Below are 144,179 nucleotides of genomic sequence, written 5' to 3'. Positions count from 1 at the left end.
TCCCACCCGCCTCCCCGTTGTCCACCTGTTTCTACAAAAAAGATGCTTTTACTCTTTGGCATGAATGTTTTTAATATGCCTTAACCATGCTTATGTTTTAATAGTGAGAAATGCTTGATCTGTTGCACTTCTTTATGCCTTTATTGGTTATGTATGTGTATATATATATATATATATATATATATATATATATATATATATATATATATATATATATATATATATATATATATATGATTACGATCCTGTCCTCAAAGTATGAATCCAGAGAGAAAAGGGACAGCACACCAGGAAACAGCACAAATTAACTTTATTTGTGCACTAGCTTAATTCAGGACGACGCGTTTTGAAAAGTAGAAACATTGATTATTGGGAGCACAACAGAATGCTAGAAACAATGATGCTTTTCTGCCTCCAAAATAATATCTTCCTTTTTGAGAAATCACTGTACCGACAGCGGTCTGGTACCGCAATGGGTACTTGCTTTGCCCCTAGTCTAGCTAACCTGTTTCTGGGGTGGTGGGAAGAGCAAGTGGTATGGACACAGCATCTCCAGAAATACACTGATCACATACTAGTATGGATCAGATATATAGATGACCTGTTCCTTATATGGAACGGCTCAAAGAGTCTAGCCAAGGAATTCATCGAGCAATTAGGAATCAACAATTTAAATCTACGATTCAATCAACAATGGTATCCCAGGACCTTTCCATCTGTGTCGAGTGCAACTCAATCCTGGGATACCATTGTTGATTGAATCTATAGGCGGATGCCCTCCTGCCGAGTTTTGCACCACCCCAGGATCTCAAGGGGGCCACGAGGTTGGATTCACTACCCTCGATGTGGAGCAGAGGCGCAGGATTTGGAATGGACAACTTCACGGGGGCCCACTCTGGGCCTTAACTGAACGCAGTAATAAGTGCACAATAATTTAAAATGAAGCAATGAACGGACACTACATCTCCCACAATTCCAGTATTTCGCTAATCAGAGGCGTGACTATGAATTTAATTGAGGGAGTGCCTACCCGCTTTGCACGTACTTCCCGGCAGCCTTTGAGAAAGGGGAAACCTGAAACGCGTCAGGCACAGAGGAAGCTGCATTTCATTCTCGCTGTAAGGAGTCCGTTCGCACCTGTTCTTAAAGGCTGGTAACCTTTCCATCTGTGTCGAGTGCAACTCAATCCTGGGATACCATTGTTGATTGAATCTATAGGCGGATGCCCTCCTGCCGAGTTTTGCACCACCCCAGGATCTCAAGGGGGCCACGAGGTTGGATTCACTACCCTCGATGTGGAGCAGAGGCGCAGGATTTGGAATGGACAACTTCACGGGGGCCCACTCTGGGCCTTAACTGAACGCAGTAATAAGTGCACAATAATTTAAAATGAAGCAATGAACGGACACTACATCTCCCACAATTCCAGTATTTCGCTAATCAGAGGAGTGACTATGAATTTAATTGAGGGAGTGCCTACCCGCTTTGCACGTACTTCCCGGCAGCCTTTGAGAAAGGGGAAACCTGAAACGCGTCAGGCACAGAGGAAGCTGCATTTCATTCTCGCTGTAAGGAGTCCGTTCGCACCTGTTATTAAAGGCTGGTAACCTTTCCATCTGTGTCGAGTGCAACTCAATCCTGGGATACCATTGTTGATTGAATCTATAGGCGGATGCCCTCCTGCCGAGTTTTGCACCACCCCAGGATCTCAAGGGGGCCACGAGGTTGGATTCACTACCCTCGATGTGGAGCAGAGGCGCAGGATTTGGAATGGACAACTTCACGGGGGCCCACTCTGGGCCTTAACTGAACGCAGTAATAAGTGCACAATAATTTAAAATGAAGCAATGAACGGACACTACATCTCCCACAATTCCAGTATTTCGCTAATCAGAGGCGTGACTATGAATTTAAGTGAGGGAGTGCCTACCCGCTTTGCACGTACTTCCCAGCAGCCTTTGAGAAAGGGGAAACCTGAAACGCGTCAGGCACAGAGGAAGCTGCATTTCATTCTCGCTGTAAGGAGTCCGTTCGCACCTGTTATTAAAGGCTGGTAACCTTTCCATCTGTGTCGAGTGCAACTCAATCCTGGGATACCATTGTTGATTGAATCTATAGGCGGATGCCCTCCTGCCGAGTTTTGCACCACCCCAGGATCTCAAGGGGGCCACGAGGTTGGATTCACTACCCTCGATGTGGAGCAGAGGCGCAGGATTTGGAATGGACAACTTCACGGGGGCCCACTCTGGGCCTTAACTGAACGCAGTAATAAGTGCACAATAATTTAAAATGAAGCAATGAACGGACACTACATCTCCCACAATTCCAGTATTTCGCTAATCAGAGGCGTGACTATGAATTTAATTGAGGGAGTGCCTACCCGCTTTGCACGTACTTCCCGGCAGCCTTTGAGAAAGGGGAAACCTGAAACGCGTCAGGCACAGAGGAAGCTGCATTTCATTCTCGCTGTAAGGAGTCCGTTCGCACCTGTTATTAAAGGCTGGTAACCTTTCCATCTGTGTCGAGTGCAACTCAATCCTGGGATACCATTGTTGATTGAATATATATATATATATATATATATATATAGTCCTGTCATGATAAGCTTTATTCGTAATCACATAGTAAAGATATATAAATATAATAGTATTAAGATTAAAAATAGGTTAAAATGGATAAAAACGCAAATCTAAAAACAAACATAAATAAAAACATACATCCCCTGCATAATCAATAACGTTCCTACAGCTGCGTCCTACAATCTATAACATCCCAAAAAATACAGCACATATAAATAAAGTTCGGGAGCATTTGCAAATACATAAAAGCTGGTTGACATTGTGCAAAACCTAGTTGTAATAACTAAGGTTTAATAAGGTGTTTTCTCAGACCAGAATAATATTCACAAAAAAGGACAATATGCATGGTACTCTGCGTGGAGATATCGTCACATGGGCATTACACAAGGTCAGGCTACCAGTTATTTATAGTAGGAAAGCTGGTTAGATGATGGAAGATATCCAACTGAAACCGGGTCAGCACGATTCGATTAGACGGATTATACATGTTAGCTTAATAGAATTGCATATGGTGGCTAGTCAGAATCATCTGGTTCTTCAAAACAGAAGATTTCATCATTTCTGTGGATAGCCTCGATTCCTCAAGTAGTGATAGGCATTTCAATGTAAGGACTTTTCTTTGGATGGTAATCAAGAGCTCAGGAAGGTAAAAAAATTCAAGGTGGCCAATGTCTGCCATAAAATGATGCACAAATTTGAGCCAGGGGATTTTAAGTGCAGAAGTAGATCTAAGATAGTCTTCAATGATAGAGCGATTTAGTGTAGTGTGATCAGAGGACCAGATTTTATGCCAGAGCAAGACTGGCTGGATCTTGATCTCGTCTGCTAAACAAGGAATTCTTCGTTCAGAGTGGCAGACAAAGGTTGACCTGCTTTTCGGGACAGCAAGGAGATTCCTTAGGAATGCGTTTTCTGCTGTTGAAGTATATCAGCATTCACATATCCCCAAAGTTCAGTCCCGGACGTGGCAGCAGGTCTGCATTTGGCCTTATAGATAGTCATCAATTCCAAAATTCAGCAAGGCCATGATGGTTTTGACACATTGGAGCCTCCTTGATTTAATTGCACACATCCAGTTCTCAGCTTGATTGAATGAAATGCTTAAATATGAGAATGTAGATGTGAACAGAATTTTAGAGCCCTCAATAACAATATCGTGACAATGTGTGGCTCTTTTCCCAAGTTTCATTGCAAAGGTTTTACTGATGTTAATGTTAAGCCGTGGCTCTGCATGAACATGGCAAATTCATCAACTAATCGCTGATGGCTAAGTGGAGTGTGCACCATTATTTACATATATATATATATATATATATATATATATATATATATATATATATACATATAAATATATAATAAAAAATGGCACACTTTGAAACCGACAAGAAATAGAACTAGGCCCCAAAAAGAGAGTTCTGTATCAGAAGAGGAATTAACTATAGGGGATATTGACCTGTTGGTCGCAATGCATGAATTACAAAACGATATAAGTGATGGAGATGCCAATATTGAGGCTCAACGAATTTTGAATGAAATGGAGATAAGGTGCGATGCATCTACCATTTCTGGTTTCAAACCAAAATCCACTTTTTTACCGACAATGAGCCATGACAATATTGACACTTTTCAGGAGCAGGTGAGCCAGAACCTTCTGAAATTTAGGCAACAAAACTGGGCCAAGAAAATGCAAACTTTTAAACACAATCTCACCCTTGCACAAAGGAGGGCTATACAAGAACTAGCCGAAGATGACAGTATCGTAATTCGACCCGCCGATAAGGGGGGCAATATTGTCATCCTGTCTAGAGAAATGTACGTAGCAGAAGCTATAAGACAACTGAGTGACACTAGCACATACTCCAGATCTAACCGTGCAGACTACAATAACAGCATTGTACAGATTTGGGAAAAACTGGGTGAATGGAAGGATAAGGGATTGATTGAATGGGAAGAATTTTGTTCCCTGAAGAAAGATTACCCTATCCTCCCTGTGATGTACCTACTTCCCAAAATACATAAAAATAGGGTCAATCCCCCAGGTAGACCCATTATTTCTTCCAGAGGATGTGTTTTGGAAAATCTATCGCGCTATGCGGACCACTTCCTCAGGGAGTTTGTAATCACTCTCCCGTCATATGTCAAGGACACAAAGGATTTCTTGGCCAAAATATATGATTTAACATGGGAAGAAGATTTCTTACTGGTAACCATGGATGCCAATTCCCTCTATACTATCATTAATCATGATCAAGGAATAGAAGCATGCGAAAGATTCCTCAAACGCAGACACATTAGATTTAGAGAGCACACTCTGATGATACTGGAAATCATCAAATATTGTCTGAAGAATAACTTCTTCATGTTTGACAATGTGATTTACAAACAATCCCTCGGTACGGCGATGGGGACCAGCTTCGCGCCGAGCTTTGCCAATCTCTTCATGGGAGCATGGGAGGAGGACATCAGGAAGGAAACTAGCCTACAGCATGATTTCACTAAAGTCAAACTCTGGCTACGATACATTGACGACTTGTTTGTGATCTGGAAAGGCAGCAAGCAAGAAGTCCATAACTTTATCACCAGACTCAACCAGAATAACAATAATCTAACACTCACATACACTACAAGTAATTTGAAGGTCGAGTACCTTGACACGTGTGTAGAAATTGTGAATAACAAATTAACAACTATTTTGTTTCGCAAACCCACAGCAGGTAACACATTACTCCATGCCCTAAGCAGTCACCCTAACACACTCAAATGGAGCATCCCCTACGGGGAATTGCTCCGAGCAAAGAGAAACTGCAGCACAGAGGAAGGCTTTCAAAAGGAACAAATAATCATGATACAAAGATTTAAAGAAAGAGGATATCCCACGTGGGTACTCAAAAAGGCCATGGACAGGGTCAAAGAAATTGACAGAGGTACAATTCTGGAGCCCTCCCCTGATTCCAACTCACCAAAAGACAATGAGAACGCAGAAACCAGGTTGATTCTTACATATAACGGGCATTCAGATCAAACTAAGAAAATGATCTCCCGGAATTGTAATCTCCTTAAAGGAGATCCTGTTATAGGCAAGATGATACCTACACGTCCCTTAATAAGTTACAGGAAAGGACGTAGCTTAAAAGATTTGTTAGTCCGCAGTGATTTACCCAGTAAGGAAAGAAGCATTATCATTGATCTACAAGGCTTCTACCCCTGTGGACACTGCAAGGCATGCGGTAACAGCCGCTTGCGTAAGGAATTTTGGAACAGCAGTACAAACAGTATGATTCACATTAAACAGTTCCTCACTTGTAGCAGCACTAACGTAGTCTATGTGCTTGAATGCCCTTGCCAACTGAGTTACGTAGGAAGCACCACACACATGGCAAAGAAACGGGTCCTCGAACATATGAGGGCAATTACGAATAAGGACCAACAGTACCCCATTGCTCGTCATTTTGAAACAAAACATTTTTCGGACTATACCAAATTGTCCTACTATGTTATTGAACGAGTAATACCCAATAAGAGAGGAGGCGATAGTACTCTTAAACTGAGACAACGTGAATCACGACACATAATTGGGATGGGGACCAGATATCCTAACGGTCATAATATGGATGAGGAGATGGCCATACACTTATATGGCGATTAAAGTGACAGCAGATTCCATCCGTAGACAGGTCGTAAACATGATCACAATTGAGAACAGGTGGGATACTCTTAGGAGGGTGGACTATGAGGGGGAATGTATAGAGGCCCAGAAAGGACAACGATGAACTGTTATTATAATGAATGATTTACACTCTGACTGTTTGTAGAATGTCTATTGCAGTTTGATTAAGCTGACCTTGTGTTTCTCTTTTACAGGAAGAAAGGAAGGGACTATGTCTCGGGCCCGCGACACAGGATCCCTACCCTTTTCTTCCAATGCTGCTCTCCAGTGGACAGATAAGATCAATTCAATTTTAATTTTATGATTCAGGCACATTTGAATCTGGTTTGATTTTGGTTAAGGATGCACCAGTAGACCAATGTAATGCAATACAATTTAATGTATCTTTTACATCTGGACTAAATAGAGACCAGTGTATGGAGTTTGGTACGTTTGGACGGGGCAATTTTGACAGGCAGTTTATTTTCTTGCTTCCATTAATGCATTAGTAGGATCCACGATCCAAGAGATCTCGCAATAGATTATTAATACACAAGGACACTTAGCAACATGAGATTAAACTCACAGGTGGTTGGAAGTGTACAATAGCCAAACGACCCGGTAATACCCACCCATATGTTACTGACACTGGCACTAACTAAGGCTGTACCCACTATGGGAGTATGTTTTGACCATTGAGGTGCAATACAGAACGCATACAGGTGAACCTAACATGTCCCTGTCAATATTAAGCATACACTAGGCTACACACCTTTTGCGCTCCAAGCCATTTAATACTATACTCACTATGGGAGTATGACACGCGACACCAGACCGCGAAACGCAATTAAAGCTTATGGATTAAGTGGGGACAATTAATCACACTGCACGACACGAGTCCCGGGGGTGCTTCTAATGTTTATTGAAACATGTAGGCATGAGCCATGTAGCAACGTTTCAGTACCAAGCCCACTAGGAGGGATTTACCGTTGTTTTATTAAATAACAGTGGACTGTAAAGTTTGTCTGCTACGATATATGTCATCTCTTACTATTCTGCAATGGCGCACATTAAGTACTGCTATCAGAGACAATTTTACTTTTCCAATATGGTGCTGTAAAACCTTTGAAACAGTCCCCTTTTCATGTCCATGATTGTACGAATAATGTATGTTAACGATGGTCCGGTAGCATAACGGTGTGTGAGCAAGCCCGTTGAGGGTGAAACGCGTCACGTTGGGTTTATGAAGTAATAAACCCCCTTGAAGTATCTTGGAGCGGTGTGGTGTCTTTTCTTTGACCTGAGAGCACAGTTGGAACTCCGTTTTGCAAGAAAAATTATCACCGGTTTACTCCACCTGCGCTGTGCCACCCCTCGAAGGGCTACGCTTTCCGACAGGAGTGCATCTTTTTTGTATATATATATATATATATTCACTGAAAAAACCATAGGTTTCACACATGTTATAGTTAGCTGGACATTTTACTGATAAAAAACCAATGAAATTCCCCCGTTATAGTTACTGTAGGCAACTATAACTCACGCGACCGTAATCCTCTGCTGATGCTAATTCTGCATTTAGACACTTATTTGCCCATGTCTTCTTCCATTAAATTTTAGCTATACATATATTACAAATATTTTTTTTTCATAAAGACACATATGTCATCAGCAGAGGATTACGGTCGCGTGAGTTATAGTTGCCTACAGTAACTATAACGGGGGAATTTCATTGGTTTTTTATCAGTAAAATGTCCAGCTAACTATAACATGTGTGAAACCTATGGTTTTTTCAGTGAATTTGCAAGGTTTTTTAAATGCTAATTCCTAACTATAACGTGTGTGAAACCTATGGTTTTTTCAGTGAATTTGTACGTTTTTTTAAATGCTAAGTTACTTTACGCCATTTGTGGCGTGCGCGCCCACTTAACGCAGTTCGTTCCGTGCGCGCACGGTGCGCTTCGCGCACCGTGCGCGCACAGTGAGCACGCGGTGCGCGAAGCCCACGTGCCCACGTTACGCTACATGGGCCATGAACGCACGATGCGCTTCGCGCACCGTGCGCACATGGAGGAAATATGATGAGCATCGCTGTGATAGGTAAAATATGTCTTAGTTTTATGTGTAATAAGCCGTGCACAAAAGGTGACCTTCGGGCACCTTTTGCACACGGGTTGGGGAGAATGTGGATATTTTTTTTAAATTTTTTTTTAATTTATTACCGTTCGCCAAAAATTAAAATTGCCTTTTTTCCCTTGGGGGATCGTTGGGGACTCCCTGGACATGGCTAGGTGTTTGGGAGCTGACAAAACAGCCCCTTTACATGTTTTGGGGCTTTGTTTTTCAACCCCCTGTCAGAGTGCGAGAGAGAAAATGGCGGCCGCCGCTTCCTGGTTTCGACCGATTCGAATGTTTACTAAGATCTAAGGGCCAATCAGAATCGCGCTCGCGCACGTCACCGTACGCGTACGGTAAGCGCACCGTAAGCGCACCGTAAGCTGGCTCAGATATATATATTGATTTAAAGGCTATTTTCTCAGAATCTACTGAACAGATTTACACCGAACCTACAAAAGGCACTTCCTTGACCTGAGGACTACCTCTCTGCCAAATTTCAAGTAATTCTGTTCAGCCGTTCGGGCTGTAGCTGTTTCTAAAGGTCCTATGGAAAAATGCATGGGAAAAACGCGTTTTGGGACCCCCCTTTTATCTCAGCCCCCGCTTGACGAATCCCCCGAGACTTTCAGGGTAGGAGCGGAGCGTAGCGCCCCACCTATTTTGAAAAATTCGCGAGGATTCGTCAACCGGCGCCAAAGTTATTCAAAATAGAATGTTGCGGATTTCCTATGGAAACGTGGTCCTAACTATAACTATCTACTGGCGTCCGCCAGTAGATAATATATATATATATATATATATATATATATATATATATATATATATATATATATTATCTACTGGCGGTCGCCAGTAGATAGTTATAGTTACAACCTAGTTTCCATAGGAAATCTCAAAATTCTATTTTGAATAACTTTGGCGCCGGTTGACGAATCCTCGCGAAATTTTCAAAACTAATGAGATGCTCCGTTCAGCTCTTACCCTGAAAGTCTCGGGGTGATTTGTCAAGCGGGGGCCGAGAAAAAAGGGGGGTCCCAAAACGCGTTTTCCCCATGCATTTTTCCATAGGACCTTTAGACACAGCTACAGCCAGAACGGCTGAACAGAATTACTTGAAATTTGGCAAAGAGGCAGTCCTCAGGTCAGGCATGTGCCTTTTGCATATATGGTGTAAATCCGTTCAGTAGTTCCTGAGAAAATCAAAAGTAAAATCATATACATATCTGGGCGGAGCCTAACCACACATCTCATTGTGAGATCTGATTGGCTGTCAGCACTTCATCCAAGAAGTGTTGGCAGCCATCTTGGGACCAATATACATGATAGCACCTCATTAAAAAGCATTGCAGTTAATAGAAGGTTTTAAGACTCAGTGATGTCATTTGAGATGTCATCAGTGATGTCATGAGTGATGTCACTGACCATGTCATGAGTGATGTAATTTGTGACGTCATCAGCAGTGCATTGCGGGCGCGCGAGTTATAGTTAGCTGAACTAACTATAACGGGGGAATTTCATTGGTTTTTTACGAGTAAAATGTCCAGCTAACTATAACATGTGTGAAACCTATGGTTTTTTCACTGAATTTCTAAGGTTTTTTAAATGCTAAATCCTAACTATAACGTGTGTGAAACCTATGGTTTTTTCACTGAATTTCTAAGGTTTTTTAAATGCTAATTCCTAACTATAACGTGTGTGAAACCCATGGTTTTTTCAGTGAATTTGCAAGGTTTTTTAAATGTTATTTTTTTTTTTTCTTCTATTTTTTTTAACATATTTTAATTTTAATTTTCTTACCTTTTATAAAGACTATGGTTAAATTTTTAAAATTCTTTAATATGTTTTTTTTTAATATATTTTTTAAAATAAACATGTAAAATTTATTTGCATTCCTTTTTTTCTTTTTTTTTTTTTTTTTTTAGTACGCGTACCGTAAGCTTACGGTAAGCGTACGGTTTACGCAACGCCCGTAATTTTTCTACGCTGCTTGCGTATAGTTACGCAATTTGCGTAGCCACGCGTACTCCGCGTGGGACGCGTGCGCGCGTACGCTACACGCGCACGTTACGCGGAAGTGTCGGGTAGTGACTGTTATGCGCATGTGCGCGTGAGCGTGTCTTTTTTTCGCGCATGCGTAGTTTTGCCGTAAGCGTACCGTAAGCGTACCGTAAGCGTACGGTAGGTCATGTGATCATGAAACACAACTTTTGATTGGTTGAAACTACTTTCAGTTCTAGTACTCTCCTACACCACACCCATTCCTCTCATTTCTGCTTGTGATCCCTTAGGAGAAGGAGCTGGGTTGTCTTTGTGATACGATGGCAGAACAGCAGAACTCTTCTGAGAGTGAGGCTAGCACTAGCAGCACTACCTTGAGGCAGAGAGCGAGGAAACAAAAGCCCTCTTATGTATGGGATTATTTTACTTTTCCTGAAGGCCAGCAAAAGGTGAATGCACCCATAGTAACTTGCAAGCTGTGTCAGCGTGTACTTTCAAGAGGTAATCCTGACAGGAAGTATTCCTTTGGGAATCATACCATGAAGAGACACCTCAAGGATGTACACAGAAGGACACATGGTCATCTTTTTGGAGGTAACTCTTCAGAAAGACAAGCAAGTACATCCACAGCAGCTCAGCCTGGACCATCATCTGCAGAGCTGACTCCTTCTTCTGCAGGTCAGGTGAGCCCTTCATCTGTGGGGGGAGCATCTCCTTTTGCTGGCCCTCTGGAAATGAACCCTCGATTTCGGAGGGTTGATATTCGATGCGCCTTTTGTCAAGATCTAATTTGTCATAGGGAGACCAGAGACCCTAGTGAACAACAAAATAGATCAGCACACTTGTCGCTTTGAATAATTTTCCCATTCTTTCTTTCCTCTGTCCCTGCATGAACACAACGGTTCTTTTAAGAGCCAACCTTATCTTTCATCTTTTTTTTACATATGTTTTTAAAAACTTTTTTTTATTTTTTTTTTACCGTACGCGTACGGTACGCGTACTTTTTAAAAAAAAAAAAAAAAAAAAACACTAAAAATCAATTATCACATTACAAGGTCCTTGAGAGACTACAATTATTATTATTGACTTACCATACCCACTCAAAAAAATATTTATTCATTTGTTTTTTTAAAAAATAGCTTTAAAAATGGTTCTAGTTTTTGAAATTTTTCTATATCAATCTGAAAAAAAAGAAAAAAGTATTAATATTTTTAAAACATTTTATAATACAGTACACATATTTACATATTTTTCAAAAAATATGTTTGCCTTATTTTTGCTGTTTTCAGAATATATTGCATTTCACTATAAATTGTGAAAGCAATTGCATTCATCATTTTACAGCGGGAAAAAAAAAATAACAATCACAAAGATTGTATTAAAAAAGCCCAGAATCTCTTTTTACTTAAACTTAACATTATAGAAATGCATAATATTCTAAAAAAATATCATCTTATACCAATACTTATTTCTTTAAAATACCGTCTGATATGTTTGTTTCAGAAGTATAATCACAATATTATATCTCAAATAACTCCACAATACATCTGATTCCATTTCCTTTAGGCCAAATAGTAATTTTAAAAAATTTTTGGGAATAAATTTCCAACGGTAATCCAATAAAATTCTAAAGTTTAATTTGTCCAGATCTCACCGATTCTCTGTAACATTTTGGTTCACGAAAATTTTTTGAATAATTTATTAAGTCCACAATAGAATTGGTTACTTTTCCGCATGGCCAAATAGTAATTTTTTAAATCATTTTTGAAAAAATTTCCAATGGCAGTCCAATAACATTCCAAAATTTAAATTGTGCAGATGTTACCGATTATCTCTAAATTATTGGTTTTTGAAAGTTTCATTAAAAATTAAAAAAGTCCACATTACAATTGGTTATCTTTCCATTAGGCCAAATGATAATTTAAAAAATCTTTTTTTTACAAAATTGCAATGGTAATCCAGTAAAATGGTAAAATTATTTTGTCCAGATCTTGCCAAATCTCTCTAAAATTTAGGTTTCAGGAAGATTAGATAGGAATTTGCTAAATCAAAAGGCAAACGTTGTTTGAAAATCAATTGGGAATCATTACACAGTGTCCAACCTTTTTCACATTTAAGATAAACTGTGTAATGTCCAGAAGTAACAGTAGGTCCATCAGGGAAAATTATTGCAACAGTTACAAAAGTTTTTCCTGAAATTGATAATTGCTGTCCTGTAAACTTCTTTATTAAAGTATCCAATTTTGAACCATCAGCTCTACATCGTTGCATCATTAAAATTACATACTGTCCGTATTCCTTTAAAATTAATGTTGAAAACATGTCAGATTTACACTCACCACATTTCATGCTATGATTAGCATCTTTAACTAATTTTGCAAAAGTGACTGTTTTACTCTCTGGCAATGTCAAATAAATAAACCTTTCATTATCAACATTAGAGCCACATATATTATAACAATTTTCACAACTATGTTCCCATTTATAAGAGAGACCAAAAAAAATTTCAATGGGAACTCCTTCTTCTTCCACTACCTGAAGAAAATACATCAAAAATTTGTGTGCATCTTGCTGTTCATTTTGAGAAAACTGTGTTCGTCCTGAACATACATCTAAAAGTTTTCTAATTTCAGTAGCACTTTCTATTTGAGTTTTATCTTTACTCAGCTTTTGAAAAAGGAGACTCAGCTCTGAACAGAATCTTCTTCCCTGATTTACTATTATCTGCTCTTGCAAACTTTCCAGATAAAATGCAACATTCAGCACTACATTTGCATAGCAGTTGACACCAGAGCTATTTTCAAAATGACATCCTACAACCTGTTCTTCATTTTCCTTTTTCTTTTTGCTTGCAATTACATCACTCCTCTTTTTTTTCCTCTTCTCTACATCTTCATTACAGATATTCTCATTTCTCCTTTTACGAGAAACTACACGTTTCTCCAACACAGGATACTGACCTAAATGAGGAGCATAGATTCTTCTTAATCTATTATACTCCTTTTCACAGTTTGTATCAGCACTAACTTTTGAATCATCAAAGTCTATCATGAATAAACCTGATAATGTTTTCACTCGTGACAAAGCAACATATGCCATACCTTCTTTGAACACAGTTGAACCAATGTTCACAAATGCACAATCTACAGTCAATCCTTGAGACTTGTGAATAGTTACAGCATATGCTAGAGAAAACGGAAACTGCTTCCTAAGTACATATAAGTCTTTCACAAGCATGAAACGAACTGTACAACGACAAATATCTTTAACTTCTTCTATCTGATCAAATTTTATTTTTAAACATTCAATTCCTTCTTTTTTCTGATAATTAATAAAACCCACAACTCTTCCCATAGCTCCATTAACTAAACCTTTTTCAACATCCAAATTTCTTCTTAAAAATACTCTACAGTTCATGCAAACATATAGATTTTTTTCTAATCCAGCTGTTTTGGAGATGTTCTTCTCTAGTGAGTCCAATTTATTTTTCAGTTTGCCTGTTACTGTGACAGTAATTCTTCCATCCTCAATTTTGTCCACTGCTTCCAATTTCCTGAGCTCCTCATTAAATATTGAGCATTCACGTAGAGTTGGCATTAAGCAGATGACACTTTTGTTTTCTGCAATATTCTTGTATATTTTCTCTGCAACTATTTCTTCCTTTGGAAATAAATTATGTAGCAGCCGACTCTGTAATTCTTTTTTGCCAACTTCTGTGAGTAGTCCAATTCTGATATCTTTCAGAATACTTCCATATTCTTCATCGCTTGCTTGCCTCATATTAGTAGTAAGTTCCTTGTACTCAAAGAAGGACCAAATATTTGTATTTCCGATGCTTCCCAATGACTTCTTCGTGTCTTCATGTGTGACAGTATTAAACACTGGTTGTCCTTTAACTGGAGTAAGTTGCAAAAGATCTCCAAAAACTATGACGTGTTTTCCACCAAATAACATGTCATAGTCTGTCTTTAGAATTTGCTGCATTCTTAAATGCACAAAGGCAAGCATTAAGTTTGATACCATGCTCACCTCATCAATTATGAGAACTTGCATCTTCTTCAATACTCTTGAAACTTCCAAGGATGCTTCTCCAGTTAGCTTGTTGTATTGTATTTTGTTCTCATGCTCCACTGGTAACATTAGCAAACGATGTAAAGTGATTCCTTTTATGTTATATGCTGCTAACCCAGTTGGAGCAGTAACCACACAAGACAAAGTAGAATCCGTTTTTTGCTGTAGGTAGCTTCTGATGACTTTTATTAGGAAACTTTTTCCAGTTCCAGCTTGTCCGCTTACATACATCCTGATTGGATGAAATGATGTGCATGAGCACTCTTTTTTTTCATGTAGAAATCCGTGATCAATTTTGTTTTTGATCTCTTCATAAATTTGTTGCTGCTCTTGATTCAGTTGTCTTTCCAAATTTTCTAAGTCTATAAATTCTTCTTGAGCTTGATTCATAGCCGTTTCCACTTCATTCATGGTTATTGATGCTTCATTTTCAACGATTGGTTGTCCTAGGGGATCTTGACTGAGTGTTCCTGAACTTTGGCTGTCCTGAGAACTGTCTCTAGCTATTTCTGCTGCAATTGTAGTTTCCTGTTCAATTTCTTCATTTAACATTTGCAGATAAGTTGAGTATGTACTGCATTGTATGCTGTCTTTGCAAGCATTAAAAGAATCTTCATAGCTTTGAAATTCTCCCAGTAGTTCATCCTCTGTACGCCATGGTTTAAACAACTGTAAAAGAGCCAAGTAGTAAAATTCCTTCTTGTCAGTAGTGTCACAACTCAGCTTCCGGTGATTTATCAAACTTCCTTTTGTTTGCTTCACCAAACATCCTTCTTCACCAACGACTTTATATTTTCCATTGTTGATGTCTTCTGCGGCTTTCCGTGAATAAATGTAGTTCTGCAGCACTTCATAGAGACACATGTTCTCCAGATGATGACTTCTCTTGGGATAATAAGTGTCCAACATGTTTGATTTCAAAATATCTGTACTTTCTGGGTCATTCTCGGCCAAATATTCAATTTCTCCTACAGATTTCAGTACCCGATTTCTCATTGCTGCAAGGCCTAAACTTGCCCAAATTATTCTTCTTGACTTCGAGTAGAGACTTGCAGAAGATAACCTATCTGAACATTCGTAGGATCCAATTTCTCGATGCGATAACATCTTCAAACTGAAACTGTACAGCTTCTTACTGACAGTCTTCTCGTGAGAAATCTCTTCCCACATTTCCTTCAATTCTGTTTTTTCTGATTTTGTAATGTAAGACGTTACATATCGAGCAACAGCAATGGAATTGTCAGCAACATACTGTATATCCATGTTAGTGTTCCACATGGATAAAATGACTGGGTTGTAGTCATTTATATTTTTTGATTCTTCTTTTCTTTTTAGGTTGTAGGTATTCTTAGGTGATTTTCTTGTGATAGTATGTCTCACAGCTGACATAAAACTGTTGACTCTTCCATTTGAAAGAACAGGTCTTGGAAATCCAAAACGACATTTAGTGTAGTATTTATCTTTGCTCTTGTATTTCCGTCGACAGTATTTTCCACACCGATGACTTTGGAAATGTAAAACTTGCTCCTTTAACTTTTTCTCTTCTGTGCTTTTTGGTATAGCACATGTTGCATATTCTTCAATGTAAGATAACACTGCTTCATCAGTATCTGTTCCAAACTTTGGGGCATCCTTGATCCACAACAGCATATGAATATGAGGAGCACCTCTTGCCTGGTACTCTTTTCAAATCTATGATTGAAATATCTGCAAACATTAACCGGATCCAATGAGCACAGTTCTCCTGGTGTCTTGTATTCGATGTTTTTAATGTTTGAATTTGCCTCTTGTAGAAAATCCAGTAAATCATCCCAAGCGTACTCGGCACAGCTTAGGGTAACAAACCATGTTGGTGTTCCTAAATTCCACAACATGCATTTTAATTCACCATGGCGTCGGTACCAATATTCATTTGTCCCACGCTGACAAGCCATCAGATTGATCAGTTGAGTTTCCAAATGATCATCTCGGTGCTGCACTTTCTCCATTAAATCCTTAGCAGACACATTTTGTAAATGTACTCCACTTTTTAAAATGTGATTTACTGCATAAGACAGTGCAGACAAGTCGCTTTCAAATAAAAGATGGAACAAATAAGGAATACTTTGTCGAAATCTGGGATCTTCAGCATATAGTCTTGTAGTCCGATACTCAGAAGCTGGAATCTGTTCTGGACGTTCATCGTATCGTCCTCCTTTTCCTTTAGGAAACAGCTGGGGAAAACATCGAGCTTCCAAGCTCTCCTCCCATACACTCACTGGAGTTCCTTTTGCTTTCTTCATCTGAAAGAGATCAATATTGTCTCCCATAACTTCTTTTGAATGAAGAGGATGTATGCTAAAATGTTCATAAATTTCTTCTTCCTTTGACTTGTCCACTTTTTCAATTTGTCCAGTTGGTGTTTCTGTGTCTTCTTGTAAATCTTCTTCTTCTTCTTCTTCTATATAAATTGATTCATACCATTTGTTATTCCTTTTCAAATACAAATTTGCTTTTTGTACTTTCCGTACATCTACCAGCTCCTGCCAAATCTTCTTATTCTTTGTAGGTACACCATTAACCAGAATAATTAATGGTTCAGTTTCCAAAGTATCCGCATCAATAGTTTCCATATTTTTTTTCAAATCCAAGGGCAAATACACCACTCTACCTTTTAAACCTCTCAGTAAATCTGAAGGAGGTAATTTACCAGTTTTGGGCTCCATACGTACTATGGTCTGGAACGGATGAACACATTGAATGAGTATAGACTCATATGTATTTAATTCAGAAAGTTCAGCAGGAATAGCATCCAATTCTAAATTATTATGTACAGCTCTGGTCGGCATTCTATTTTCCTCTAACTTGTTGTCACAGTATTTACAAATACGCTGATCTTCACCCAATTCAAAACAATTTTCTAGAAATATATATGTGGCAAAATCCTTCCACTTATAATTATCTTCATTTTCACTCTTTCTGCAGAGATCAACATTCCTAGTTTGTTTTCTATAATGAGTTCTGCGGCAACAAATACAAGTAAAATTTGGTCTTTCATTAGAGACAATTGCAAATTTTGTTATGTGATCATTAAATGTGTAACTTACAGAGGGTTCTACATTCTCTTCCACTTCTTCCTCATTTAGTGTATCCTTCTCTGCACTGTTTTGTTCAGGACCAAAGTAACAAAACTGAATTTCATCAACAACCTTCTCTACATCTGATACCGTTCCTCGGAACAGAGCCCTATTCAATTCATTCAACTTTATTGCTGGACTTTTGGCAAAATACAACCGTCTCACAAACTTTCTCATTTCAGTATGATGAACAGCCAGCATCCTAAAATGATGGAAAACACTATTACACACTTTTCTAGATAGACAAGCCAGAGAATGACCCTGCAAACCAGTATTCTCTCTCACTCTGCATGGATCCAGACTTTGAAGCACCTTAATCTTCTGTTTTATACTTTTTTTACTATATTCTTTTAGAAACTCTCGAAATTTGTCAATAGATTCCTGACGCACAGTGCAAATACTACTACAATTCCAAGTGTACACTGGGGCTTTAGGACGTCTCCCCATTGCCTCATCTGCCATCACTTGTACCTCATCTCTTGGAACCATTATCTCCTTCTCCATTATGCAACCATTTTTTACTTCGTATGAACGACCTCTGGTGTCAACTGCATGCAGCAAACTATTACTTTGAAAATAGCTCTCTTCATTAAAAAAAGGTTCACTACTTGAACTATGCATCCACTTTCCTAAAAACACTTTACAAAAGTTTGTTCTGTTCACTACTCTTTTCCTTTTGCTATGTGATTTCAGTACATTAACCATTTTGTCTAATGTACGCATCCTATTCAAAATTAATATGAATAGTTTCCTTTTTAATTCTAATGCCTTTGCTGCAATGGCTTCAATTTCTTTTTTTCTCTTATAAAACTTTGCCTTTTGCTTATATTTCTTCACATCCTTTATCAAATTGGACATAACTCTCCTCTGAAACATTTTTCTACGTATCTCTTTAAACGCTGTTTTTCTGTTTAAGTTTATCTTTTTAGTTGCAGAAGGTATATTTGCATTAACTAAATTCTCAATTTTTTCCTGTCCTTTTCGATTGAAATCATTCTTTCCAGTACAGACATTTTGTACATTTTTCCTTTTTTTGAATATGTTCCTTAGAAAATCTTTTGTTTGCTTACCAGAAGATTTTTTCTTCCTCCCAACATCAGCATCTTCTACTAACTTTGGTCCTCTAGTTGTCTTCAAATATAGTTTTTTTTTTAGCGTTTTTTGAACTCTGGATTTTGTAGGCATCTTAAATTTTGTTCACTGCTCTTCAGCAATACCTGAAAAAAACTAAAAAAAAATGTCCTTTATTTTATTTAAATATATTACTACATTTCTTTTCACAATAGTCACAAAACGAAATTTCTTTGCCAATTTGAATGCACACTTACTGCTCTTTTTTTTGGGCAAGTGAAAATCACTTTTACAGACTGACACATTATGAAACCACTTTTCAGATTTTTTAAAAAGCCCATGTCCAGACTGCTACACTCCAGCAAGGGCAACCAGCCTTAGTGATGCTGAATGTATTTGCATTACAGACTGAAACCTCAAAACCCCACTCGCTTCTAAATACTGTGCATGATTGTACATGGAAAGGAGCTGGGTGTGTGCTAAGAGTCTGCTTCTGCACCAAAAAAATCGCTCCCCCTTTTTCCTACTAATGCAACTGTGAAATCACCAGAGCAAAACGCAATAAATCTCTGCCTGTATCTCCTATTTGCACACAGAGTCATGTTTTCACATTAGTCCCAAAACGAAATTTCTTTGCCAATTTGAATACACACTTACTACTCTTTTTTTTTGGCAAGTAAAAATCACTTTTACAGACTGACACATTATGAAACCACTTTTCAGTTTTTTTAAAAAGCCCATGTCCAAACTGCTTTTTCAGACCACCACCATGTGTAACCTGGGTGGCTGCCTACATTCCAGCAAGGGCAACCAGCCTTAGTGATGCTGAATGTATTTGCATTACAGACTGAAACCTGAAAAGCCCACTCGCTTCTAAATACTGTGCATGATTATACATGGAAAGGAGCTGGGTGTGTGCTAAGAGTCTGCTTCTTCCCCCAAAAAATCGCTCCCCCTTTTTCCTACTAATGCAACTGTGAAATCACCAGAGCAAAACGCAATAAATCTCTGCCTGTAATTCCTATTTCCACACAGAGTCATGTTTTCACATTAGTCCCAAAACGAAATTTCTTTGCCAATTTGAATGCACACTTACTGCTCTTTTTTTTTCGCAAGTTAAAATCACTTTTACAGACTAACACATTATGAAACGACTTTTCAGTTTTTTTAAAAAGCCCATGACCAGACTGCTTTTTCAGACCACCACCATGTGTATCCTTAGTGACTGCCTACACTCCTTCAAGGGCAACCAGCCTTAGTGATGCTGAATGTATTTGCATTACAGACTGAAACCTGAAAACCCCACTCGCTTGTAAATACTGTGCATGATTATACATGGCAAGCAGATGGGTGTGTGCTAAGAGTCTGCTTCTTCCCCCCAAAAATCGCTCCCCCTTTTTCCTACTAATGCAACTGTGAAATCACCAGAAAAAAACGCAATAAATCTCTGCCTGTAATTCCTATTTCCACACAGAGTCATGTTTTCACATTAGTCCCAAAACGAAATTTCTTTGCCAATTTAAATGCACACTTACTGCTCTTTTTTTTTGGCAAGTGAAAATCACTTTTACAGACTGACACATTATGAATCCACTTTTTTGATTTTTTTAAATGCACATGTCCAAACTGCTTTTTCAGACCACCACCATTTGTAACCTGGGTGGCTGCCTACATTCCAGCAAGGGCAACCAGCCTTAGTGATGCTGAATGTATTTGCATTACAGACTGAAACCTGAAAACCCCACTCGCTTGTAAATACTGTGCATGATTATACATGGCAAGCAGATGGGTGTGTGCTAAGAGTCTGCTTCTTCCCCCCAAAAATCGCTCCCCCTTTTTCCTACTAATGCAGCTGTGAAATCACCAGAAAAAAACGCAATAAATCTCTGCCTGTAATTCCTATTTCCACACAGAGTCATGTTTTCACATTAGTCCCAAAACGAAATTTCTTTGCCAATTTGAAAGCACACTTACTGCTCTTTTTTTTTGGCAAGTGAAAATCACTTTTACAGACTGACACATTATGAAACCACTTTTTTGATTTTTTTAAATGCACATGTCCAAACTGCTTTTTCAGACCACCACCATGTGTAACCTGGGTGGCTGCCTACATTCCAGCAAGGGCAACCAGCCTTAGTGATGCTGAATGTATTTGCATTACAGACTGAAACCTGAAAACCCCACTCGCTTGTAAATACTGTGCATGATTATACATGGCAAGCAGATGGGTGTGTGCTAAGAGTCTGCTTCTTCCCCCAAAAAATCGCTCCCCCTTTTTCCTACTAATGCAACTGTGAAATCACCAGAAAAAAACGCAATAAATCTCTGCCTGTAATTCCTATTTCCACACAGAGTCATGTTTTCACATTAGTCCCAAAACGAAATTTCTTTGCCAATTTGAAAGCACACTTACTGCTCTTTTTTTTTGGCAAGTGAAAATCACTTTTACAGACTGACACATTATGAATCCACTTTTTTGATTTTTTTAAATGCACATGTCCAAACTGCTTTTTCAGACCACCACCATGTGTAACCTGGGTGGCTGCCTACATTCCAGCAAGGGCAACCAGCCTTAGTGATGCTGAATGTATTTGCATTACAGACTGAAACCTGAAAACCCCACTCGCTTGTAAATACTGTGCATGATTATACATGGCAAGCAGATGGGTGTGTGCTAAGAGTCTGCTTCTTCCCCCCAAAAATCGCTCCCCCTTTTTCCTACTAATGCAACTGTGAAATCACCAGAAAAAAACGCAATAAATCTCTGCCTGTAATTCCTATTTCCACACAGAGTCATGTTTTCACATTAGTCCCAAAACGAAATTTCTTTGCCAATTTGAAAGCACACTTACTGCTCTTTTTTTTTGGCAAGTGAAAATCACTTTTACAGACTGACACATTATGAATCCACTTTTTTGATTTTTTTAAATGCACATGTCCAAACTGCTTTTTCAGACCACCACCATGTGTAACCTGGGTGGCTGCCTTCATTCCAGCAAGGGCAACCAGCCTTAGTGATGCTGAATGTATTTGCATTACAGACTGAAACCTGAAAACCCCACTCGCTTGTAAATACTGTGCATGATTATACATGGCAAGCAGATGGGTGTGTGCTAAGAGTCTGCTTCTTCCCCCCAAAAATCGCTCCCCCTTTTTCCTACTAATGCAACTGTGAAATCACCAGAAAAAAACGCAATAAATCTCTGCCTGTAATTCCTATTTCCACACAGAGTCATGTTTTCACATTAGTCCCAAAACGAAATTTCTTTGCCAATTTAAATGCACACTTACTGCTCTTTTTTTTTGGCAAGTGAAAATCACTTTTACAGACTGACACATTATGAAACCACTTTTTTGATTTTTTTAAATGCACATGTCCAAACTGCTTTTTCAGACCACCACCATGTGTAACCTGGGTGGCTGCCTACATTCCAGCAAGGGCAACCAGCCTTAGTGATGCTGAATGTATTTGCATTACAACCTTAAACCCTTAAACTATTTTTTTTTTTTTCAGTACACCTTAATTTATCGTGAAAACATAGTCCATATTATTTTACATGTTCCTCACATTTAAATTTCTCCCAAAACAGAAAATGATAAACGCAACTTCAGCAAAAAGAATTTCCATTTCTATTATTCATTTCTTAATTTACCATATACATCTTCTCTCAAACTCTAACCTCACCTTTAAAATTAGTTAGTTGTGAAAGAAATGTGGCACTCAAACAGCAGATTATCAGAGCCAGGATCTCTGTTCTGTTCACCTCTCTCCTCTCAGCAGAACCAGATAATGGCAAACTTTCCCTCTATTTTTCCACACATATACATGTAAGTTTCAAATCTCAGTGCTTCCCCCTTTTTTTCAAATGTAATCACACATTTCTATTGGTTGAAAACCAACCCTTTTCCAAAAGTACCCTTCCCCCAACTTGACTTCTGCCTAGTACCCTTCCCCCAACTTGACTTCTGCCTGCTACCATAGCAACAGCTCATGGAACACTGCTGTGTGGAGTTAGGTCAGAAGTTCGCCACACAATGTTTCAATTCCACAGAGCAAGAGTGCTTGACTTTTCAAACCTAACAGCAAATCCATAGTACTGTTCTTTGGTAACACATTTTTTTGTACCAATACAAAACATGCTTCTATTAATTTACACATACAGCCTAGTTTTTATTCTAGAATGGTATGAAACAGCCAATCAGTTCTTTTTGTTTTGAAAAAAATATGTATGCCTCCATTTCCAAACTGTCTTTCTTTTCATATTGCCATTCTACTGAAAGACACCTCCTGAGTGCATCCAGTTCTCCTTTGAAGATGTTCACAGTGTGGATTGTAGGGCACAGCTATGTCTTCTGGAGTGAAAAGTTTGCAGAGAAAACAGATATGGTGAGAGACCTTGCTTTGCCAAATGTAGACATTAAATGGATTGGTCAGAGAGGGTTAAAGTGGCACCAATTGATGCCATTGGTGAAATCCTTCATGCAAATCCAACACCCTGACCTCATAATAGTGCACTGTGGTGGCAATGACCTAGGCACTTTGACTGGGGTAGGTCTGGAAATGCTTATGAAGGACACCTTTGCACAACTGTTTTCACTTTTCCCTAAAACTGCCTTTGTGTTTTCCAACATATGCCAAAGGCAAAAATGGAACTGGTCCAATCATTTCTGTCCGCAGATTGACAAAGCAAGAAACACGTCAACAAATCTGTTTCTGCTTTCCTCCGTGACTATGGTATGGGTGCCATTTACCACAACAACTTGCGTTATGACATGCAAGACATTTATAGAGGAGATGGTGTGCACTTCAATGATGAAGGGAACAGAGTCTTCCTCTTGAACCTTAGACTCTGCATCGGTACTTACTTGTAGGTACCACTAAAAAAATGACTTCATAAACACAACAGCTCTTTTTAGAGCTCCCTAATATCTAAACTCTTAAATCTGCATTTCATTTCTTTTTTAATTTATTTTTTCTTCCGTACGCTTACCGTAAGCTTACCGTACGCGTACCCCGTGATTTTTTTAAAAATCAATAAATGTTTTCTTTGTACTTCACAGTCCTTCTTTGACCCCCTCACAAATGTAAGGGGGTCTGTAACTCTCCTCATTGCCCCCTTTTCTTGTTTTCACTCTTTTTTTTTCTGAGTGAAACACACAAAATGGCGGCCGCCGCTTCCTGGTTTCGGCCGATTCGAATGTTTACTAAGATCTAACAGCCTATCAGAATCTCGCTCGCGCACGCCATTTTTCTTCCGTACGCTTACCGTAAGCTTACCGTACGCGTACCCCGTGATTTTTTTAAAAATAAATAAATGTTTTCTTTGTACTTCACAGTCCTTCTTTGACCCCCTCACAAATGTAAGGGGGTCTGTAACTCTCCTCATTGCCCCCTTTTCTTGTTTTCACTCTTTTTTTTCTGAGTGAAACACACGAAATGGCGGCCGCCGCTTCCTGGTTTCGGCCGATTCGAATGTTTACTAAGATCGAAGAGCCAATCAGAATCGCGCTCGCGCACGCCACCGTACGCGTACGGTAAGCGTACCGTAAGCGTACCGTAAGCGGGCTCAGATATATATATTGATTTAAAGGCTATTTTCTCAGAATCTACTGAACAGATTTACACCAAACCTACAAAAGGCACTTCCTTGACCTAGGGACTACCTCTCTGCCAAATTTCTAGTAATTCTGTTCAGCCGTTCGGGCTGTAGCTCTGTCTAAAGGTCCTATGGAAAAATGCATGGGAAAAACGCGTTTTGGGACCCCCCTTTTATCTCAGCCCCCGCTTGACGAATCCCCCCGAGACTTTCAGGGAAGGAGCAGAGCGTAGCGCCCCACCTATCTTGAGAAATTCGCGAGGATTCATCGACCGGCGCCAAAGTTATTCAAAATAGAATGTTGCGGATTTCCTATGGAAAAGGGGTCCTAACTATAACTACCTACTGGCGACCGCCAGTAGGTAATATATATATATATATATATATTACCGCTGCAACTCCCCTTCTGTTTAAAATCATGGCGAAATGGCGCTTCGGTAAACATAGAAAAAAGGTTGTTACCGAAACGCGTCTGTTTTTGTTTTGTGAGCGTGTTTCCTCTTAATAAAATTACGGAAACGGCCCCCCGCGAGTGCTGTCTTTCTCCAGAGAAATCTAATGAGAGAAGGGGAGTTGCAGCGGTAATAGATATGCGGGTACACCCCCGCACTGAGAAGCACCCGCCTGAGAGTGCACCTGGTGTTTTGGAGCAGTAATATATATATATATATATATATATTTTTTTTTTTTTTTTTTTTTTTTATTTGGGTGGAGGTTGCCACTTGATAGTTTTAGTTAGGTCTGCTTTTTCATTCACAGAGCGCTTTTAGATTTGCTAATAGCTTTTGCCAAATCTACACAAAACTTTCAAAAAAAAAGTTCATCCTACTTAGCAACTTCACAGAGAGTTTTGGGATGATCCCTCTAGTGGGGCCGAGAAAAAAGGTCGGTCCCAAAATACTTAAGGCATGATTTAGATCTTGGTGGATCAGGTCCCTCTGTCGCTTTTTCAATGCCTTCCAACCCGCAGACTTGGGAGTCTACCCATAACATTTAGGGGCTCATTACAATGTCAGGTGGAAACACCTCTGCCAAACTCATCTGGAGCATCCCATGCCACAGCCACATCACCGCCACCTGAGAGACCTTCACTGGATACCTATCAACAAGAGAATTACCTTCAAGTTCCTCATGTACACCTACAAAGCCCTCCACAATGCCGGACCTGCATCCCTCAACCACCACCTCTCCTTCTACACTCCCACCAGACATCTCCCCTGCGCCCAACTGGGCACCATCCCATGGATTGGCAACACAGTGGTTGGAGGAAGATCCTTCTCCGACCGTGCTGCGAAGACCTGGAACACCCTGCCTCTGCAATTCAGGCAATCACCATTGCTGCCTCAATTCAGGAAGGACCTCAAGACCTAGCTCTTCAACTGAACAGCAGATCCACTGTCCCCCTCACCCCCACTCAGCACCTTGAGACCCTCACAGACGAGGTGAGTTGCACTTTATAAGAATCCTGATTGATTGCTTGATTAGCTCCAGGACTTTACCCCTGCTAACAAGTGCTACAGTACTTGTGCCCTTTCCTTTAAACATAGTAAAATTGACTTACACCTGATTGGAATATTTAATGTACTTATAATTCCCTTGTAGAGTGCTATACCAAATACCCAGTTCCTTTAAATTAAATGCCACCAGTGGGCCTGCAACATTCATTGTGCCACCCAGTTAAGTAGCTCCTTAAAACATTTCCCAGGTTTGCTTTTGCTGTCTGAATGAAGTTTTCAACTCACAGTTCGACTTGGTATTATAACCCTCTTGCCAAGCCTTAAACGCCCCATTTGTCACATAAAGTTCACCACTAAAGTAGATCCGGATAACCTTTAGTGCAGGGTACAAAGTAATTGAAAGGTTCTACATGTACTTTTAGGAATTATCTTTTCCTGATCAGGAAAACTCCTAATTTTGTTTCTCAGCACTTTGAGGCCTGCCCCGTAAAATAACAGTTGGTTGCATTATTACATTGAATTAGTGTTAACATTTAATTGGGAACAACTAAACATTCCATGTTTGGTGTCTGAGAAATTGTAATTACAAATCTTCTTTAATGGTAAAGTTGGACTATTAAATTATCATTTTGAAAATGCAACTTTTAGAAAGTTGCCATTCCCTGCCCTTACTATTTGGTGCCACTTACTAGGTCACATGACCTGGGGCAGTTGGCAGTTTGACTTTGTTTATTCCTCCCAGACAGCCACCCAGTAGAGGGATTCTCTTTGCCTGGAGGGGCCATCAATGGTAAATATGAGGCTGCGGAACTGGGCACAGCCTCACTTGCAACTGAATAGGGTGTGCTCTACCTTCACACAAATGATTTTTTTCTCACTGCATTGTGTATGCAGCTAGCTTAAAGCCAGAGCTTCGGAGGCAGGAAACTACTAGAACTTCAAAGGGACATCTCTTGAAACTTCTCTTACTTCAAAGAAGGCTCAAAATATAAAAATAGGGCTCAGAGACTCACTCTTCAGTTCACTTTCTGGACACGTAGTAGGACTCTCAGAGGACTGCCTGTCTGCTGCTGGGGCCTGCTCTAGACTGCGTTGCTGCATCTGGAAGAACTGTTGTGCTGCCTGGAGCCTGTCTTGAACTCTAAGTGACTTGTCCTGCTATTTGAGTCCTGTTTGAGTCCTGTTTCACCACTTGAACCCAAGACTACCAAAGCAAATTCGAAGGGCTAGTTGGCTGGCCTCTTGATCAGAGCCTCAGGGAAAGAAATGTTTTAACTATCTCAGCCCGCACCTGGACCCAGCCTGGGTGAGTTCTAACCCTCCCCCTCCAAGTCATACTCAGTCATGGGCCAAATAGCCAAAATCCAAAACGTGGAATTTAAAATATTTTGGCTAAAAACTGCTTTGAGAAGCGAGAGTAGACCAGAACCAGCCTGCTCATCTATTCGTCCAAGATACATCGCCAGCCGACCTAACTTTGCAGCAAGTTGTACTACATTCTTCTCCAAAGCAGCACATCCTGTTTAGCTGAACTTCGCCAAAGGGTGACCTGGCCTCATGGAACTGTTGTCAGCTACAGCTTCCAGCCTTGTCCCGCTGGAGATTTTGACTTCCAAAAAAGTGACTAAGTCCAAGCGAAGAAATCTTCACAGCGACATGGCTCAGCGGCACCCTACGGATGATACTCCCTTCTCAGACAGTGCCTACGACCCTTGCCCTGCTGAACTTTACCATCTGAGAACATTTTTCATCATATTTCTTCTAAGTCTAAAGGTAACCATCGATTTGGCCCAAACCACTTTTTATATCCAACTGGCACTGCATTGTGGTTGCTCATATTTTTCAACTTTGACCCACTCTCACGCATCAGGATGTCTGTAGTTGGGGCTTTGATCTTTTAGGTGCTAGTTTTTACCTTAAACTTGAAAAACTCATAATGCTGGTTCTATGGATTCGATTTTTGTCATTTTCTTTTTAAAATTGACAGGAATTGTGACTGTTGCTTAATCAGGGTTAACACCTCATTTAACCACCAACCCAATTTCTCACATGACTGTATTGGTATGTTTTGTTGAGTAGATTTGTTGAGGGTGTTGTCCGGAGGGTATCGTGCCGCAGGTTTAAAATGAATTGAACTGAACTGTCTCTTAAATGAATTTAGGTATGATGAAACCTTCATTTCTTTTAATGGGGTTCTGTGTATAGCTGCAACAAGCCTAAATATTGGCATCTGCTGTTACAGTGGAGTGCGTGAGGCTGAGCAGGGAACGAGAAAACAGTGCACCTTCATATTTCTTGCTCTTTCAGTTGTTGTAGAGCTATTATATTATCACAGATGAACTCATTGTAAAAGGACAATTCAGTTTGGCAAAAATGTACCAATACAATATACTATGTGAAAGACTTAATAGATATATGGCAGACTGCTTGTGATCTGGCAGGGGGGCAAAGGTTATAACCTCTGCCACTCTGAAAGATTCAGCGAATAGCCATCAAGTTTCATGCAACAAACAAACAAAAATATATAAATGAAAAAGAAACTGTAATGACCCTGATACCATGAACTTTTTCTCCCAGAGTGTGAAGCCAATTTTTCCTTTTTTTTGCTGGGACCACTATGTTTTTTTGACAGTCATGAACCGTATAAAAATACCTCAAAACACCTGTTCAAAATAAGCAGCATGTTCATATTGGCATTGGTGTAAGGTTTCCGCTAGCGGAGCCGAGAGATGCACTGATGGATACATGACTGTCCACCTGAGTCTATGTAGAGTAGGCGGACCATCAGTTTGGCAGACAGGGTGGTCCACTACCTTTGTGTCGGTCTTTCCTGTTTGCCAAAACTCCTAATGAGACTCATAATTCCTTGATTAATTATAATAAGTGACTCTTGTGTTGGTTCCAAAATAATTATTTTATTATTTTGTTTTACTGGAAGATTTATAAAGTTTGGACCAGGCCCCGAAGTGCTTTTTGAAACAAGGTCCATAGCTAGAAAGCTGGACTGCAGAGACATACAGGTAACTTTGCAATGTGAACTGTGGACAGAACATGAGTACAAGTAATGAAAGGATCAGAAATGCAGCAAACAATCTGCAAAGTACAAAGGTATATCACAGAGGACTTCCAGAACAGTAGTTCACCTACTTTGTATTGACTACTTTACTCAGATGTAAGAGCTGCACTTTGTTTCCTGACTATTAGTTATTTACAAGATGGATGGTGTAGAAGGGATTCAACCATCTATAGGTTGTTGGACATCGAGATGTATTCTCTGATCAGCTGGTCCTACTCAAGAGTCTTCTACACGCATTCGGTGCCGGTATTAGGGACGCAGACCTGTGTCTTTGTCTGGTTCTCAGCATCACCGCCTTCATACTGCTCAAGTATGCATGTATTTTGCCCCGATGAACAAGGTTGAGAAAAGCATGTCATGACCTGTTGAAGACATACAAAACAATAGTCAGGTCACCCAACAAGCACAAAAGTAGCCACCAGCAGTGATCAGGTATTATAATGTACTTCATAGCAAAATTGATGAAGAAACGTCAAGCAAAGTTGGCTTTAATTAGATTATTAAAAAACGTTTTTTCTCGTTAGGATATGTAACAAATGTGTCCTTACTCAACAAAATGAGGTGATAAAAAGAGCTGGAGCTGGTGCAAGTGCCCACAAACCATGGAATCAAGACATGACTTTTGAGATCATTTACCTAAAGATCCACCTGAAAAAAGAGCTAATTAAGTTCAGTAGCTAAGACATGTGCAATGGAGTTCTTGCTCTGAAATCATGTGATTCATTTTCAAAGTGTTAGGAGATCATTTAGACCTGTGAAAAAGTGGTAAGCCCCTTTATGTCCATTTTTGCATGGATTCCCATTTGGAGATGAGCATAAATTCCATTCTCTTTTGTGTCTGCCTGGGCAGTCACACACTAGATTTTTATTGTGGTTAATGCTAGTGGAAAAAACTGTTTAGTAGTGTTTATATATTCAGTGGAGGCAGAAGCCGTGTGCGCATAGGAATCTTCATTTTTTACTCCCAGGTGTAAATGTGCTGCAAATAGCAGGCGCCTCCCATCACAAGTATTATTTCCTCCATGGAGTTTTTTGCAGCCGTAATTTACTCCCAAGTGTACATATTGGACAAAGAGTCACTCTGATGTGATTATGACACAGAGGGCCATATGAAGTGATGAGGCCTGAACTTTCTATGGGGATTAAGGTATTACAGGAATAATATTCATACCGACATCTAAGCTTTACTTTACTCTACTAAAGCTGCATGAGGTAATACTGTGAGATTGTCCAAGTATTACCGTATCCTCTAGATACTAGAGATATGGCCCTCCCCAGTTTTGAAGCCAATAATCATTCATTATTGTCCGTGGATTAATTTCATTTATGCACAATACTGGATCAATATTTCTTTTTGTTGTTACTTTATTTTATTTCTATCACCTTGGGCCACCCACATGAGTTTTAAGAGCACTGTGTGTTCACTTTACACATCAAGCACCTTTCCTTTACCAAATATTTGATGCTGCTATTGATTGAATATAAGATTAAAATTTATATTAATGTTTTGTGATTTTTTCTACCCATATCCTTTTGTAGTTTATTTATTTATGCAGTACCTTTCCCTGAAGAATTGTCAGAATGACTAAGCTGTTTTCTTCTAATGACTAGGCCTATGCGGAGGGACCCCAAAACTCTGCCACGCTACGTGGGATTCTGCAAGCGGCGGAGTGCGTTTGGTCATGCTCTTTGCATTGATTCTCAGTGCCGGGTTTTTGTCCCATGCTGTAAAATAAGTGTAAATAGCACCATGCACAGCGCAAGGTGGAGCTGCTTTTTTTCTCCAACTCAAGTAGATTTTCTACTTGAGTGGCAGCTTTCTAAACGTGAACAGAAGGTTTCTTTGGGATGAGAAACCTGGCCCCACGCGTTGAGAATTTTTGCCTGGAGGCCCTTTTGGGTTTATAGGTGACTCCTGTTTCTAAAGCGTACACAAATTCACCTCACTATAGAATTGATCCAGAGACAGATTCTAGCAATGATTCGAATTTTAAAAGATCGAATTTGTTCTGATAAAGTGCAGAGAACAACATTGTTGATATTCATATAATTGAGGTAAATAGATTTGCATTTTATTCAGAATATTTTCTTGAGCGTCCTATGTCTTGTCCTCTTCGTCCATTCTCTTTCTCTGATTCTCTGTTAATCCACGCATTCTGTTCCCCTTCATATTCCTTTTGCTACTCCTTTTTTGTCTCTTCTCTGATAAGACTCCATTGATTTATGCCACTTATTTGGTGGCCTTGATAGGACCCGTGACCCAGGGAACACTTACGTTACAGTTACATCCTTCGAGGTAGGCTCCCTCTACACCTTGGATTTGCTTGGAAGACAGCGCACTCCAGCGGACACTGTAGCTGCAGCTACTCATTTTGCCCGGCGTGTAAAGCATTTCAACATGTCAGGGGTGGTGAGCATATATATATATATGCATATAGTAGCATGTACAATTACAAAACTTGTATGTTGCATATATTCATGGTCCTCGATATTTAATACTCAAATGTTGGAGTATGAGATGTTCAATTGACTTTTTGTTACTGCTTATTTACCTGCACTAAAAAAGTCACCTTTTAAGTCACTTGCCTGGGTTCCGGAAATCGGCTGATTTTCTTTTTACCCTGCCACAGCATAAACTCACTCACTGTTCTGTTTTTATAATTGTTTACTATTGTTTCTTATTATCTTATTCTTGCACTGACTTACATATAAACCCAATTTTTCATTGCACTAATTGTGGCACTTTTTTACTCTTTTTTGAATGGGACCACCGTTCCTTATAAATATGTACCTACCCTTACTCCCATCTGACTCCTAGGGTTTCCTTGTTTCTTACCTCGTATATCCATGGTTCCAGCCATCTGATCATTGGAGCAGGTTTTAATTTTTTACAGGCAACCAATCTGGACTCTAAAAAAAATAAGAAGTAAAATCCCCAAAAACTGAAGGCCTATCTCTCACCTACAATTACCGGCAGAAGTATTGGAGAAAGCAATGGATAAAGAGGTTATTTCTTTTCTAAACTCCAATAACCATCTTGATCCCACTCAACATGGTTTTTGGCCAAGACATAGCACAGAATCGGCCTCCTGGCAGCTACAGAAAAGATCACATTCATAGTTGATAAAGAAGAGAGTGCAACCATAGTCCTATTAGACTTATTGGCCGTATTCTATACGGTGGACCGTCTAGCACTCATGAACCGTTTTGTGAAAACAGGCATAAAAAGAGCAAGTGTCAACTTGATCAAATATTTTCTTACCAATAGAGAACAATTAGTGATGCTGGAAGAATTTACCTCAACTTATTTTAAACTTCTCTGTGGGGTCCCGCAAGGATGTTCTTTAAGTCCAACACTTTTTAATGTGTACGCCCTCTTATTCACCTGATCAGAGCATATGTGTTTTTTGGCTAGTTCATATGCTGATGATACACAGTTAGTTGGAGCAGTCTCATCTAATCCAGAAGGAATAGCACTGCAGTTCAGCACATGCATGAACAATACTGTGCAGTGGATGCAACTGAACTCTCTGAAACTTAACTCTGATAAAACAGAGGTGCTAGTGTTTGGTAACAATACCTCCTGGAACTCCACCTGGTGGCCGTCGAATCATGATTCGCTATCAATTCCAGTACAGAAGGCAAGAAATCTGGGTGTCATTTTTGACAACATATTACCCTTCATAGAACATTCAAATCAGAACACCTCTTCCTACTTCTTTATTTTAAAAACCTTAATAACGATGTTACCATTTATTTGACCATTAGAGCATAGTAAAGCAGTATTCATAGCCAGGGTAATCTCAAAAATTGATTATAGCAATGCACTATTTGTAGGCTGCCAAGTGCGGCTTCTCAATAAACTTCAGACTCTTCAATACACGGTAGCGAGAGTTCTGTTGAATTTACCAAAATTCTCTTCAGTTTCCGATTCCATTTGGGACCTTCACTGGCTTCCATTTGGGGGCGTGTATTCAGTTCAAAGTGCTCTGTTGGGTTCACTAGGGACTACGTCAAGACGGTCCATTTTTCTTGTTGGAAATTTTTAACTGGTACTCACCCCGTACTTTACGGTCTAGTACTGCCAACAAAGTACCCAGAATAAGGAGGTAGGTTTGAGTCATTTTATTTTATTAGTTCCAATGCATTCACAGAAACCTCCTTGGCAGCGGTTCCTTTGAATGCTAGAAATGTCCGTCAGCCCGATGGGCATTTTTAAGTTTGGCAATCAGGAGCCCCACCAGGGCGACGAATATCCTACTCTGTTGCCATGGCAGAGGACAGCCCAACTGCCAACATTTAAATTGGGTCTTTACATTCTATGTATTCCCCAGTCAAATACAGGGCTTCTTTGTTCTAACTCTAAGATGTTTAATCAGATATATTCTTCAAATTCGTCCAAGTGGGAGATTAGTGAAGATGTTCAGTTGGAGGTTAACAGTGGTGTTTGGGTTTGTGATCAGCCGTGTGGCTGCTACTGGTCCCCGGCTCAAACAACAGGGAAATGGTCTGAGATACAAATGCTGCTTGTCTTTTGCTATCCCTCTCCTAATGAAAGCCATACTGTCCAAATAATGCCCTTCACTCAAGCTGTGAATTATGAGAAACAGAAAAAAACATATTACCTTTGTGATTTGAACTTTATAGCCCTTCACCACATCCGTCGGGCTGGATCCAGTCTTCTGGGAGGCTTCCAAGAATTTAACTTGGAGTATTGTTAGGAAAAAAAAAGAGACAATCAGCACCCAATTACCATCCCTTAATCTATTAAGTAAGGAAGTATTACCATCCCAAGGAAGATTTCTATTACTACCTAGGGAAAACAAGACTCCAATTTCATTTAGCTTTCTGGGTTTGTTCTGTACTGGCTTTGGGAAGAAGTACTAGAACCTGGCCTGATTGTGTGGAAGTGCAAGAGGGGTTCTCTGAAAGGGGCAAGAGTCCTCTTTGTCCAGTCCTGCATCCTAAATAAGGCTACCCGTTTCCGTTTTTACTGATTATTACAGATAAATACAGACCAAAAACATTCTGTTTCCTGTCTGTATTAATTTTTAAAAGCGGAAAAATACAGATCATTTGGCTTCTTTTGAGTGACTCTCTATGCTGAGTTTAATTACTTTTGGGCCAATAGCTGTACATATTGGCAACATGGGAGTTACAAAGCTCAATGACATTTGCTTAAAATACTGTATATCTCAATATGTATTGGTACTGTTATGCCAATTTATTAATGTGGGTTTATTCTTTTATTATTTTTTGCTGTGTGATGTGTTAAAACCAGACAGACATCAATATGAGTGCACTTTTATCTGTTAAAAGAAAGTGGAAATAAACAATTTATCTCATCATCTGTTCAGAAAACACAAAATAAATATGGATTACTACCAATAAGATGGCCAAAAAATAAATATGGATAAATACAGATGAAATTGTTAAAAAAAGAAATGCCATTAAACCGGGCGCCCTAATCTTAAACAATCACCACAATAAGCATTCTAGAATGATATCTTGTTTGATGATGTTCTCCTGGGGTTTGAGATGTAATGTGACATCGTTCATTGGACGGCCAGCTTTCATATTCTCTCCCCTTGATCATGTGACATTTTAAAACACATGAAGATGACTGCGTCTACTATGCATGCTTCTCAAAAATAGTTTCGTTAGGAGATGCGTTTTCAAATAGATTAAGATAAGCATAGATTCTTGCCAGGTGTTACGGTGATGTTAAATAATGGATATATAAGGCCTTCTTTAGAGTTTGGTGGACAGGGCCCTTTATTCAGGCAAACCATCATGTTCCTAGTATCAAAGCACTTGCTGATTCCACCAGCAGAAACCTTGGATTGATGGCCTCATGAATGGACTATTTAGGATGGACGTTCTCAAGGGTGTTGAGTTTATTAGTGTTTTGATTTGCACCCCTTTGGAAGTTTGTTTTTGCTACCGAGGGACTGAACAGCAGGGCAGAGGATGACTGGGGAATAGGTAAGAAAATGCAGCCTTTTGCTGTGAAGACATCCATGATGTGTTTTTTTCATTCAATTTTTATTGAGTTTCAACAATATATTTGATTTTATTACACATAAACATATGCCAAAGGCCACCAAGACCTCCTTGTGTTCCCCTTAATCTTGCATTACTGGATGGGGGGATACATGTGGCCTCCTTTATGATGAGATATTACTGTAAGCCACAGATCCGCCCTGTGTGTAGAATATAGCATCTGCTTCATCGTTCCCCCTAGTACTAACAACAAGTCACATAAGTCAAGGGGGACGTATTTCTGTTTTAGTTTCCACCTTTCATAAGTATCCATTCCAGACATCAATACTTTGCCCGCTCATCTCCCCTGCATTGAGGGCGGAGAGCAGCTCTGCACTTATCCATTTTTTCACATTATGTAACCACATCAAGTAACCAGTCCAAGACGCAAGGCACCGCCAGTGCCTACTAGGACTTGGCTATACAACCTTTTGCCAGGACAACAGCCAGGTCCACAGAGTTCCACAGATTTTTAGACTTTTTTGTGTGACTCACTGGGCTCAGTAGGAGGAGAAAATGGTGTTTTGGGGTCAATGACTGTGATGTCTGTCAGGGTTTATGTTACTTCCCAGTATAGACAACATTACACAGTACCAGACCAGCAGTAATTTGTCGCGCCCTAATACATTTGACCTATGCATTTTGGGGTCCAATACACATAAATTAAGTAATTAAATTGCATGAATTTTAGTCCTGCATTTCTGGAGACTGTTTTGACAATTCCTAAACTTTTCCCCCATTTAGCTTCTATGTTCTGTAGTAGGAATCTACCTGGGCCTATATCATATTGGTTTTTCAATTCCTCAAAAGGAATCCACAGGACCTTATCAAACAGGCCTCCCCAGCTGTGCTGATGGTGTGTGAGTCGAAAGCTGCCAGGGAGTTCCCACAGCAGAATCTCTGGTTCTATGGAGTCTTCCTGCCCTCTGGCTGGATATATGTGTCCCAGTTCCATTTCGCTACTACCGTGCGTCCATTGCTGGGAATGTCAGCCCTACCCCATATCACGAGCCATCGCAGAAGGTCAGAGCCATCTAATCATGTCAGGATGTTATCCCGTTCCGGATTTCAGGAATCAGCCATCCAGCTCATCGGCAACTGAAACAGGGATGCAGCATAATACAGCTCATAGTTAGTGGCAGGAAGAATCTTGATCGTGCTACTCTGCTTCTTCCAGAGCCTCATAATAATTATGTCTGCAGAGAGAGCACAGTTCCTTGAAAAAGGATTGAAGAATCGCAACCGGGAGAGCTGCGAAAACATATAACTGATGAGGAAGAATGAGCATCTTGGAGATATCGACTCTACCGCTTGGTGACAGAGGCAGGGAACACCAGAAGGAAGTTGTGCATCACACTGTCACCACTGCCCTGACCAGATTACCATCAAGTAGGTCGCACTCCTTGTGGTAATTCCCAGATATTTAAATGTGTCAAATCACCATTGCATTTCTACCATTGGTATCAAGTGTATTTGCATTTCTGTCAGAGTTGTGAGAATAAGCAAAATTTACCCCAGTTCATACGAAGGCCGATAGTTCTCCAAACTCGTTCATGGAGGACATCAATAGTGGTAAATTGTGGTGTTGACTTTGGAGGCACACCAGAGCATTGTCGATATACAGTAAGATTATATGCCATTGATTCACAATTTACAGACCCCAGTCAGGATTCTAGTCTCATACATGGCATGCTAGGGGCTCCATTCCGGAGTAAAAACAAGGGGTGAGAGCCAGCAAACCTGGTTATTCCTCTTTTGATAGGGATATTGTCAGACACCACTTATCCTCCTGTGCCGATCCATGCCAACCGGTGCCTATAAAGGAGGCGCATCCTATCACTTGCGTACCCCTTGTCTGCAGAGTACCTTCACCAGGAAAGGCCAGCTTAACGTAAGTGAGGTGGCGAAGTGAGCTAAAGAATGATGATGGATTCAACCCAGATCTGTGACTGGGGGTGAGTGTCTGAAAAGTTTCAGCACTCCGTCCATCACCTCCTTGTGTTTGCAGTTTTAAACTACCATGTAAACAGGGCAAGTTAATCCCCTTGCCAGTCCTAAACCTTCCCTTTTAATACATATAAGTCACCCCTGAGGTCGACACTGGACAGTGCAGTGTATTTAAAATGTAGGACACACTTTTGAGTTTTACATGCCCTGGCAGTGAAAAACCCCTACATTTGTTTTAAACTACTGCCAGGACTATCTCTCCCAATTAGCATTACCTTATTATATTTTAGAAGTGCAATTTTCGATTGGAAAGAGATTGGACCCCCAAGTTTGGTGTCTCTAGATTTGACAATTTAAAATCACAACTTATTGTGAAGTCGGATTGTAAATTGTAATTCTGAAAATGCCACTTTTAGAAATTTGTGCTATGATGGTTTCATTTCACTTTTTCATATATTATTTTGACTGTAGCTTTCACCAGGGTGCACTCCATTCCATTATGGCCGCCACTGTAGTCTCTGTCTTTTCTACCTTTTACCTAGTCCCACCTTCATTTCTACACTCCTCGCACTGGTATGCTTATACACGCACCGGCTCGCCCCTCAAGTGTGTTTGAGCCGGCGTTTGTTCAAGCAGCGGCTGTTTGCTTGTTTTGGGTAAGCTCGTAAGCTGAACGTTCTATTAATTAGTTCGATTTACTTTTGGTCTGACTTTCAAGCATAGATTATTTGATAATGTTTAACGACCAGTGTTTAGTTTATGATCGTTTTTACCCGTGATGGGTTTACTGATTTCTTTTACAGATATTTTCTACACTTTGCTTACTGGCTTCATGCGCGTTCGCGCAAGGAATTGTGGTAAGGTTGGTTGTCTTGTTGGCACACAAACTTTCTTTTTCGGTTGATATATTCTTTAATTTCACTAGGGCCTTTGTTAATCTCTTTAGGATATTTAACCTGCTCGGCGCTTGTTTTATGTTGATTTGGGATAGAGGTCCCGTTCTTTAATCGCTTGAGGTACGATACTTTTTTGGATGGATTTTCACTACTCTAGTCGTTTGGGATGGTGGTACGACGGTTTATGTTGGTGGCGGTTGTTTTTTCACTTTTCAGTATTGCACTGATGTTTACACTTTTTCACTTTTCTCCTTTTTCTTTGAGTAAGGTTGAGACTGCTAGTTAATCATTTTGTCTTGCCCTCCTTTGAGCCAGAATGTCTAAATTTATGTTAGATTTCAGAATGTGTAAAATTGTCATTGTTATCTTCTACAGATTCCCATGACGAAGGGCTGATTTGGAAAGCCCGAAATGCATTGGGAGATTTTAAATTAAGCTGGTTTTTCGAATTATAAACTGTATTAATTGTGATTTCTACAAACAATATCCACATTGGCATTCTTCAGCAATAAAGAAGAATCACTTGGAATCACCAACTGATATGGACTTGACATTCTTGATTCATTGAAAACTTTACGGATTACTGTTGATTCAATGCATTCTTACAATTGTGGATTATCACTGCATATTCATTGATGACATTATGCACACTGGATAGTGTATTTAAGTAGTGCATTGGGTATTCCCAGATACACCTCTGGGTATTTAATTTTCACTTTTAGAAAGTTGGCATTTTCTTACTTTAGCCATTTGGTGCCTGCTGACTGTTTCTGAATACACTTCTGGCTTGGGTAACACTTGGGTTTTGTGCATTCCCTCTAGACAGCCACACACAACAGGAGCTCAGGTGTGACTTTATGGGCCATGAACTGGCTGCTGGTGGGCAGAACTGAACACTGCCTCACTTACATCGGAATAGGCTTTGTCTTGTTCACACACAATGGCCTGCACATCTCCCTTGAGTGAGTCTGGAGGCAGAGCAGTAAGGGCAGAGATTTTGTGCACTTCAAAGGCATATCTTTGAAGTCTCCCCCATTTCGAAGGCACAACTGGTTATAAGTACTGGAACTCTGACCCTACCAACTCCGACACTACTGGATCTGTGAAAAACTCTGCCAAAAGGAAAGACTGTTTTGCTGCTACAAGACCTGCCACTCTGCTGAACTCCTGCTCTGGAAGAACTACTTTTCTGATGAGCTGCCCTGGTGCCTGCTACCATCTGCAGTGCTGAGGAAGAGCTGGACTAACTTACTTGAACCTAAGAATTATCTCAAAGGGCATTCTGGCTTGCCTCTTGTTTTAAGAGTCAGCGATATAAAAAAAAATTACCCCTGCTTTTGTGCCTGGCAATTGGAAGTGGATCCAAGTGCTTGCCCCAGCGGAACCCACAAATCCTCTGCTGCATGAGCAGAATCAATGCATTGCCGCTGTTGCAGGAACAGGACCGGCGCATCACACTTGGGGAACCAGTGCATCACCATCGAAACTGACACTTCAGTCCAACCACATCGCTGATGCTGCATGGAGAAATCTTGATGCATCGGCTTTGAAACCAATGCATCTCGGACCCGGCACTTTGTCTTTGGAAAAGGTGCACCGCCATTGTTGCATTGATAAAGATCTGCATCACCTTGACTGTAGGGTTGATACTAATTAATCGGTCAGTTGTACCCCACATCTTGCTGTTCCGACCAGGATCAAGGTACTTTTGTTCAGCAGGCCTTGCGTGGCTTCTGTACCTGGCTCACGCTCCATTGCGGTCAGCCTGAACTCTTGATTTTGCCCCACTGCTTCACTTTTAATCTTCAGAAATTCATATCTTGAATTCTACTTGTTAGATTTTTGCTGTTTTGGCCGTTTTATTTATAACATTATAATATATTTCTCTAAAATGGTGTGTAGTCTTTTTGTGGGGTTACACACTATGAACAGAGCAGTGTTGGCTCTAGAACGACCACACTAGTGCTTGTGTACACAGCATATAGAACTTAAAAATTCATATCTCAACTTCTGCTGAGTGGATTTTTGTTGTTTTGGTCTTATTTTATTTATAAAATCATACTCTATTTTCTAAATTTGTTGGGTTACACACTATGAAACAGAGCAGTCTTTGCCCTAGATTGACTGAACTAGTGCTTGTGTACACAGTATTCAGCTGTAGTGCTCCACATCTTGCAGTCCCACTGCTCGGCAACCACTTTATATACAACAACGAACTTGATTGAGGAGGGAGCACTCAATGAATTCCATATCAATTTTAGTTTCAGCAATTCAGAGCAATAATAAATGTCATACCACAATTATCTTTAATGGATCTATATAAGAGGAGTGATCCAAAATGTGATTTTCCAAAAATTGTGTCTTTATCTGCATTTCATCAACATTTCTCACTTCCAGCCAGCCCAGCCTGAATGTTTAGTCCTGTAGAGGACTTCACCAGGGTTTGCATAAATAAATGTAGCATTCAGAAAATGGGTTAGGCTAATCCTTGTGTGGCTCAGAACGGTTTCTCCCTAGTGAAATCTGCAGAATAATGCCAAAAGACGCCATTGCATGCACTTTGACATTATTCTGCAGATTCCACTACACTACAGGTAGGCTGACTGTTCTGATAACAATCCTCTAAAATTCCTGATCGAAACCAAGTCAATTTTTCAGCTGACCGCGATGGAGGGCGGGTCAAATATGTTGGGTGGTTAGGGCGAGTCAGAATTTTACCTTCGCACTTAGAGTCACTTTTTTGGTTCCCTTTTCTCTCAACGTTGAGCGAGCCTCCTCAGCAATTCAGTTCCAAATTGACGATGGCAGCCTGCATCAGTGTGATGCCTCAGTGACTTCAGGAGGGCTTTTCAATGAAGGAGAAGAGCTCTGGAGATTTCAGCAGGGCAAACCTGGATTTCAGGCTGAGTCACGGTTCAACATCGCTAGCTTGACTCTTGTCGTTGGGGTTGGTCAATTTATGGAGCTTTTAGACAAACATTGTCCATATGTTTCCAAACTTCTAGATCTTGTTCTAGAAAGCCTCCTTTGGGTCTTTGAGTGTCCACAACACCAGCCAATGGTCCAGAAGCTCTAAGTTGCCACTTGGAGGTTTGGGACTACAATACGCACAATTCACCTGGCCAAATCCTTTAAAGTACAGGCGAAGCTGATAAGCTGTGCTTGTCTTGGTGGGGTTGATGCAGGTGAATTAAAGCTCTTTCATACCTGTTGCTTTCAGGGAGTCCACTCTTTAAACTTCTGAAGCAAGGCATAGTCCTCTTTTGTGAATCCCAGAGTGTGAAGCAGGTGCAGACCTTCAGAATGCAGTTCTCTCTTTATGCAGACCAAGGGTTCAGCAGGCCAGTCCCTCTTCTCCTGATGTTTCCAGGCAGGGATCTGATTTGCTGGGCAGCTCTCCAATATTTATACCAGTTTCTGGGCAGGCAAGGGGGGGCACCCCTGACCAATGGGGTGCAGGGTGTCACCCTATTTGTTGACAACTTATATCGAAGTGTGGTGTATTTTTGTCCCAGACGACACCTCTCAACAAAAATCTAAATGGAGAAAATCTCTCTTGGAGGTTCAGTTCTTGCTAACGAAACCCAAAGATGTGGTTAACGTTTCCTTACCCTCCCATTCCAGACCCTATCCTAATTCACTTACAGAGGCTCCCATTTGACTTGGGGTGCAGGAAGTAGGGGTGGTCCTGGTTCCTGTTCTCACTGTCTTTCTCCTTTTGAAGACCAGTTTGGGTACCCAGCCCCCTTCCTGTCCTGGCATCTGCTGCAGCAGATCTTCTCCCACCACATGTTCTCTGTCTCAGCCCAGGCCACTTCACACCTAATCAAGGAAGCTTGTCTCAACCTGCCAAAGGCTGGCCAATCAGAAGAGGCTGCTACAGGGATGATTTGAGGTAACTTTAGTAAAGCAGTTCTGAAACTACTGCAATAGTTATAATAAATCTAATCTTGGCAAGTTATTGGATTCATTCTGACTATTTTTTTTAATACTTTCACTTAATTGTTCTAGCCCACTCCTGTCTAAATTTTTCCATGTTAGCCCATGGAGCTAGCACACTAGAATATGGAAAAAAGAAATTGGCAGCTTTTCCATCACTGGGGCATATAAAACGTCTTTAATCATCTGCTCATTATACCAATGCACCCTACCCTTGGGGCACTGAGGGCAGACATTACAAATGACATATGCCAGAATAAGGTAGTTTAAGACTTTGGATGTGCTTTTAATTCAATTTTGACATAGTTTTATTTTTAAAGTAGCCTGCTCTGTTCTTCAATGAATAAGGCTGTCAGCACATATGAGCTTCTGATTCTGGGTCTTGCATAAACGAAGAAACACAAAGCCCAAGTTCCTAACAAAACACAGACTTTTTTTCAGAACAGAGGTGGGGGTGGAGCCGGTGACCACGGAGGCTCCTTCCTAAAACTCGATCACATAATTATTTCCTTAATTTGCCATTTCATTGCTTGGCCTTAAATGTCTCGCAGCTCAGCTCTGTTTAGTTGAGCCATGCACTTAGTGTATTCTGGCCCAGAGGTCAGGGACTGGAGAGGTGCAAAGTAAAATACCACAACCCTCCCTATTTCAGGGTATCTCACCCTGAGAAGGAATCTCACAAAACCTGTGACTGTTATGATTGCAAGCACAGCTTTCCTATACAGAAAACATGCACTCTGTACAAGGCTACAATTATCATGGATTCTAACATTGATTGTCAGGTATCCAGCAAGATTTTTTAGAGATCTTCTCATCATTACTTGAATAACATTTCTTACATAATCTGGGTAACCCTTTCCCTTCTTCCAGTGGTCTGTAAAATATGACCAACTAAGATTGTCATTACTGTGGCAAGTTTGCCTTAAAGAACTTTGGACAATGTCCTCTACAGAATTTTATGATATTTCACTAAAGGTAGTGCTAAGTTTGTAAAACAATCAGTTAGTAGGCCAGAGCAGCTTGCACTATCCATTGCACCTGCAAGTGCAGCCAATGCAAGTACCAACATAGCTACTAGCCTCTACACTGTGCGGGTGTAAAAATTCTGACTATTCCAGACTCACAAAGCAATAGCAATGGCTATAACAGCAGGTATTAGTCATTGTTAATGCACATTGAAGTAATAACAACTGTTGCTGTGCTCTTCTCTAAATTAGACAAACAGTGCCACCATGTGATAGTCTATCATGAGTGCCAATGTTGACAGTTAAGTGCCGGTGCGAAGCACCAGAAACCACCGGCTCAACTTTAGCACTGAAAAAGTCTAATTCATAATAGAAATGAAAGAGCTCTGTTGAAGGACTTTTAGGACCCCGAGTCCAGTAAAATAAGAACTCCTAATTAGGGGCCTGATTCACAAAGGTGAACTTACACTTTTGTGCAAGTTTACAATGTATTGGTTGTTCACAAACTACAAGTCCAATTTTACTTATAGTAATTTTACCACTGCGGAGACTCTGCACTTGTGGCAGAGGCTCCACACATAAAAAGATAGGACTGTTATGTCTTTTTATGTGAAGAGTTCCCTGCCCCAACTGCGGAGTCTCCTCAGTTGTAAAATTACTATTCCCTGGAGAAGCACCGCACTTCCGTTTGTTAAAAATACCAAAGAACCATTGGCAAAGTCGATATGTCTAGAGTTGGTTCCCAGCCTCCTTTTGTTTTTGCCAATGCTATTTTTGTTTTGTTAAAAACATATTGTCATAGAGGGAGCATTCAGGCTTTGGCCAACATGAAAGCAATCACAGGCAAAGCCACTAGGTCTCACCTTTGGGGTCTGTGGCTTTGCCAGTTTTTTTAATCTATGCTGTATAGCATCACTGATGATGTGCAGCATACCTAAAAATATGTATGATCATATGGCTGCTGGGGAAGTGTTATTTTATAGGCACATGTGCCTTTACTTCTCTCTTTATTTACCAATGGCTTTTTCTTTCTTTTTATTCACCAATTCACAGTTAAAACTTTAAAGCAAAACGTGACTGGAGACGAAATTACTCTTCAGACAAAAAAAATCTATTTCTAACTCATCCTAAACAATACAAAAATGCCCTCTTACAAACCAAGGCCACTTATTTCTCCAACAAAATATTACGCTCTACTAATAAATCTAAGGAATGTTGCCGAACTATCCAAGCCAGATAGAGTCACAGCGAAACGCGCCCCCACTCAAGCATTATGTGCTTCACTCAATACTTATTTTATTGAAAAAATCATCATCATCAAGTCTAGCATACTTGCTAATGCCCCTCCTAAAGCTCAACCATCTACGCTCAGGAACCCTCACTCGCTGGAGCAGTTTCAACTATGCCGACGATCGCCAACTGATCTTTGATATTGATCAGTCGGCCGCCTCTGTTTCCAACTTCCAATCTACCATGAGACATATAAGCAACTGGATGAACAGCAACCACCTGAAACTTAACCCAGATAAAACTGAGAAGATCCTAGTCGGCAGGCCATCAAACCTCTGGAATTCTAACTTCGGGCCTATGGAACTGGGAATCCCCCCCCCCTTCCAGTTCAACCAAAAGCCCAGGCATCACTATCGACGGTGACCTGTCTATGAAAGCCCAGATTGGGATGGTGGTTTCTTCCTGTTTCTTTCAGCTTTGAAAGTAGAAGTAGATTCCTTAACACTGAAGCCTTGACCCAAGTAGTTTTGGCCTTAGTCATTTCTCATATTGACTATACCAACTCATTCTTCGTTGGTATTGCAGCATATCAATTAAAAAGACAACAACTAGTACAAAACCAGGCGGCCAGACTAACCTACCTCCAGCCTAAATGGCACCATGTCCCCCCATTAATGAAAGGAATACACTTGCATGGCAACTGGTCAGTGTTTGTATCTTCTCGCGTACAGCGTTACGTCCCTTCTAGGGATCTTAGGTCTTCCCATCTGAATCTCCTAGTCATTCCATCCTTTATACGCAATAAATTGGGGGGATTAAGATTTGCGGTCTTGGCCTCACAATTTTGGAACTCTCTCCCTTTGGACATCAGATCGCTGACCTCCTACTTCCAAATCAGGAAACTTCTAAAGACCTGGCAGTTCTGTCAGGCATATGATTAAATCACTCAGCCTTAGTGTTCCTTGGATTCCAGCGCCATGAAACCATGTAGTGTACGTGCGCTTTAGAAATACCTTTAAAATAACATAAGAAATTTTGTAAAAGTGTATTTGCAAGAGGAGCGATTGGGGGAACAATACGTGGTAAAGTAACATGAGGGAAGATACATGGGGAAGGAAGGCAGAGAGCTGGGCTCATAGAAGCACAAGGAGGGTGGACAGTGAAGCACAAGGGCAAAGTGGACTGCTGGGGAAGGTGGGGGAGAAACATATGGACAGTGTTTAATTTTAGCTGAAGGTTGCAGGTGAAGCCAACTGGCACTTATTTTTTCCTTCTAAGACTTTGATTCAGAGCAACAAAGAAAATATAGAAAATATAGAAAAGGATGAAAGAAGGAGGTAGAGAAAGATGGAAAATAGGACAATGGGAGAATGGAGGAATAAAAAAGAACCCTCAAGGATGTGATGAAGAGTATGCATTGTCTTTACAACTATCACCCTCATGCCTCAGATTAAAGAGGCATGAGGGGTAATCAATACATTCTTTGTATCTGGCACCTCAACTTTTGATCATGCCGGCAGCAGGCTTCTGAGAAAAACTTTAAGCCCTACCACAACTTAAGCATTGTATACAGGCAAGAGAAAGCAACACAAGTGTGGGTGGGGAAAGAGAAGCAAATGATACAGATGAAAGAGACATGAACACTCATGAAGTGCTTAAGATAAAAGGAAAAAAAAATGTTTGCTAAAAGTCAGCAGTGGAATATATAAATCACTCTTGTAAATCTGGTTCACCGAGTGATCCATGTCCTCCATGGGTTTTGATTGCTAGCTTGAAGATGATCAATCTGCTTCTGCATCATTTATTCAATAGTTCCAGCCAATCAGTCACTATGCCAACTTGCTGGAAGCAGGCCAAACTAATTCCTTAACTAAACATTCTCTTGGCAGATAGATCAGTGCTTGCAAATTTCAGGCAGATTTTCCTTTTACCTGCGGTGTCAAAGATAATGGACAAGCTTGTTAATGGGCAGCTCTCCAAATTCTTGGAACAGGAGCAGCTGTTACACTACTCATGGCCAAGACTAAGACCGAATCGACACTAGTGGAGTTAACAGATTCCATCAAGTTGGCACTTCATCATGGGAAACAGGCTGAAACGAATACATTGGAGTCAGATGTTCTGTTCTCACTGATAGAAGCCGATCTTTCTGGATAGCTCTGTATGCTCCCGACCCTAAAGTAACCAATTTTGAATACCCACAAGGATCTCTCTAAGCCTAACTCTTGGTACCATTTATATGGCTCCTTTGGCCTCCTTAGTTGAGTCCTTTGGGGTCCGGATAGTGTCATATGCTGATGACACACAGATTTCTCTTTCTATGGGTAAAACTCTTCTGAAGGTCCCAGGATATGTAAGCAATGTCTGGTGACCGTTTTCAGTGGATGTGGGCAAGTAATTTACAATTTAATGCCAGAATACAGAGATCTTGTTGTTTGGCTCCCTTCCCTCATATTGGGACACGGAGTGCTAGCCGGAGTGTGCCACTGCAGTGCCCCTTCTGGCCACTGTTGCTTTAAACGTAGGTGTAGAGATTGACTGCCAGTTAACTTTAGGCCCTCAAGTAGTGCCAGTAGCAGGTTCCTCTTTTGAGCTCTTATATTTGGACCTTTGAAGAGGATGCAGTTGGTTCAAATGTGGCTGCAACAAGGTTACTAAGAGTCCTTAGGCAGACATCCATCACTCCTCGTCTAAAGGCACTGCGTTAGCTTCCTATTAAGGAGGGTGTTCAGTTTAAAATATTAGTCCTGGCACACAGAGCTCTTTTGGCACAACCATGGCTACCTCTCTGTGAGGATTACTCACTATCGCCCAACCAGAACTCTCCACTCCTCTGATGCCAGGCTAGTCCAGGCACTGCGAGTCAAGAGGAAAAAATGGGGTGGTTCATCTTTGTCCCAACTTACTGAACTGGTGTGGAGCACCTTCATTCACATGTGTGTGGATTGAGGGAGGTAAATAGTTTTAGGCATCACTCAAACCATGGGTATTCAAGGCAGCTTTTCAGATTCGGTTCAGTTGAACGGAATGCTTTTCAGCTCTGGGATACTCTGTGAGTAGCCTTGCGCTCTATGAATACCTGATTGATTGATTGATTACATACCTGCCACTCAGAAAGGTGGTTGAGAGGCTATGCTCCAGTGGAGGGACAAACACAAGACTGACAAGCTTCAGCACAGAAAGTCATCAAATAAGAAGTAAGCAAATAAGAGTGACAGTAAAGCTAACCAATGGTAAGCAATGAGCAGGCTAAAACCCCAGATACACTCTTGTTAAGATTACAATAAAGATTTTACAAGCAGACAGTTGTGCTGCCCAATAAGCTCTACCTAAAACAAACATTAGTTAAAAGCAAAAATATTTGTTTGTCTCAATACGAAGACACTTTGGCGTAGTAGTCCCTAGCACAGAAGGGAACTAGTTTGGGTTTGGATGTGCTCCTTGAGAAAGAGCCAACTACCGTCACTCACAGTGACGTTAGCCAATGGCTGAAGTTGTCTGACCCATTGTCCAGTGCTGCATTGTATAGCGAAAAGAAGAAAAATACAAATGACACAGCAGCAGACGAATGGATAAAGAGTACTGGCTGACAACCCCTATATAGAAGTATATCAAATATATAATTTAAGTAAAATCAAAAGGTCTTGACTAATGCCAGACATCAAAAAGCAACAATTTCTTAAAAAAACAGAAGTAAAACATATAATTTTCTTTTATTTTTTTCAACTCACCAACAACATTTGTACTGCAGTAACTGTTCTGTAGAACTGCTGGAAAACATCTGCAAGCGTCAACAGGGCTAGAGATCTCCAGGAACAGAATACCTGCCACAAGCAAGATACACTTTCTGGGGTCCATGGATTTCCTGGAGGTAAACGGTTGTACCTCTGCTGGAACTGTTCTAGTGGAGACAAGAAATAGGACCACAATATTGTAAACCTTGAACAGCTGAGGTTGGGTACAGGTAGCAAGGTGGTACCCTTCACTGCACTGTCACAGGAACATTCTTGGGAATATTATGAATGTGCTAATGTTCTTGTGTGATGTGGGCTTGCACTGCAGGGACAACTAATGTGGCCAGATTGACTGGAGTCTGTGATGTCCTCGACAGAGGTCATTTTTGTTTAAAGCTGTTTATAATGTATTCAGGCTGCACAGACTAAAGTAAAACTTCATAGACAGCATGCAGTTCTGAGAGGTGGGGCTTGGAAACTTGGGCTGAAAACTGCTGAGAGGTTGGAGGGCCGGATTTGTAAATTTATGGCCAGTGGTTTGCAGCAGGGGCCATTTAGTCCATTGCAAATGTTCAGTAGAAGCCTCAAAGCCAACAGGTCCCAATTTTCTAAGGCGACCTGCGGGTAGGAGAAGAGCCAGGTAGTGAGTGCCTATTGCACTCTCATTTCCAGCTTGGCCAACCATGAATAATTAAGCATTGCATGCACCCAGTGTCCAGTAATGCATCAGTTCTGGTGAGGAGGGCTGCTGACATTGGCAGGTGTACCCCAATATCCAATGCAAACCTAGCAACAGAACTGACATGTAAAGGTCTTTAGGGTCCCATATATGTCAAAGATTAGAATTACTATTACTTTAGGAGATGTTGGAATGTGAATCTATAGTGCACTGTTCATATATAGCATAGAAATGGAGCAATTAGATTACAATGCAGGTCGGGGCCTCTTCTGTTTCCTGCCAGCATGACGTCATCCGCAATCACAGCCCTTTGGTAGGTGAGATCTGCTATAGGAGTGCGAGGGTGGATTAGGACTACATGTAATGTTTAATAGTGATGGATGCCCTTCAATCTGCACCTGCCACCCTCCCCTGGAATGATAAAGAGGTCGGGGGTCTCGTACAGCTACAGAATATTCCACACAGAATAGTGAAATAATAAAGACACACTTTCCCTTGTCCTAAATGTAGAAGAAACTCATCATGACGTTACGTAATATTAGACTACACAGAATTGCATATGGGTAGGAGCCACGTGTTACAAAGATAAAACATCTAAGATATACTTTTTTACTGATAGCAGAGTGGCACACACAAGTTTCCTTTGAAAATGTGATGTATTTGTGTCATACCTAATGTTATGATGTAAGAGGCTTCCTAACAAACCATGCCCATGTGTTACAAGGAGGAGAAATCTTAGTCAAACAGATGTATTAATACCAGGATGACATACACATCAGAGTCCTATACACACCCACTGTTTACATATGAGGATGCCGAAGGTGAAGACGAAACCCAGCTGCAATACAGGTTCCAGACTCGTCATCAGGTGTCCCAGCTTTCACTCTGCAGGAACTAATGTTGCATCAGAGCTGGCGCCTGCCTCATTCTGCTTTGTGAGACTACCGCCCCTTAGCATGTTTACATCTTCCGAGGGCGTTCATTGGTCTTGTGTGCCCAACAATGGCAGCAAACATGCGTCTTCCACAATTTTGCCTACAGCAGGACTCCACTTCCATTCTGCCAAGCCCTGAGTATATATCCACAGACATAACTTAATGCACCCACTTCAGCACCGTCTCTCTTATAGGCAGGGCCACTCGAATATGCGGCAGAGAAGGACCAAATTATGTTGCAGGGTTGGGTTAAAGAAATTATACGAGAAGAAAAAGCGAATTATATTGGTAGCAGTTTTGTTTAATTAGTTTGTCAATTTTACACCTGGTAATAGTGTATAGAAAAAGAGGACACCATATTAATAACCATTAAACACCCAAATACAGCAATAAGTAACCTAAAGATGGCCAGCCAAACGTTCAGGTGCGCAGCAACCCGACTCTCCATGGGGCTTATTTGCAAGCCCCTCGCGACATCCGAACGTCACTTTTCTCATGTTAAAAGTGACGCAAAAGTGGTGCAAGGGTTTGTAAATCTGCCCCAAACTTTTTTTGTTTAAATCTGCAGAATATGCAGCAGATGATGGATTACCTGGCAAATGCGGCAAATAAATAATTATGCGGTCTGATTGTGAATTTTATGGACGGAATAGAAGACGTCAGGGTGATGGAGGACATTGCCTCCGCCCTGGAACACTGCATTCTGCCAAAATTAGGGATGAATGCTGTCCCTGCGGTCATTACTGTGCCTTGAAGGGAAGCGCCATCACAACGGTTCCTTTTAGTGTATATAGGGGCAGATTTACAAGCCCTTTGAGCCACCTTTGCGTCACTGTTCCCATGTTAAAAGTGACGCAAAAAGTGGCGCAAGGGGCTTGTACATCTGCTAGACAGCCGTCGTCGGATTTCACGCCCGTTCACCACCATTTTTGACATTTTCCCGTTTTTCAGAAATAAACTTCGAAACCCGGAGTTCGTGCCGAAAAAAACAAAAAAACTAACGATTCCCACACCTGATTCACCATCACCTTTGTGACGTCCCGCTAGTGAGATAACTGATGGGACTTAAAGGATGCACCCATGTTAGGGTGACCAACTGGCATGGGTGCGAATTCAGGGCAGTGAGTGTAAAAAGTCAGGACATAGGGTCAAAATTCAGGACAAAAAATCAGGACAGAAGTTCAAAATTCAGGACAAAACTTCGGGACAAAAGGTACGTTTTACAGACATATCAGAGGAAGTGGTGCGATAGTATTAAAGTAAGTAAATAGACAACCACCTACATACAAGTCAAATAAGTTTTGGATTAGGTTGAGACAATCGTTTTTCGGAATGCGTGCAGCTTTGAGCAACTGCGCAGGACTTTTTGTGGTATTTCATTTGATAATTATCTATTTATATGGTTACTACACTGGGTTGTCCAGACTGATGAGAGAAGGGGTCAGGAAGATCTGCTCGGATAGACTTACTACTAGCATCTCATATCTGAGTGCCATTGTGAGATGTAAAGCGGCACGCATAGGTGAACTAAATGGAGGATTGCTGTAATGAACCAACTATAGGGAACGCATTATGGGTGTTTCAGCAAGTGGAACTTAAAATATGGAACCTTGCTTTGCCAATGGTGGCTTCGCAGAGAGTTGCACTAGCTGACGGAAGTTACAAAGGTGCTTTTCCCTGCAACTTTCTTAAAGAATCTACTGTCAATACACTATTACATTGTTTATTTTTGACGCCATGCCTATTGCTACAATTACTATATACATGTCAAACACAGCTCATGGCACTATGAAGCTCTCCTTAAAACCTTACACCTCAAACAAAACATGCAAAAATTTACAATTACTATTGTAACATTCAAGTAGCAGTTGGGTGTCACTCAAAATGCCATATGCATGATGTATAGATCCCACACGTAAGCACACAACAAATACAGAATAGTAACATATAGGCAAGGGAGTAGCCAGAAAATGTAAACACCTCCCACTTTGAACTAAAGCTCTTATGGCAGCAATAAAGCAAAGCAAATCATCACAATCCTCCCCGGAAGAGCTCTGTTGTCCAAGGATCTAGCCATTCATCCTTCCATCAAACCTGTGATGTCCACCATTTCAAATTCACATTCTGTCATCCATTCATTCTTTCATCCATCATTCAGTCTTTCACCATTCATTCTGGCCTTCCATCTGTGTGCCCATCTATATCCAAACCTTTTCAACCATATCAAAACATATCCATTGTCTATCCTTCCATCCATCATTTCACTCATCCATCCACTCATCCATCCTACCATTTCACCCAATCATCCTTTCACTCATCCATCCACTCTTCCACCCATCCTTCCATTCACTCATCCATGCAACCATTTACCCTTTCACCCATCCAGCCTGTAAAACAATAGGAATGTATATTTGTCAGGTTTCAAACTCTGTGAAATGTGCATAATGGGTGCGCGTGTGAACTAGGACGACCCCAGTACATCATTCACTGAAAAAAACATAAACGACATAAAATGCACTTGAAAGCGAACATTCATTCCAAAAGGTTAGTTGGCGCAGTATACCCGTTATGTTAGACTCCTTACACAAATTAATTATCATAAATGTATCGATATAGTGAAGATAGAAGGCTGAAACAGCACAATGAGATTAGGGCACCTAACACTTTTACACGCGTTCCCTGAAAAACGATTGCATCCTGTTATGTTGAATAAACCGAAGTGCACAAACATGCGTAACACTTCAGACACAACTGAAACACATCCGGAGTGTTTGTGGATTCTTGTGCAAGAGCTAGGAATCCCAAAAGTTACAGTGGAGTGGGGCGTCCCTGCATGCTTCACAGCGCCAGTCACCGCACCTTTCAATAACTACAACATTAAAAATAAAATGTTCTTGCTGGTTTAGTGACATAGCAACTGGCGCGGGAATCTGCTGCTAGTCTCGAATACAACTGGGGGAATTTCATTGTTTTTTTACGAGTGAAATGTCCAGCTAACTATAACATGTGTGAAACCTATGGTTTTTTTATATATATATATATATATATATATATATATATATTAACCACGAACACATCTGAGAGCAGTATAAATCCACAGATTCAATAATACACAGATGATTAGTCTTCTTGTTCATTCATGTAATGATGTTTTTATTCTTGTTTCTTTAGAAGTCAGGCTCACAAAAAGTATCACAAAAAGTGCCAACACATGTTTCGCGCCAACTGCGCTTCTTCAGGGCTGTCAAATAAACAGAATAATACACTTAGAATTCATGTATACATACTTATTTCTTTACAAATATACATACATTCTTTAATATTCTTAACTTGAGTTAGTGAACTCTAGCAATATACTCCCCAACAAGTCATAATGTGCTTTAAAAGCAAACAAAAAGGGGGAGAAAAAAGGAAAAATATAATAAAAAATATAAAGAAGGAAATGAAAGAGAAAAGGAAAACTTGGCTGACACACTATTAAACTACCTTCAATCTTTAGTTTACCAATCTATGCATCTAATATCCAGATACATTTATAGTAAGATTAGCGCCGGAGCAAAGTTTACCTCATCTTCCATTATTAGTCACTTTTCTAAGAAGCTCGAAAGAATCTTCCATAATGATATGGGCTCCCTATATTTTGAAGCAGTTCCTAAAATGAAATTAATTAATTATTTATTACTTTTCAATTTTTAACCCTAATAACTTCAATCTTCTATCTTTATTAGCACCAAAATGCCTAAGAAAGTAATCTCACCTTATTCATGGATCTATTCACACAGAAATCTTGGCATTTAAATCTTGTTTATTGATGAATTTATTAGCGTTCCATGATACGTTCTACAAAAATAACAATTAAAAATCTGCTTAGTCCCACTATGCTCACAGATATAATAGAAATGTATTGCGTTAATCAAATGTCTTACAGAATCCATTTAAGCACTATACTATCTTTTAAACTTAAATGGCAAGATATAATTAAAATGTATTGCGTTAATCAAATGTCTTACAGAATCCATTTAAGCACTATACTATCTTTCAAACTTAAATGGCAAGGTGAGAGAGGGATTAGAATTCTAGGACGAATAATACTCTTAAAATCTTGATATTATTCAAAGCGGTTCGACTAGTATCTAATTCCAGTGTGAGAGCCTCCTTCTTACCGTTAAGTAGAAAAGCGTCCTGTATTCGGAGTGTCCGTCTATTTCTGCGGGTGAAACACCGTTGGTGCCCTTCAGATATATTTACTCCTCCCCTAATTGGCAAATTCAAAAAACGGCGGGAAAATGTGAACGTTAACTACCAACTATGTACTGTTCTTATACTGTCTAATCTGCTGCGACCAACCAAAAACTTATTTGAAAAGAATTAAAAGTCCCAACATTTGTTATAAATTATAAGAACTAACCCGAGTCTTTGTTAGTTACATACAAAAATATATATATATATACTGCCTGTTTAGGTGCAAAATTACCAACATCTCTAAATTGGAATCGAACCCCTGACGCGACCTCCATGAAAGTACTCAATTTTAACATGGTGAGCTATCTTTTTCACTGGTCAGCAAATATAGTCCTACTTAGTAGTTTGCTAGAACGATCTCAAACGTTATTTGTTACTGGATTTATAGATCACGTTATTTAAAGTAAAATACAAAGATATTATTTGCGAGTGAAAATAAAATCACTGTTTGGGTAATCAGTCCCAAAGCCTCATGATTGGAAATGAACCCCAGGCTAACTCAAGATTATAGTATCGAGTTTTAACATAGTGAGCTATCTAGTTTGTCACTCGGGAAACTTCGTTATAATTAGGGCTCCCGGTTTTATGGTATTTATTTTTTTGCCATTTCCATCTGTATTTATCCATATATATTTTTGGGGCATTTTTTCTGTATATATCTACATTTATTTTTGCCACAAGCAAAAGACGACGCTACAGCTAGTATTTTTCGACGTTTATTTAAATTGACAATTTTGTTCGTTTTCTAATACAATATAGGCTATATTTTACTAGAAAACGAATAAAAATAGGGTTTAAAAAAAGGGCAGGAAGTGTAGGGTGGAGAGAGAAGTTGGGCTAGCTGACCCACAACAAGGCTGTAAACACCTGCTCAAACTCTTGTTGCAAAAGGCCAGGAAAAAAAGCGGAAGCTAGTACGTACATGGCAGCTGAAGCTAGAGCACCTAAAAATAAGACTTGCTTGATCACACTTTGCCTTCCAACGCATCTGTGAATTAGGGTCATTCTTGCTCCGTCACCGTTTCCGGAAGGTCCAGCGCCAATGTAAGCGAACAGACTATCTAAGAGGAGCTGCTGGCACGGAAAGGAACACAGCAGTGATGTGCATGCATTTATCGTAACAGGTACACTTTGGTTAAACAGCCATTTGAAGCAGTGTCGTCACTAGGTGGCACAGTGCTCAAGCTGAGAACAGTGCAACACTGGAAGTTCCAAACACTACAAATTTGCAAGTCCTAAAACTGCGCTTGCTGAACTCACATAGTTACCACCACCTTTCTTGGATTTAACTTACATTTTGAATTTCTTAAGTAAAACATGTTGACTTCTGCATTGACCATCATCGCATGAAAAAAAAGAAAGTCGAAAAGCCTGTCCAGATACTAAATTTTAACCACTGTTCTCAGAAAAGGTTTGCTTCACTTATACCAGCAACTATAAAAGATGTGTCGCCGTTGCTGGGTCACAACCAGTGTCGCAAAACAAGTTTGCGAACTCAGTGACCTCAGAAACGATGCCCATCTTTTTAATGAGCAGAGCGTACATGATACGTAGTCTCACAACCCATACTGCCGATCGAATGAATACCATTATCCGACTTTACGTGACCAACGAGAGGCAACATTCCAGCGAGGTGGGCAATCAAGCAATGTGTATTTGAAAAGCATACATGTAACTTACTGGAATCATCAGTCCGTCCTTTCAGCATATATAGTACGGAAGAGACGTGCGGGCGAAGCTGATGCATCTGTTAGCGTTCTCTCGCGCTCCTTACAGAAGCGAAGGGCCTCGGAGTTACAAGGAGATGAATGCTGCTAATGGGTGGTGTGGTATTGTGGGCCCGGGGCCCACATGCTGATCACTACAGGTGGTAACCATAGCAACAAGACGACGCCAGTGGAAGTATGGTGAGGACGAGGGAGGTGAGTAGTGAAACAGTCCGCATTTTGAGGGCTTGTTTTGCAAACGTGGCTCCTGTCCCTTTGCCAGCACAAAGGCGATGCGGTACGACGGTTGTCTTTCATTTTGGTTCCATGCCTCTCTTAACCATCTCACAGTCACTGGACGGGCAAAGATCTCTCTTTTAGGCCTTCACTAGCTGTAAAATGTGCCTGTGGGGATCTACGTGTGCGGGGTTTTGTACAATATAGCTTCAGGAGCACTTTCAGCCAAAAAGACACACATTTAACCACATGCCGATAAACGGATCTCAAAGTGTGATTGACCGCCAGCCGCACCCGAGTACTTAACAGGTCTTTAAAAAGACCATTCACTAGTTAACGAGGCTTTGTTGTTTTTTTTCACCCCTTCTTACCAGACTGCGGGCAGTGTCTACAGGACCCCCTGTGCTCAGTAGCTTAAACACCAAAACGAAACGTAAAGAGCTGCCTTTTACACGGGACAGCAGAATTGTTTATTTGGAACTTCGGTAGCAAAATACCTGAGGGCAGCGGGGCAAAATTTGCTAGTATTTTGCCATTTCTAAATATAAATACAGACAAAGGAAATATAGATTTCCGTCTGTATTTATAGGTAAAAATCAGTAAAAACGGAAAACCGGGAGCCCTAGTTATAATCTAATGAAAAACATTAATAGGACGGATTGAGTTAGCATCCGTTTAGCTTTAAACATTCGAAACCCAACGAAATATGTTGTTTTCAGACCAATCTCACAAATTGTAAAGTATAAACGGACTAATTAGATAAATTTGTAAAAATTATCTGATCCAAACAGCATTAAAGCGTGAGCTCTATTTACATACTAGTATAACCGAACCTAGAATTCACCTCCGTGAAGTGTAATAGCATTAGTACGATGCGCTATCATTAAAGGAAGTGATTATTTAAGCAAAATAAAACTTAGGTTGCATAATTAATATGGTGAACCTAAGAAATAATAATCACTATTCCAATTGCACAGTAGGTAAGGGATCTGTAAACAGTTTTAAATAGGATTACCAAATTATATACCAAAGATCTATAGTACATATTATTTGTCAAGAGACGTTAAGAATCTAACTTAACTTAACAAAGTATATATCTCTCGATCTACGTTTAATCCAAACTGTACCGCCTGTAGTTTATTGATCCAATACGTTTCTCTAGATCTTTGTTTCGCTTCTAAGTCACCCCCTCTTCTATCAATGGTAACTTGTTCAATACCCATAAACTGGATATCACCTAATTCGTTCCGTTTATGTTGTTCTTTGAAATGAACTGCCATTGGATATTTAGGGTCACAAATTTTAATTGCTCTAAGATGTTCCATCCATCTTGTTTTGAGCTTTCTCATTGACGAACCAACATATATCTTTTTGCATATACATGTCATTATGTATATGCAGTGACTAGTGTTGCAATTTATAAAGGACTTGATTTTATAAATATTCCTGTTGGTATGGTCACTGAAAATTGTTGTTTTATCTGTAACATGTTTACAACAGATACATTGGCTACATCTATATGATCCTGGTGTTAATAGATTATTAATCCGTATCTGTTTGTCACAATCAGTATTGTGTAAAGGATATGATCGTGTGTCACTAGGACTAAGAATGTTCCTCAGTGTGGGGGCTTTTTTGTACACCATATTGGGTTTGTCAGCCAGAAATTCAGAAATGTCTTTATCGATAGTTAGCACGTCCCAATGTTTACAAAGGGATCTGAAGACCCTATTATTACCTTCGCTATAGGTCGTGATATATCTAATTACTTCTTTTTTGTCTCTTTCTAATCTAGGTCTATCATTTAGTAGTGTATCTCTTTTCACTTTTTGTGCTTTGATTCTGACTTTATCTACAATACTTTTCTCATATCCTCTTTTAAGGAATCTTTCAGTTATATCTTGACTAATGTTTTGGTACTCACTGTCATCACTACAATTTCTTTTGGCTCTCAAAAATTCCCCATATGGGATGTTGTCAATCTGTCTTTTAAGGTGTCCTGATCTAGCATGCAATATAGAGTTTGTCGAAGTAGGTTTCCGATAAAGTCTCGACTCTAAATGTCCCTGAGAAACATACATTTTAACATCTAAAAAAACTATTCTTTCAGTGTTATATTCAAGAGTAACAGTTATGTTGTGATTATTAGTATTCAAATGATTATGGAAAAGTTTCAATTTCTCTTCACTCCCTTTCCAAATCATAAAAATATTGTCTATAAATCTACCCCAGTAGATAATATTGTCATCCAAGGTTGCACTAGATTTCCAAGCAGAGAAACATAAAATTAACATATTATCTCTGGTTTTTTTCAGCCACCCTCTAATGTGAGTCTGAGAAGTAACAGAACTGAAAGAAAACACAACACATAGAATGTTGTGGTGCAAACGGATTGAGTCCCTCCCCACATTGGATGAGGTAGATTGACTAAATAAACATGTCCCACATGAAATAACCAGAATAGTAGAGAATGCAACAATAGTCCCTAACGATACTGGCCTTAACCCTAACCAGGACTCCTCAATGGATAATGGTAGAGGCAAGGACAATAGAGATTGCCCAACAGTAAACATCCCTACTACAATCGAAGTCTTGGGCAGCGCAAGTGAAAAAAGGTATATGGTGCATAGTTTCTTAGTTCTACTTTGGAATGTCGCGGGGCTACGAACTAAACTGACAAATCACCGTTGGCACGAATTTGTTGGGAAATTTAGTATACTTTGTCTCCAAGAAACATGGTTGGTGGATGCTACACATGTTAATGGCTTCAAGACTTTTCATACCCCTGCAGTTCCAGCCATGCATGGGAGGCCCGAAGGTGGTCTTAGCATACATGTGTCAAATATGGTGAATGTAATTAAGATTTCTTTAACGACCACGGAGATTTATTATCGAATTGTGACAATGTACTTGGATAACCGAAACTGTATTGTACTTATCAATTTTTATAATAATGCCCTGAAGGAACAGGTGGTGATAATTTTGAAGCTACTTAAGAGCGATCTGCACAAGATACAGAATGAAAGTGTAGAGGATGTTATCTTCGTTTGGGGCGGGGATTTTAACATTGCCTTGTGCCCATCAACCAGGAGATGTAACTTGTGACCTATTAGACGGTGACAAATGTACTTTCCCTCATTTTTCACATTCAATCTATGGGAACTTTTTAAACGAGATGCTATTTACCTTTGATTTAGGTTTTGCTAATATACTATTTTCCCCGCCAATCCCATTCACTCAGACATTTAATGGGAGAGGCTTGAGTACAATTATTGATTTGATTATTATTGATTATTATTACAAATAGATATGAGTCTCGACTGTTAGGTTATAGAAAACACTAGAATGTTATGAGTGGTCATTTTCCCATAAGCGTGACTCTATCCCTCCCTATTAAGGTGCATATATCTCGAAGCAAATATGTGCATGTGGCCCAGAATAGAGAGATGGATAAAGTAAATGGCTATTCCCAAAAGTGGGACAAGGTAGATCCTGCAGAATTGACTAAGAAAGTTGTGGTAAAGAGTTATAAATCACTCGTAACCTTTCTGAACGAGACCACGCCACACGTTGGGATCCTGGAAGCTTTTGCACAAATTACAGGGGAAATAAGGAACACCCTGAAGGTGGTATCAAATAAAGTGCATAGGAAAAATAAGGGGTGGTTTGATTTCAGATGTACAAAGGCTGACGCAAAATTAAAACAGGTGCTACACAAACCAGTAAGGGATAGAACTGAAATAATATAATGCAGAAAGGAATATAATTGCATTCTGAAACAGCGAAAAGGAGAATTAAAAGCTAAACCATGGGCTAACGTACACCAAGCTAGTCTGAATAGAGATAGCATAGCTTTTTGGCGTGCGGTGAAAGCTTCTTTCCTTACAGCTCATGATACCCCAACCATAGAGGTCGCTATAGATGAAGGGCAACGAGTGGAGTATTTCTCTGAAATGTACAGATTAGAACAGGCAGAGGTGGGCACAGATTCCTATTCAACCCCACAGGCTACACCCCTAACTGTAAACTACCCTATAGCCCTAGCCTTCACCTTAGATAAGGTAAACCGTGCAATAAAATCGAGTACGGGTGGCAAGGCTCCGGGCCCCGACATATGGTACCAATAGATCTTTTTAAATTTAACCTAGAAGTAAGGGCTCCACCTTTAACGCAGGTTTTAGCAGCCTGCTGTACAACTGGATTCATAAAGACATGGTCAGATTCCATTGTGGTACCCATTTATAAAAAATGCGACGGCCAAAATCCAGAATGCTACCGCCCACTATCATTGCTGGATTCCCTGGTGAAGGTGGTGGGGCGAATAGTGCTGAACCACCTCCAGGATTGGGCAGAAGACAATAATGTCTTATCACATCTACAGTTTGGATTCCGCAAGGGCCTGGGCACGGTTGAACAAGGACTGAACCGTAACATTTTTTTGGCAAAGTACACACGGTCAAAAAATGGAAGATTATATTTGGCCTCCGTAGACCTTACGGTGGTCTTCGACTGTGTTGTTCACGAGAGACTATGGGCTATTCTAGTCGAAATGGGGGTGGAACTACTATTAATTCACTTTCTAAGACACCTGTACAATGAAACAAAAGCCAGGGTCCGGTTGGGGTCCAAGGGAGAATGCACTGCGCTGTTCAGCGTGGAGAAGGGGATTAGGCAGGGCTGTGTCCTGGAACCCTTTCTTTTCACACTATATACCATTGGTATGGAGCAAACCATGGTAGAGAAATGTCAGGCCCTGCCACAAATATACAATTGTCCTCTGCATGCTCTTCTCTAAGCGGACCATGTAGTACTAATGGCCCGGATGCAATTGGGTGTTCAACGGGCACTCAATAATTACACTGAATTTATGAAAGACTTAAGCCAGAGAGTAAACACAAAAAAACACCTTTATAATGAAATGGGGGCGAGGCAGCGCGGTGTGTAGAGATATTTTTATTGACAGTAAAAAGGTGGAAACCGACACTACAGACCCCTACCTAGGCATAATATTTGAGTGCAGGGGATCATGGTCCCAGGCACTGCCTAATTTCGCAAATAAATTAGGAAGAAGATCCCCAGCTGACATGCTACACATTTACCGGACTAAATGTGTGAGCACAGCCATATACGGTGCCCTAATTTGGGGATTTTGTGATGTAAAACCCATACAGCAGGTCGAGAACACCTTCTTCAGATTTCTTCTGGCAGCTCTGCGCAGTACCTCAATACACACCTGCCATGCCATGCAGAAATGGGGATTCCCTATATCGCGGATGTAATTAAACTTCAGCCTCTTCTTCTATGGCATCGGGTCTGGACTTCAACTGAAACCTTCTTAATCGCGACATTATAAAAGACAGTCTCAATTTAGAGCGAGATTTAGAGACCAGCTGTGTAAAATACACAAAAGTTTCCATGACTGATCTCTGCCATCCGGAATACTATGATGATCCTGTGCCTATGGGTTCTATTGCCAGAAAGGTTTTTAAGACATATTGTAAGGCGCATTTGGAGGCTATTAGATTTGCCGAGGAGGTATCAAGACCATCAGTACAAGCCAATTAACTGATATTAGAACATTGGAATGTTGGGAGCTCCATTGAAAACAATGGAGTGCTCCGGGCTTCTAATGGCTGGTATAAGCCCGGAGCTCCAACATTCCAATGTGTCTTTGTTCACAGCTCTGGCTGTGAACAAAGGGTTCAGGGAGCCTGAGGGGATTTGAATCCCCTCGCGCTCCCTGAAGGCTTTTGTTTTGTTAGAACATTCTGCCCTCTAGTGGCAGAATGTTCTAATAGCCTTATAGCCCTTCGTAGCAGGGCTATACCGGCTTTTAAAGTCCCTCTGCTTTGTTAAAGTCCCTCGCCTTCGGCTCAGGCCTTTAACGCTGCAGCGGGCCTTTAACAGACGGTATAGCCGGCTACGGCGGGCTATAAGGCTATACTAACAACTCCGGGCATGCAGCCCTACCTATTTAACACAGCAAGTGGGTATGACAGATTTGTTCTGACTCGGCTCAGAATTGGCATTCTCCATCGCTTTGTCAGCTTTCCCACAATAAATGATTGGTTGAATATATTAAGTAAATGTGCGTGTGATGAAGTATCTACACAATCGTCAATGCATGTAGTTCTATTCTGTAAATTTTACATTGCACAAGGAAAAGGTGGATCAAACCTATTTTAAAATTGTGGGGTCTGATTAAAATACAAATACTAGAAAGTGAATGTTTTTCAAGACCTTTTGCACTATTTCTTAAAAGCACAATTAAGTGCAGAAAACTAATCGTAAAAGGAACTTGCTCAATGTAACTGATTTGCACAAAGTTTGAATGGATTTTATTATACTACGCTCTGAGGATTATTGTTTTCTTAATCAAATTTTATAATACTTTGCAATATGTGTTTTGCCTTTTAAAACGGTATGCTTTTATGTTTTTTATTGAAAAATCGAATAAACCTATTTGATTTTGATTTTTTTTTACTACAGCAAGTAGTTAAACCTTTCGTGTGCTTGCAGATTGCAAACATGTCAAGGATCACATCAGGTATGAAGTGCTATCTAGTGATGTCTACTTCCCAGCATGTGACAAAGTTGCTGATATGTTGCCTGTAAAACTTCCATCTGTTCCTCAAAAGGTTTTTTCCTGAAAATGAGGAGCAAGGCAACAAAGATATTCACTGACAGCAAAACACATTCTGAATAGCAAAGGTTGTGTCTTGCTTGCAGGCTGTGTGTAATTGGTTGATGATTATTGAATGTGGCCCTATTTGCAGGGTGATCCCACACATTTTGCCTTTACCCTCCGCTTTTTGCTGAAATCAGTTTTTGTTGACTCCAGGACCTGCTAACCAGTGCTAAAGTGCTTGTGATCTCTCCTTTAAACATAGAAAAAATTGACTTACACCTTATTGGCATATTTATTTTACTTATAAGTCCCTTGTAGAGTGTTATACCATATACCCAGGGCCTGTAAATAAACTGCTATCAGTGGGCCTGCAGCACTCATTGTGACACCCACTTAAGTAGCCCCTAAAACATGTTCCAGGTTTGCCTTTGCAATCTGAATGAAGCTTTAAACTGTCAGCTCGATTTGGCATTACAACCCCCTTGCCAAGCCCGTAAACGTCCCTTTTATCACATATAATTCACCCATAAAGTAGGCCCTAGATAGCCCATAGGGCATGGTGCATAGTAACTGAAAGGTTATACATGTGCATTTAAGACATACCTTGTCCTGGTAGTGAAAAACTATTTTATTTTTCACAACTGTGAGGACTACCTGCTCCATAGGGTTGACATATTAAATGTAATTAGTGCTAACGTTTGATTGGTAACAGCTAAACATTTCATGTTTGGTGCCTGGGAAATTGTAATTAATAATCCTCTTTAATGATAACGTCGGATTCTAAGTTGCCATTTTGAAAATGCTACTTTTAGAACGTCAACACAACAATTGACAGACAGAATGCAGCACCATGTCTAACTTTCACCCCAGTACAGCGAACTGGGCCTAAATCCATTGTTCTTTTGCTCCCCATGCCATTTCAGTTCCGACCCAGCCATATGCAAATCAGGCTTGACCCTGCTCCCCATGAGAACAGTCCAGCCCAAACAACCAGCTCAGGTCCTCCCTGGACTGGAAACAAGCATCCTGGGACCGGTTTCAGGGCATCACCCCTCATCAGCCCGGCTAGCTTGACTCAAGTGACATGGAGAGCAGGAGACCCAGTCCAGGCCAAACTTAGAAAGTTGGCATTTCCTTCCCTAAATATTTGATGCTGTTTCTAGGTCACATGACCAGGTGCAGTTGGCAGTTTGACTGTTTATTCCTCCCAGACAGCCACACAATAGAGAGATTGTGTTTGCATGGATGGGCCGTCAACTGTCAGAAAGAGGGGGCAGAACTGCGCAGACTCACTTGCAACTGAACTGGCTGTGCCCTTCCTTCACACAAAGGATTTGTCATCACTGCATTGTTCATGAAGATACTTTAGAGCCAGAGCTTTGGAGGCAGGAAACAACTAAAACTTAAAAGAGAAATCTCTTGAAACTTCTTCTATTTCAAACAAGGCTCCAGGTATAAAAAAGGGTACTTAGACTCAAAATTTAGTTAATTTTCTGGACCTGTAGAAGGGCTGTCAGAGGACCACCTGCCTGCTGCTGTGGCCTGCTGTGTACTCCACAAGACTGCTTTGCTGCACCAGGAAGGACTGTTTTGCTGCCTGGAGTCTGTCTTGAGCCCCCGGTGGCGTGGCCCGCTCTTTGATTCCTGTTTCACCACTTGAACCCAAGACTGCCAGAGCGACTCCAAGGGCTAGTTGGCTGGCCTCCTAATCAGAGCCTTGGTGAAAGAAAAGGCCATAACCATCTAAGCCAGCACTTGGACCCAGCCTGAGTGTCTCCAAGTGGTGCCCAATCCTGGGTCAGACAGCCAAAATCCAAAACTTGGGACTTAAAATATTTAGGCTAAAAACTGCTTTGAAAATCCAAGAGGAAGTCAAAACCATCCTGTTTATCTAAGTATCCACCCAAGATACATAGCCCGTCTGCCTGACTTTGCCGCAGGTCCCACGTAATTATTCTCCTTGCAGCAAGTCCTGTTAAGTGGACCTTCACTAAAAGGTGATCCGGCCTGATGGAACTTTCATCAGCTACAGCATCCAGTCTTATCCCGCTGGAGATTTTGACTTCCAAAAAAGTGACTAAGTCCAATCGATGAAATCTTCATTGTGATATCGCTCAACAGCACCCCGACAATGACACTCTCTTCTCAGACAATACCTGCAACCTTGCCCTCCTGAGCTTTACCTTCTCAGACCATTTTTCATCAAATTTCTTCCAAGTCTAAATGTAAGCACCGACTTGGCCAAAGCCACTTCTTGTATCCAACAGAAGCTCCATCGCGGTACACCCTATTTTTCGACTTTGACCCGCTCTCATTCAACAAGATGTCTCCAATTGGTGCTTTGATCTTTTAGGTTCTAGTTTTTTACCTTAAACTTTAAAAACTCATAAGTGTGGTTCTGCCAAATAGAGTTTTGTCATTTTGTTTAAATTATTGTTTTTAATTCACTCAGTTTTTCTAAATGGATGTGGGATTTTTCTTGTGTAATGCTCTACACATTGCCTCCCAGTTAAGCCTCATTGCTTTTTTGCCAAGCTACCAAAGGGTTAGGCACAGGTCAATTTAGAGACCTTTGTGGTTCACCTTGACAATGATTGTGCCTGACGCTTAATCAGGGTTAACACCTAACTTAACCACTGCCCCAATTTCTCACATGGATGTATTGGTTTGTTTTGTTATGTAGATTTGTAGAGAGCGCTGTTGGCCAGGAGAGTATCCTGCCTCTGGATTAAAATGAACTGAACTGTCTCTTAAATTAATTTAGGTATTATGAAACCTTCCTTTGCTTTAATGGGGTACTGTGTATGGCCGCACAAGCCTAAATATTGGCATATGCTGTTACAATGGAGTGCTTGAGGCTGAGCAGGGAATGAGCACCTTCATATTTCTTGCTCTTTCAATTGCTGTAGAGTTATTATATTATCACACATGAACTCATTGTAAAAGGGCAATTCAGTTTGGCAAAAAATAACCAAGACAATGGACTATGCAAAAGACTCAGAGTCAGATGCATGAATGGGTTTTACCTGCTCTGTGCCTATAGGAGAAAGCCTTAGTGCATGTGGCTGTTAGGTTCTTAATAGAGATATGGCAGGCTGTTTGCCATCTGACAGGGGGGCAAATGTTATAACCTCTCCCACCCTGACAGATTTAGAGGTTAGCCATCAAGTTTCATCCAGACTTCTATTAAAACAAAAATATGTAAATTAATAAAAACCTGTAATGACCGTTATATCCTGGACGTTTTTTCCCAGGGTGTGAAGTCAAATTTCCATTTTTCTGTTTGAGACCACTAGGCTTTTCTTGACAGTCCGGAACAGAACAAGAATACCTTAGAACACCTGCTCAAAATAGGCAGCATGTTTATATGGGCCCCCGTGTAAGTTTTCCGCTAGCAGAGCCAGTAAGGGCTCCACTGATGGAAACATGACGGTCCACCTGACTCTAAGTAGAGTGGGCGGACCGTCGGTTTGGCACACAGGGTAGTCCACTACCTTTGTGTCGGTCTATCCTGTTTGCCAAACTCTAAATGAGGCTCATCAGTCCTATGTTGATTAATTATAACGAGTGACTCTTGTGTTGGTTCCAAAAGACTGTTTTATTTTACTGGAGCATTTATGGAGTGTCGACCAGGCCCCAAAGTGCTTTATGGAACAAGATACATAGATAAAAAGTGAGACTGTGGTAACATGCAATGTGAACTGTGGACAGTAAATGTGTGCAGGTCCTTCAAGGATCAGAAAAGTAGCAAACAATCTGCAAAGTACAAAGGTATATTACTTAGGGCTTCCTGAAGAGTATTTTGTCCAATTTCTAGTGACTACTTTGCTCAGATGTAAGAGCTCTGCTTTTTTTCCTGACTATTAGTCATCTACAAGAGGGATGGTGTAAAAGGGCTTCAACCATCTATGGGTTGTTGAACATCGAGATGGCTTCTTTGGTCAGCTTCCTATTCAATATCCTTCCATACGCATTCAGCACTGGTCTTCGGGACGCAGACCTGGTTCTTTATCTGGTTCTCAGCATCGCCGCCTTCATACCGTTCAAGTATGCATGTCTTTGGTGCTGGTGTGCAGGGTTGCGAATTGCATATCACGATCTGTTGAAGATATAAAAAACAAAAGCCTGGTCACCAAACAAGCACAAAAGTAGCCACCAGCAGTGTTCAGATTTTAAAATGTACTTTATAGCAGATTGAAGAAAAAACTTCAAGCATAGTTAATACCAAAGTTGGCTTTAATTAGAATATTAAAAAATAAATCTTTTGTCTCATTAGAACATGTAACAAAATGTGTCTTCACTCTACAAAATGAGGTGATCAAAAGAGCAGGAGCTGATATTTAGTACAAGTGCCCACAAATAAAGGTATCAAGACATGACTGTTGAGATAATTTACCTAATAATCCACCTGAAAAAAAGAGCTAATTAAGTTCAAAAACTAAGACAAGTGCAATGGAGTTCTGGCTCTGAAATAATGTGATTCATTTTCAGAGTGCCAGGAGATCATGTACAGCTATGAACAATTGTTGAAAAGCTCTAGCCCATTTTTGCATGTATTCTCACTTGGAGATGAGCATTAATTCCATTCTTTCCTGTGTCTTCCTGGGCAGTTACCCACTAGATTTTCATTGTGATACCTACTGGTGGAAAGCACTGTGAGGCAGTGTTTATATATCCAATGGATGCAAAAGTTGTCATTTTTTACTCCCAGGTGTAAATGTGCTGCAAACAACAGGTAAATCCCATCACGAATATTATTTCCTCTATGGAGTTTTTTGCAGCCGTAATTTACTCCCAAGTGTAAATATTGGACAAAGAGGCACACAGTTGTGATTATGACACAGAGTTCTGTGGTGATTAAGATATTGCAGGAATATTATTCATACAGACATCAAAGCTTTGCTTTCCTCTACTAAAGCTGCATGAGGTATTACTGTGAGATTGTCCAAGTATTACAGTATCCTCTGGAAACCATATAGATACTTGACTCCTCTTGTATATACTCTTAGGGATATTCTGTAAAGTGCAGACAAATTCAGCTGACTAAAATGGATCCAGAGCCAGATTCCAGCAATGATTAAAATATTAAAAGATCCTATAGGAAAATTGTTTTGGTCAAGGGAAGAGAACCACCCTATTGATATTCGAAAAATTGTGGTAAAGAGATATGCATTTTATTCAGAACATTCTCTCGAGTGTCCCAGATCTTGTCCTCCTAGTCCATTCTCTTTCCCTGATTATCTCTCAATCCAGGTGTTCTGTTCCCCCTCCATATTCCTTTTGCTACTCACTTTTTGTCCCCTGGTCCCTTCTCGGGTAAGACTCCATTATGCTATGCTACTTATTTTGTAGCCTGGTTAGGACCCATGACCCAGAGCACACTTACGTTACAGTTACATCCTTTGAGGTAGGCTCCATTTACACCTTGGATTTGCTTGGAAGACAGCGCACTCCAGCGCATACTGTCACTGCAGCTACTCACTGTGAGGAGGCCATTGCTGTTGTAAGCTGGTCAGAGAGAGCGGAAAAAAAACAAAAAACTACCATTAGCATTTGTTACAGTAAACCCTCTTACTAACAGTGTGTCCCCACTTGAAATCACAGTTTCTTCAATGCATTTAATTGCAGGTGGAATTCAATGTATTAAGACTACTTCAATTGAAATACCATAAAACATTGCTTCCACTGGTTAGCACAGGGCTTCTCCACTCATTGCGAACACATGACGTTTCCTACACGTGAGCAGTTGGACATCTGGATCCATGGTGCAGCTACTAACATCCTGCAGGGACGTGCACGCAGTTGCTGGCCAACATTAGCTGTGAAGAGCAATCTGGTATATTTGCCACGTTAGTAATTCATTCGCGCTCTTGTGAGGACCAATACAACCAGGGGAAAGGATTTGAATGAAATCCGGCTGTGGGCTCTACTGCTTAAGGTGAGAGGGTAAACTCCACTCCACAAGCATACAGACACTGAGCACAACAACAACAGTACCGAGCAGTCTTTTTTAAAAGGGAAGAGGTGTGGCACAGTGGCCAGGGCAGCTGACTCTGGAATCTGGGGGTTCACAGTTCGATCCCCGGCACTGGCGGCAGATCAGCCCAGCACCATGTGACTCTGGGCAATAGCTTGCTTAATCTTCCACACGGCCCACAGTGCCTTGACACCCTTGGGTAATTGTTTGCGCTTTACAAATACTGGACTTATACAAAAACAACTCATATGACAGCAGAACAATATAACTACTTCAGTTCAGTCTCCCTGTTTTTTTACCTGTAACCTCAGAAATGCTACTTGGGCGCCAACTCTAGCAATGAGGATTACATAGCTATGCGTCCAGCTGATGTCTTATATTACATCTAGTCATGTACCAGCGACACCCAATCCCCCGCCCTCCCTACCTATGATTATCAGCAGAAATAGGAACAAGTCCATGGTTATTCTGCAGATCTGATGATTTCTCCAACTAACTCCTTAACTCAGGTGAAGTTCATACCATGAGACAGACTTTTGGAAAGACATCGTAATGAATTTGCATCTCTTGTTGGCACTTTCTGCCAGCTTGCCTTTAACATTACTGGCAACACAATGCCTAACATGAGAGGGAGTAAACCCCTGGGGATTGTCACCTATGTGAGTGAACTGATTCTGTGGCCCCTTCCTAATCCAGTGAATGGGTTTTCAGAAGACTCAGATAAGACAGCCTGTGCAGGTGGCCTGAGCCAACTCATGGCTCAGAGGTGGAGATCTCATCTGTATTTCAGTGGGGTGCAGAGCTGAGGAAGAAACTCTCAATGATAGATTATGGGTGCATGCAACTCTGAAATTATTGATGCCATGATGTGGGAACTCAGAAAATGAAGTGCCATTCTCTGCCAAAAAACTGGAACTGGCATGTCTGGGAATGAATTTGGGATTAGCTAGGTCTCACTAGCAAAGACTGACTGCTTCATCACTTAATACCCAGTCCTGCGCTCCCTGAAAAGAGATAACTGGCTTCAGGACTGGTGGCACCAGTCTTCTGCTGTTGTGCGTGGCTCTACTAAATGGGGTTTAGGGATTGCAAGATACGTTTGAATGTCAATAGGGAACTTTCCTCCAGGAGCCGGTATGTATAGATCGTCCTGAGGAAGAGCATGCTACCTTCAGAGGAAGAATTCCAGTGGCTCCGTTAGAAATGGGATTTTGGACTTTTGGGAAAATGAAAGCCGAGTTGGGGGAACTCTTAAAACTGTAAGCGGTTACCAGTCCTGGACATGGAGGGCTCTTCTTCGAGAAGGCAGTGCTGCAGAACTTGGGATAAAACTATAGACGTGTTACTCCTGGAAGACTGGGTCAACCTACCAAACCTCCTGGGAAAAAATGCCCATTCGACAGCTTCAATTTGAATTTTTCCTTCTCTGATCTTTTCTGGTGGGAAACATGTGCTTCTGGGCTGCCTGGCAAATAGCCGCTTTTGCAGAGTGTTTTCACATGACAACTTGCCATGCTTAAAAAATATGACCAAGTTGAATGGTAAAACCTTCCAATGGGACCTCCCGCCAGCTCCTCCCTGACCCTGTTCACTAGCGGGTCAGTCGCAGTGGGTGTCTAGCGGGTCAGTCGCAGTGGGTGTCATGTTTTCAAAATATCCTTCATTTCCAATTTGATAACGTTGAGGGACTTTTTTCTATGTGTTCCTTTGTAGTACTTTTTTGCAATTTTTTATATATGACATCCAATTCTCTATATTTTGTGACTTTTTTCTAATTTGTTGTTGGTGTTTTTATCTAATGAGGTTTAGGTCTCTTAAGTTCTCTATTAAAGGTATCAGCATTAGGCCAATTTCCGTATTTGATTTGATTTGATTTGTACATGTACCAGTTTTAGGAATGCATTTTCTCTGGAAAAGGCATTTTCTTCCAAGCTTCCAAGGATGATTCTGGTGTTTCTCAGAGGAACCAGTTTGCAATTGTGGGTCAACATGTTTGGTCCTTGTAGAATCCTAGTCACACCACAAGTCAAGAGTTCATACTCTAGGCTCTAGCTGAGCACTGTATTGTTCCTTTGTGGCCCAGAAGGACAGGGTTAGAGCAGTCTACAGTATAAGTAAGGACTAGAAATGTAACAGCACCTTTCCCTTTGCAATAGAAGAGTTTTCTTACACACTTGAGGAGGAGGAACACATTGAAAGCCTCTGTAAATGATGCTGTTACATGAATATTGTGCCAAACATAGCCTTTGTTGGGAATATTGGGATTTGTGAATTTCGGAACAAGACTGAAATTTAAATGCAGAGATTTCAGCTTCTGCTTTTTTGCAAGCATTAGAGCACTTGCCATTTAATGCAGGCGGGGACTGAAAGTGGGCTATTTCATGTGTTCAATTCTGTGATTTTTCTCACACTAATCTTCTGAAGTTCTGACATATAGCTGTAAATAAGACGTTTACAATGCTAATATCTTAATAAAGCTGTGGATGGTGGCTAGATCCATTATTTAGCTGCAGCGACAAAGCAGTTATCTTTCCTCCCTTGTAACATAAAGCGGGAATTATCTAAATTATTGATGCACATGAGACAACTCTTGGACCACATGCCCTCTAGACTAGAGAACTGTATTGCAGCAAGACCCCTTGTGTCTCCAAATCATACACTGGTTGTCATTCAGTCCACTAATAACACTTTAGAAAGCTCTGTGTTACACATATGTTATTAGTGGTGCTGGCAAACCTTTATGCATGTTGGGTGAACGTGAGAGGTGTGTGGTCAGGGATGCACAGGGGTGTACCTGATGGGTGCAGAGGTTTCAGAGTGGCTTCTGGGGAACAACCCAATAGAACAGTTGCAGTAAGTAAAATGTACCCTGTTAAAAACGCTACATTCTTCAGCGCCCCACCAGAGATGTCTGACCTGTGATCAAGTAGTCAACGTTGAACCCCTCAGGATTGTGATAGTATTTGCAGGTGCTCCTGCTCATCGAATCCATAAACGTCTCTTTCTTCCATGCCTGATCGCCTCTCAGTACCTAGCATGAGAATTGAATAATAAGGTTGGGGTTATCTGCACATTAACTGAATACATTAACACATTGTTTGCAGACAATAAAGTCATAAATGTCTTTTGCCCAGTTTTAATGACCTTTATTCGATTATTGTGATATATGCGTTGTTCCAGTGGTTTGAGGGCAAAAGTAGTAGAACAGACAGCAACACTGACTCCTTCCTCTGGACACACCTCAACATGTCTCAATATAATTTCATAAACCCTTGCCCTGGCTATAGAGACTTAGTAGTCAACCACTCACCATCTCCAAACGTCTCCCTCAATACTCACACCTCCAAAGTGCCCCCTCCATGAGTCTTCTGTCTACCTGACATAAGTCTCCTGTCTACCTGACATAAGTCTCCTGTCTACCTGACATAAGTCTCCTGTCTACCTGACATAAGTCTCCTGTCTACCTGATTCAATTCTTGTTGCATCCAAAGCCTGATGTTCACTTCTTTCAATTGTTCATGTCATTCTCCACCAGAAGTAGGATTTATGTGGTTTTATCAATCAATCAATCTTTATCTTTATTTGGTTTCTTGCTCAAAAACCATAAATGCACACACATTAAATACAAATAAGAACTTGCTGGGATAAAACACGTGCCAATTAAAATAGTAACCAAGATCGTGTATAGACTATAGAGGCCAAGATACAATGAACACCAGTCTCACACAGGCAAAGCCAGGAAAGTAAAAATAACTGAATAAACATATATTTGCAATGCAATAGGTCTCACATTTATGTGAGTTTAAGCTATGGGCATTGTAAATGACAATGCCTTTTATTTACATTTTAAAAACCAAAACATAAATACAAATCATTGTCATTTACCATGCCAACAGCTCAAACTCACATAAATACGAGTCCTATTGCATTGCAAAAGCTTGTTATAAGTGGTTAGGTTGTTCTTGCCGATGACAGAACAATGCCAAAGTAGTTACGCATTCCATTGGTTAGTACTTGCGCTCTTTTCCCGGTAAACATAGGATGTAGCAAGTGCGCTTCTGGTTGCCTTAACAGCCTATTATTGCATTTTCAGGCTGCTTGGGTTCGCGTTCCGATTTCGGTCTTAATGTGTACTGTTGTAATGCAAGGTAGTTTAGCAAAAAAACTGAATAATTATATGGCCGTCTTTCACTAACTTTAGATCCACCTAGTATAATTTCAATTACAGAATGTTTGCTGCCTCGGATCACGAGAATTAAATGGATACTCTTTTCAAGGAGGTGCACTTCAAACTCCACTCACCAAACATGGCAGCAAAGGTTTACTTTTGTGGCAAGTAGAAAATAAAGTTGTGAATCACTTCTCATCAGCATCACACAAGCTGAGTTGCACAGTATGTTAATACCGACGTAGCCAAAAAGAAAGGGGCAGATTTATGTTCCCTGGCGCATCCCTGCAAATCAGCATGGATGCGCCAGGGAAGATGCGTGACGCAAGTTTGCCCTTGTGCCACCGCAGATGCGCTGCATTTACAATGCGGTGCATCCTGGCACAAGGACAAGCAGATGCATGACGCATGTGCCAGCGTAAGGTTGGCGCAGTGCTGAAGTTGTGTCGCAGGCACGACGCAACTCCAGCACTGTTCCAACCTGCCCTATCTGTAACGTGGTGCGTCAAGCCTTACGCCTGCTTCAAGCAGGCGCAGGGTTTTGACGCATCAGCGTTGGAAAAGTGACTCAGTCAAATCTTATAGATTTCACTGAGTCACTTTTCAGGGGTGTTCCTGCGACGGAACGCCCCCCCTGCGTTGTAACGTCCACATGAAACCTGACGCAGGTTTCATGTGGTGCAGGGCTTTACACCGTGACGCATCTCCATAGATGCGTCACAATGTAAATAGGGCGCAACATGGCGCAGGGTTTACGCCGCCACTGCGTCACAAAAGTGATGCAACGGCGGCGTAAAAGGGGCGCAAGTCCGATATAAATCTGCCCCTAAGTATTCCCTTTTTGCAGCAGAGAGCCATTGGCAACACTGTACTGAAAACTCTTCTACAGACCTGGTTGGTGCCCAGCAGACATTCCTGCATGAACATGCACGATAAGAGGGATGAATAGGGCAATCACTTCCCTAAACATACCAACTCCTGACCCTCTTCAAATCAGCTAATGCAGACAAAGAACACAATTGCCTGAACACAGCAGTGATTTCCGATTAACACATTTCACAGACACAACAGACCCTGGCTCCAAAGGCCAGCCTTTTGTTCAGTGAAGCTCCGTGCACCACCTCCAACCCCCAACGGCCCTATGGTGGGATCCATCTTGGCATAAAGGATGTTGGGGCATATCATCAAGAGCATTATCGCCGCTTTGCGGCACTTTTTGCCGCTAAAGCGGCAATATTCCTATTGCCCTATAAACAAGGCGGCGCTAACATGCATTAGCGCATGTTAGCTGCCGAATTCCCAATGCCTGGCATCTCAGCGATAAACATCGCTAATGAGATGCAAAGTAGGCGTGGCTGGGAAAACAACATGGGAAATTATCGCTAAGGCAGCTTCGCGATATCAGCAAAGAGCATTAGCGATAATAATCATCACGTTAACTATGCCTTAACGCAGGAATTTAACGTCTGTTAAATTCCTGACTAATCTGTGTAAAGAGGTTGAGCAGTTCCTAATTAGCTAAGACTAAGGGGGAAGAGGAGGAAGGGAAAGGGAAAGACAGGTCTTTCTTCGTAATGCCCTCACACACCCCAAGGGATGTCATGCTTCATCATTTGGGCATTTGCCCCTCGTCAAGCCGGTGCTGCAATGCCTGACGGGCTCCCGGAACCGGGGCTCTTTGTCGGGGATCTTTTGAAGAAGCCGTAGGGTGCGTGCGGGTGTGAGGGCTGGGTAGTGCACAAGGCGTCAGGTGAATAAAATAGGTATAGAGCAGTCCTACTTAGGTCAAGTGTTTATTATTGAGGTAGCTCTAGCCTAGTTTAAAACTGTGTAGAAGCCTTTGTTTTGGAGTGATGTTCCTAAAGGGCTAATGTAGTGAAAGTGGTCAACATGTTTCGTGCCCAGACTGCCCCCAAGGGGTCAATGGCACTTCGTCAGGACCGATGAGATAATTGTGTATTGAGTGCACTACCGTCTAGCTCAATGAAGTCAAATGTGCTAGCGGCGGTAGGGAGTATACTAAGGGACTGGTACTGGGGTATACTATAGACCTGTGGGAGAAGGGAGAGATAAAAAACAAGGGACAAACAACCAAGAGTTAAACCAACGAAAAGACGCATGAATAATGTGCTGAGCTTATTAAGTGCAGATCGTGTGAACACACGTGTTGTGTTTAGTGCCTTCACTGGGGGTGAACTAACCCTCAATTTTGGAGCATGAACAATCAACGGATCAAAAACAAAGTTATTGCAGGCTAATTGCGTTGATGGTAATACATATTGCAATGTAAACAATAGTTGTTACATGTACGTAGTGAATAAGTAAACGTGAGGGTGCCTTAAGAGTTGTGTAACACCAACAACCCGTAAACAAAGTGCTAATAGTCGTGCTAGATCTCATGACTCAGGAGTCGAGTCGTGGTGAACTCCAGTGACGCTTTAACGGATGAGAGCAAGTAGATCTATTCGAAAAATTACATGCGGGAAACACCGTTACTAGGAGTGGCGCGGCCAGGGTAACACGCTGCTATAAAGGCTCCGTCCGAGCGGTAGCTACGGAAAGGGTTCCGAAATTATGACTAAGTTGGAATACTGCAAGATGCGTGCGTCAGGTGAAAAGGGAGAAGGCATGCGAAGGTAGTGTGTACAACCGGCACCCTAATTGAATCAATAAAGGTAGCGGGAAACGCCCGGTGTCACCGGGGGTAGGTGCAGGACATACATGCGCGATTAAAACACTAGTGACAGATACGAAAGTAGTACAAAGGCGGGGAGATTCACCCCTCGTAACCCAGTTCAAGCTGACGGGGATGGACCAGAGCACTTTAGTTACTCCGATCGCTGGGGAAACAAAGACAGAACGCCCACGATATAAACAAGGATGATTCTAGTGAATGGCACCAAGGGCTTACCGTGGAGGCAGGAGTAGCAGGTGTATACTCACAGGTGTAGGCAGGCAACTAGCGATCGTCCTACCCTCGCTCTGGGCCCCGTGAGGAGTACTTACGGCGGGCCACTATAAATAGCGATGTCTGTAACGTAGGTAGGCGTGGCGGCCATATTGGGTGAGGATGTTTCGAAACTTTATTGACTAAGGACGTCAAGGTATTGAAAATAGTAACCTAGACAATTGACATCCATATAGGGGTAAGTAGGCGTGGACTGATCATGTAACAGATCTACCTGTATCGTCTTCAGTTAAAAAACGCAGGTGGAGGACTCTAAGTGGGAAGTTAGGACAACAGGTCGGAGGTCAAAGTTATACTAGGACAGTATAGGCAGGGCGAGTTAACGGTGCAGTTCAGCCCAAGGTATGTCATCGTTCAACCCCCTTGTGTGTCCCCCCAATTTGAACACCCAACATTGTTCCTTCCTAACTAAGGCTTCTCTGGTGATGGTAGGGAAGGCTTCTAGAATTGTCCACTCTAAATCGTTTGGGGTGTGATTGTGTTCCATGTAGTGTGAGCAAATTTTGGTGTTGTTTTTTTTGAAACGTACATTACTCCTATGTTCAGTTATTCTTGTTTTTACTGTACGTGTGGTCATCCCTATGTGTTGGAGGTGGCATGGACACGTAATGAGATAGATGCAATTACGTGTATTACAGTTTGTGTGTTTTTTTTGGGTCCAGGTCCAATTAGGGGTGAGTTGAACAGTTTTTGTTGCTCGAGTTAGCGGACAGGCTACACATTGGCCGCAGGGATGATGTCCGGTAACTGGGGGTAGATTCCATAGGGTGGTGGGAGCTGTTGGGGCTGATTTTTTTGGTCTGGTGTTGATGAGTAGGTCCTTGATATTGGCTGTGCGTCTGAAAGCAAACCTTGGCTTGTCAAGGGTTAGGTCGCCATATTCAAGTATTCTCCAATGTTTGTTGATGACCCTTTTTAACATGTTGGACTCAGAGGTGAAGGTGGTCACACATGTTATGAGGTCTGTTTCTGGTTTGGTCTGTGATTCAAGGAGACTACATCTGTTTGTGTTACGTGCTCGTTTTTGTGCATTAGTGATAATGCGGACAGGATATTGTCTCTGAGCCAAGTTGACACTAAGCTCGGATGCTTGTCTTTTGTAGTCTTCTATGTTAGTTCAGTTTCTACGAATGCGTAAGAATTGGCCGTATGGAAGGTTCTCCCTAAGGGCCTTTGGATGGAAACTATGATACTGCAAGGGACAATGGCTGTCGGTTGGTTTTTTGTAGGTTATGGTTTCCAATTTTCCCATTTTTTTGATGATTGTCAGGTCGGGAAATGGCAGTTCCTGTTCTGAACAATTTGCAGTGAATTTTTAGTAGGGGTTAAAGTTAGTGATCCATGATAGGAAGTTTAGGATCATATCTTTATTGCCCTTCCAGAAGATTAAAATGTTGTCGATATAACGTCTCCAAATGAGAATGTTAATCGAGAAAGGGTTGGTATTCGTGAGCACATACCTCGCCTCAAAGTCTGACATGTAGAGGCATGCCACACTCGGGTCGAAGGTACTGCCCATCGAAGTACCCTGTGTCTGATGAAACAACTGATCCTCAAACTGAAAGAAGTTTTCTGTGAGAGCGATGTTAGCACACTCCATGATAAAGCTCACGGGAGTTGGTGAGTCCCAGTTGGTGTTGAGCAATATTGTCTCCACTACCTCAAGAGTGTTAAGCTGAGGAATGTTAGTATAGAGGGCCTCCACGTCCAGTGTAAGAAGTACATCTGGTAGCGGACCCTCTCTGTTGGTTGTTTCGATGAGTCTCAAGACATCTCTGGTGTCTTGGAGGAATGTTGGAGTCGCCCGGACTAGTGGGCATAGAAAGTGATCACAGAATTTGGATAATGGTTCCAAGAGGGACCCTATGCCAGAGACGATGGGTCTCCCAGGTGGAGGGGAGACCACTTTGTGAATTTTTGGCAGTGTGTAGAAGTAGGGTAGTCTGGGGTTTGGATTTATGAGGATCTCTGCTTCATTTTTGGAGATCCATCCTTGGTTGAGTGCCGCTGTGACCATTGAGCCTATTTTGGTTGAAAGGCGTGGGGTTGGGTCTATGGTAAGGGGTGTGTAATAGTTGGTATTCTGTAACTGGCGTAGGCATTCCGTCCGGTAGTCAGTGCTAGCCATAATGACAATGGCTCCGCCATTGTCTGCTTCCTTGATGGTTATGGAAGCGTCGTTAGATAATGTTTTTATGGCTGTGATTTCAGCATTGGTAGTGTTGGAGAAATTAGTTATAAGGCGCTTCTCAGTTATTTCTTTGAGCACAGCTTTTTCGAAGATTAGTACTTCTGGTGGTACCATGCTGGTTGTTGGTGTGAAAGTGGAGGGTTTTCGTAAGCCAATGTCTGTTGAAGGTAAATCCAGTCGATTGCCGAAATAAGCCTTCAGGCGGATCTTCCTGAAAAGATTTTGGATTTCACAGTTGGTCCGAAAAAGGTCCGCTTTTGGGGTAGGGACAAACCCTAGGCCTTTTTTTAGGATATTGGTTTCTGTGACTGTGAGGGGTCGTTCCCATAAATTTACGATCAGTTTTTCTTCTCCTGGTAACTCCGCAGTTCCATGTACAGTGGTTGTTGTTGCAACTGATCCTGCCATTGTACTTGTTTCGGTTGGTTCTGTACGCCTCTTCTTCTTCTGCCTTGCCCTTTGCCCCAGCCTCTGCCTAAAAAAGGTTGTGGTTGAAAGGGGGCAAAGTGTGGTGGTGGTCCATGTGGGTATTGCCATAGCGGTGGTCCATGGAATGGGACTGGTCCTTGGAATGGGGTGGGTCCCTGGAAGGGCATGGGCCCTTGGTAGGGTGGTTGGCCATAACCATACATGGCGTTCGCTGGTCTTCTGTGTTGTAGGTTGTATTGGTAAGTGCCTTGTGTATCGGAGCTGGAATTACTTCCTGAGGAGTTAGTTCTCCGGCGTGAGTTTGTGCTATCATCTGAGGAGTAATCGTCTCCTGAAGGTATGTAGTAATCTTTGAGATACGGATATATTTTTTCTTTGCTGAATCGCGTGATGTCCTTCTGGAGCTTCGTTACTTTTTGTCGCATCAAATAATCTTTGTTGTCATTAATTTGTTTGGTAATTTCTGCCAATTTGGCCTTGAAAGCGGAGTTGGCAATATTTGCCTTCATGGTGCCTTCTGCTATGGTGATTTTGAGAATAAGTTTGTCGGCCAGTCTTTTGGCAGTCTTGATAATGAGTACCAGAAGATCCCTGGTACATTTCCATGCCACCAGCGACCATTCTTCCTTGAATTGTTTGTCCTCAAGGAAGATCCTGGGGGTGTTGGTGACGATCAATCCATTGGGTGCTATATTAGCACGCAAGTATTCTGTCTTGATGGCACCATGCATGATTATTTTCATGAGTTGCCTTTTCATGTTGGTAATGGTTGTCCAATCGCTGGAAGAGCAGCTGGTCGATGCTCCTCCATCTGGGTCCAATATTGAGGGTCCACTCAGTATTTCTGAGACGCAGTCCTCACCAAAGGAGAGGCCTTAGTTATTTTCCATGGTTGCGGCTGGACAGCGGGACAATGGCGTAGTAAAATAAGAAAGTCCCACGGCTGAGCCGCCGCGCTAAACTTTATAATCGAAGGAGGGACACGGAGCCGAGTTTATGAGGTCCTGCTAATACCTAACATGGGAGGTGGATTATGGTTATACGATTACAGGTTCGTATCACCAAGGCTATCACCATTTTGAGCACAACATTGCTGGTTTTCCAGCGATGTTGGCCCATTTCCCTGGATATCTCTGGAATATTATCGCCCTGAACTAACGCGTTGTTCATAACGCGCTAACCGGGCGATAAATTCCAGCGCTAGACGGCGATGAATATAAAAGCGCTAAGCGCACTTTGCGATATTTATCGCCGTCTGTTGCTGATATGCCCTGTGGTGTTTGTGAAAACTCTCCAGAGCACAGGGAAGTGCAGCAGCACTGAGGTGTTTCCAGGGAGCAAATGGACTCTGCACATGCACACGCCACTCTGGCTTTATACAGCCGGTTGGAGTGGAAAAGAGTAAACTCTTCCTTGTTTCGTCATGGCTGGTATTTTATAGAAGGGGAAATACATTTTGGTGCAATTTTTTTTTTAAAGCACCTGATGCTTTCAGACAGGTAACGTTTCCGGGGCGTTAACCAACACAACTGAGCTGGCATTTTATACCAGTATGTTCAAAGAGGAAAGCACATTTCCACAACCAGAGACACTGCTCAAACGTACAGCATTTAAAAGGCAGGAATGTAAAAGTACCGGAAGCGGAGCCAATATTGTACAGGTACAAAGAAATGCAGGCAATGAAAAACAAGAACAAAAAAAGTGTTCACACGAGTCCTAGCTAAACAAGCATTGGCAGGTCTCGCCTTTGGGACCTTATAAGTGTTTAGCCATGCAACAGTTGATGTTGTTGCAGGAAGGATATTGTGCTGCATAACTAAATACTTATAAGGCCCCAAAGGTGAGACCTATTGGCTATGCCAATGCTTGTTCATGTTGAAGGGAAGGGTGCCATGCACCGCTGCTTTGCCTGCGTGGGTAAAGAGAACCATGGAAAAAAGGTTTGACATAAAGGCGCTCAGAGAAAGAAAGGAGTGATATCAGAGTCAGTATGCCCATCGTCACAATCATGGTTTAGGAAAAAAAGAAATTCTTGCAAGGCGAATGGGTGGGAGCACGTGTAATGGGGGCATGTCAAGAGAGGTTGTTGGAATTAACCAAGTCTCTCCCAACTATGGCGGGAAGCCGGGGGACAGGCGTGAGTGAGGCCACATCACTCACCCTGGGCCAGGGGTTGACCTTGGGCGAGAGTTAGCCGCCTAGGCAATGCCCCGGAAGCACTTAATTGCTTACAGTGTCACGGGGTGATGTACGTGCCCCTTGAAAGGAGCTGTGACGTGGCGGGCTGGTCTCTTCGTTCCTGCACGCCGCACAGGACTCCACGCTTGGATCTTAGCTCCTCCCAGCACCCCTGAAGCACAGACGCCCCACCCTGACAAGGAGGCCACCGCCTGGCTGGCTGTTGACTGTCCAGAACACCCAGCCCTTTGTGAGGTGCATAGGCTAAGAGTTGTTTTCTTGCCCGACTCAGGAGTGTTGTTTGAGTCGCAATGGCGGCTCTCGATGTCGTTTGGTGCTGAGGTGCAGTTAGGCCTGGGGTTTTTTGGTACTGGTTGATTGGATGTAGGGCAGTGGGGTGTGTTGGGGTTGAGGGGGTCTGAAGGAATGCTTTGTGTAGTAAAGACCTAATGGCAATACCCTCGGGCAGCAGTGGGTACAGTAAATCTAGTTAAAATTTTAATCTACTGTTTTTTAACCTTTATAGTAAGAAAGACTGCTAGCTCTCCTGATTGGAGCATATTTGTGATGTCTTGTGTATTTTTCCTAATCCTGATTTCACCTAGATTATGGATGATGGATAATGACAAGATTGTTATTTTAGTATTCCCAAGCGCCCCTCTCTGTGCTGAGTGCAGTGAGAGGTCATAATCTCAGAGTGTCCAGTCAGGGGAGGTATAATCGAATGTAGGACATGCTTCACCAACATGAAGGAGCTTCTTTCAATTTAGACTGTCTAAGCTATGGGTTCCAAAAAATTCTGCAGTAACTTTTCCAAGGATCTCATAATAGAAAAGCGTAACTTTTGGAAGTTATAAAAACATGGGGGCAGATTTATGAGCCCCTTGCGCCACTTTTGAGTCACTTTTCCCATGTTAAAAGTGACGCAAAAGTGGCGCAAGGGGCTCATAAATCTGCCCCATGATAAAGAGAAAGTGCACGCCCTCACCGGGACTGTCCCCCGTTGGTCCGCAAAAGGCGGAGCCACGCCGGAGTTTCAGGCTATTCATATGAGATACATGTACAATGAATCCTAAAACAGAATGATTCACATAGAGGAAATCCGAGAAAATTGCCATCCCTAGGCCTCTTGTTAGCCAACATCAGACACCCCTAACTGTAAGAGTATTAAAGTATGCTTTAGTGCCTGCTACTGTACGAAGCATATGCAAGCACAAATACATGCAGCAATGTAGCATATCATGTTTCAATGGCAGCATAGCCTGACTGGATAGGGTGTGGCGCTCTAAGGTGGGCTGTAAAGGACAGATTTTTGCACATTTCAGTGTACTCTTCTGGTAAGAGCTAGGATATTGTTTAGCAATAAGATGTAAATGAAAAATAATGACGTGCTTATTAAAATACTAGGGGGCATATGTATCAAGCGATTTTTTACTCGCAAATGCTGCGATTCGCAAAAAACAGCGTTTGCGAATAAAAAATCGCTAAACGGTATGTATGAGCCATTTTTCTGCACAAATTTAAGGAATCGCTAATATTGCGATTTCCTAACTTTTCGGAAGCAAATTGCGATTTCTTAAATGAAATGTAACAGGCAACAAAGTTTTGCGAAAAATCCGTAAGAAATCGCAAATTACCACCAACTTCTAGTTGGTGGTAATTTGCGAAATCTTTTAAAAATGCACTATTTTAAATTTTAATAAGTGCCACGTGGCGCACATACATGCCCTTAGGGCATGTATGTGCGCCATATGTCCACACATGCTGATTTCAGGGGTGCATCAGGGTGTCATCTTGACACCCTTGCACCTTTGAAATTATTCTCAAATTGCGATTCGCAAATTGCGAATCGCAATTTGAGAATTACTTCCCATTCATTCCTATGGGTCTCCTGGCCCATAGAAATGAATAAGCAGGTATTCCTTAATTGCGATTTTGCAATTTGCTAATCGCAATTAAGGAATTTTAAGAAATCGTTAAATATTAGCGATATTTTAAATATATCCCATTTTGCGATTCTCAAATAGCGATTCTCAAAAAATCGCTATTTGAGATTCGCAAATTCGGGTTTTGATACATATGCCCCTAGGTCTCGTAAAGAAAAATGTGGAAAATAACCCAATACTTGGTGGATAGTGAGTGCATGACAAAAATGTTTATACTACGTCAAAAACTGTAAAAATTCTCCCCAGTGGATTTCTGCAGGTTCTAACCTTTCCTATCTTCACTCTGCTTTAGTGCCCTTTCCTTAAAGTAGTGCTACCTCTTAGGCACAAGAACACGGATCCATAGTAGCAGGTCATTTTGGCGGAGGATTTGTGCTAATTTCGATCGTTCCCCAATTTTTAAAGATAGCCATTGAGCTTTTTTTGCAGTTTTATATAGCACGAACTCGACCACTAGGTATTAAAGTGCTTTACATGAGCACCAGTTGCATTACAGTCTGACACATACATGTATCATTGTTTTTAGGCAGGGGGAGATTAAGTAATTTGCCCAGAATCACAAGATGTTTGGGCCTCCCGCCAGACTCGAACCTGGTTCCCCTGCTTCATAATCGGCTGCTCTAGCCATTAAGCCACATACACACATAACAATAAAATACGGGCAGCGGCAGAAAACAATATCCTCTGAAGCTTGCTAAATAAAGGTGTTAATGTGTGTCACTGCATAATAAGCTTTGTCTTTATTATAACATTATAGCTCGCCATAGCGGGCATACCGGCTACTAAAGGCCCGCTGCAGCGTTAAAGGCCCGAGCCGAAGGCGAGGGACGTTAACAAAGCAGAGGGACTTTAAAAGCCGGTATAGCCCTGCTACGAAGGGCTATAAGGCTATTAGAACATTCTGCCACTAGAGGGCAGAATGTTCTAACAAATAAAACAAAGCCTTCAGGGAGCGCGAGGGGATTAAAATCCCCTCAGGCTCCCTGAAGCCTTTGTTCACAGCCAGAGCTGTGAACAAAGACACATTGGCATGTTGGAGCTCCGGGCTTATAACAGCCATTATAAGCCCGGAGCACTCCATTTTTTTCAATGGAGCTACCAACATTCCAATGTTCTAATATAGCCTTATAGACCGCCGTAGCGGGCTATACCGGCTATTAAAGGCCCGCTGCAGCGTTAAAGGCCCCAGCCGAAGGCGAGGGACGTTAACAAAGCAGAGGGACTTTAAAAGCCGGTATAGCCCTGCTACGAAGGGCTATAAGGCTATTAGAACATTCTGCCACTAGAGGGCAGAATGTTCTAACAAATAAAACAAAGCCTTCAGGGAGCGCGAGGGGATTGAAATCCCCTCAGGCTCCCTGTAGCCTTTGTTCACAGCCAGAGCTGTGAACAAAGACACATTGGCATGTTGGAGCTCCGGGCTTATACCAGCCATTATAAGCCCGGAGCACTCCATTGTTTTCAATGGAGCTACCAACATTCCAATGTTCTAATATAGCCTTATAGCCCGCCGTAGCGGGCTATACCGGCTATTAAAGGCCCGCTGCAGCGTTAATGGCCCGAGCCGAAGGCGAGGGACTTTAACAAAAGAAGCGGGACTTTAATAGCGGTATAGCCCTGCTACGAAGGGCTATAAGGCTATTAGAACATTCTGCCACTAGAGGGCAGAATGTTCTAATAAATTAAACAAAAACTTCTCGAAGCTCGAGGGGATTTAAATCCCCTCGAGCTTCAAGAGGCTTTTGTAAAACATTGGAATGTTGCTCTGCGGGCCTTTTTCCGGCCCGTAGAAGCATGGAGCACTCCATTGTCTACAATGGAGTGCTCCACATTCCAATGTTCTAATAAGGAATACAAATTGTTAAGCAAACTGCCTGCGAAAAAAACTGCCTTGTATCGGTCGGGAATGAGCGCGCAGAGACTAGTCATCTCTCTAGGAATATTGGAGGACTCACATCATTTACATGATTGAACCAGCACGATGCAATGTTGATAAAAGCACTTGCCATATCAGCGAGGCCCTGCTTGTTATAGTTAAATGACACCATTATTCAGGCATTGGCAGGCTCCGGCCGTGTCACGGTTCTCTGAAATAACACTGTTATGAATGGCGCTACTTCCGGGAAGAGTTACAGCGACGTGAATTTCTCACGACTCTCCGTGGTAGGCCCGGGGCTGGAAGTAATGCAGCTCGCAATTTAAATGCGTCTGAGTCTCAACACTCCGCCACTTGATTCCACTTCAAGGTGACATTCAGACTTAGTTTTTTGCAAGCTTCCTCCTTTCACAGAAGTGCCTGGTGCCACGGGTCTGGGTGAATTAGTGGGTACCGGTAGATGCTTTCTGTCAGGAGGGAGGAGGCCAGAGAATGCAAGCTCGGCACGCAAACATTCAAGTCCACGGATTTCTAAAAAAACCATTTAAAGACCTGGCTTTTTTTGTCTTTGCAATATCACGGTGTCCGTTTTTCCTCACAAAGTTGAAGCAACGGAACATGGCTGCCAAGGCATCAGACTGCTTATGTGCGCCAATTTCAGAATTTCGGTGTACTTATGAGTGACATTTCAACCACTATCAATGAGTGACTTTCTCGCAAGCAAAATTGAACTGCTGTGACCAGGGCACAAGTCCTAAACAAGCTGGAGTCTCCAATACCAAAAAAACAAGTGGGGGGAGTGCGGCCGAGAGCAGGGTCGCGCAGCTTTTCCCTTGCGGGAGCGAGCGCGATAATTGCTACCATATGGCTCCTCTCGCTCCTGCAAGGGAATCACCAAACTTGCACGCGTTGCCATTCAAAGCATTCCAAAGCATGCAGGTTTTTAGGGCAAAAACAGAATCGATTACATGAGGTCCATGCGCTGCTTAGGCGAGATCTAAAAAGAACCAAAGCAATCATTTCCGAATGGCGGGCTGGGCAGAAAGCAACTAAAATTTACCCCCTCTAAAGCGTGGTGTGTGGATGTTGTGAGGGCTGGCAGGAAGGGGCTCTGGAAGAGAGAATCGATGTGAGGCTCTTTAAAATTTAAAGTGAAAGTGAAAGCGTTTGTTGTACACATTTGTGTAATGAAGGGAGGGAGGCCACTTCCCATGCACTCCTGGGGGAGCTCAGGGAAGCAAAAGGGAGGAAGGGGTTAAGGGTGAGTGCATGATGGGAGGGTGACTTAGTGAGGGAAACCAAGATAAACCCTCTGAAAAAAGCACAATGCCTTCTACCGAGGAGGTGGCTTCCCATCCAAGACTGCTAATTTAGGAGCTGGAGAACAGGGTTTGAGCCTAGGTGTGGGCGGTAATTTTTATCTCCTGCCTGGATCTCTTTATTAAAAATAAATAGATAGCATCTTGGAAAAATGCAAGCAGCCATCAGTTGTGCTTGATTTGCTTATCGGAGAAAGCAATACGCGTGCAAACTGTGTTAGGAAGCAGCTGCCATTGCTGAGGCTGGCATCATTTAAGTTCGGTGTAAAATAATAAAGGGAATAATTGATTGATTGAATTTTTATTTGTTGATTAATTAAAACCATTACAAACAAAGACAAAAGAAAAAAAAAATACAAACCAAACAATTTACCTAATTAAACATTCCAGGATACAATGCATAAAATTGACCACAATCAATTAACTTTTTCCAGTTAGGGATAATTCAAAGTTATTATTTCATTTTTTTAAATAGTTTACAGTATGTGACAATTTTCAGGGATAAAGTGCACGTGTGCCATTCGTTAAAAATAATAAACATTATAAATTGAACATTATCTAAGAATAGTACTCTAAAAACAAACAATTAGTACATTATTTTAAAGTAGTACTATAAAAGCAATCAATTAAAAAGTGCCATAAAAATAATTCATCGTCACCTTAAAAACAGCAACATCAACAAATCACAGTCTTAACAAATTTAACATATACTTTGGGAGTCGACCTTACATAATTTCTTTTCTACTATAAGCATACATTTTACAAATTGGTGTATAATATAAACGTTGACACCACTTAGGCAAAATATTAATGCCGATTTACAAGTCCTAAGTCCCATTTCTTTAAAAATAGGTTTTAAAATTATTTTCCGTTCCTTCATCATTTTTGGGCATAGTGTTACCATATGCAACAAGGTTTCGTCATACTGCCCACAAAGCCGACAAATATTTGATGCCCATTTGGACTCCCATTTAGGGGTTCCATCTTTGGTTGGATAAATTCCAAACCTTAATAACATAAATTTCTTCTTAATTAAGGGTTTTTGATGATAAAAAAGTAAATAAGGTTGGGCCATCATTTTGTCGAAGCAATTGGCAATAGACCAAAAGTGTTTTTTTTTTCTCAACTCATATTTATCCATCAATTCTGACAGCAAGGCGATGGTTGAATTAATTATTTTTTTATAATCCATTTTACTCCTTGTTTCGTCTTCCAATTTGGGACAATCAAATTTTAGGAGGCACTCAGCTAAATAATCCTGCCAGCTTCTAGAGTATTCACTGGTCGAAATCTCGCTCCAACACATATTGGCCAACGTACCCTCCTTGGCTCGAGATAATGCCAATAGTGTTTTTACAAATGCTGCTTTACGCACCAAGAGCTGATTCCGTAAGCCAAATTCCAGTCTTAAATTGGCACATGAAATCTGCCTAGGAATCCTAAAGACTGATTTATATGTCCTTGCAACTATGGCCTCCAATACTTTTACGTCTCTACCCTTAAAAATAAGAGACCTATAGTCCAGGGAGGGGATAAGTTTTGCTTTCATGACTTTAAGTAAATGATCATAATTGGGGCATACTAATTTATCTCTTAATTTTCGAAATGCAAAGGCAAGTGAGGTACCTTTAGCCTCTAAGTTATTGAAGTGCTGTCTGAAAGATAGTCGATCATCAAATGTAATTCCCAAATATTTATAAGTTTTTACACAGTCCACAGACAAACCATTGAAACGCAAGTCCTTTACCACAAGTTTGCCTTTTCCTATTAACATTATTTTTGTTTTTTTTATATTAATTGTTAACCCATTTTGGGTTACATATATATTAAAAGAATGTATTAATCTTTTTAGTCCTATCATAGTTTGGCTAAGTAAAATAGTATCATCAGCATACTGTAAGTATTTAATTTCTTTACCCATTACAGAAGGGGAATGTGAATGTATGTCATTAAAATGGGTTGGGAGATCAGACATAAATAAATTAAAAAGACAAGGAGCGAGCACACATCCTTGTTTTAAGCCAAGATTTGTTTTGAGGCGGCGGGTAGTATGTCTACCATTGCCAATTTTGACCTGCACCCAAGTATTTCAGTATAATAATTTGATCATTTTTAAAAGAGTTTCTGATATACCCCAATTCATTAGCTTTTTCAAAGAATATTTCTGGGTACAGAGTCAAATGCGGCTTTTAAGTCAATAAAACAAATATACAATTTTTGTTTCCTACATATGGCTCTTTCTCCTAGGAAAGACAATAAAATCAAATTAGTAAGGGTCGATTCTCCCTTCCTAAATCCTGTCTGAAAGATTGGAATCAATTCTTCTCTTTCCGCCCAAAACTCCAACTCCTCTAACAGACAACTTGCAAATATTTTAGCATCTACGTCTGTGAGGGTAATTAAACGATAATTTGCAGGATTCTCCTGGGGCCCACTTTTGTGGATCGGTTGTATTATACTTCCCCTCCATGAATCCGGGATACAGCCTGTCTTACGAATTTCATTGAAGAGGACCGTTAATAACTCTGGCCAATAATCAGATTTGACTTTAAAAATAGCGCTCGGCATTCCATTAGGGCCAGGTGCTCCATTTGAACTAATTTTAAGTAAAACTTTTTAAACTTTGTCTACCGACCATAACTTAGTATTGGTAGAGCCCGGTGTATCCCTTACACCAAAAGGGTCACACCCTTCAACTGGCTCCAAATTACATTTGGGGTCAAGACATTCAAGCTCCTCTATCAGTTGGCTTCGGAATAAAGGGAATAGTTCTTGGGATTGCTAAAGAAAGCACCCGATTTAGGACACCAGTAAAAGGGCCATTCCTCATGGAAGGCAACAACAGAAAGCAGGGTGGTACTCAGGAGGGACTAACAAGCCTAATAACGAATGGGAAGCCAGCCTTTATATATGTCTATATAGATATATATAGAATATGTCTTATTAGATTTTAGCAAGAGAGTCATCATGCTTTAAAATGATACACTTGTTTTTCAAAGAGATTTAATTCATCTGCTCTAATTGCAGAATTTTTTCTGCTCATTTCATTATTGAGATCGAAATAGAATTATGTAGATTTTGACCCTCCGTTGCCAGATAGATATTTGAGAAAAGCTTACCACAGGGTCAGGAGCGGGTAGATTCCACTTGTATTTTTGTAAGGAGTCTTTCCTATTAAATTTCGGAGCAACAGGTCTATTTATTGTATCATTTAAACTCGCCTAGCGGGGGTGAATTATCTCTGACATTGAAGAGAAAAAAGAAAATTAAAATTACCTTTCCTAATTGGCTCTTGTCAGACACTGTGAGTGATGATATTTGTCACTGTCACTCGCACACATGTGTGTGTACATTCACCCAAAAGAAATGCGTTTCAGTGGCAGTGCTGGCGGGCCAATACTTAATTTTTAAATTTTTTAATTCTTTCCATTTTTTTGCCATAGTTTGAATTATGTTGTCATCCATGTGTGTTTAAACGATGCCGTCATGTTAACCTAATTCTAAACCAATAACATATTTTCTCTAAACCAATAAGAACCATATTTTCTTCTGACATTCATTAAAATGGTAAATTTTTATTTCTAATTTTATAGGAAGTATTTCCCTGCCATGTCTTTTATTCTCTTTGTATTGCTCTGCCATAAACTTGCAATGCAAAATGTAGGAAAATAAGTAACCATTGCAACTGCTTGCCAAGGCCAGACCAATTAGTTTTGCCAATGGTGTTAATAGAAATTGTGGTAAAGGTAATTCAGAGGCTCGCTAGTAGGCAGCAACCTATATTCTACCAGCACGCTTAGGATCTACATTAATTCTCAAACATCCTGTTTCAATTCCTTTCTCGGCTTTATTTTCCTTCTCTTTTAGAAATCCATCTTTCCTGTTTGCATTCTTTCTCCTCTCCACAATTTACATAAATCTCAATCCTCTTCTTTTTAAGGATACTTCGCTTTACTTCATATTCCCTTCCCTCATTACATGTTCTGTCTTGTTTACTCCCTATTAATTTTTCACTTACTCTCAGGAGGGCATATCAGTAACAACCTTAGCGCTAAGATAATTATCGCCGGCTAGCGTGGATTTTTATCGCTGAGATAGCGTGCTATTAGCAACGCTTACCTCAAAAGCGATAAAAATCATAGCCCTAACTGCCAAATGTGAGATTATCGCTGGAAACCCAGCGATAATCCCACGAAGTTTGGCGATAGCTTGCTGATAGGGCCTCACATACTTAGCTATGATATCCACCTTCCATAGGATATCATGGCTAAGTCAGTTTCAAAGCAGGCGTAAGGAACGTAGCGATAACAGAGGTTATTGCTACTTTTCTTGTCGCTATGCTGCTTTGCGTGAGGCTTGATAATAGGAGAAATGTCGCTTAGCGACATTTCTCCCGTTATCCTGGGGAGGAACGCCCACTTTGCATCTCATTAGAGATGCAAAGATGGCCGTTAGGAATTCAGGCGCTAAGGCAAGGTTTCACTCGATAGCGTGACCTTGCTGATATAGCGATAAAATTATCGCCGCTTTTCGGCTGAAAACGGCCGCAAAAGCGGCGATAATTTTATATCGCCGCCTTGTAGATATGCCTCAGGGTTCTTTCAATTCTGTACTTTTCAATGTATACCTTTCTGGTTGGCTCTTTTCTTCTTATGCTTTTCATTTTCTCCCTGCTCTTTTTTGACTTTCTTTCTCTCTGCCTCTTCTCTACTCATCTTCTTTCGCTTTCCTCTACTTTATCTCATTTCAACTTTGTTCAATTTCTTTCCCTTCTTTTTTCTTTTTCTCCCCTTCCCCTTTTCCCCTTGCTTGCTTCCACTTTTTACTTTCTCTCACTATCCCCTTTCTCTTTCATTCTCTTCTCCCTTCCCATTACCCTTTTTTTCCGTTTGTCTCTAAGGCGATCTCTCATGCAGTAACGTCATTTGGTCTTGTCTTTTATCCCAAACATTAAAAGTCAAAAGATGGCGGTCACACCTCAAAAGAAACTCTGTGTTCACTGTCTTTAACACCTTCAAGGTGGAAATAATACAAAGCTATCCAGTTATGGCCAAATGTAGTGTCTTCACCAGTGTTTATTTATTAAGCAGCACTCCATTGGAGAACATATGTTTTCCTACATTCTCCCCTGCGTTTTCCTCTACCTCAACACCCTACCAGTTCCTCTCCTTTCTGTCCCCCCATCGCAGCTTCTCGGACCACAACCTCACTGCCACCCCTTCCCTCCATCCCACTTTTCAAGTGAAATTTGGAATTTTTTTGTTTACATTTTTTATTTTACATAAAGACTAAGAAACTGCAAAGTGCCGCCATACATACTTGTTTTTTTTAGTTTTTTCTGTACTGTACTAAAGTTGCCACATTACATCAATGCATTAAAAATGTCAACCATGCATCACACTCCATGTGTATGCAATCTTCAAGCCCCATGTTTGTGCATGTGTCTACACAGGCATGTGCATCAGTATCCGTCTCAGAATGAGTTTTCTTTATGAGAAACCCATTGCAAGATCGCCAGTCTAGAGTGTGCATGCATCTAGCGATTGGCACAAATCACTTCCAAAGTCAATAACTTGGCCTTTTAAAGCCAAGATGTATTGTTTCTGCTAAAGCCTGTTTTATGTGCTGTTAATGACAGAATAAAATGGCCTTCATGCGGTGCTTTACATCCCAATGTTCCACTCCAAAATAAGACCCTGATTTAAATGTTGGGTCTTTTTTACTGTCCATCACCACCAGGCAAACCCTTTATCCCTAAGGAGCTCATTGTTTGCCGTAGGACAAAGTTCCAATGCTTTTACAGAAAACTCCTTGGCAGATGGTCCTGGGAATGACAGAAACATCTGTCGGTCAGATCAGCATTTCTAAGTTTGGCAGTCAGGTCCTCCGCCAGGGCGATGGAGTAGTTTACTTTGTTGCCATGGCGCAGGACAACCGGATTGGCAAAATTTAAATTGAGCCCTTAGTTTTCCATTCTATGTGTACCCCAGTCAAATACAGGGCTTCCTTCTTCTAACTAAGATATTTAGTCAGATATATTCTTCAAATTCATCCAAGTGGGAGATTAGTGAAGATGTTTAGTTGGAGGTTAATGGTGGTGTTTGGGTTTGTGATCAGCCTGTGGCTGCTACTGGTCCCCGGCTCAAACAACAGGGAAATGGTCTGCTTTTGTTTTGTTTTCCCTCTACTAATGAAAGCCATACTATCAAAATAATGTGAAAAAGAAAAAACATATTACCTTTTCGATTTGAACTTTAAAGCCCTCCACCACATCCGTCGGGCTGGATCCGTTCTTCTGGGAGGCTTCCAAGACTTTAAGTTGGAGAACTGTCAGACAAAAAAAAAGAGACAATCAGCCCCCAACTACCATCCCATAATCTATTAAGTAAGGAAGTATTACCGTCCCAAGGAAGATTTCTATTACTACCTGAAAGACTAGGGGAAAAACGATGCCAATTTCATCTAACTTTCTGGCTTTGTTCTGTACTGGCTTTGGGAAGAACTACTAGAACCTGGCCTGATTGTGTGGAAGTGTGAGAGGCAAGAGTCCTCTTTGTCCAGTCCTCCATCTTTCAAACATTCACCACGATAAGCATTCTAGAATGTTATCTTGTTTGATGATGTCATCTTGGGGTTTGAGATTTATTGTGACATTGTTCCCTGGATGGCCATCTTTCAAATTCTCTCCCCTTGATCATGTGAAATTTCAAAACATTGGAAGATGACTGTATACAACATGAATGCTTCTCAAAAATTGGTTTGGTAGGAGATGTGTTTTCAAATATATCCAGGAAGGCTAGATTCTTGCTTGGAAAAGCCTTGTGATCCTGCCCCGAAAAAAAGCACAAATGGCCACCAAACCCTGAAAAACAATATCGGAAGGTGTCGGATGTATTAGTGTTTTTATTTGCACACCTTTCGAAGTTTGTTTTTGAAAAACAAATGTTATTGAGGGGCTGAACTGCAGGACAGAGGGCACCTGGCGAGTTGCATGGTTGCCAGCATTTGGGCCTACCCCCTTTTGACATAGTAAAATATATATTTATTTTGTCATCAGAGAGCACAGTCCCCTGAAAAATGGTTGTTGGATCACCACCGGCAGAGCTGCAAAAAAAAATATAACAGGAAGAATGAACATCTTGGCGATATCGACTCTACCCATTGGTGATAGAGGCAGGGAGTGCCAGAAGGGAGTTGAGCATCACATTGTCACCAATGCCCTGTCCAGATTACCATCAAGTAGGTCGCACTCCCCGTGGTAACTCCCAGCTATTTAAATGTGTCAAATCACCATTGCACTCTACCATTGGTATAGAGCACATTTGCATTTCCATCAGAGGTGGGATCTGGAATAAGCATAATTTCCCTCAGCTCATAGGAAGGCCTGATAGTTCTCCAAACTCATTCATGGAGGCCATCAAGAGTAGTAAATTGTGGTGTTCACTGTGGAGGCACACTAGAGAATTGTTGACATACAGTGAGATTACATTCCATTGATTCACAATTTACAGACCCCAATCCAGATTCTAGCTCTGTAGCAGGCGTGCTAGGACTCCATTGCTGGAGGAGAAACAAACTGCGAGAGCCAACAACCCTGTATATTCCCCCTTCAATAGGGATATTTTCAGAGACCACTTACCCTGTGCTGATCCGTGTCAATGGCTGCGCATAGAAGAGACACATCCAACCCCTGGCCTACCCCTTTTCTGGAAGTACCTGCATCAGGAAAGGCCAGATATGCGTATCAAAGGCCTTAGTTGTGTCTAAGGAGAGCACCCAGTGGTCTTGGTTCTCCACCTTGGCTCAGTCTATGAATATCAAGAGCATTTATAAGTTAAATGATTCGTGCCCCATGTGAAGCCGTTCTGACCATTTTGCACCAAGACGTATATGATAGGCATGAACCGGTTTGCCAGAAACTTTCCCAATGTCTTGCACTCTAGGTTTAGTAAAGACAGTGGGCGGTAGTATCTGACCTATAGAGGAGTCCCTTTAAGATTTGAGAGGACTACTAGCAAGGCCTCTCTCATACAGTAGGGCAGGCAGGAGACGTCTAAGTGTTGACTGTTCTAGTACTAATAGCAACTAATAGCAACAGCTGTGCTATATGTGAGGCGTATGGCACATGGAATTCAACAAGTAAGCTGTCGTTGCCCAGAGTCTTACCTCTGGTCATTTGTTTAAGCAACTGTTTATTTTCCTCTAGGAAGGTTGGTTTCTCGAGAACAAAGCCCTGCATTTTGGGAGCCAGGGCAGTAATTCTCTAAAACGTCTTGGTGTCTTCCTGGGGCAGAGTTCAGGGCACTATAAAGATTGCATTAATACCCTCTTGGGTGCTGTCTTGATCTCCCTGGTGTGCGTGGATGACTCTGATGGGAATTTAGTTTGTTCCAAGTCGAGTAGCCAAGCCAATAGTCTGCCTGCTCTGTCGCCCTCCCTGTTTTAACATAATATATATTCCATATAGACGATATGGCTTAGTTTGTGAGGAAGTTCCCTGTAAGACCTTCTACAGTCCCTAACTTGCCCAAATGTGGCCTTGAGGCATGGGCCTCTGACAACCGCCATGAAGGCGTCCCATTCCACTGTGGCGTCTGAGGCAGTGCCCTCATTCTTAGCAAAGTTTTGAGCATTGTGTATCCCCACTACCTCCTGAAAACCTTGATCTTTCAGTGCCTCTGGATTTTGGTGCACTTGGGTGTATGTGAGCATGGTGGGACCCCAAAAGAATGAAAGTTTCAGGGGATTTTGACCATCACTCTCCACCCTGCCTCCATTTTGCATTAGAATAAATCAATACTGTTATGCAGGTCATGTAAGTCTGATTAGAAAAAGAAGGCTCTATTCTCTAGGTGGTGTGCCCGCCACTGCTCAACTTCTTGAGTATGCGTGGCCCATTTTTACTGGTTTCTGGAGGCCTATATCGCATAGGTGTCCCATAAAGGGGGAGTCAATCGGTCTAATGCACCTTGAAGAAGTCCCCTACTCATAGGGAGGGTGCTGTGTTGGGCTGTAAAGCACTACCAGCCAGAGCACATAACAGTAAAGGGTAACCAAGGCACTATCCAAATCAGGAAACCATAGCATATTTTGAGTAAGAAGTACGCAAAACTTTACCTCCCCTCCTCTTCTTGTCCATCACCATTGGGTGTGTTAGCGGCGAGGAGTACTTCTCAGAACGGTGGGGAAGGGGTCTGCTGTGTTACCCCATGATATCATGATATTCCTGCTTAAGTACATATATAAACAAAGGGATCCATCCTTATAAACAAGAAAAGTATGGGTCCTCCAGATATGTGTGTCTCCTACGATGGTGGAAAGCACACAGCTTTGTTAAAATACCCCTCACCCACCAAAAGGACCCTTGGTAGCATGCTTCATCATCAGGGTCTTCCCTCTCTGCTGCGGGGCGTGCTGCAACCTACGACTATGTGGGAGCACTGGTTTTGTAACAATACTATGTGTGGTGTAGGAGTGTGAATGGGAGGGTCAGAAGTATGTGACAGTGGTGTACGATTAAACAATACCTGGCTCTGCGGAAACCAAAAAAATGTAATACTCCTTCGAGCTGATTTTGTTAAAAGTGGGGAATAGGACAGAAGTACTTATCTTTAATGGGAAGTGCTTCCTGTGTCAACATGTTTTGAAGCCCTCCCCTGGATTTTCATCAGGAGCTAAAGGAGATCCCTTCTACACTCTAAATTGTAAGATTAATGTGTGAAAACTCAAAGTAAGTACTAAGTGATGCATATAACAATCTACATGCACTGTATACCAGACCCCAATAGGTATTTTGACTGGTATGGCTTTTTTATTTGCTCGTTAAATGCCTCATGAGCCTGAAAAACGAGAGTTAAGGAGCACCTATTGTCAGACAGTTATCAAGGTTACCTCCTCACCTGGCAACTACCTCCTTGCAGCTCTGTGAAGCCGTGAGGAGGTAGTTGCCAGGCGAGGAGGTAACCTTGATAACTGTCTGACTATAGACCCTGATGATGAAGCATGCCACCAAGGGTCCTTTTGATGGGTGAGGGGTATTCTAACAAAGCTGTGTGCTTTCCACCATCGTAGGAGACACACATATCTGGAGGAATACTACTTTTCCTGTTTATAAGGGTGGATCCCTTTGTTTATATATGTACTGATCAGAGGAGGACAAATCCACCTCTTATGCTCGTTTGAGCACTACCTTTTCACTCCCCCTTTGTTTCTTTGATTCCTGTTTAAGTGCTCATTGTCTGCTGACCAAGACACAAGATAAACAGTAAACCCTGATAAACAAAGAACCAACCCCCACCCAGGCTACTAGGGCAATGGGTTTGCAGCTGCCAATTAAAAATTCAAAACATGAGGGAATGCCTCTCCAGTGCAACAGTCAGGGCTGGTGGGTAAACCCCTACGTAGGTAGTCTGTATGGTGCCTGCATCCTCAATTATATGTTCTTTGAGCCTCTCCTGAGATGTATCAAGCCTGATGACATGCTCTCATATCATACGATGGCCTCAGCAGTCATTTGAGTAACATCTGGTCCCTCCTGTAGTTCTGATGTTATGTAAGCCAACAAACTGACCTTTGAGACATCAAGACATCAGTTAGCTCACGAGCCAGCATGAAGTTCCATCTCCGTAACTACCACTGCTCGTTTCATGGCTACATGTTCCCTTGTTGAAAAATGGCCCTCTTTGAATGGCCACCCCAAACTTTTTGCCTTCCTTCTCCTCTTTTTTTAAACTCGTTTTTGATGACTTTAGGACTCTGAGCACTTTACCATTGCTAACCAGTGCTAAAGTGCATGTTCTCTCTTCTCTAAACATAGCAACATTGGTGCATCCCAAAATGGCATATTCAATGTGCATATAAGTTCCTACTAAAGTTCACTACATATGCTCAGGGCCTGCAAGTTAAATGCTGCTAGTGGACCTGCAGCACTGATTGTGCCACCCACTTAAGTGGGCCCTAATCATGTCTCAGGCCTGCCACTGCAGAGGTTGTGTGGCATTTTTAAAGTGCCATCTCAACCTGGCAAGCTCAACCCCTTGCCAGGCCTAAACCTTCATTTTTAATAAATATATGTCACCCATAAGAAAGACCCTGGATAGCCCCAAGAGCAAAGTGCAGCATATTTAAAAAGTAGGACATATACTTTTGAGTTTTACATGTCCTGGTAGTGAAAAATTCCAAAATTCATTTTTCACTTCTGCAATGCCTATCTATCCCATAGCATAACATTGGAATTACCCTATTATATTTTATACATCACAGACCCGGCGCTTTGTCTTCGGAACCGGCGCATCACCATCATTGCATTGAGAACATTGACACATCACCTTGACTGTGACATCAACACCAATGCATTGCCCTGCTGCACCCCACATCTTGTTGGTGCGACTGGGATCAAGGTACTTTTGTTCAGCAGGCCTTGCATGGCTCCTATATCTGGCCCTTGCTCCATTGCATTCAGCCTGAACTGACTTAAAACGTTTTAAGATGTCTATACCTTTGGAGAGGGGTTTCTTTATCTTGATTCTGGTGGGTCTTGAGAATTAGGACAGGACTATCTATGGTTATAATGGCATTACACATATGTATTCGTTTTGGAATGTTCTCATTGTTAGTCTCTATCGATGCTCACATATGAAGATCGCAGGCTATTAAATATATGTAATTTGTCTATTATCAAAAGCCATACTGGCCCCTTAGTTCGCATCTCTTGTGCAGGAAGCCATACTTGGACTTATCCAGAGTAAGCTTTAAAGAGACATGTGAACTGACCCAGTAAGCTTACTTTGTTTTGCAAGTGCATAGTGTGTGAAGCACTGTTGGACTTGGCCCTCTCTGCAGGACCATCCCCAAAATGTTGCCTTTACCCCTCCTATTTTGCTGAATTTGTTTTTGTTGGCTTTAGGACTCTGTGCACTTTACCACTGCCAACCAGTGCTAACATTTTTATGCTCTCTCATTTGAGCATGGGAAAATTGGCTTACACATGAATGACATATTTAATTTACTTATAAGACCTTTGTAGGATTGTATGACATACACCCAGGACTTGTAAATTAAATGCTACTAGTGGGGCTGAAACACATATTGTGCCACCCACTTAAATAGCTCCTTAAAATATGTTCCAGATCTGCCATTGGAGCCTGAATGCAATTTTCAACTGCAAATTTGACTTGGTAACATAACCCCATTGCCAAGCCTTAAATTCCCCTTTTATTGGATATGTCACCCTTAAGGTAGGCCATAGGACAGGGTGCATTATAATTAAAAGGTTGGAGATGCACTTTTAAGTTTCACATGCTCTGGTCGTGAAAAACACCTACATTAGTTTTTAACTACTGTGAGGCCTACCTCTCTCATAGGATAACATTTGGTTGCCTTATTATATTTAATAACTGCAATTTTTTGATTGGGAACAGGTGAACTTTACATGTTTGGTGTTTGAGAAATTGCAACAAAAAATCCTCTTTAATGGTAAAATAGGATTTTAAGTTACAAGTTTTACAAGACACTTTTAGAAAGTTGGCATTTTCCTGCCCTAACTAGTTGGGGCCTGCAGCCTGTTACTGGGTCACTTGACTAGTTGTAGTTGGCAGTTGAACTTTGTTTATTCGTCCGAGACAGTTACAAAATAGAGGGATTTGGTCTGCCTGGATGGGCTATCAACTGGCAGGGTGGTGGGACAGAGCTGGGTGCAGCCCCACTTGTAACTAAATAACTAAATAGGCTGTGCTTTGCCTTCACCCGAAGGACTTGTCACCCCTGCATTGTTCAGGCAGGCAGCTTTAAAAATTTATAGCTCTGGTTTTACTAATTGAATTTTTATCGTTTTGTTGTCAAAAAAATTATTTAAATTTACTCTAGTTTTTTAATTGCTGTGGGATTTTTCTTGTGTTGTGTTTTTACTTTATTACTATTCAAGTGCTGCATAATACTTTGCACATTTCCACTAAGATAAGCGTGACTGCTTTTGTGCCAAGCTAACAGAGGGTTAAGCACAAGTTAATTTATTGATTTTTGTGGTTCACCCTGGCCTGGATTGTGGTGGTTGCTTAGGGGGTTAACACCCTACTCAATAAGTCAAACAAGTCTTTATGCGGTGGGAGCCATAAAAGCATAGCAAAAGAAATAAAATACATTTAAAAATGTCAGCATTAAAACCCATATATTAAAATTGATTTATGATGCACTTTTAAAAATAATTTTCCCAGCAGTTTGAAAACAAGCCCTTCTTTGATTGCACTAAGATCCGAGACCATTGTCATTTTAACAATAAAAGAAAGTTAAGAAGATACATATCTGTCAATTGAGTCATTCCATCAAATTATGTGTTATTGTGGTCTATATCGTTTACTAATGCAAAATGCAAATTTGATAAAATGTAATAACGCATAACAAATTTCTGGGGATCCTAAAGACTGACATATTAATCCTTCCTTTATGTGTCTCAGGTTTCATTCATGCAAAAGTGGAGCCAGGAAAGAGTGTCTCATGCCCTGTGTTCAAAGTACAGAACAAAGTTAAGTGACTAGTGTAGTGCTGTGAGGCATAATCGTATACAGAAGGTGGTAAATCTTGCTTCCATGACCCCGACATGGAAAAGGCAAATTTAAAGTGGAATATGCGCAGTCTAAAAAGAGTTAGCCAATAGCAATATGTAGGGTTTTAATCCACCCTAAATAACGCTCTTTACTGTGTGTTGCTGAGACTTGGGAATATTTGACAATTGTTTCTTTAGTCTGAGCCTTTCTAGATGAATATTCATAGGGTGTTCCAAGAGGCATTCATTGATGCATAGCTTATGTTCTGGCCCAATTATACAGGGATTTTCTTATAGTTTAAGTAAACCTAGTTTTTTTTAAATTATTCTTTCAATTATAAGAGCCATGAAATTTGATCTGCCCTTTCAAGTGACAGTCAGTCAGTAATGCATGCATGTGCTAGTTAGGCGGGCCTCGGGTGACCCCCACATTTTGACCCGGAGTAGTAAAGGGGCCAAATCAATCAGATCCTCCACGTATGTTATCCTGAGTTCCTTCTAGCATATTTAACCACCTGTGCCATCCGGTACTTACAATAGCGAGTAAAATGAGTTTCTACTCTTAGAAGAATACCAGTTTTACTGTAGCCCCATAGCCCGGCACCATATGTTCTCACCATCATATGTTGCTCCTATACAAACTCAGAATTTCTATGATTGGTTTGCTTTTGACTTTTGAGCAAATCTAAATATGGCCTCAATGTTCCTACTGAAGGACTGACGTCTTAATCTTAAAAGTGATGTCCAACTAAGTGATTGAATAAAAAGAATCCCTAAATAATTAAAATCTTTCACCTTTACTAAGTTGTAATCTCCCATTTTAAAAAGCTTGGGCTTAGAGCATGGGTGACCACAAGTCATAATATAGGATTTTGAATAATTTAATTGGATGTCTAGGTCATTCATATATGCAAGGAATAAATCTAAAATGGTTGCATCCTGGCTTTCACCAACATAAAGGCAATCACTGGCAAACCCAGTAGGTCTCACCTTTGGGACCTGTGGGCTTTGTCAATGTTTTTAGCTATGCCGTATAGCATCACTGATAATGTGCAGCATACCTAAAAATAGGTGTGATCATATAACTGCAGTGGATGTGTTATTTTGTAGGTACATTTGCCTTTACTTTTATTTTTATTTAACAAAACATAGGCCTTTACTTTTCTTTTTATTTACCAATTCACAATGGATCAGCAAAATAAAAAACAAATAGCGCAAAGGCTTCTTTTCAAGGAGGAGCGATTGGGGTAGCAACACGTGGTAATGTAGAATGGAGCAAGATACACAGGGGAAGCAATATGGAGGGTGGGGAAAGTAACACAGAGAGCTAGGGTCATAGAAGCACAAGGAGGGTGGGCAGAGAAGCAACCAGAGAACAGTGGAAAAGTGGAATGCTGGGGAAGGTGGGGGAGAAATATTTGGGCAGTGCTTAACTTGAGGTGCAGGTTGCAGGTGGGGCCCACTGGCACTTATTTTTTCCTTATAAAACCTTGATCCAGAGCGGAGCAGGAAATACAAAATACAAAAGGATGAAAAAAGAAGGTAGAGAAAGATGGAAAAATTGAGACAATGGGAGAATTGAGGAGTAAAAAAGAACCCTCAAGACTGAGATAAAGGTCAGGCATTGCCCGTCCAATTGCCTCTCTCATGCCTCAGAATAAAGAGGCATGAGGGGTTATCAATACTCCACAGTCTTTGTATTTGGCACCGCAACCTTTAAGCTCCAGTATTTACAAGTCCATAACTTAGGCATTGTATACAGGCAAGAGAAAGCAACATAAGTGGGGGTGGAGGAAGAGAAGCAGATGAGACAGATGAAAAAGACACTCACACTCATGAAGTAATTAAGATAAAAGAAAAAAACGGTCTCTAAAAGTCAGCAGTGGAATTTATAAATCGCTTTTGGTTCACCTAATGATCCATGCCCTCCATGGGTTTTAATTGCTAGCTTGAAGATGACCAATCTGCTTCTGAATCAATTATTCAATAGTTTCATCCAATCAGCCACTGTCAACTTGCTGGAAACCGGCCAAACTAATTCATTTACTAAAAAAACACTGTTGGCAGACAGTACAGTGCTTGGTAATTTCAGGCAGATTTCCCTTTTACCCGCGGTGTCAAAGATATTGGAGAAGCTCATGAATGGGCAGCTCTCCAAAAGCTTTGAACAGGGGCAGTTGTTACACTACTCACAGTCAAGATTTAGACCGAATCAGTACTAGTGGAGTTAACAGGTTCCATCAAGTTGGTACTTGATCATGCAAAAGAGGCTGAAAGAAAGACATCGGAGTCAGAGGTTCTGTTCTGGCATGGTTTGGCTCTTTTCTCACCAATAGAAACCAGTGTTTCTGGATGGCTCTGTATGCTTCCAACCGTAAAGTAACCAATTTTGGGGTCCCACAAGGATCTGCTCTAAGCCCAACTCTGTTTAACATGTATATGGCTCCTTTGGCCTCCTTAGTTGAGTTCTTTGGGGTCCGGATAGTGTCATCTGCTGATGACACATTACTTTTTCTTTCCATAGAAACAACTGTCCTGAAGGACCGAAGACATTTAAGAACTGTCTGGTGGCTGTTTTCAGTGGATGTGGGCTAGTAATTTACAATTTAATGCCAGAATACAGAGATCTTGTTGTTTGGCTCCCTTCCCACATATTGGAACATGTAGTGCTAGTCAGAAAAAAATTTGTTTTTTCATCTTTCTCCCAACTTGCTGCACTGGAGTGGAATGCCCTTCATCCAAATGTGAGTGCATCGAGGGAGGAAAATTGCTTAACCTCCTCTGTGCCCATGACGAGATAGTCTTGTCATGGAGCACGGTCGCGCAGTGCCCATTACGAGACTATCTCGTCATGAACCCCACCCGCGTATGCAACGCCCGGCACAGGAGGGGGAAAGGGCGTGGCACCGAAGGGGTTAAGGCATCATTCAAAACCTGCTTTTTCAATGCAGATTTTCAGTGAGGACACAAGTGTGAGAGGGTTCAGTTGAACATAATCCTTTTTAGCACCAGGACACTCTGTGAGTAGCCTTGCACTCTATAAATCCCCGATAGAATGATTGATTGATTGATTGATTGATTGATTGATTGATTGATTGATTGATTGATTGATTGATTGATAACATGCCAGTCACTCAGACAGTTGCTTGAGATGCTATGCCCCAGTGGAGTGACAAACACAAGATTGAAAAGCTACAATACGGAAAGCCATTGAATAAGAAGTAAGCAATATGAGTGGCATTAAAGCTAACCAGTGGTAAGCAATGAGCAGGCTAAAACCACAGATGGGCTCTTGGTAAGCTTGGAACAGCTGTGCTGTCCGATTAGCTCTACCTAAACAAAACAGTGGTGAACAGCAAAAATATATTGTTGGGGTCTCAAAATGCACACACTGAAACATAGTGGTCCCTGGCACTGAAAGGAACTACTTTGTGTATGGATGTGCTCCTTGTGAAAGAGCCAGCTGCTGTCACTCACTGTGATGTTAATCAGTGAATGAAGTCGGCTGACCCATTGCACTGTGCTGCATGCTGTAGTTAAAAGAAGAAACATGTGAATGACACAACAGCAGATGAATGGATGAAGAGTTCTGTCTGAGAACCCCTAAGTAGAAGTATATTAAATATATAAGAAACATGTGAAGGACACAACAGCAGATGAATGGATGAAGAGTTCTGTCTGAGAACCCCTATATAGAAGTATATTAAATATATAAGAAACATGTGAAGGACACAACAGCAGATGAATGGATGAAGAGTTCTGTCTGAGAACCCCTATATAGAAGTATATTAAATATATAAGAAACATGTGAAGGACATAACAGCAGATGAATGGATGAAGAGTTCTGTCTGAGAACCCCTATATAGAAGTATATTAAATATATAAGAAACATGTGAAGGACACAACAGCAGATGAATGGATGAAGAGTTCTGTCTGAGAACCCCTATATAGAAGTATATTAAATATATAAGAAACATGTGAATGACACAACAGCAGATGAATGGATGAAGAGTTCTGTCTGAGAACCCCTATATAGAAGTATATTAAATATATAAGAAACATGTGAATGACACAACAGCAGATGAATGGGTGAAGAGCTCTGGCTGAGAACCCCTAAGTAGAAGTATATTAAATATATAATTTTAGTAAAATCAAAGGGTCTTGCCTAATGCCAGACATTAAAAAGCAACGATTTCTTAAAAAACAGAAGTAAAGAATATCATTTTCTTTTATTTTTTTCAACTCACCAATAGCAGCTGTATCGCAGTAACTGTTCTGTAGAACTAGAGGGGCACATGTGCAAGCCTCCACAGGGCTAGAGATCTCCAGGAACAGAAGACCTGCCACAAGCAAGATACACTTTCTGGGATCCATGGATTTCCTGGAGGTCAGCTGTTGTACCTCTGCTGGGATTGTTCTAAGGGAGACAGGAAAATAGGAGAGCAAAGCTGTATATTTTAAACAGTTGAGGTTGGGTACAGGTGGCAAGATGGTACCCTTCACTGCACTGTCACAGAAATACCCAGCATTCTAGGGAATATTCTAACTGTCCTAATGTTCTCGTATGATGTGGGCTTGCACTGCAGGGGTAATTAAGATGGCCAGATTCACTGGAGTCTTTGATGTCCTCGACAGTGGTCATTTGTGTTGACAGCTGTTTGTAATATCCTCAGGCTGCACAGACTAAAGTACACCTTCAGGGACAGCCTGCCTTTCTGTGAGGAGACTCGGAGGTATGCAGCTTGATTCTGAAAACTACTGAGAGGTCGGAGGCCCTGATTCATGAGTCTATGGCCAGTGGTTTGCAGCAGGGGCCACTTAGTCCATTGCTAAGGTTCAGCTGAAGTTTCAGAGGCAACAGGCCCTACTTCTCGAAGGGGACCTGCGGGTAGAAGAAGGGTCAGGGAGCGAGTGCCTATTGCACCCAATGTCCAGCAATGCACCAGTTCTGGTGAGGAGGGCTACCGACGCCGCCAGATGTACCCCAATATCCACATCTGGGAACTGCACTGAAATGTAAAGGTCTTTAGGGCCCCATATATGTCAAAGATTAGATACACATTTCTAACACTTTAGGAGATGTTGGAATGTGAATCTATAGGCCATTGTTCATATATAGCATATAAATGGAGCATGAGACTGCAATGCAGGCCGGGGGCACTTCTGTTTCCTGCCAGCATGACGTCATCCGGAATCGCAGCCCTTTGGCAGCTAGGAGCTGCTGTAGGAGTACGAGGGTGGATTAGGAGAACATTTAAAGGCATATCTACATATTGATGGACGCCCTGCAATCTGCGCTACCATCACCACCTACACTAATACAGAGGCTGGGGTTATTTCTCATACATGTACCGAATCCTCCACACAGTAGAGTGAAATAATAAAGACACACATTCCCTTGTCCTGATTATAGAAGAACTTCTGCATGATGTTACTAAATATTATTCCACACAGAATTGCATATGTGTAGGAGCCACGTGTTACAAAGACAAACAATCAAAGATATACTTTTTACTGATAACAGAGTGGCACACAAGAGCTTCCTTTGAAAATGAGATGTATTTGTGTCATACCTAATGTTATGATGTTAGAGGCTTCCTAACATACCATGCCCATGTGTTACAAGGAGGAGAAATCTTAGTCAAACAGACATACACATCAGCGTCCTATACACACCCACGATTTGCATATGTGGATGACAAGGGTGAAGACGAAACCCAGCTGCAATAAATGTTCCAGAGTCGTCATCAGGTGGCCCAGCGTTCACTCTGCAGGAACTAATGTTGCATCAGAGCTGGCGCCTGCCTCATTCTCATACCTGCCAACTTGCAGAAAAATCTCACTGTTTGAGGAGGGGATAGAACCTTGAAAGGGGCTAAGATATACCTGTGAGGTACCCCACCCCATCGCCAAGCCCCCTCCTCTGAAAAAAAAAAAATCCTTGCTGAGGCTGGTGCCAGTGTCCTGGGTTTTTGTTCCACACCTTCATGGACATCAGCAGTTCAAAGCCTCGGAAAATGAGCTGCAAAACCACTATTTAAAGTAGTTTTCAGCTTGTTCCTGCTACCTTGTGATATCGGCTCCTCACTGCGGGACCGTGTGATGGGAGCCAATGTCGTGTGACACACGGCGGCACCATGTGTGTTGGCAGGTATGCATTCACATTCTGCCAAGCCATAATTTTAACCACTGGCATACCTTAACGCACCCACTTCTGCACCTTTTCTTTATAGGCAGGGACACTCGAATTATGCGGCAGAGGAGGACCAAATTATGTGGCAGGGTCAAACAAATTATGCAACAAGAAACAGATAGTTATACAACATAATGCCGCACATTTTTGTAGTAGTATTAGTTCATTATTTTGGCATAATGCCTAGGAAAAGAGTTCACCATATTAGTAAAAATTAAACTCCCAAGCAATAAGTAAACTCAAGATGACCAGCCAACCTTTGTGAGAAAGGTTCCGGTGTGCAGGAACCCAACTCTCCGTAATGTTTGTAATTATTTATGTGTTTGCGCTTGAAACAAAACATTTTTTGCTAAACTCTGCAGATTATGTTTTCGATGATGGATTACGTGGCAAATGCTACAAATACATAATCATGCGAAACCCACTGCAACTCCACGGGCCCTGTAAAGGCCCCTCGAAGGGTCTGATTGTGAGTTTTACGGATGAAAGATAACACGTCAGGGTGCCTCCCACCCTGATGAACTGCCTTCTGCCAAATTTAGAGGTGAATGCTGTCCCTGCGGCCATTACCGTACAATGGTTCCTTTTAGTTTGCAGGTGTTTGCTAGACAGCCCTCATCAGATTTCCCGTCACTTCACAAACATTTTATTTTGTTTTTCAAAAACAAACTCACAAACCTGCAATTTGTTTAAGAAAAACAAAACACGAACAATCCCCACACCTGATTCACCATCCCTTTTGTAATGTTCCGCTAGTGAGATAACTGGTAGAATGGAGTCAAAGGACGCACCCGTGTGCAGCAGGTGTGTCCTCAATATGTTACCCGGTCTCGCGTACCACGTGGGTCACAAGTAATACATGTGGGCGCGGGCAAGTGGGGCCAGTTTAGAACTACCTGCACCACCACTGCTAAAAACCAAGGGGCATATTTACAAGGGCCATATCTCCGCTTTTTTGGCTTTTAAAGCCAAAAAAGCGGAGATAAAAATATCGCCCTATTTACAAGAGGGTGATAACATGCATTAGCGCATGTTAGCACCCTTTTACCCGACGCCTCCCTTTGCATCTCTAATGAGATGCAAAGTGGGCGTCACTCGGCAGTACAACCTTCTAAATATCGCTGATGTACACATCGCGATATTCACAAGGCTGCCCACGCGTTTTAGCAGACGTTAGTTTTTGGAGAACACAGCTGTTTTCTCCAAAAACTAACATCTCTAAAATGCAGACTTAGCTATACTTACCATTGGGGGTGGATTATGCTGATACGACCACAGGGTCGTATCAGCAAGGTTATTGCCGCTTTCCATGGAACGTCGCTGGAAAACCAGCGATGTTCTATGGAAAACATCGCTATCGCTGGGAAATTATCGCTATGCGCTGTTAATACAACGCTAGCATGGCGATAATTTCCTGCGATAGCAGGTGATAAAATTACTCACGCTAAGAGCGGCCAGCGATACTTATCGCTGCCACTTGTTAATATGCCCCTAAGCCACTTGTCCTGAGTGCTTTATTCCTAGGCCTGCCGGCCACACCTTCCCTGCAGCGCAGCAGCCGACTGCTGCTCCCCGGTCATCGCAGCGCCAGTCAAAACACATTTCAATAACTACAACATTTAATTTAAAATGTTCTTGCCAGTTTCGTAAAATAGCTAGCGGTGCGGAAATGTGCTGCTAAACTTGGATACGGCTGTACAAGTTTGACCCACTTTCAGGAGCATCACAACATCTTGACTGGCTGAACTGAGTCCTAGTGCTCAAGCGGGAAGCAGTACACAGCCGACTGTTATGGCCTATAGGACTTTAGTTTATATATTTACTTTCTCATATATATATATATATATATATATATATATATATATAGAGAGAGAGAGAGAGAGAGAGAGAGAGAGAGAGAGAGAGAGGGAGAGGGAGAATAATCTCCTTCAGAATTATTGCCCTCTGCTCAGAGCGTTAAAAGCTGTTATGTTTCCATTACGCAGTCGGGGGTAAAGTTGAAGCCAAATTGATCTCCTCATAGGCAGCACGTTCTAAATGCAAAGTACTTCGGGGCATATTTACAATAACTGGCGCATCCCTGCATATCAGCAGGGATGCGCCAGTTATTGTGCGCCACAGCTCCGCCACCATGGATGCGCCGCATTTATAATGCGGCGCACCATGGGCAAAAACGGCACAGATGCGTCACGCATCTGTGCTGTAAAAGTGGCGCATTGCTGGAGTTGCGTCGCAAGCACGACGCAGCTCCAGCAATGATCTGGGGGGCCCTATCTTGCTAATGCTGCATCAATCCTTACGCCTGCTTCAGGCAGGTGCAGGGTTTTGACGCAGCATGGGCCTAAAAGTGACTGAGTGAAATCTTGTAGATTTCACTCAGCCACTTTTAGGAGGCGTTCCTGCGCCGGAACGCCCTCCCTGCGCAGGAACGCCTACATGTGGCACAGGGCTTTACAACGTGACGCATCTCCCAGATGCGTCACGTTGTAAGTACCCCGCACCATGGCACAGGATTTGCGCCGCCGCTGCGTCACAAAGGTGACGCAATGGTGGCGTAAATGAGGCGCAAGGGACTTGTAAATCTGCCCCTTAAAGTCCAAGCACTCCCAGAAAACTGCCTGGCAAATTGGATAGCTGTCCTTGCTTCGATCAAGATGTTGTGCTGTCTTTCTAGTCAATTAATCCACAGTAAAGTCCAATACTACAATATGATATCGATTTAAAAAAAAAATATATATATAAACATATATATTTATATAACACACACACACACACACATATATATATATATATATATATATATATATATATATATATATATATATATATATATATATATATATATATATACATACACACAGACCTTCCTCACCTGTTGCTTCAAGCTCGAGTCAAGTGCCTCAAAGTCTGATGGTGGGAAAGCTTTGCGTCCTTTCAGGAGTTGACTGGATTTTGAATGAGCCTGAAGTCCTTTTATAAGACAGTCAGCATTGAGCAAGCAGGCTAGGCGTTCTCCAGTGGGAGAGGCTGCCTGGAAGCACCTGGCAGAGATCACCATGCTGCTCCTCCTATATGACACATATCCAACATAAACTATGGAAAAGGTCAGGAAAACAGCAAGGTACTAGAGGCTGGTTTAGAGATGTTCCTGATAAAGAGATATAAAAGACAATAACAACAAAGGATAACAGTCAGGTAAACTCAGTCAAATTACATGGAACATACCTAAGAAAGTTAAGGTAGAATTTAAAAAATACTGAAGGTAAAATGAAACAAGCATTGTCAAAGCAAGTAGGGCTCACCTTTAAGGTCCTGGAACTGATCTATTAAGTCAATGTATCGCCAAAGCCTTTTCCAGATGGCTGTTGAAGCATGCATGTGGATGCATGGGCAGGAATTTTGGAACAGACTTTGTCACGTCTTTGTAAAATGGCCACCATGCCTGAGTAAGCTTGCCCACGTGTACACACGCATACACACACACACACACAAAGCTATCTTGTAATTTTGTTACCACGTGACAAAAAACATTTCAAAATGGCTGCCTACACACATGGACAAGTATGGGTGACAATCTAAGATGGTTTTGTCAAGCTAGTTTAGGGTATGGCCCTATTTGACTCCACCACAGTTTACTTTTTTGCTCCAATTTTGAAGTGGTCCATCTGTGTCATGCAACACGTTATACTCTTCGACATAAGCCACCAAGGTACTGGATCAGGCCCTGTTTTAATCTTATTGCAAACCGAGTTAGTTAGCTGCATGAATGGTGCACCTAGTGAAGTATAGCTACTTAAATACAAAGCAAAAAGGCAAGCAGAACAAATGATACTGCAACATAATTATTACCGCACACGAACACAGGCAAACAAATGAAGATGTAGGGTGTTGTTTTGCATTACTTACTGTAGGATTTCACTCCAAGAGAAGACTGCTAGGAGCTCTAAAACAGTAGTTTGGTAATAAGCTAGTTTGCTGTTAAGAAGCATCCACAAAGTTGCCAGAAGTGCACCTAACTATAATTTCCCTGTAACATTTGGTGTTTTCAGTGAATACATTTATATATATATATATATATATATTACCTACTGAAGGTCACCAGAAGGTTGTTATAGTTAGGACCTCGTTGCCAAAGGAAGAGTGTTTTTTCTTTTGCCAATAACTTTGGTGCTGCTTGATGAATATTAACGGAATTTATATACTTTAGGGGTTCCAGCTGCTGTGTTGAAAGTTTCAGGGTGTTCCATTAAGCAGGGGAGGAAAAAGGGGGTCCCATAACGTGTTTTCCCCATATTAATTCCCATAGGACTTTGAACACAACTACAGCCAAAACGATGGACGCAATTACACCTAATTTGGCAGAAAGGTAAAATCTACCTTTACACAGATTGTGCGATATTGTGTAAAAATATAGATATTTAGGTCTGCAGATTCTTGCAGAGAATTAAGTGATCAATGCCAAAATCTGAATGGCTGCCAACACTTCAACCAGGAAGTGTTGGCAGGCATCTTGGGAGTCAGCTTGAAAAAGAAAAGGGGCAGAGTAGGGCACCCTGATCCCCTGGCCGTGGTGCAGGGGTCCCCCAGAGACCCTACTACTGCTAAAAAGCATTTTTTTTAAACGTATAAAAATTAGCTGCCATATTCTAACATTTCCAGAAATTTAAGAAAACAAAAACACGGTTTCCTGCGCTTTCAATTTATTGTGCCCCCAGGGGCACCGGGGGTTGGAAAAAGATGGGGTCACATGGGGCCCCCGCCTAGGGCTTATAGTAGTCCCTGGAACCACCACTTTCCCTGGGATTTAATACAAATGAGTGTGGGGGACCCCCCGCAACTCCGGGGACCACCACCTCCCTGGGGTTAGAGGAAACATTCTAGAGGGGCCCCCCTCCTGGAGCCATTCATGGCCCTGGGGACTACCGTCCCCCGGTACCTGCTCCTGCATTGTCTCAGGGGTGCCCAGCCCTGGTACATTGCAGTTTTCCTTGGCTTGCTGAGAGCTTCCCTCTTTTGGCAAGTGAGTGCTCACAAATGCTCTCACTTGCTGAAAGCAGAGTATTTGTCCCTCCCCTAATCTTTAAATTAAAGTACAAAAAGCAGACCGGCAAGTCACCGGAGACCCGACCCTTGCACCATCACTCTGCAAACACAACTCCTGGTGCACTACTGGTTTGGGGATGAAATCCCCTAGTCAGCTGAAGGTCCTTGGGGGCCAACTACCTCTCCTGTTACCTCCAATAGGTCTCTTTTAGCCGGATTGCTGAGAGGTTGTCGGAGGCCATCACCCTTTCTACACAACACTGCAAACAAGCCTGCTTGCACACAACTAGTTTGAGGATGATGTCCCCTTGGCTATTAAGAGTCCTTGGGGGACAACTACACCTCCTGTTACCTCCAGTAAGTCCACACAGCAGGATTGGTGTGAGGTAGTTGGAGGCCAGCCCCCTTTCTCCACCACACTGCAAACGGGCCTCCTGATGCACTACTAGTTGGGGGTGAAGTCCCCTTGGCCCGTGAGGATCCTTAGGGGTCAACTACACCTCCTATTACATACAGTAATTCCCACACAGCAGGATTGCTGAGAGGTCTTCATGGGCCCGTTCCTTTTCTCTACCACTCAGCAAACACGACTACTAGTTAAAAAAAAACATAGAAATTCACTTAAAATAACAAACGTTACAGGGATATTATAGTTAAGAAATAGAATTTGTAAAACCTTAGAAAGTCAATTAAAAAATATAGGTTATAGGGATGTTATAGTTAGGAAATTGAATTTAAAAGCCTTAGAAATTCACTTGCAAAGCCCAAAGGTTACAGGAGGTTATAGTTGGGTTCAGATTTCAGTCATACAAAACCAATGAAATTCAGGTTATAGTTACCTGAGCTAACTATAACCTACGTTCCTGAAATGCACTAGTTATGATATCACATATTACATCACTCAAGGTATGGTCAGTGACATCACTGATGACATCATCTAGTGTGTGTAAGCATTTTCTAAAGAGTTTACGATTGTTAAACATATATGCTAACCTACTATGAAAGTTAAATTAGTATACTAGGTCCACTATTACTGAGTGATACTACTCACATATTATGTGAATGGCTGTGTGACTGTATTCTTGTGTGTAGGTGTGCAAGTGGCTGTATGTGTATATATGGTTTTTTTTCAGTGTATATATATGTATACGTATATGTTATGTTATTAAGATTTCTAAAGCGCGGCTGTTAACCTAAGGTGTCCTGGCGCTGAGTGCTGCCTAAAAGGTTCCCGCGAAGTGAGGCATCTATACTGTCAAAAGCCACGTTTTCAGATCCCTTCTGAAGGAGAGGAGCCCGGTTGCATTTCTGAGGTGAAACGGTAGGTTATTCCAGGCCTTAGAGGCAAAGATAATGAAACTCCTGCCACCCATGAGGCTCTTTTAACTAAGAAAATCATCACTTGTTTTGCTGTCAGAGAGCGCAAGGTTCTACTCGGGACATACCATTGAAACCGTTGTTTCAGATAGTCAGGACCATTACCATTTAGGGCCTTGAAATCTGTACAAAGGACTTTGAACTGAGCTCGCTGTTTCACAGGAAGCCAATGAAGCTGTCTTAGTTCCCTCTTGACTGAGACGAACCTAGGTGTACCTGTCAATAGCCTGGCTGCTGTGTTCTGCACTACTTGGAGTTTGCTCATGAGTCTATTTTGAATGTTCAAATAGAGAACATTACAATAGTCCAAGCATGCCATAATAAGTGCAGCTGTAACTGCAGCTCTCAGGCTATCATCAGAAAGAAGAAACTTTATTTTCCTCAGAATTCTGTTGAGAAAAAAACATGAGGAGACAACCCCATTGATCTGGTCTTCAAAAGTGAGTTTCTTATCAACAATCACCCCCAAGTTCTTCACATTTTCAGATTGTTCTGGAAGCGTTCCCAGTTCACTTGGCCACCATTCCGGTGTCCAGATATTAATGTTATTCCTGAAAATGATGACTTCAGTTTTCCCGGAATTCAGTCTCAGGCAGTTGGACGCCATCCAATACGAGATAGCTTTCATACAGTCGTGACATTTCCTACCAGTTTCCGATTCCTCGCCACGCTGAAGAGACAGTACTATTTGCGTGTCATCTGCATAAGACGTCAGTTGGAACCCGAATGTTCTTATCAGGGCTCCCAGCGGTGACACGTATACATTGAAACGTGTGGGACTCAGGGAGGACCCCTGAGGTACCACACACGGCAAGGAGAAGGGTTTGGACCTAGCCTTGTCCAAATCCACTGATTGTAGTCTGTCGGTAAGGAATGATTTAAGGAGGTTCCAGGCCATGCCTTGAACTCCATTTTCTGATAACCGGTCTATGAAAGCATTATGATAGACAGTGTTGAAGGCCGCCGAGAGATCTAACATGATCAGAATTGCGGTGCCTCCTTGGTCCAAGGCCTCTCTAACCTACTCGGTGGACTTGATTAAAGCCAGTTCGGTGCTGTGTTCCGATCTGAATACAAACTGCATTGGGTCGAAGATGTTATTGGTCTGCAAGAACCGACTGAGTTCACGTTCAAAGCTGGAGAAGTGTGGCTCAATGATTAGAGCGGCAGACCCTGATGCAGAGGTCTAGCCCGGGACCAGGGTTCAATTCCCCGCCTCGGTGGGTCTTGGGCTCAAAAATTCCACGGACCTGATAATTCTCGCCTCGGTGCCATTCCAATCATGGAGTCCCACTCTGCAACTCTGGGAAATAGCTTGCTTAATCTCCACAACGGCCCCCACAACGCTAAGGATGTCTGGCCCCCACCTTGGGGGTGCCCAGGAGTGGACGCCTCACAGGGAAAGCCAGGATGGGTTCCACAGCGGTATTCGTACAAGTGCCGAGAGACCTCCGGGTAGTCGTGCGATATACAAGTATCCATACATTTACATTTACAGTTTTCTCGATCATTTTCGCAGGTAGTGGGAGGCAGGAAATAGGTCTGTAGTTGTTCGGGATTTGGGGTTGAGGTTCTTTTTTAAGCAGGGGCAGGATGGATGCCATTTCCCATTTTTGGGGGAAATGTCCCACCTTAAAAATATGATTGAACAGGGAAGGAAGAGCTTCCACAATGGTTTCTGGAATTAGCTTCATCACGTCAGCTAGGCATAGATCCAACAGAGGACCTGATTGAGTAGACATCAGGAGTTTAATCAAATCTTGTGTCTCCAGGGGAGAGAAGCTGTCTAGCGTTAATGTTGCCCCTCACCCATTGGGCTCCATTATGGTGGAGTCTCCATCATCATTAGCTTGTGTGAGGCCAAAAGATGAAAATATGGCTTCCACCTTTAACTGAAAAGCGGAAGCAAGATTTTCGTACAGTTCAGAGCTGCTCTGAATTGTAGGCATTTAGGGGACTGTGAGTTTAACAATAGTTCTGAAGAGTTCTTTGGAGGAGGATTTTGCCAAATTTATCTGTTCCGAAAAGAAACTCTTTATTGTCCTGAAGTAGTTTCTTGTAGAGAGAGAGAGACTTTCTTTATTGGCCTCTTTATCGGTCTTGCAGTAGTCACTTCTCCAGAGTCGCTCTAGCCATTTACAGGCTTGTTTTTGTACTTTTAATTCTTCTGAGTACCAGGGAGCTGATGGATTGATCCGTTTGGGAGTCCACTATTTTACCGGGGCAAGTTTATTGCAAGCTGCCTCTACCCATTCCGTGTAGGCGGCAGTTGCATCATCACATTTGCCAAGATGTTCGATACTATGAGAAGGCCAAAAGTACAAGATGTGAACAAAACATATCAGGATATAACACACAGTGATTTGAGCTCAGATCCTGGCTCAGAATTGGAGGAAGGAACAGGCAAGGAAATAGCTAATGTCGCACCACAATAGCAGATGAATTTCCTTTTTTAAGGTGGGACCAAAAAACAGAGTATTAGCCCAAAAGGGGCAGGGAAGACCAAAAGGAGGAGGAGGAAACAAAGAAGAGTCAGGCCAGCAAAAATAAGAAAAGGTAGAAACCTGTGGGAGGAATATGAGGAGCCTTTGGAAATAACAGAACAATCACAGACTATATCAAATCTAAATGATATGAAGTTATCAGAAAATGATAAAAGAAATGTAGTGGTGCGCCTCTCCTTTTGTCAAGAAGCTGAATTTGATTATTCACAAACGAGAATAGATCTGTTCAAATTTACGAGAAAATTGTAACTGGCAAAATTACATGAAAGCAAAATAAAAAAGAGACTGTAAGTACAGTGAGAGAGGAATAACAACCACAAACAAAATATTGTCTTCTGATCATGAACTTTTAATGGAACTATTAGAAACAGAAGTAGAAACAACAAATATGAATATGTCTATAGAAAATCTAATGGACAAGACATTCCCATATTAATGTACGTGAAGGAGGAGATACTACATTCAGGGCAAAATCTAGATATATCCCGCAAATGGGGAGAGATAACATCAACACATTCTTAGAAAACATGATAAATGAGATACAAGATATACAATCATCTAAGAACAAGAGATTTGTAAAGAAAGAAGCACTGAATAGGGAAGTCAAACAAACAATGGAAGAATTACTAGCAATGATAACTTCAAATCGAAGCCCTCAGACAAGGAGGGAGTATTGTTTTATAGAAAAGAGACTCATCTGGAAAAGCCTACAAGCATTTCAATGATAAGGACTGGTATTGTAGAATAACAGAGATGGAAAACACACGGGCCAATGAGGTATTGTCCATCTTATTAACAGACTAGGCTGAACAAGGTCTCCTGAGTTGGGATGAATTGAGCTATTTAAACAACCTCATCCTAAGATACCTGTGTTTTACATTATTCCAAAAGTGCACCAAAATACCAATGTACCACCTGGTTGGCGGATCATCCCAGCACAAGTCTGCACTTTACAAAATGTGTCTAAATACAAAGATCACTTTCTGAATCCTTTAGTGAGAACATCACCATCATACATGCAGGACACAGCAGAATTCCTGGGCAGAATATTTGATATCAAATTGGAAAGTGACGTACTTATTGAACTTAGATGCTTTGGCACTATATCAGTATAAAACACAGTGATGGTTTCAAAGCAGTTAACCATTATTTTACAATGAGACCTATTACGTTTGTGGAACACAACAAAATGCTGATATTTATGATGGAGTAGTGTCTTACCAAGAATATGTTTATGTTTAAAGATGCCCTTTTAAAAGTGAACAGAGGAACAGCTTTGGGTACCCGCTTCACACCCGGTAATGCAAATTTACATACAGCCTGGAGGAAGGAGCAGGTGCTCGGGCCGTGGAGCAGTGGATGGATCACATTATACTTCAAGTCAGATACATAGGTGATCTGTTTTTGCTATGCACTGTAACACAAGAAGAGAAATGTGTAGAATGTCTCAATCAAAATTAATTAAATTTGAGTCTCACTAGTAAGATCAGTAAAACTGAAAATTAACTTCTGGATGTGTTAGTGAAGGTAGAGGAAGAGAGATGGGTAACCAAAGTGTACAGGAGAACAGTGGCAGAAAATACCACCCTTCGCACCCGTAGCTTTCATCTTACCCCCCGATTAAAAGGATCTCCTTTGGGTAATTTTTAGAGCAAGACGCCTATGCAGTACTGAAAAATAGTATGACAACATAGAAAGAGAAATCATTACTTGTTTCAGCGCTAGAGGATGCGCCACAAGTATCTTGAATGCAGCTCCCAAAATGGCAGGATTAAACAAAAGAGATAAAACACTGTTTATGCCAAAAGTAAAACATAAAACTAATAAACAGACATTTATAACATCATACAGTGTGGACCCTAATAGATTGTGCAGAGCTCTGCACAAGCACTGGCACTTGATCAAAAATGATCTAGTAATTGGACAGGACATACCCAATAACCCACAAATTTGTTTTAGAAGAGCTAGGTCCCTACGAGACCAACTGGTCAGGAGTGAACTGAATGCTAGAACACCTAAGCAAACATGGCTTACACGCAAGGAGGGCTTTCTCAAATGTAATCGCAGTGAAGCCTGTCAACATAGGAAAAACCTAGCACAGTTAGTTACACCATTCAACCAAGTGATAAGGGTGAAGTGGCATCTAACCTGTAACAGCGAATTTGTCATCTATATGTTAAAGTGCCCATGCCCTAAAATCTATGTAGGGAGCACAGCATTACCTGCACATAGGGGTATACTGCAACATCTTAGCGCCATAATCAGTAAAGGTAGAAATTATCCTGTCACCCGGCATTTTGAGGAAGTACACAATGGGGATGCACACTTAATGAAATACACTTGTTTAGCCCTGGTCCCAAAAGATAAAAGAGGTGGAGACCCTGATGCCAAACTCAGACAGTTGGAGCAAAAATATATATTGAATATCAATAACAAGAAACCACAGGACCTCAATATTGATGAGGAATTATATGCATTTTTTAGATAATCCGAAGATGTGTGCCCGGTCTCAGATACGCATTCAGTTCCAGGATGGATTTTAATCAAAACTGTATGAATTATAATTTCTGTTTTAGTTGGCCAACAGGGGCATGTTAAATTAATTTATGTATGGAATGGAGGACACAGGTGATTATGCTAAACTTTGTTGGTGGCCTTAATATGCTTAGTGTTTATATAAAATATTAGGATTAGTAACCTATTGTTTAAATTGTCTTTTCCATTATTGGAGCCATTTAAATATGTGGAAAAGGAAAAATGGAGCATAGGCCCACTTACATGTATAAGTAAAAAATTGGGTATGTGGCATGAAATAAGATTTCTTTGACCCTGACAGGCCCTGAATATAGGTCTAACAATTTTGGTGATACATTTATAGACATCACCGTATAATTGGAATATGAACTCTGTTAGAATATTTTAAAGGGTCAATCGAATTATAATAATTGTTAAGAGAAGCCGAATATACAAACAATCAATTTGCTGTGTAAAGATATATACGTTATAACTCATGCAATGTTTGTGAAAGCTTAAAGAAATTGAATCATGTGTTATGACCCCATTGGGAATGATCGTTTATTCCTTATATAATGTTATTTTTCAGTGTATATGCATATTAGGGGTGGGCGGAATTTGCGTAATCGCGTTACGCAAATCTCCGCGAAACGGTAAAAAATCTCCGCGAACACGCAGAAATTCCGCGAACACGCGGAATTGCTTGTTCGCGGTACTTTTTTCCTGTTCGCGATCGCTGTTTGCGTGCTCGGGGTAAAATATCTCGCGAACACGCATATTGAGAACGCGAACAAGCAAAAAATTTCGCGAAATCGCGGAACGCATATTTTTGGGCAATTTCGCGTTCTCCGCGGAACGCGAAATTACCCAGATTCCGCAAATTCCGCGAACGGAACGGAATTTACCGCCCAGGCCTAATGCATATATGAAAAGTTACGAGAACTTAACCACTCTATAATGGCCACCACATCAAGCATCAGTGGAATAGATGTAAAACACTGCTTGTGCCTTGTTTTTGTTGACACACTTGGGTCAGATGTATTTAAAGAAAATGAATCCAATATGGTGCTAGTTGGCCCCCAGGGACCCTCTCTAGCAATGGGGACTTAATCCCCCAATGCAGAGCATGCCAGGAGGCGCTTTTGCAGAGTCATGCAGGGAGGGGGCAGGGCCTTCAGTGAGTTTCTGTTTAAAGAAAAAAAGAAAAAAAAATGTAAGAAGGGGGGCTGTGTGGGGAACCCATCCATTTAATTGGAGTCCCGAGGAGCTGGCAGTCCCTGGGGGTTGGTGGGCCAGTGAGGCCCCACGCCACTATTAAACTAAAGCCGGGGATGTGGCAGTGCCTGGGGCAGGGTGAGGGGGAAGAGCCCACATGCACATTATTTGTTGATGAGCCCCAGGGAGGTGGCGGTCCCTTGGGCTGCTGGGGGGGCCCGAGCCCCCCGTGCATAATAAATAAAGTCCCAGGGAGGTGGCAGTTCCTGGGGCTGCGGGGGCCCCCGTGGGCCCCTGCATATAATTTTCTCATTGCCCCCAGGAACTTGCCCACCCCGGGGCTCAACAGAACAAAGCGCAGGAGTTGGTGCTTCGTTTTTATTTTTTATCATCCGGATTTGCTTACCCAGTGCGAATTTGGCAGATTTTAAAAAAATATATATGCTTTTTTTGGCCCTGAACGTCCTTGTGGGACCCCCTGGGCTGGCCTAGGGGGTCGGGGTTTTTCTACCCTGCCCCCTTTTCTTGATTTTAACCTTTATTTCACAGTTTCCTTGTGACTCAGTTTTACCGTGTCACAAGATGGCTGCCCGTGCTCTGCAGGGTTCGCGACTATATGTATATAAATATATTTATACATGACCCACTGGTGGTCGCCATTAGGTAGTTATAGTTAGGACCTAGTTTCCATGGGAAAGGGATTTTTGGACTTGGCTACAACTTTGGCGTCAATTAACCAATCTGCATGAAATTCGCCAAAACGTCTCACAGTGGGTACCATTGATTGAGAAAGTTTGGGGGTAATCTGTGCAGTGGGACCGAGAATTTCGGGCGCAAAATAAGATTGCGTTTGTAATTTTATTCAAATAGGAAGCTTTAGCCGCCTCTACAGCCCGAGACTTATAATCAAACATCATGGAGTCATAAACAAGCAAAAAGCATCGTGCATAACATCCAAAGCTGACCTTCGCATTTCGGCCGGAGCATTCTACTGAGTCATAGAGTGATACATAGAGTGTCAATGTAAAGGTAAATCACTACCACCAATTAAAAACATACAATTGTTTTAAAGGGTACACCACCATAATTATTTTTCTCTTCATTTTGATTATAAGGAGTAAGTTTCATTGCAGTGTTATAAATAAGCATACCATTAATTCTTCATTTGTCCTTGTAAAGTACACAAAGTTTTGGGGACTAAGGGACACAAGTACAACATTCAGACTTCCATGATTCATCTGGCATATAGATTGTGCAAAACAGCAAAAATCTGCAAAACTGTTTATAGAGAACCAATTCCATATAGACTCCCACGAGTCTTTGACATTTGAATTTTCTTTTGTTGTAATTTTTGAAATTTTGAAATCTTACCGTGGAGATTAGAGGATCAAGATAAGAGCAAGTTTCAAACAATCAGTTGTCAAAAAATCATAATTGTCGAACTATTACTATATTATGATATACCAAGTGCAGATGTACCTTTCAAATGATCCACTGGTGGTCGCCATTAGGTAGTTATAGTTAGGACCTAGTTTCCATGGGAAAGGGATTTTTGGACTTGGCTACAACTTTGGCGTCAATTAACCAATCTGCATGAAATTCGCCAAAACGTCTCACAGTGGGTACCATTGATTGAGAAAGTTTGGGGGTGATCTGTAGGGGTGGGCGGAATTTGCGGAATTAACCTTCGCAAATTATCGCGAGAATGTTTAAAATTATCGCAAACAAGCAGAAATATCGCGAAGATGCGGAAGTTTTTTTCCGGCATGTTCGCGCGATTTTCTGCATGGTTGCGGGTCGCCAACTTACCCATGTGGCTGCTTGCGGGCGCGGCCATCTTGTTTTGAGTTGTTCTCGCGGTGCATGATCGCGAGAAGAAAGACGTGATCGCGCGACGCATGACGTCACTGCGGGCGCGAACTGTCGCGAGACAGCGCAAATGGCTAAAAACAATACAACATCTCATGGAGAACGCGACCGGATCAAGAAAACTTGTCGGCGAACGCAGGGATTCAGGTAAGGCGATCGCGCGCGCGCGAGAATGTATCATTTTACAGCGCGAGCAAGAAACAAATTATCGCCAAGCTGCGGAAACCGGAATTTTTGACATTTTCGCGCTCTCCGCGGAACGCAAAAATGTCAAAATATCGCAATTTCCGCGAACGGAACGAAATTTTTGCCCAGGCCTAGTGATCTGTGCAGTGGGACCGAGAATTTCGGGCACAAAATAAGATTGCGTTTGTAATTTTATTCAAATAGGAAGCTTTAGCCGCCTCTACAGCCCGAGCCACTAAACTGACTTACAACAAATTTGGCAGGGAGGTAGAGGTCAGTTCATGGTACTGGATTTTGCTTATTTGGTGTAAATCCGCTCAGTAGTTTTTGAGAAATTTAAGTTCAAACTTATACTCACCTCTCCGGCTGTAGATATTTTCACGGTGGTTTTGCGATTAATTTAGAATACTCGCGTCTTGACGCTCTGATTGTCTGGTTGTAACCTGAATAGAAAGGTGCAGCTGCTGGTTTATCTATTGGGAATGGTTCCTGGGGCTGAAAATCTGTGTGAAAGCCCACATAAGGGGTTAGATTGGATAGACTCTTACCCCACGGTTTAGAAATTGTGGTGTTAGTGACACAAGTTTTTTTTCACAAAATAGTTTTTTTAATCGCACGCTATATTCGTGATGACATTGCGACAGCCAGCGCTAACACCCTATGTAACATCACGGGGATGTCGCGACTATCGATGTAGTCGTGAATATTGGTGAAAATATATTTTTTTTAAAATGGGAATCATCAAAACACATTACATTATTTTGAGATTCTGATAAATGTTTTTATGGAGTTATTTATATTGCGTGCTATCTAGTGTGATGGTTAGCATTCACTATATACTTATAATTTTTAAATGTGGTGGTGGCTATTGAAATCCCGCTTTAGCTTTCCACATTCGCGACGTACCTGTTGGGCATCACGCTATCCGGAGTGAACGTGAAAACGGAAAATAGGTTTTAGAGATGATTGTTCTAGAAATACAGTAGAAAAACATGACTTTCAAGTGTACAGTAATAAACATCTAGCGTGTAGCATTCTGTAATGTGTGTGCATGTATGTGTTTTCACATTCTTCGAAAGGCATGATTGTCGCAGTTAACGACATCATTGCGAAGTGCCGAATAACCTCAAAAATGGGAAATAGGTTTGAAAGATGGTTTTCAAAGAAACTTAGTACAAAAATATGAGTTAAAACATGCTTTTCAAAACATACGTGTATAGTAACCTTTGTAGGCCAATCTTGAGAATGGATTTTTTTACATATTATTTTTGGGTGTGTTGGTGGCCATTGAATGTCTGCTTTTCTTTTCCGTTTTCACAATGTTTCCGCAGGGATCATGACGCCATCGAAAGATTATTCCAAAAACTAAAGGGAAAAAAACTCTTATTGAAAAACTTCACAATATTTCGGGTACTAGGATGACTCTTACAAGAGCCATTGTGTTGGTTGTGTTTATGTGGCTGCTACACATAAGACCAGATGCAGAGTTTCAGGTTAGTTAGAAACACACTATTGCCTTCATCTGTAAAGTGCATACCATCATTTCTATAAATTCCATGCATTTCAAAATGCAGATTGTTTTTATAGATACAGCCCATACGATGGTCGCTGAGGAATGCAGAAACAGTTTTGTTAACATGTTTCCTGGCTTTGTAAATCTGTGGACAGAACAGATTTGACCACATTCATTTCTGTTTTTGGCATATATTAGAGTACACAAAGACAATGTGAGCGAAAAGCAACATCAGTTCTTCAAAGGTATCTTTCAATAGGATTTCCAGCCCTACCGCAGTCAATGTGTCTAGGTCATTGCCACCACAGTGCACAATCATGAGTTGAGGAGTTTTGGAATCCACAATGGATTTAACCGAAGCGAGCAACTGATGAAACATCAACCCTCTCTGGCAAAAGCAAATAATCTGCACATTTGGCAAACCCAAGTCCCTGTCAATACCTCTCTTTTTTGCACCCTCTTTAGCCCAATAGATATAGCTATGGCCCGCAATCCATACTCTAAGCATTTGGACGTGAAGGAGCAATAGTAGTCAGGAGAAGGCTGGAGTTGGATGAGGTACTTTTCCAAAGGAAAAGAAGCTAAAATTGAGGTGTTTAAAAAAAATATATAGTCATGTCCAAGGGCGGACAGAAGAATGGCACAACAGAATTCTTTGGGACGAGGTGCTTTATTTAAGTTTCATAAGCAATCAAACATCATGGAGTCATAAACAAGCAAAAAGCATCGTGCATAACATCCAAAGCTGACCTTCGCATTTCGGCCGGAGCATTCTACTGAGTCATAGAGTGATACATAGAGTGTCAATGTAAAGGTAAATCACTACCACCAATTAAAAACATACAATTGTTTTAAAGGGTGCACCACCATAATTATTTTTCTCTTCATTTTGATTATAAGGAGTAAGTTTCATTGCAGTGTTATAAATAAGCAAACCATTAATTCTTCATTAGTCCTTGTAAAGTACACAAAGTTTTGGGGACTAAGGGACACAAGTACAACATTCAGACTTCCATGATTCATCTGGCATATAGATTGTGCAAAACAGCAAAAATCTGCAAAACTGTTTATAGAGAACCAATTCCATATAGACTCCCACGAGTCTTTGACATTTGAATTTTCTTTTTTTGTAATTTTTGAAATTTTGAAATCTTACCGTGGAGATTAGAGGATCAAGATAAGAGCAAGTTTCAAACAATCAGTTGTCAAAAAATCATAATTGTCGAACTATTACTATATTATGATATACCAAGTGCAGATGTACCTTTCAAATGCAGGGTTTCCTTCACAAGATGACTTATCTATTGCCACCCAATTTCTGGGATCCAGGGATCTGTGTCAAACATTAAAGTGTCAATATAGTGAATACAATGTTGTCCCTGTGGGGTGAGAAAATATAGAGTGTCAACATGTTAGATTATACCTGTCTAAGTTCTAAGTCCCATTACCTCCTACAACTTGGAACAGAAATCAACTACCAGTGTCCATATCCATGTTCCGTTCTAAGAACAATATAGCGAAAAATAAAATAAACAGCTGTCAGGTACTGCATTTAGCCAAGGTTCAATCCACATAAAAAGGGGATACAACCATGCATAAATCCCCGATATTAAATGTCCATAGTTAAATTCCATAGCTGACCTTCAGAGTATATCATATAGGTTTATTAGAAAACAAACAGATACATGTATAATCCATCCAATAAAGAGCACTGTGCACATTCCTTTAACCTCTTCAGTGCCCATGACGAGATAGTCTCGTCATGGAGCACGGTTGCGCTGTGCCCATGACGAGACTATCTTGTCATGAACCCCACCCACTAGTGCAACGCCCGGCACAGGAGGGGGAAAGGGCGTGGCACTGAAGGGGTTAAAGTACAGAGAACCTAAAAGACAGATTCCTCTCTATCATTTTCTCTGGGGTTCCATCTAAAAGATGAAAGTGCTAGGTGCAGTTGTGGTCCTATTTAGGACAAACGTGGCCCATGTTTATGTAAACATATGGAATAAAGTGCATTAAGAAGAAATAATGCAGTAATGCAAACATCAACACTAGGTTGTTTTTGCGTCCTTCTCCTATCCAAATTTTGCACATACAATATTAAAGTGCCAAGTGCAATTGTAAACCTATTATGAAAAAAGTGGCTCATGCATATACTCGGACACAGATAAAACCTAATTCATATTATCCCACACCTTCAATTGAAAGTCAGATAAAATCACAAGTAAATCACCAAATTCATAGACAAGGAGTCATGAACCAACTACTGCAGTAGATTGATTCCAAAATGTGACTATCAGACTGTCACGGACATCAATTAGAAATCCTGATAATCCTATCTATAATCCAATCATAAAAAGTCATAATAAAGAGACCCTATAGAAAGCTATAAAGTTTTTCATCTGTATTGAGGTCCCAAGGAATTTCTGTGGTGTCATTCTGCCATTTGAGAAGTAGATCTGAATCCAGGTCACTGAGGGTCGGTAGGACACAGATTCTTAGACCCCTAGGAATGCGCTAGCATTCAAAGTATTTTTTTAGGATCACACCTTCCCACCATTTATTCACCTCTATCATCCTGGCTTGCTACAGTTCTCTCATTTGCTGTCGGGGTGTATTCAATATCTTGGGACCTTGACTGCACCCTGGTCCTTCCTTCGCATCTCCACTTTCATCAAACATGTCTTTGAGCATGAGTTCACGTTTGCTCCATCTGTCTGCCATGTTTTCAAAGAGCAACACGTCTATACCTGTCCCTGTACAGTGATAACACTGCAGTGCGCCTTGAAAAAAACAAATGTTTCCTCCTGTGTTATAAACACAGATGTATGCACCTCAAATATATCCTCTTATGTTTCTTGCCACCCATCTTTCAAGGATTTTGTAAAACACACAAAGAAAATCTATTGATTCTACAAGCCTCGGAATTTCCTCACGGATGCAATGCTACAGAGCGGGTCGGTACACCAAAGCAGAGAAAATGCCGGGCAGCAAAGTGTGAGGGACAGATGCCTGCGCCCACCCGTAAAAACAGCAGCAAGCATCCCATGTCCCCTGCCCCAGCACCTCGCGCAATAAACAGACCACTCTAGTGCCTTAAGCGTAAAAGGACATTTCTTAGGACCAGGCTGCACAACATAATCAACATCAAATAACATCAAAAACAATAAACCAACCCCCAACAACAACTCTTCATTCCTTCCATCTCTTCACCCACTCTGAACTCTCTTCTCCTACCACTCCATGACCCGTTCCGTTCTTCATCCATTTCCACAGATCTCCTAGCATCCTCCCCGGTATCACCTAGCATTTCACTCTTGCCTCCAGCTCCCCCCATCATTCACTCCTCCCCCGAGGGATGGGTGCGCCTGCTATTGACTCTCCCACCCCTCCAAAGTATCGCCAACCAGGAAACCCCCTTTAGGGTGACTACCTGACCCCCCCCCCCCCCGAGGTCCCAATGTGCATCTTTCACCTCCACCTACTCAAGCATTCCTGTGACACCAAATCGCCTCATTCCACAATTTTCTAACCACATCTTTCATCTCCATCATGTAATAGGTGTTCCCAAGTCTTGAAAGATGCACACCGTCATCCCTAAACAGTAGTGGCGCTTCCAGTCGCAGTGCAGTGTGAGCAATTACTTGGATGTCCTTCTCCCCACAGAAAACTCACATTGCCCTTTTGAGCTTCCTTCGTGCTTTCTCAACAGCCCCGTGTTTGAGTGCCCCCCTCCGAACTCTTCAAGGAACACATTTAGTCCAGGCTATGCATGTCTCAGCCAACCTGTGTTTCAACACCTCCAAGTTTCTCTGCATCAGCTGTAAGAGTGCCAAACCCAACAGCCAAATCAAATCGTTCTCTCCCAGATGTATTATCAACAGATCAGGCCATCCTTTCTGTGGGACCATCTTCGCGAGCCAGGGCAATAGTGCCCCCATTGCATCACCCCTTTTCCCTACCAGTGCACCTCATGATGTTGTTCTTTGAGTCCCAGGTTACGGCCGTACACCTGTTGGTCTGCATACTTGGAGGCCCAATGCACAATCCAAGTGACCGTCTTGGCCCCCGGTCCACCCATGCAACCTACGAGAGAGAAAGACGTTAGTAACACAGTCTGAAACGTTCCACATCAAAACCCCCCATACCTAACCGGGCCCTGCTAAATCCCTCACTTCCGAACATACCACTCACAGCACCTAAATTTCCACCTCCCAATCTACTGAATCCTGTCCCAGGACCAAGCCAGCCGAGCCGCCACTGTCGCCGCCCAATACGGATGGAATGTGTCCCAAAACCCGCCGGATCCAGACCCAGGCGCCTCAAAGCCATGCGCAGCACCGCCAACAACTGTCCCCCATCACCTTCTCCGCTGACATGTGACAAAAAATCTCCCCACTCGTTGGTCGAGCGGACAGCAGAAAAAACCTCCATTCAGCCACCCACCGGGCATGCTCCCCCACAACAGCCAAACCCACTTTGACTTCCCCAACTGATCCGTTTTAGATTGACCCAACCAAATCCCCAGTCACCCCGCATCCAACCTGATCTCCTCATACAGTCTGCCACACACCGACCACGTACCCAGCAACTCGGAGACCCTAAAAGTCCCAAAAAACATCCATATCATGCACAAACAGAAAACCCGAACCTCAAAAGCATCATAACAGCAAAGCGGTAAAATCTCAATGAACCTGACCAACAGCTCAAATGTAATCGCCTCCCTCAACATCCCTCCCCCTTTCATCTCCCTGCCCCAACCTCTGAGCACCCTACTTATAATCACATCCTTTGTAGGGTCAAAACCAAAAAACAAACAACAATAGAAAGCTACTCCTGCCAATTTCCCAGAAATCGTTGCAGACGACAGCCCCTTGTCAATGCAATGCAATACAAACTGCAACACTCCTTGTTCCATGGTAGAGCGATCTCCCCAAGCAAAATCCCCACGCCATCCCAGAAAGGATCCAAACTCCGCCCACGCCAGTCTATAGGTGCGTCTTGTAGTAGCAGCGATTGAGTTTTCAACCAGGCCTATCACCCTCACTTCCCCAAGGCCCAGATGCCATCCAGCAGCTTGGTCTTGAACAGATCCGCTCCTGGTGCCTATCGCCGGAACCACTGCCACTGCGAATGAGACAAAGCATCCGCAATGTCATTATTCGCTCCAGGGACATGCTTGGCTCTAAAGACCACATTCAATCTCAGACATTTCAGTATGAAACTCCGCAACAAACGCAGCACTCTCAGATCCCTTGCCCTCTGCCGGTTGACCAAATCGACCACAGTCATGTTGTCCACATGGAACAGCACTGACCTGTTCTGAAACTCAGGTCCCCACACCTCCAGTGCCACCAACAAGGCAAAAAATTCCAGAAATGCAATGCTCCTCCCCTGCTTCACCCAATGCTCCGGAGAGTCTTCCGCGCACCACCTGCTATCCCAGAAGATCCCAAAACCAGCTGCCCCTGCTGCATCAGAGTAAATTTGCACTTGCCAAACCATCCTTTCCTCCTCAAAGTCCAGGGACACCCCATTGAAATCAGTCAAGAATGTCAGCCATGTCCTCAAGTTTGCCCGTACCCCCATGGAAATTCGGACCCTGTGGTGCAGGAGAACTGCCCCCGACATGATCATGCCGAGCCATCTGCAGAACGTCCGTCCAGCCCTCACCACCCTGCACGCGAAGTTCAGGAAACCCAGCAGTTGTTGCACTGCCCTCAACGCAATCCTCTTCTCCCAGATCGCCCACAAGAGGTATGCCTGTATCTCCATCACTTTAGTGATAGGGAGCCGAGCCATCCAATGAATGGAGTCCAGCTCAATGCCCAGAAATGTCAAACTGCAGCTAGGTCCAGCTGTCTTTTCCAGCGCCAAGGGAACTCCGAAATGTTGGGACATCTCCTGGAACTGCGACAGGGCCCTGCCACAATCCCCAGAGTGTGCCCTCCCCAGAAAAAGTAAGTTGTCCAAATAGTGAGTAACTTCCCGGTGCCCGCTGATCTGTGTAAAAGCCCACTGCAAGAATGTGCTAAACAGTTCGAACAGCGCACAGGAAATCGCGCATCCCATGGCCAAAACCTTGTCCATGTAGATGGCCCCCGTGAACTGCATCCCCAGCAGAGAGAAATCTGCAGGGTTTATAGGCAGCAGGCAGAAGGCGGAAGGCAGACTTCACATTACATTTCGCCAGTTCCGCCCCCCGGCCCACACACCCTCACTAGGCGGATCACATCATCCACCAAAGCATAGAGCACCCTTGAGTCTGCCTCTGCGTTGAAATCATTCACAGACTGCCCTTCCGGCCACGAGAGGTGATGGATCATGCGAACATCACCTTCCTCCTTCTTAGACACCACGCCCAGAGGGGAGATAATCAAGTCGTCCGCTGACCAGTCGCAAAACGGGCCCGCTATCCTGCCTTCGTCTACCTCCTCCTGCAACTTGGCCGCCACCACCCCCGGCAACTCCTTGGCTGATTTCAGATTGTCCGCCCATCTCCTCACCCTAGGTCCCTGATAGCCCACTCAAAAACCCTCTGTGAAACCCCACTGAATCTTCAAAGCCGCCTCCCTGTCTGGGTAAGACGAGAGCCACGGGGCCATCACCTCCACCTTAACCAGTGTAGGCGCCCTTCTGTCCAGACTGCCCCCTACCCTTCACATTGCACCACTGCTCAGATGGCGTGACCAAGGTAAAACATTGGGTAAGGGCGTGCCGCCCCCCACACTTGGAGCACTCATGCTTAAACTTACACGGGTATCGGGATCAGTAGCCCCTGTTGTAGCTCCAACATGCCCCGGTGTTGTTGCCACCCGGCTTGGCAGGCTGACCTGTGGGACCTGTACCAGTGGAAACTCCCCCCGCCCCACTGTGGACGGGATGCGGCGGAAAGGACCGGTAAGTGACCGGCAAGCCACTAGCCGTATGAGTAGACACCGATGAGTGCGTGGATTCCATCCACTGCATCCACAGCTCCTGATCCACCTCCCCCCAGTGCTTTTCCGGGTTCACACTAACTCGGGCTCCGAACTCCTCATCGTAGCTCAGCCAAGCAAACCCCCCAAACTGCATCTGGGCTTTGCTAATGATGTTCATGTACTTCATTAGCACCAAGGTGCCTCTCACAATAAATGCTAGCATAAATGAGAAACGCCGACATCCAATTTTCCATGGTCACAGGCACCCTGGCCTCCGAGTCAGCTGCCATTCCTCCTCCTTAGAACCCTCTTTGACCTGCACCTCCCTGTGTAATAATTTAAACACATCCACGTACTCATGTTTCCAGATTCTAATCTTTATCTTCTTGGACAGATCGGAACCCAGGGGCATGGCCAGTCCCATGTAGGGCAACTTTTTCTGGTGCTTGTCCTTCGTCTTCTCCCCCTTGTCATCCTTCCCGTCCGCCTTGTCTGTCTGAACCCTCGCTGTGGCTACCGACTTCACCCCATCCTCCTTGTCAGTCACTTTAGGTCTGTCCTTGGCCAACCCCACACCATCCCTCATGGACCCATCCCCAACACCCACCAACCGGCACGCCTTTTTCATACCCCCTTTAGGCCCCCCATCCCAAGCTGCCCACCATGTCCTCTCACCTGACAATGATGAGTGCGCCTCTCCGGAGCGCCCTCTGACGCTGGTGGACTTTTGGGTCTCCAATGTCACTTTGGCCTTCGTTGGCTTAGATACCTGTAAAACACCAATGCCACTGTTGCTCTTCACTCTCCCCGTCCTGTCATCGTCATCTCTCACCTCTCCGTCTTCCAGCTCCTCACTCTCATCATCATAGTCCAACTCCACCTCAGGCTCCACATCCACAGGCGCCCACAACACCTCTCTCACCACTATCTTCACACCCTTGCTCTTCTTGGCACTCAAAACCCCCCCGCTCACCACACACAATGCCGTTGCCCACTCTCGCACTGGAGGGATGACTGCCACGGACCCCCCTGCTGCTTCAAGCCGGTGTCCTGAGGCCGTCATGCACCCCGCTGAGCTACCCCGCACTATACCGACCTCCGTTGGTTGGGAACCCTCCTACCCCCCTGGTTGCTCCAACCTGGGTGGGCCCCGGCACCATCAGGCCTCAACGCCATCCTGGCTGTCCCTATCTTGGGCTGCGGCCCCCTTACTGGCACTACCCCTCCCCCGACTGGCCCTATCAGCCCTGTCCTGCTCCTCCTGGTCAGCCCACCTTTCTTCCTCCGATGTAGGTGTGGGGGGCCCCTCCACCTCATCCTCCCAAATTGCCCCCACCCTGGTGGCCTCCTGCTCAGCCCACCGCGCTTCATTCAACTGACCCAGGAGGCGCTGCTCCCTGATCCTGTCCTCCCAGGCTAATGCCTCCGACCGGGGGAGGGGGGGCAGTAGCCCTGGGCCCCCGCTGTTATGCAGCAACCTTGGCACCGGGGACAGCACCCAAACAGGTGCCCACTGCACCCCCAGCCACGCCCTCCACCTCACGGGCCCCTGCTATGCACCCTACCGGCCCCAGGGCACCCCCTCTGGACCCCCTAGAAAGGTCAATGGGAGTGTCCTCCCAATGACCCACACCATCATCTGGACTCACCCTCACCCCCCCAACAACCGGATCCTCCACACACTGACCCCGTGGCCCCCCGCCCAAGCTCCCAAGTCACCCAAGCTCTGAGGCACCCCAACTGCAGCTGTGACATGTGAGGGCCCCTTCACCCCCCGCCTGCTCGCGCTCCATGTGAACTGTCAGCAGCTCCCCAGTGGGTTCCGGCATTGTAGCGGGCCCCCCCGCCCCTTGCGCTGTGAATTCTAACTGGGGACGAAAGAGCCACAGAGACAGGCTCTTACGCCAGCCTCCACGCGCCGGCACCTTTCGAACCGCACCCCTCCCCCTACTCGGCAATCCTCCCCCCTGCGGCAGCGGCTCCTCTAAATAAGCAACAACCACTGCCGCTACCCCCGCTGAAGCCGCCCATGGTGCGCGCACCATCCCCACCCACGCTTCTCCCAAAACACTGGGCCGGAGGATATCCTGCCGCCCAGCTCGGCCCAGCAACCGCAAGGTCTCCCTTACCTCATCCACTGATATCGCCGCCATAGTCCGCCGCAAAACTCGGCCCCTCGAGCTCAGAGCCACCGACCAGCAGCTCTGTACCGCACAGCAGGTATTGTACTCCCCGCCAAAACCGCCAACACGCCGCCTTCGACACCCTGACTAAGGAATTAACCTATGCTAACCTTTCCTAACTAAACCCTTCCAATGGTGCTGAGAATGCAGGAAGAGAAAGATCCCTTCCTCCCCTGCATTCTTATACCCACCCCTTAACCACACCCCTTGCCCCTGCCTGGTCCTTCCCTGTGCGAATGACCCCGGGGGAAGACTAGTCTGCGACTGTGCTTCCCCCGAGGCCCACCGAAGCCTCTCACCACTCAACCGTGCAATTCGGTGCTTTTGCAATCCGTCACATGCCCGTCTCTCCTTAATCAGTTGAGGCTCGATAGTCAGAGCAACTTCTTTCCTTCCCATAAAACTGCCAAAGTTTGCCGGTAATTCGGAGCAGCTTCACTTCCGGGTGCACGTTTCACAAGGACCAGCACTACATTCCAAATTTTGCTTCAAGCCTCTGTAACAAATGCCCTGCAATCCACACTACGTTCCAAGGGCGGACAGAAGAATGGCACAATAGAATTTTTTGTGATGAGGTGCTTTATTTAAGTTTCATAACCAACCAAACGTCATGGAACCATAAACAAGCAAAGTGCAGAGTACATAACATCCAAAGCTGACCTAAGTGTTTCAGCCGGAGCCTTCTACTGGGTCATAGAGTGATACATAGAGTGTCAATTCAAAGGGAAATCACTACCCTTTCCCCACCACCAATTAAAAATATACATTTGTTTTAAAGGGGACACAACCAAAATTACTTTTCTCTTCATTTTGATTATAAAGAGCGAGTGTTATTGCAGCTGTTAGAAATGGGGGTCTCTAGTTGGCAAGGGTTTGCACCTTTGTCCAAATAGGGACCCTTGCTTTTAGTCAGGATAAGGGGGATACACTCCTAGATAACCCCTGTTCACCCCCTTAGTAGCTTGGCACGAGCAGACAGGCTTATCTCAGAAAAGCATTTGTGAACACATACAGTAATGCAGTGAAAACACTACAAATGGACACCACACCAGTTTAGAAAAATAAGTAATCTTTACTAGACTTAACACAAGGCCAAATGACAAAAATCCACAATACTGTAATCAAAAATAAGTGTTTAAAATGGTAGAAATAACTTAGTTCAATGTAGATGGTAAAAGCAACACTTTACTCTCAAATTACCTTGGATGCGTCACGCAAAACAAAACAAAAGGGTCGCGAGGAAGGTGCTGCGTCAGTTCCTTGCTTCAGGGAAGGTGATGCGTCAGTTCCTTACCGGAGATGAGATGATGCTTTGGTGCGATGCGACAAAATGGTGTCTTTGACGCGATGCGTCAACGTGGTTGCCCAAACAAAAGCAGGCACCATACTGCAGGTAGAATTCCCAGCAAGGGAATTCAGGGGGAGCTGGTGATGAAGTCTTGTATCTCTGAGACTTCAGGCAGGAGGCAAGCACACTTCAAGCCCTTGGAGTTTCTTCTTCAAGATGATGAAAAGTTCACAAAAGTCATCTTCTCCTTCCCCTTTCCTTGGCATATAAAGTAACCACAGCAGGCCAACCCCAGAAAAAGCACACCACAGGGGCAGTCTCCTTCAGCTTTCTTGGTTCTTCTCCTTGGCAAAGGTTTGTCCTGATTCCCAGAAGTGATCTAAAGTTCTGGGGTCTGGGCCCCGATATTTATACTGCAAAATCCATTGTTCTCTGAAGGCGGAGAGTGTCTGTACCTAGTCATAACCAGTTGTGTCCTCCGGGCTGCAGCTTCCTGGCAGGAGGTGGACACAGCACTGTTTGAGAGCAGATCAGGCCCAGGTAGCTGAAAGGAAATCTCCTCCCCCTACTCTCTATTCTATGAGGGTTCAGGTCAGTGAAAGGAAATTGCCACCCCCTACTCTCTATTCTAAGAGGGCTCAGGTCAGTGAAAGGACATCTCCACACTCTACTCTCTATTCAATGCAGGTCCAATTCAGAAAAGCCCTGACCCATCAGACTGCGGGTGCCAAGGCCCTCTCCTGCCCCCTGTCACTTAAAAAACAGACATTGGATACACAAACCTAGCAGAGACATACTGGATGGTTTAGCAAGAAAATACCTACTTTCTAAAAGTGGTATTTTCAAACACAGAATGTAAAAACCACCTTCACTAAAATATGTATTTTAACATTCTGAGTTCAGACATACTAAACTCGAATTTCTACCTAGTTCAATGGGTCAGTGAGGATTATAAGATGTTATAATCAAACTGCCCATTCAGGCCTATGGGAACAGGTAGCCTTGCAATAGTGAAAAAACGAAATAGGCTGTAATTCACTATCAGGACACACCACACACATCAGGGTATGTCCTACCTTTTAGATACAATGCACCCTGCACATGGGGGTACCTTGGGCCTACCTTAGGGGTGACTAACATGTAGAAAAGGGAAGGTTTAGGGACTGGCAAGTGTGTGCACTTTCCAAGTCGACATGGCAGTCCCAGACTGCACACAGGCTCTGCAATGGCAGGCCTGAGCTATATTTTACAAGCTGCTTCTGTGGGTGGCTCAACCAGTGCTGCAAGCCCACCAGCAGCATTTGATTTACAGGCCCTGGGCAAACATGGTGCACTGTACTCGGGTCTTACATGTAAATCATATAGCCAATCATGAAGTCACTAATCCATTACATGTTATTGTTATTATGTTTTTAGTGTCTCAGCGCGATGTCTTAAGGGGAACAAGGAGACTAGCAAGCGAAAAGATATGATTTCAGATTTTTCTTGAATGCTGTCAGGTCTTCAATATAGCGTAGTTCCAGGGGAAGTGCATTCCACGCTACCGCAGCCCTTCGAGTCAGAGGCCTGCCACCCAGCCTCTGGTACTTAATTCGGGGATCCAGTGCGAGTCGGTGGGATGCTGATCGCAACTGTCTTGAAGGTAAGCCCCTTTTGCAGGTAGAATGGTCCAACGCCATGTAAGGCGCGATGGGCTAGGACCAGCAATTTGAACTCCACCCGTTCCACTATGGGAAGCCAGTGAAGGGAGCGCAAGTGATGACGCATGCTGTGTCTGGTGGAGATGCCCAGAAGTAGTCTAGCTGCCGTGTTCTGGACTACCTGAAGCTTTTTTATCAGGAAGCCAGGAATGCCAATGTAAAGTGCATTGGCATAATCCAGCCGTGACAGGATGAGAGCACAGGTGACCGTTTCTCTTGCTGCTTGTGGCAGAAAAGAACTTTCTTAGAGTGTTGAGAAGATCAAAACAGATACCGGCCAACTTCTTGATATGAAATGAGAAGGTAAAGCTCTCATCAAACCATACCCCCAGCTTCTTTGCCGGCTTCCTTTCGAGGAGGGCAGGCCAGGGGAAAATCAGGTGGCCACAGAGCTTCCCTGAACCTGGGAGGGAATTTTCAAAACGGGAGAGTCTCTAACTTCTCCTTGTTGCATTTTAGTTGTGCAACCGCAAGCCACCTAATAATGGAAGAGAGACAGTGATGAGCCGAAGCGACAGAATTGTCATCCATGTACCAGGTAAAGAGCAGCTGGGTGTCATCGACGTGGGCCATCACCTTAGCTCCCAGGCTCTCAGCCAGATAGACCAGGGGGCATCACATAAATGTTAAAAAGAAGGGGGCTGAGGGAGGAGCCCTGAGGAACTCCCGTAGTCACAGCCTGAGGAAGAGAGGAAGATGGAGGCAACCAGATCTGCTGGGCACAACCCTCAAGAAAGGACGTGAGCCAGTTTCAGGCCGTCCCCGGCACACCTATCCTGGCAAGTTGTGAGAGGAGAAGAAAGTGTGGGACCATGTCGAACGCCGCAGAGAGGTCAAGCAAAATCAATGCTGCCCCCTCCGCCACCTCCACCAGCACCGATTCCGTGCTGTGTGCAGCTCGGAACCCTGACTGAGCGGGATGCAGCAGACCCTCTCTTTCAACAAACTCAGTGAATTGTTTGGTGACAACCTTCTCACACACCTTGGCCACAGCAGGTAATAGAGAGATAGGCCTATAGTTCCCTGGACTGCGAGTGTCTAATAACGGCTTTTTTATGAGTGGCAAAATCTTGGCCTGTTTCCAGGACATAGGGACTCTAGCTGTATGGAGGGACAGATCGACAATGCTATTCGCTTCTGAGTTAATCGTGTCAGCTGCTGCTGCTAGCAACCTGGCCGGGAAGGGATCAGAGGGAGAGCGAGACTTTAAGCTCTTCAGGATTTTAAGCGAATCTGCCAAATCCACCGGTATAAAAGCATCCACACAATGTGTGGGGCCCACCAGTGAACGCAATGTCATTGTCTCGATCTCGCAGACACCCGGTAGAAAAGCTGCCTGAATTGTGCGGATTTTGTCCATAAAAAAAGTAGAAAGAGTCTTGCACCAGGCGACTGAAAATTGGAATGCGCTTGCTTGGGCTGAAGGCGACGTAAAGCTCTGCACTGTCGAAAATATTTCCTTAGCGTTGTTTTAGCAGAGTCGATACGTGTATTGTAAAATTCCCTTTTAGCCTGAGATATTGCCTCCTAATACATTTTTTGCTTGATTCTGAGATTCCACTTGGCTGCAGGGCAGTAGTCACTGCGGTGCCATGCTTGATCAAGAATCTTGAATTTGTGTTTTACTTCTTTGAGTTCTGGGCTGTACCAGGGTTTAGAGGGAGATCCCCTAGAAGGCCTAGTAGAGCTCAGCGGGGCAAGAGTATCAACAGCCTTAGATACCCAGCTGGTAAAATTATCTAGCCGACTCTCTAGGTCGCCCAAGAGAATGGGTCTAGAGGTTTCCAGAGTATGGATGAGAGCACCAGCGGCAATTTTACCAAAAGCCGGTTTGCAAAAAGGACACACTGAGAGCTTAGCATTGCGCACTTCCCAAGAGAAATATGTCAAGGAAATGGTCGGACCAAGAGACCGGACACGGGTCCCTCATGGAAATGGGGAAATTGGTACAGATTGGGTCCAAGATGTGACCAGCCTGATGGGTAGGGAGACAGACCCGCTGGACCAATTGGGCCAGGTATAAGATATCCAGAAATCTTGACGCGTCCGGAGCCAGTATCTGGTCAAGATGAATAGTAAGGTCCCCAATGACAACATAGTTAGAAAATCTCAACGCCATAGTTGCAATGGCATCACCACAGGCCTGGAAGAATGGACCCACATGCCCCAGGGGCCTGTAGATGAGTGAACCCTCCAGCGTGAAGTGGTACAAAAAGTGCATGCTAAAGTCAAGGGCTTCGCAGGCCCCCAATGAGGTGACGTCTCCACTCTGCAACTCCCACTTATCTTTGTAAAAGATGGCTACCCCCTCCCCTTCTGGGCGGTCAGCTCTAATAATCTTGTATCCTACTGGAGTAGCAAGAGTAACAATGGGGTCAGACGTGGCATCAAGCCAAGACTCCGTAATAAACAAAAGATCAAGAGAACTTACATTGAGGAGATCAAAAACCTCGGCGTGATGTTTCCTGAGGGATCTAACATTGATCATGGCTGCAGAATTGGAGGGGACCTTTAAGGACTCTGGGGAGGGAGTGATGATATGAGCAGGGGTAGCGGTGCCTGGTGCCAGACTAAAGCCACAGTTCAAACATACCTTGATACTGCTATCCAGAACATTGCATTTGCCTTTGGAGGGACAAAGGTGGGCGTCAATGTTCCGTAAAGCATCCCCCATATAACATAATCTGCCCTGATGACCTGGAGCCCGGTTGGCAGCGTAGCCGGCGCTGGCCACTTCCGGGACACGGACGGGCACAGACAGGCTTGCCTTTACAAAAGAGAGCATATGCACTTTAGCACTGATCAGCAGTGAAAAAGTGCCCAGAGTCATAAAACAACTAACAACAGGTCAGAAAAAACACAGGAAGAAGGCAAAAAGTTCAGGAATGACCCTGCAAATAGGGCCAAGTCCAACACAACCCCCTTCCAGCCAACAGCAGTGTTGTAAATAAGCATACAATTAATTCTCAATTTATATATATATATATATATAAGGAAAAAACATTCTAAAATAAAAACATGGTGTTGTTTCATTGACGATTTGTTCGTCATATGGGATAGGAACCGTGTAGACCTGCAAGCCTTCATTGACTCTCTCGAAGTAAATGACTACAATTTGAACTTTACATCTGCAATAAGTGACATCAGTATCATCTTTTTAGATGTAGAAGTCTTCATCAAGAATAATAGGATATGCACCAAAATTCATCGAAAACCTACATCATGTAATAGCATATTGCAAGCCAACAGTGGGCATACAGAGAATTTAAAGTGGAGCATACCCTATGGTCAAATGTTAAGGGCAAAACGAAATTGCTCGGAAGCTGAAGACCTAGAACTTGAAATTGAAGAGATGAGCAGTTGTTTCTTGGAGAGGGGATACCCGTTGGATATTAACATGAATGCAAAATCTATGGTCTGTTTGAGAAAGCGAACTGGCCTCTTAGTACCCTCAAAAAGAAAACCTGATGAAAAAGAGGACATAACAGACAATACAACACATCTAATCATGGATTTTAACAATCAGAGTGGAGTTTTTAAAGAAGTGATAAGCAAAAATTGGGAAATACTACGACTAGATGATACACTGAAAGAGAGTTTATCAATGCATCCCAGTATAACTTATCAAAGAACAGCATCTTTGAGAGATATCTTAACTCAAAGCCATCTGGAGAAAAGAGAGCCAAAAAAGATCTCATGGCTAACTACACCAGGGTTCTGGAAATTTGCCAAATGTCGTGCATGTGAACATGGCTGCAATTTAACTACTTATGAATTACAAAATGGCAAAACAGAAAAAAATCTAAATCACATAACATGTGAGTCAAAATATGTAGTTTACAGATTAGTGTGCCCTTGTAAAAAATATTATGTGGGTAGCACAATTAACAAACTAAAGCTACGGATTTTGCAACTTCTACGTGCTATAAAAAATAAAGATCTGAATTATCCAATGGCAAAACATTTTCACAAATACCACCAAAGTGACAATAGCCAATTGAGATATTCAGGAATTAGAATTGTGAAACTGGCTGAGAGAGGTGGTGATCGAAACCTAAAACTAAGCAAAATGGAATCAAGATTAATATTAGCGATGGGCACGGAATATCCATACGGACATAATCTTGATGCAGAACTATTTGTACATCTATAAATAGTTAAGGCACACTGTATTTGATCTATTTTTAATTTTAAGATGATCTTATTCTCTCTCTTTCTTTTTGCTCATGAGTCGGATTGTCTTGTAAATATGTATTAATGAAATTGGTTGTCTAACCTGGACATTGGACTTGACAATTGAACATATAGATTATCAAAATCATGTTGAAAATACCCTGAGAGGGAGATGGGGTATGAATTGGATCCTCACGTTTTAAGTTGTTTTATACATACTACCGGTACTTACATATGAAATGGTGAAATAACTAGTATACATGCATTTAGCAATGGATTTAAAAGTTTCTACATATAGATCTGGTTATGTACTTTACAAAGAAAAAGAATGAATTATCATCACTGTTTTTCACTATAATTACCAGACAAATGGTAGGATCAAAATGATGGTCATTAATTTGAGTATTGGGAGGAAATTTGATGCAGAGTAAGAACGTCTAATTGAGGCACTTATTGGAACTACAACTTAGACATTTTGAGTTGATTTGTCATTTTTGGGATTAGTAAATTGTTATCCATTCACAAACTGATAAGAGAGGGTAAAGGTCAAAATGTATTATCCCTTTTTAATAGTACTTTACTATGATATGGGTAGATGAAAATGTGTGGTTGATACCCGGATAACCATTAATGAGAGCCCATAAAAAGAGATGCGAAAAGAATAAGAAAGTTAGAAATGGTAGGATTAGAAAAGGTTTGAAGAGATCACAACTTTTGTAATAATTGTTTATCCTTAATTTTCTATCCTTCTCATATTGGTGTTGGACAAATGACTGTTTGGAAATACAAATGTATGATTGTAGTAATGACGACTACAAAATTTCAAAAACATTTTCAGAGGTAAAAACTGTTAGATGAACATACAGCACTTGCACTTTATCCTTTAAATGTACTTTACAGTGAAAAGAAGAGGAAAAATGGTGACAGATTTGTGCCATTTTATTTTGTTGAGGTGGACAGTCTAGTGTTTTTAATAAACACAAACAAGGGCAATAGCACATAGCACTTTGAATACTGTCTAGACGTTGGGGACTCTATGGTCCAGTAGAAGGATAATGGTAGCCAAAACGCGTAGGCCGTCCTAACCCCTGCACTTTTGCACAATGGTGTTTTAATAATGGAAATTGAACTTTACCCTGCTGTGGTGCCGTGACTTTTGCCAGAGGAACGTAGGAGGCGAGGGAATCAAAGAATATATATATATATATATATATATATATATTATCTACTGGTGGTCGCCAGTAGATAGTTATAGTTAGGATCGTGTTTCCATTGGAAATCCGCAACATTCTATTTGGAAAACCTTTGGCGCCGATTGACCAATCCTCGCGAAATTTTCAAAATAGGTGGGGCGCTCCGCTCCGCTCCTTCCCTGAAAGTCTCGGGGGGATTCGTCAAGCGGGGGCTGAGAAAAAGGGGGGGTCCCAAAACGCGTTTTCCCCATGCATTTTTCCATAGGACCTTTAGTCCAAGCTACAGCCCGAAGGGCTGAACAGAATTACTTGAAATTTGGCAGAGAGGTAGTCCTCAGGTCAGGGATGTGCCTTTTGCAGGTCTGGTGTAAATCTGTTCAGTATTTCCTGAGAAAATAGCATTTAAAAGCATATATATATCTATAAGTGCGCACCGTGCGCGTACGGTAAAACTTACCGTACGCGCACGCTGCCGTGCGCGAGCGCGATTCTGATTGGTTGTTAGATCTTAGTAAACATTCGAATCGGTCGAAACCAGGAAGTGTCGGCCGCCATTTTGTCTCTCGCAGTCTGAGGGGGTGAAAAACAAAGGTGGAGAACGTGACAGTTCCTGACCCCCTAGCCTTTGTCAGGGGGTCCCAGAAGGACCCCCAAGGGCCAAAATTTCCTTAAATTTTTTTGCGAAAAATCGCGGAGTACGCGTCGCGTGCGCGTACGGTAGAAACGGAAAAATTCCGCGAACTGCGTACCGTGGGCGGTACGCGCACGGTGAAAAACCTTAAAAAAAAAAAAAATACATAACTTAGCATTTAAAAAACCGTACAAATTCACTGAAAAAAACATAGGTTTCACACACGTTATAGTTAGGAATTAGCATTTAAAAAACCTTGCAAATTCACATAAAAATCCATAGGTTTCACACATGTTATAGTTAGCTGGACATTTTACTCGTGAAAAACCATTGAAATTCCCCCGTCATAGTTAGTGCAGGCAACTATAACTCACGCGACCGCAATCCTCTGCAGATGACGTCAGATATTACATCACTGATGACATATGTGTCTTTCTGAAAAAAAAATATTTGTAATATATGTATAGCTAAAAATTAATGGAAGAAGACATGGGTAAATAAGTGTCTAAATACAGTGATGTAATATCTGACGTCATCAGCAGAGGATTGCGGTCGCGTGAGTTATAGTTGCCTGCACTAACTATAACGGGGAAATTTCAATGGTTTTTCACGAGTAAAATGTCCAGCTAACTATAACATGTGTGAAACCTATGGTTTTTTATGTGAATATATATATATATATATATCGTTGCTTCAACTGTACCTCAGGACAGCGCACTCTCTGGACGGGTGCTTCTAACACGAAGGTGCATTCGCGTTTACACATACGCGCTCACTCCTCATTTATTACAGACTTCGGAAAGCACTCAGTGGGAAACTTCTGCAATCTTTAAATCCTTTATTTCATAGCAATCACAGAAAGTATGAAGGACATAACACGTTTCGGCTATGCCTTAGTCGAATGTTTTCATTAAGCGCGCCAAAAAGCAGCATATTTTAAAGTGCATTACGTGAATCACATGACATGATGAAGCATGGAAATCAACTGAGGACAATACCCTTGCAGTATACGGCACCATGTTAGAGTGTGGTTTGCAAACACTCGAATACAAATTTAAAATTATTACAAGGCATTACATATTAAACGCTTTGACCTTACATTTTCAATTAATTTCCTCATATTCAAAGAAACATATGAAACCATACCGCCGTGTATCGGCTTTATCGGTGCCAAACTGAAATAACTGTGATTACGCCGTGGATCGGCTACAGCTTCATCATAGTTCTGTATCATTTCAACAGTCTACTGATTCACAAAATGTAACAAAAATAAATATGAAAAGAATTGATTAAAATAAAGCGCATTGCTGACATCACTTATTAGGGGGCCCCCCAAAAAAAAAAAAAAACGGCGAAATGCGCGCACGGTGCGCGCATCCTATCGCGTTGGGTGCGCGGATCCACTGAATTTTTTAAAAAAAAGACAAGACATCATTGGTTGTATGACTACTTTGTACACTGAAAGGTAGGGCGTATATTTCTGTTTTTTAAAGGTATGATTCTTATTGGTTAACAAAAACAGATTGTAAGGAACATTACATATGATAAGCTGATATGTTGAAAAGTGAAGCACACTTACTCTCTTGAGTAGCAACATTGTGTGCTGAACTTCTGACCTGTGTGCTCAGTGCAGTGTTCCATGACCTGTTTCTATGGTAACAGGCAGAAGGCAGATTGGGGGAACAGTTGAAATGTATTTCAGTCGGAAAGGGTTGAAATGTTTAACCAATAGAAATGTGTGTTTGCTTTCGAGTTCATGTGTGAAGGATTGTGATTTGATGTTTACATGTATATGTATGGAAAATGAAAGGGAAACTTTTCCATTCTTTGTTTTTGCTGAGAGGTGCACAATGCAGAGATTCTGTAAAAGAAAATATGGTGAGTGACTGATATACTTCTTAATCTACAAAAGAACTTGAAAGATTAGTTATTTATTTGTGAGGGGATGTATGTAGACTATTTTGATTTTAATCAGACTAATGTATTTATCCTGCTAAAGTGTAGGGAGTACTTTTTTTCTCTACAATCTTATTGACAGTGTGTGTGCATGTAGAAACCATTCTGTGATAAGCATTTGTGTTTTTCATGTGTTTGCAGACAGATAACTGTGCTGTTTTTATATTTTGGTAGAATTAGAAACCAGTCATTTTCATTTCAAAAGCTTTATTCGGTTGGAAAAGTACAACCATATAAGCAGACAAACACATAAAACAGATATTAAAAATTTTACATAGTATATAGGAAGGCCTACTACATAATATACACTATCTTTTATACATAAATATGAACAAATTTTCTTAAAAAAACAGGGGGACCTTCAAAAATAAAATACAAATTCACATAGAGTGGCAAAGTGCTGAAAGCTGTGCATAAATAGTGCAAAAAATGGTAAAAACCTAAAGTGCAAATGCAGCTCAAACAGAGCTCAAACTTTTGTAATGCATAAAGAATTGCTAACAGTACTAGACAGATGTGCAAAATACGCAGATCAACAGGAGCTATACCAGAGCGATTATAGACTTCCTTATAGAAACACATTTTAGCACATAAGTTGCGGTAAAAAAGCAAATATCCGTGCTTTCCAGAGTTGTTAATAACTTCAAAGCAGTTTTAGTGGACCGAACATTATATTTTAAAAAGATGGGTTTTAGATAAAACCTCCTAAAATGGCTATAAAATTTACAAAACAATAAAAAGTGACAGCAGCTTTGTTTTGAGACGTTGTCGCAAGGACACATATTATCAGATCTAATTTTCATATGGGGGAAAGAGACTAAGTGATGGACAATCCCCAACCTTAAGCGCGTTAAAACAAAATGGTGAGAGGTACGTGTGACATAGGAGAGGTAGGCCTGGAAACCTTTACTCAGATTCAGATCATTATACTGTACAATAGTTGTTAGATTTCTAGACTGCTTCTCTCTAGCCGCATTCTTGTATGAGAGAAACTTCATTTTTAGGTCTTTCTTAGATATCAATCCTGATGCCTCAGGGTTCAGGCGGACATTACAATTGAATAAAAGATCAAACCAATAACAAATATAATTCAGCCAGGGTATACATAATGAGTTATCAAGCCTCAAGCAATCTTTGATAATTGATTGTGTAAAGATCGTTTCTGTTTTAGACCAAATAGATCGCCAGAGTGATAATGGACGTCAAGAGGCTAAATCCGCAACATAGTCTATACCTACTTCCTTATGAATTAACAGAGTAGAAGCTGATAGGGGAACACATACAAGTTTTTTTAAAAACTTGTTTTCATCATCCTGTAGTGCATTCAAACTATGGTGTCCCCACACGCCCGCCCCGTATAGTGCAGCTGAAATACATCTGGCGTTATAAATTGTCATCATTTCTTTTATTCTCCTTTGACCCAATTTAGCAGCAAATCTAAAAATACTATTAGTATTTCTGATCATCTTCGATCTGACATTTTCATCTTCTTGAATCCATTTCCCATCTCCTGAGAATGTTATTCCTATGTAGCAAAACCATTTGACAGTTTCAATCTTGGCTTTATCAATATAAAAGGTGGTGGTAGTTAATTTAACTTTCCTCCCACATGCCATTGCAAATGTCTTGGTCTTGTTACCTACCAATTTTCTATCTTTGATAAATGTCACAAATCTGTCTATAAGGCGTTGTAACCCAACCTGTGTTCTTGACAGGAGTACGGCATCATCAGCGTACAATAAAATTGGGGTTGCGTTCCCATTTATACTAGGAGCATCCGAGGGTAGTTTACATAAAATTGAGTCAATCTGATTGATAAAAAGTGAGAATAAAAACGGTGCTAATACACAACCCTGACGGATGCCAGTCATTGTTTATGAATTTGTGAAATGAGTTATGTTATGTTTCTATACTAAAATGTAGTACTTCTTCTAGATGAAGAAATGTGTTTTGGTATAGTGCAAGGGATAGTGTTGTTTGTCTAGAATCACACAGTGAGTATGTGTGCATTTGGGAACCACTGTGAGAGAAGCATTTGGTAACATCGTGTATTTGCTGACAGATGACTGTTTTAACCTGTCATGTTGTGAAGTTTTAGTAGCATTAGAAGACAGTTATGGCTTATGCTTTGATTAAATGAGTCAGGCTTTGACAGAAAATTGCAGTCCTGAAATATGTAGATTGTGTGCAGTTCCCTTACCAGTTGCACTGTAGTGAATGAGTTTTGGTAAACTCCTAGGGATAGTGGTGCTTGTCTAGAATCACACTGTGAGTTAGTGTGTATTTGGGATCACTGTGAGAGAAGCATTTGGTAACATCATGTATTTGCTGACAGATAACTGTTTTAAAACCTGTCATGTTGTCAAGTTTTAGTAGCATTAGAAGCTAGTCTTTGCTTATGCATTGATAAAATGAGTCAGGGTTTACACTAAGGTGCAGTAGCATGTACTATTCTCTTCACTGTGGCAGAACAGAAAATTTAAAAGTTTTACCCAAGCACTGCCCTAGAAGTAGTCTGATGATGTAGTCAGTTTCTAAGTACCAAATAGACTGCTTCAAATGTCTATGCAGTATGCATGTAGTGTTCTAACATACTATACACTTGTCTTTTACACCTTCAATTCCCTAGTCAGTATCCATACACTTCCAGGAAACACCCTGTCACTCCCTTTGCAGTCCTCTAGTGACCCATTCAACACCATGTACTAATCCATTCACTGTGCCAAAACCAAAACACATATATTCACCAAGACACTCTCTTTCCAGTACTTTAATGATTCAGTCACTGCCTAAGTATTCATGCACTGAGCCAGGCGATAGCACATGGACTTCTTCAAACCCCTATCCACTATGCATGCAGTCCTCTAACCACCTACACACTTGTCTTTCACACCTTCAAATCCCCAGTCAGTATCCATACACTTCCAGCAATCACCCGTCACTCCCCTTGCACTCCTCTAGTGACCTTATTAAGCATCATGTACTAATCCGTTCACTGCGACAAAACCCAAACCCTAATAAATTCACCCAGGCACTCTCCTTGCAGTACTCTAATCATTCAGTCAGTACCCAAGTACTCATCCAGTGACCCAGGCCTTAGCATATGGACTTTTTCAAACCCCTATCCACTATGCATGCAGTCCTCTAACCACCTACACAGTTGTCTTTCACACCTTCAATTCCCTATTCAGTATCCATACACTTCCAGGAAACACCCTGT

General features: G+C 42.0%; 1 protein-coding gene across 2 annotated transcripts; it reads right to left on the bottom strand.

Annotated features, from left to right (window-relative positions):
• Positions 1 to 65,490: 65,490 nt before the first annotated feature.
• LOC146796835 (metalloproteinase inhibitor 1-like) lies at positions 65,491 to 107,693 on the bottom strand. Of its 2 annotated transcripts, none has more exons than XM_085629576.1 (6): positions 107,567 to 107,693; positions 102,749 to 102,918; positions 91,200 to 91,288; positions 70,803 to 70,917; positions 67,296 to 67,417; positions 65,491 to 66,008 (listed from the first exon to the last, which is right to left on the bottom strand). In XM_085629576.1, exons 2-6 carry the CDS (start codon positions 102,873 to 102,875, stop codon positions 65,859 to 65,861), a joined length of 603 nt encoding a protein of 200 aa, XP_085485702.1. In that variant the 5' UTR covers positions 102,876 to 102,918; positions 107,567 to 107,693; the 3' UTR covers positions 65,491 to 65,858. The 2 variants fall into 2 exon arrangements, with proteins under 2 accessions (XP_085485702.1, XP_085485703.1); XM_085629577.1 differs by having other exon boundaries at positions 107,558 to 107,627.
• Between the last annotated feature and the right edge of the window lie 36,486 nt (positions 107,694 to 144,179).

Source organism: Triturus cristatus, chromosome 10 (genome assembly GCF_964204655.1).
Source record: "Triturus cristatus chromosome 10, aTriCri1.1, whole genome shotgun sequence".
NCBI classification, from domain to species: domain Eukaryota; kingdom Metazoa; phylum Chordata; class Amphibia; order Caudata; family Salamandridae; genus Triturus; species Triturus cristatus.
Note: the sequence above shows the minus strand (reverse complement) of the source record. Positions and strands in the feature narration are given on the sequence as shown.

Excerpts from the sequence above, each read along its gene's own strand:
- LOC146796835 (XM_085629576.1), bottom strand. The coding sequence starts at position 102,875 with ATGGATCCCAGAAAGTGTATCTTGCTTGTGGCAGGTCTTCTGTTCCTG. Across the intron at positions 67,418-70,802 it reads CGTTGACTACTTGATCACAG|CTTACAACAGCAATGGCCTC; the intron begins GTCAGACATCTC and ends CTCTCTGACCAG. Across the intron at positions 66,009-67,295 it reads TCAAAGGATGTAACTGTAAC|ATCGTGATATGCAATTCGCA; the intron begins GTAAGTGTGCTC and ends TATCTTCAACAG.